General features: G+C 34.5%; 11 protein-coding genes, 1 long non-coding RNA gene and 1 pseudogene across 17 annotated transcripts; 5 read left to right on the forward strand and 8 right to left on the reverse strand.

Moving 5' to 3' along the window:
- Positions 1–6,137: 6,137 nt before the first annotated feature.
- On the reverse strand, positions 6,138–9,585 carry LOC144568601 (ribonuclease 3-like protein 2). Its single transcript, XM_078318976.1, has 4 exons — positions 9,115–9,585; positions 8,578–8,736; positions 7,557–7,915; positions 6,138–6,880 (listed from the first exon to the last, which is right to left on the reverse strand). The coding sequence occupies exons 1-4, from the start codon at positions 9,517–9,519 to the stop codon at positions 6,700–6,702; spliced, it is 1,104 nt and encodes a 367-aa protein (XP_078175102.1). The 5' UTR covers positions 9,520–9,585; the 3' UTR covers positions 6,138–6,699.
- Positions 9,586–11,395: 1,810 nt separating this feature from the next.
- Positions 11,396–21,273, reverse strand: LOC144568247 (imidazoleglycerol-phosphate dehydratase 3, chloroplastic-like). 2 transcript variants are annotated; one of them, XM_078318530.1, is made up of 9 exons: positions 21,022–21,273; positions 17,237–17,540; positions 16,633–16,760; positions 16,139–16,243; positions 15,604–15,696; positions 15,023–15,097; positions 14,870–14,932; positions 11,812–11,921; positions 11,396–11,695 (listed from the first exon to the last, which is right to left on the reverse strand). In XM_078318530.1, exons 2-9 carry the CDS (start codon positions 17,460–17,462, stop codon positions 11,668–11,670), a joined length of 828 nt encoding a protein of 275 aa, XP_078174656.1. In that variant the 5' UTR covers positions 17,463–17,540; positions 21,022–21,273; the 3' UTR covers positions 11,396–11,667. The 2 variants fall into 2 exon arrangements, with proteins under 2 accessions (XP_078174656.1, XP_078174657.1); XM_078318531.1 differs by lacking the exon at positions 21,022–21,273 and having other exon boundaries at positions 16,633–16,757; positions 17,237–17,915.
- Positions 20,130–20,717, forward strand: LOC144568710 (uncharacterized). Its single transcript, XM_078319079.1, has 2 exons — positions 20,130–20,451; positions 20,554–20,717. The coding sequence occupies exons 1-2, from the start codon at positions 20,130–20,132 to the stop codon at positions 20,715–20,717; spliced, it is 486 nt and encodes a 161-aa protein (XP_078175205.1).
- Positions 21,274–21,404: 131 nt separating the features above from the next.
- LOC144568248 (complex 1 protein, LYR family protein) lies at positions 21,405–24,324 on the forward strand. The gene is made up of 3 exons (XM_078318532.1): positions 21,405–21,523; positions 22,170–22,430; positions 24,007–24,324. Exons 2-3 carry the CDS (start codon positions 22,227–22,229, stop codon positions 24,118–24,120), a joined length of 318 nt encoding a protein of 105 aa, XP_078174658.1. The 5' UTR covers positions 21,405–21,523; positions 22,170–22,226; the 3' UTR covers positions 24,121–24,324.
- Positions 24,325–25,610: 1,286 nt separating this feature from the next.
- LOC144568499 (uncharacterized) lies at positions 25,611–26,689 on the reverse strand. Its single transcript, XR_013515673.1, has 2 exons — positions 26,076–26,689; positions 25,611–25,996 (listed from the first exon to the last, which is right to left on the reverse strand). It is a non-coding gene; the product is annotated as an uncharacterized LOC144568499 (long non-coding RNA).
- Positions 26,690–31,473: 4,784 nt separating this feature from the next.
- Positions 31,474–43,523, forward strand: RST1 (ARM repeat superfamily protein). Of its 2 annotated transcripts, none has more exons than XR_013515587.1 (25): positions 31,474–31,939; positions 32,379–32,642; positions 32,903–32,989; positions 33,082–33,349; positions 33,805–34,052; positions 34,464–34,629; positions 34,867–35,054; positions 35,139–35,239; positions 35,350–35,425; positions 35,733–35,864; positions 36,186–36,267; positions 36,380–36,452; positions 36,986–37,151; positions 37,451–37,581; positions 37,679–37,770; positions 38,661–38,749; positions 38,825–39,043; positions 39,131–39,208; positions 39,403–39,585; positions 39,664–40,494; positions 40,724–40,993; positions 41,327–41,929; positions 42,029–42,176; positions 42,270–42,513; positions 42,974–43,108. XR_013515587.1 is itself a non-coding variant. In XM_078318283.1 (25 exons), the coding sequence occupies exons 1-25, from the start codon at positions 31,532–31,534 to the stop codon at positions 43,334–43,336; spliced, it is 5,388 nt and encodes a 1,795-aa protein (XP_078174409.1). In that variant the 5' UTR covers positions 31,475–31,531; the 3' UTR covers positions 43,337–43,523. The 2 variants fall into 2 exon arrangements, 1 of the variants encoding a protein (XP_078174409.1); XM_078318283.1 differs by having other exon boundaries at positions 31,475–31,939; positions 42,270–42,391; positions 42,974–43,523.
- Positions 43,524–53,082: 9,559 nt separating this feature from the next.
- On the forward strand, positions 53,083–55,848 carry LOC144568324 (uncharacterized). Of its 2 annotated transcripts, none has more exons than XM_078318630.1 (7): positions 53,083–53,220; positions 53,602–53,668; positions 54,101–54,166; positions 54,250–54,513; positions 54,886–54,968; positions 55,146–55,206; positions 55,541–55,848. In XM_078318630.1, the coding sequence occupies exons 2-7, from the start codon at positions 53,617–53,619 to the stop codon at positions 55,657–55,659; spliced, it is 645 nt and encodes a 214-aa protein (XP_078174756.1). In that variant the 5' UTR covers positions 53,083–53,220; positions 53,602–53,616; the 3' UTR covers positions 55,660–55,848. The 2 variants fall into 2 exon arrangements, with proteins under 2 accessions (XP_078174756.1, XP_078174757.1); XM_078318631.1 differs by having other exon boundaries at positions 53,099–53,220; positions 53,584–53,668.
- Positions 55,849–61,696: 5,848 nt separating this feature from the next.
- Positions 61,697–63,915, reverse strand: LOC144568066 (cocosin 1-like; annotated as a pseudogene). Its single transcript, XR_013515590.1, has 5 exons — positions 63,909–63,915; positions 63,231–63,517; positions 62,820–63,125; positions 62,216–62,710; positions 61,697–62,113 (listed from the first exon to the last, which is right to left on the reverse strand). The product of XR_013515590.1 is annotated as a cocosin 1-like (transcript).
- Positions 63,916–69,729: 5,814 nt separating this feature from the next.
- Positions 69,730–72,458, forward strand: LOC144568571 (pentatricopeptide repeat-containing protein At5g46460, mitochondrial-like). Its single transcript, XM_078318938.1, is given in 5 exon segments — positions 69,730–71,904; positions 71,906–71,969; positions 71,971–72,101; positions 72,103–72,234; positions 72,236–72,458. Coding segments are annotated over 5 exon segments (2,100 nt in total). The 5' UTR covers positions 69,730–70,183; the 3' UTR covers positions 72,288–72,458.
- Positions 72,459–72,677: 219 nt separating this feature from the next.
- LOC144568572 (glucan endo-1,3-beta-D-glucosidase-like) lies at positions 72,678–74,292 on the reverse strand. 2 transcript variants are annotated; one of them, XM_078318940.1, is made up of 4 exons: positions 73,869–74,292; positions 73,309–73,343; positions 72,968–73,202; positions 72,678–72,873 (listed from the first exon to the last, which is right to left on the reverse strand). In XM_078318940.1, the coding sequence occupies exons 1-4, from the start codon at positions 73,924–73,926 to the stop codon at positions 72,848–72,850; spliced, it is 354 nt and encodes a 117-aa protein (XP_078175066.1). In that variant the 5' UTR covers positions 73,927–74,292; the 3' UTR covers positions 72,678–72,847. The 2 variants fall into 2 exon arrangements, with proteins under 2 accessions (XP_078175066.1, XP_078175065.1); XM_078318939.1 differs by having other exon boundaries at positions 72,678–73,202.
- A 2,528-nt stretch (positions 74,293–76,820) lies between these two features.
- Positions 76,821–79,729, reverse strand: LOC144568584 (uncharacterized). Its single transcript, XM_078318954.1, has 4 exons — positions 79,332–79,729; positions 79,161–79,228; positions 78,616–78,758; positions 76,821–77,438 (listed from the first exon to the last, which is right to left on the reverse strand). The coding sequence occupies exons 1-4, from the start codon at positions 79,513–79,515 to the stop codon at positions 77,036–77,038; spliced, it is 798 nt and encodes a 265-aa protein (XP_078175080.1). The 5' UTR covers positions 79,516–79,729; the 3' UTR covers positions 76,821–77,035.
- A 6,431-nt stretch (positions 79,730–86,160) lies between these two features.
- Positions 86,161–87,172, reverse strand: LOC144568546 (uncharacterized). The gene has a single exon (XM_078318910.1). The coding sequence runs from the start codon at positions 87,127–87,129 to the stop codon at positions 86,350–86,352; it is 780 nt and encodes a 259-aa protein (XP_078175036.1). The 5' UTR covers positions 87,130–87,172; the 3' UTR covers positions 86,161–86,349.
- A 44,055-nt stretch (positions 87,173–131,227) lies between these two features.
- LOC144568388 (uncharacterized) lies at positions 131,228–132,461 on the reverse strand. The gene has a single exon (XM_078318730.1). It carries the CDS (start codon positions 132,384–132,386, stop codon positions 131,442–131,444), a length of 945 nt encoding a protein of 314 aa, XP_078174856.1. The 5' UTR covers positions 132,387–132,461; the 3' UTR covers positions 131,228–131,441.
- Between the last annotated feature and the right edge of the window lie 11,718 nt (positions 132,462–144,179).

Consider the following 144,179-nt stretch of genomic DNA (forward strand, 5'->3'; position numbering starts at 1 on the left):
CTCTGTTCCAGCAATGTTTCCTTAGCGAAGGACCAGTACAGCTGATGTCCCTTTCAAACTGGTTTTGGATCCCACAAATTTGAAGGTGCCAACAAACCGCTTGTTTTAATGTGGGCTTTCCATGTCTAGGTCAGGGCAAATATACTATAACTCCAAAAAAAAATAAACCAAACCACTACGGTTTTTTAAAATTTTAATTTTGACACAGCCACATTGCCTAGATGCGGCCACTTTTCTGCAAATGTGGCCCATTTTTTTTTTTTTTTTGGATCTCCTTCTCGTGTGGCAGTTCAATCTGAACGAAAAAAAAGGATGGCCGCACCTTGAGGATGCGGCCGTATCAAAATTCAAAATTTTCAAAAACCGTAGTAGTTTGATTTATCTTTTTTGGAGGTATGGTATATTTAAAAATTTCAGCTCATCCTCAATAGAAAAAGTTGGTATATTTAATTATAAAAAAATATACATTAAATGGAAAGTGGCTCACGAATTATGAGCAAGATATAAATCTTAGTTGATATGAGAAACAGATATATATGGCAAGAATACTAAACGTTACCAAAACTGTTCAGATGGCACGATTTGTTTCCTTTTTCACCAAACTTCTTCATTTGTTCCTGACTTCCTGCAGTAATCATAATATCAATTTAGTGAGCTAAACTAATTAAGCTCAAATTCTGCACAAAAATTAAATTTCGAATTAAATATCAGTTTTCCAATCAAATAGTTAACCTTCTTTCGATTATGCATTTTTTTTTATGTTTTTCTACGTATAAAAGTCTAAATTTAATTATTTTGACACGTACTTGTCATATGTAAATTGTAATGTCTTTTTGATTGGTCTTGATTTCTTTCGATTTTTTAATGTCATTTAAGAAACTTTTAGATTGATAATTGATAATTGATTGGTCATGCCTTCATTTTGTTCCTATTTTTTATATCTTATAAGAAATGTTATTTGTCATTTGTATGAAAATATCAAAAAGATAAAAAAAAGACATGTATGTCATTTAACGAATGTTATTTTCGTGTATATGTTATTTAGAAATATTATTAGTCATTTTATATAATTCTTTTTTCTATGATTTTTTTTTTACTCTCTAGTAATATATTTCTGTTGTAACATACGGACACGATACTAGTAAAAAAATAAACATTAATATATTTTTGCACTTATCAGTCAAGTTTATAGCCTTAAAAACAAAAATATTGGGTAACGTGTGTATTTACCTTTTTTTTTTTTAACAGCTTTGATCTATATCAAGCTGTAACAATATATTTGTATTTCGGCTTTCTAAATGAAATAAATGAAAGCAGGCTTCCGTCCGGGCCTCCGGGGGGACGGTACGCAGTTTTTTTTTTTTTTGGGAGGAGGGCAATATCACATATATCTAAAATTCATAATATCATATTTATTCTTCTAAATTTCAAAAATTCAAAAATTTATTTATTTTATTATCTTTTCTAATAAAACTAATTTTAAATATATAAAGTACATATCTTATCATTTATTTAAAAAAATAAAAAAATAAGTATAATTGGTCAATTTTTTAGCGCATATGGAATTTTTTTATAAACCATAAATAGAAAAACAATTTTTAGGGAACCAGCATGATTGTTTTTTTTTTTTGAAAAATCACGAAGACCGAGTGGAGCATTCGGTCTCCACTTTTTTTTTTTCTCCAGACCGAATGCTCCACTCGGTCTCACTCTTTTTTCAACTTTTTTCAACTTTTCCGTGCTTCAAACGGTGTGGCATATGTTTTATGTATATGTATAGAGAGTGACTTGAAATTTCAAAATCCAAAAAGTCGATCCGAACCGTTCATCTTGTTTTCCATATTAATATGTGCTTGGAGACCAAATTTTACATTTTTCTGAAATTTTTTACTATTTATTAAGTCACTTTGAAAATTGTTGATCCAACGGTGGCTTAACAAAACAGTAAAATTAGCAGCCACCGTTGGATCAACAATTTTCAAAGTGGCTTAATAAATAGTAAAAAAATTCAGAAAAATGTAAAATTTGGTCTCCAAGCACATATTAATATGGAAAACAAGATGAACGGTTCGGATCGACTTTTTGGATTTTAAAATTTCAAGTCACTCTCTATACATATACATAAAAGGATTATTCGGATCTTATGTGGCCGAATCTGTGAAAAATTGAAAAAAATGGTGAGATCGAGTGGAGCATTCGGTCTGGAGAAAAAAAAAAGTGGAGACCGAATGCTCCACTCGGTCTTTGTGGTTTTTCAAAAAAAAAAACAATCATGCTGGTTCTCCCTAAAAATTGTTTTTCTATTTATGGTTTATAAAATGGATCCGCATATGAGTCTTTTTTTCTACTTATGATGCATAGACAATGACATTTAGGTTAACGTTTGTGCAACTGTCAAAAGTAAAAAAAAATGACTCATTTGCGCTCAAATACTTACCAATTAGAAGTCCAACACATTTTTCTTAAACATGCCACATATTTTATCATTTTTAATAAAGGATAAAATTGGTATATACTTTTTAAATTTAATATGAGTTTTAATATAAAAGGAAATAAAATGAGTAAATTTGTGAGTTTTTGAAATTTAGAAGGATAAATATAATATTGTAAATTTTAGAGGCGGGTACATAATTTTAAATTTTTTGAGAGGTATACATGTAATTTCCCCCTTTTCTAAAAATAAACTTATGTTTGGAATGCATGGTTTTGAATTTTAAAAAATGAGCCAGATGAATACATTGTACCCGCTTCAAAACGGACACCAATTAATAGTGTATTAGTCCTGAAACAATATAATTGGATAGGTTGCTGGTCTCATATGTGTGATATCAATTTATCCATTCCAATTGACTCGCCAGTGGCAGTTTTTTTTTTTTTAATAAATAATCATTTTTTTAATAAAATCAGGACTATATGTCTATATCTGAAATTTCGAATTTATTTAATGAAAAGGTTGGATGGAGTGGTGTATTCGCGACCGTTTAGAAAATGCAAGATGATATTTTAGGGTAGGGTAAGGCTACGGTGCTATGAGTTGCATAGAGGGTTGCGGTGCTACGGCTCAATATTCGTGTTTTCAAAATTCTAATGGTCGATTCGAACCGGTCATATTGTTCTCCATATTAATATGTGTTTAGAGACCAAATTTTATATTTTTTGAAAAATTTTTACTATTTTTTTAGATAGGTAGAAAATCAGTTGATCTAAAAAATTCTGCACCATTCAGATATTTGATTTTCTACCTATCTAAAAAAATAATAAAATATTTCCAAAAAATGTAAAATTTGGTCTCCAAACACATATTAATATGGAGAACAAGATGAACGGTTTAGATCGACCGTTAGAATTTTGAAATCTCAAATATTGAGCCGTAGCACCGTAGCCTTACCCGATATTTTATTTAGTTTGAAAATGCTGTTGTGGTTGGTACTGAACTACTGATGCAAATGTAGGAAAGTTTTTCTACTTTTTTCTAATGCAATATGATGAATTAATTACATTAATAAAGTAAAGTAATTTTGAAGCTTACCGTTTGTTTCGGCCTACTTTTTTAATCATTTTATACCAATATTTTTTTATAATAAGAGTTTTAAAAGAGGAGGATTCACCTACAATATTTGTAAGTTACAACATTTTACAATAATTTGATTTTGTGATTTCAGAAGTTCAAACAGTCGATCTAAACCATTCAATATGATATCTATATTAAAATGTCTTTGGAGATAAAATTTTACATTTTTTGTTACTATTTATTTAGTATTTTACAAAATTGTTGTTTTTAGACGATTTTGGACTACTGAAAAACAAGAGTTTTGTAAAATACTCAATAAATAGTAAAGAAATTCAAAAAAATGTAAAATTTTATCTCTAAGCACATTTTAATATAAACATCATGTTGAATGGATTGGATCGACTATTTGGACTTTTAAAATTGTAAATCAGAATTGTTATAAGATTATGTAACTTACAAATGTTGTAAGTGGATCCCCTTCTCGTTTTAAAATTGTTTATGCTCCTCTACCTTATAAAGAAGTACCCTTAGTTTCAAAAATAACATTGTTCTTTGTAAAAAAATAATTTAGAAGTAAAAGCAAGTCCTTAGCAAAAAAACTACAAAGAGGAAAATATCATTCAATTTTTTTTTTTTTTGTAATAGAAGGAAAAATAATGTGAATTATTTTAAAAAAGTTATTCCATTTTCCCTTATTCTTTCCGTTAGCATGAAACATTTAAGCAAGATGGCATGTTATAAAATTCAAATATACAAAAAAAAAACATTAAAAGCAACCTTTTTCTGACTAAAATATGAAAAGAAAGTAACCACAAGTTCTACATATGAAAGAAAATATGTGTGTATCACTTTTGATCGTCCAATTAATTGTACAAATAAAATATAACATTTTTGCATTTCAAAATTTCAAAATTTGAGAATCTATAAAAGTAAGGTGCAAAGAATTTTTTTTGTGCATAGAATAAATAATCCGATTTTTTTATTTATATCCAAAAAAATAATTAAATTTTAAAAAATAATCGAAGCTGAACGGGATATCGAAATTTACCCAAACCGGAAATTTTTTTTTCCGGTAATTCAGTCCAAAACAGGAAATATTTTTTTCCGGTTTCAACATTCCAAAACAGCACCTACAAAAAAAAAGAGAGAGAAACCGTAAAATTTTTTTCCGGTTTTAACATTTTTTTTCTTTATTCAGATGTTTTTTTATTTAAATAGAAATATTTATAATTTATTTATTTTTTGTATTAAAATATTATAAATATTTAATATATTTCTTTGAAAATAGATGGAATACTATATAATTTGATTTATTAGAAAGACTGCTACAAATAACCCGGATCAACATTTTTCATGCCGGATTTTTTGCGGCTGTAAGAAAAAATTAATATATTTATTTGTGTTATTGGAAAAAAATAAAAATATTTGGATTCTCAGTTATTGATCCCGGTTCAAAAGTCACTTCTAAGTAAATACAAAAAAAATTGTAATCTTTCTAGTACATTTATTTTTTAAAAAGTGGTATCTATTTTTGAAAAAAAAACAAAAATTTTAAGTTATTTAATGATTGTTATTAAAAAGAATTCTCAAAATAGATACAACTTTTTATAAATTAAATGTACTAGAAGGATCACGATATTTTTTGTATTACCTAGAAGTGACTTTTAAACCGGGATCAATAACTCAGAATCCAAGCATTTTTTTTTCAATAACTCAGAATCCAAGCATTTTTATTTTTTTCAATAACTCATAAAAAAATATATTAATTTTTCTTACAGTCGAAAAAAATCGGGAATGAAAAATGTTGATCCAGGTTATTTGTAGCAGTCTTTCTAATAAATCAAATTATATAGTATTCCATATATTTTCAAATAAATATATTAAATATTTCTAATATTTCAATACAAAAAATAAATAATTTATACATATTTCTATTTAAATAAAAAAATATGAAAAAAAATTTACGGTTTCTCTCTCTCTGTTTTGGACCGAATTACCGGAAAAAAAATTTCCGGTTTGGGTAGATTTTGAAATTCCATTCAGTTTCAGTTATTTTTTGAAATTTAATTATTTTTTTGGATATAAATAAAAAAATCGGATAAATAATAGTTTCATTTATAATTTCTAAATAGTACGAAACAAAAAACTATCAGTACATTACCTTCCAGTGTTATTTAATCGATTCTAAGACAATTATCTCCTATTTATGTTATTTTTGTAGTATTATAGCAATATGATAACCTTCTTTATGTTATCAGATAACAATCTAACATAAAGAGGCTATTTGTTTCCTCTTTCCAACAGGTATAAATTCTATGGATTATTTAGACCAATTTAGAAAATAAAACATCTGATGAACATAAAGATAGAAAATAAGCCTATATATTCTTTTATTTTAAATAATTAGATGAAGAAAAAACCAACATATAATATTTTTATTTGAAAATAACAAATACATTGTTTTCCGGATCATATTATCATCAAAGAAGAAAGGATATACACGATTCCTTTTTTTATTAATGGACTCGGTCCACACTCGACACCATAAACTTTTACATGCTTTCGGCCATAATTGAACCTACCGTGTCTCTATGCCACTATGCTAAGCCCGCTGCTCAAAGCATACACATAATATTTATTGATCAAATTTAAAGAAACAATATTCATATCTTAAAAAACATAACACAATATTCTTTAATTTTATTTAGCCCCTTTATAATTGAATTTCCTCTGAGAAGCAGGATGCCAGGTTACTCTTTTACTCCTTTGGTGCAGAATTAGCCAAATGAAAGCTCTTATATTTAATGAAACCTCCTCCCCTCTTCCACCAACAACAAAGGAAGGATAAAAGGGAGAAGGAGACATAAAAAGGAAAAGAAAGAAAAAAAAAGTAAATAAATCCTCAAAGAGAAAAATACACTCCACAGCTAACCCTTCCCACACAGTACACCTATGAGTGCATATCCTCTGCAGTACTGCAGGAAATAGAATGATGCTCCAGCCGAGCCATAAATAATTCGGGCCTGTTTGAAATATAGAAGACCCACTTTGAGAGTCATGCAAACTTATTTTTGAATGGTCCTGATCTAACTTGGCAAAGTTATATGCATAGTTTAAGTTCCACCAATTGTATATCTGTACCTTCTTACCTTCTTAGGAAGAAGGTACAGATTTACAATTGGTGAAACTTAAACTACACATATAACTTCCTTCACCACTATGGACAGCATCTTCAAAGCAGCAGATTTCTCTGCGTCCTTAACTCTAGATCTGCATTCACTCAATGCAATAAAATTATCATTTGTGGTTACGACGTGTACTGAGCATATGAATGTTCTACTATGCGCCGGCCCCTTTTCCTCCTCCAATCTGCAAATCCACAACATTATGTTCATTATTAGAATTTTTGAATTAAAAAACAACATACAATTTTTAATGTACGCTTTCAACTACTGTTGTCCCTACGCTAGCTTAGTCCCCCCCTAAACCCTAAAGCAACGTACGCTTTCAATGCCATGGTCTTGATGCAACCCAAAGGGTACTTAGCCACCCCTATGGTTTTTAAAAATTATAATTATATATATTAAAATTTTATTGAATATATTTTCTTTTCTTTTTAAGTTTTTATATAGTTTAGCCTAGTGGTTTTTGAAATATAAAATGTGTAATTGTAGCTCAGTGGTTAGAATTCCACATTGTAGTTGTGAAGACTTAGGTTTAACTCTCACCTATCACACATTAAATATCTTTGCATTTTATGTTTCAGCAACCCCAATCTAAATTTTCTAGTTCCGCCCTTGCCTATGCTACTTAGCATGATCACATAACAACCGAAACAGATTATGTGGCTCTCTGGAAACTCATGACTATAGTGCATATACACAACAACAACAACTAAGTCTTTAGTCCCAGACAAGTTGGGGTAGGCTAGAAATGAAACCTAACCAGAGTCACAAAGTCCCATAATGCATATATGCATACAAAATAAATTATGGAAAAAAATAAAGTGCCTATGATCGTGAATAAATGAAAAGGAAAAAATTACTTGTATACAGGCGGAGGCCAGTGTCTCTTCATACAGAACTCGTTAAGTTTCTGTTTGGCCTCCTCCTCGTCTCCTACTTCCTTACGTTGCGACTTAATCAAAAGATTAGACTTTTCTCCATTAAGCTTTTCAAGTGCATCCCTAGCTGCATTTAGTCTTGCAATAGTCTTTTGCTTAGACGATCCATAGCCGACCAACTCACTGTCAATAAGAACATTAACAGTAGTTGTTTTGCCTTTTTGCCAGATGTGGAACTTGACATCTTTGCCGCTTTTCTGGCAAAGTTCATAGAGAGTTGTCACTGGTTGCTCGCCAAAAGTGTCGGCTGTGATTAGTGGCTCCAAAAGTCTCCTAACAATCTGTAGAGTTCTCAATGCATTAGAGTGATTGTTTTGAATAACAATTAAATAAAGAAAAATTATATTCACATAAAAAACAGTGTAAAGATAAATGCCGTCCATCTAGCATATAGAGAGATTCACCAGTTCCAAGAGAAATTTGCAAGTTTAACCGGTAATATCTCATCTCAAACCCAACTGATAGCTCAAGTCTAACCCGGCCTGATATGAATCCACATAGACCCAGCAAAAAAATCAATGTCACTCAATATCAATTTTCCAAGAAGCCTCAAGACAAAACCATACAATAAAAAACCGAAACCTGAATTGGCAGTTACATAAAGGCAAAAATGAATTAATCCAAAATTGTAGAGAATGTGACCTGAGATTAACCCTAAACAAGAAATTAATTAAATCTGCAACCAAGCCTGACATGACCTGAGCTTAATTTTACCTATCCTGTACCCAACCCAATAAGTCAATTTGCCACAGATCAGCAGAAAAAAGGGGACCAGAGACATGATTTGAAGATAAATTAATTTCTAAGAAAGGTTCGCATCCAAAAGCAACATCTAAGGATGAGCACCGTACTAGCTCCTATAATACGGATATCTGGTACAACTTTTCTTCATCCATTACAGTGTTTAACAGAAACAAACTATCAGAGGAGAAGAGATAAAGACCTTCCACATCACATCAAGGTTGAAACTACTATCCTGATAAATAGCAGCAGCTATGGCCTCGACAACATCTGCCAGAACCTTCGGCGCCTTTTTGGTGCTTCCACCGTAAATCTGATCCTCCTCTGGCTCTTGCACCACTGCCTTTGTAAATTCTTCCACCTATTCACGTATCCCAAATATTATAAGAACTTTAAAACCTAATATAACATGAGGTGAAGTGGGAACCGAACTCTATGCTTTGCTAATTCTTTACATTCAGTTATTTTTTTTGTAATCTGGGAGCATAATCAACTAAATTTAATTTATATTTCTCATGTTTTTTCCTCGGGTTAGATAATTTCGGGAACATATGGTCCTTTTAGGCAATCACCAGATACAATTGCACACATCATAGAATTAAAAATTAAGAGTAGAGTCTCTCTGAGACATTACTGAAGCAATGGGTACAAATCAATATACCAAATCAAAACTCGATCATGTTACTTGCAACAAAAGACATAATAATTCAGTCCAGTTCAAGTGAGAAGTGCATCGTACCTGTTTGTCGAGCTTAGGGGAGTTGCGCAGTACAAGGGGATAAATACCGTGCCGGACAGCGACACGTGCCAGTTTCTCAGTGGATACGTTAGCGGATCGAAGCGTAGAAATATGACCCGGTCCAAGGTCCGGGTGGGATAAATACAAATAGTTCGTCATTGCCAAATTAAGCGCCGCATCTCCAACGAACTCCAGTCGCTCGTAAGAAGCGGTGCCATTGGAGAAGGAAGAGTGGGTTAGTGCTTGTTCTAGAAGCTTTGGTTCGAGGAAAGAGTACCCGAGGATTCGCTCAGCTTCCTTCACGCAAGAGGCGGGGTCGGAGTTGGAGATGAGAGCGGTGGGATGGGGAGGGAGCTGGTCGTGGAGCTGCTTTGTGTTTCCATTAGCGATCTGGGGTGGATTCATGGTTCAATGGCGGCGAAATGACGGAGGCAAGAAACCAAAAAGAGGAGTGAGTAGTGATGACTGAGGAACAAGTCCTTCGATCAAAAGTCAAAGGAGACAGTAACGGCAGACACGTTTGTTACTTTATTTCATATCCTCTCAGGTTCTTGACATCTTAGAATGCTCAGCTCAACTCACGTGCTCACCAGACGAATCCAGAGTCCGCGTCGTCGAATCCGTATCCTCTCCGGTATTGCAAGGATCACCCTCACTTACGGTAAATTTTAACCGATTTGGCATTCGAGCCGGAATAGGGGCAGTATTTTTGGACTTTGGATTCGTGCATTAACTCAAAAGATGCTCTTTTGAATTAATACATGTCACCCGTCTGATTTTAAACGGAGACAATTTGACTACAGTCTACAATTTAGGACTTTTTAATATTAGTGTGGATCTAATCCGCACGGATATTAAAGTGAAGCGGACGGTCCAGATATATTAACTCTAAAGATTCTTTTTTGAGTTGACGCAGAGGATACTAATTCGATCCTGACTGTACTTGCTCGCTCATTAATTCGTATGAATCTTGTAACTAATTCGGGGATCCGTATCCTCCCAGGGCAGCTCCTTTTTTATTTTTGTTTTTTTATGCAAAAAAATAAATAAATACGTTCTATAAATTTGTCTTTAGCTTCTGTATCACGCTTTGCATTTGCTTAGCTACTTTTTTAGATACCCTAAAAAAAGCTATTGTTATAAATGATACCTATGCTCAAATAAGCTGGCTTATTTTTTACTTTTTTAGCATTTCTTAAGTTAAAACAACAATTACATAAATAAATGTCAGGTCAAGAAAACACGACTTAATATTTTGAATTTTCTTTTTAAATACATAACTCGAAATAACTCGCTAACTTCAAATTCAGAATAGCCGCTAACTCAACATTTCACAAGAATAGCAAAATAGCAACTAACCCGAACTATTCCTTGTGTTGAAAATAGCGTTTTTTCCACCTAAATGTGAAATAGTGAGAATAACTTGCTAGAAATAGCAGCTATTTCTGAATTAGCGTCATTCTTGTGTCATCCAAACGTATCCTAATAGAAAAGGAAGAAACGGAAGGGGCGGAAAAGTCGGCGACTTCATCTCCTCTACTTTCTTATTTGGGAGTTTAAAAAATAGTTACATTTTAGTTTTTTAGCACAATTCATCTCCACTCCCTTCTCTCCCCTCCGCTCTATCTCCCAACTGTTATGATTTTCAAAACAAGTAATCAACTATATCAGATCCAACTATGCATACATAATATAACATGCATACACAATATAACATGCAGTACTTTCCAAGCAACATAAATTTGAAAACATAATCGTAAAAACTATAATTAAGATTATGCATATTCATGTTTTATTACGGAGACTATAATTTGATGCAATTGAAATATGTTTAATCGGTTATAAACTGCTGACAGTGTTAAATTATTAATTCTTAAATCGTCCAATTAAAAAATGAGTGTTAAATTGTTAATTTTTAATACGATCATCATTCAATCTTTATTGTCAATATAACCTAGCTTAATTTTTTAGATTCAAGTCCAAAACTCAACATGCATGCTTTTAACTTACAATTTTGAACGATTTTTTTTTTTTCAATCAGATTTAAACTTGCAATTTCCCGTATGAAAGATATTTTCTTAGCAACTAGATCAAATATCAGTTCTAAACACTCATATATGTCAACCAATCAACTACTTAAAAAGTTCAAGATGATAGAGTAGGTGGTAATCTAGGATATTATATCCTTACATTACAATGTTTATTAAGAAAAAAAAACAAAACAAAACAAAAGAACTCAAAGACCTATGAAAATTACCAAAGACCAAAACTGAGACAAAAATGTTCACCAAAACACACAGTTAAAGTCTAGAGATAATGTGCACATTTATTTTAGACAAACTTGATAGTGCTTTCTCAAATATACCAAAGAGTATTCACAGTAAATTAAAGTAAGACAAAAGAGACCCATTACCATCATTAAAGCACTAAACAAGACCCATTAACATTATTTAAGCACTAAACAGATGTATAAATCTACTCAAAAATAAAAACAAATTTCTCTTCCTTGGAAATACCTCATTTAGAAAGCAATCATTTTGCAGTATAAACGGGTTATGACCGTGAGAGAACACCTTTAGAGCTGCAATTGTGGTAGTAGAAACACGCCAAAAAAAAAATCAGAAAATTCAGAACTATTTTTGGTACTCAACTTGGTAAAAATATGAATTTTGAAAAAAGAAAAAATAGTAGTCAAACCTAGGGATAGAACCGTGGCGCCGCAAGTCAAATTCAGTGGCCTGACGAAGGGCCCTTGCAAATGCCTTGAAAGTTGCCTCTATTATATGATGCGAGTTCTTCCCAGCAAGCTTTTGAAATTTAAACATTTAAGAACTTAGAATTATAACTTTTTGAAACTATAGGTTCGTAGATCAGATACCAGTACCAATTCCAGTTTGGTATAATTCAAAATATATGTCTTTGACCTATACCTATTCATTTCTTAATTGTAGTCTGGATATGTTGCTCTTCAATTTGACAATAATTTAAACTTTTTGAGTGAGGCTACGGTACTATGCATAATTTATGATCAGTATGGGTACAAAAGTAAGATTACCCAGTTAAAAGAAAGACACTCCTATATAGCAAGTATCGGACCACTTCTCACAAGCAAGCCCTACCTTAATACGTTGCAATGACATAAACTCATACCTATGTTGACTTCCCGATCACTAAAAAGAGAGATAAGAAGAAAAAAAATACATGGACATAGCGCAATAAGTCGATCCAAACCCCCTCAACATGATCTCTATATGAAAATGTACTTGGAGACCAAATTTTGCATTTTTCAGATTTTGTTTACTATTTATCAGATAGGTAGAAAATCACTTGGATCTAAAGATTCTGAACCATTTGAAAGTAGTGATTTCGCACCTACCTAAAAAAATAGTGATTTTGAACCATTCTAATAGAGGCAGTTAGGTAATAGAGGTAGTTAGAAAGTTAGTTAGTGCTAATAATATTGTTAGGAAGTTGTTACAACATATTAGGATTAGTTGGATTGTAACAACTCTATGTCATAGCTCTCTTATAAATAGATGATGCATATGTAATCAAATTATATCAATGAAATACATTTCTCTTATTCTATCTTAGTTTAGATGGTATCAGAGCTTTGGTAAAGTTGGAATTAGGCTTGCGCCTATTCCAGGAATTATGCCTCAAAACTCTCTATTCCAGATCTGAAAAAAAAAACCTTTATTCCAGAAATAAGCTTCTATTCCTCTCTATTCTAGCCTAAATCTTTTCTTATTCACTCTATTCTCCCAATCCTTATTCCCTCCCTATTCCCTTGCATTCTACACAACTCTCTTCTAAAGAACAAGAGAAGAACGACATCTGTCACGGCAGAGAAGCCGAAGCCGCCGCTGCTGCCTTGTCACCAGATCAACGCAACCTCGACGTCAAGCATCAGCAACATCAAGCTCTCTGTGCCGACTTCAGTCTCACCGCCGCCATTTCGGACGCTGAATCGGTTGTTTTAGTCGCACCGGTCGCCTCCAGCTTGCATTAGCCTGTTGTGCTGAGCACCCTGACCGGATCGAGAGGAGACTCACAAACGCTCAATCGGATCTGCATCACCTCTCTAATGGTGAGCATCTCGGGTCTCCACCGTGTTACAACGATCTCAAGCAACTCAGCCACCGACAAGGCGAGCAAGGGTTCAGCGCAGGCTACAATCGACAATGATGCCACGCTGTCACCGTCTGGTGGTGCTGCCAGAAGAATGACGGAAGGGGGTGGCAATGCTGATCCGAAGCTCAGTCCGACCTACACTACTGCTCACCCTTCATCACGCCTCCATAATTCCGCCACCGGTCAAATTTTCCATTTCAATGGCGAAGTCATGCAAGGTTTTAGCGATGAAGAAGCGTTAATGGATCTGTTTTGCGGTGCTGTGCAACTAAACCAAATCCAATTCGGTCAACCGGAAATGATTTCTCCTTTTTGGTTTTCTTTCTTTGGGCTGAGGTTGAAAGCCCACTTCAAAATCTAATTTCTTTAATTTTCTTTCAAAGCCCAAATCCAATTTCATTTCAGACTTGCCTCTTCAAATAACTTTTCTACGCCTCTTTTATTTCTGATCCCCTCCAACTGCAGTTCCAATAGAACATGCTGCTCTGACTTACTGATTCATGTCTAATCAAGCCAAACCAATGCCAGGCTCCTTCTTCTCTTCTCTTCTTCTATCTCCAAAATGCTTCTCAAAATTGAGACAAGAGAGCCAAGAGCCTCTTGAAACCATGTATTTGACAACAAGCCATGAGCTAGAGGACTCAAACGAGCCTCTCAAGTACATGGAAGCATTCTTGAGCCACAAGAGCTCCTCTCTACCTTCTTCTACCTTCAAGGAGACCCAAACTTGACGATTCACATCGCAAGAACAATGGCATTGAGATATTGGCATCGACCTTCTTCTTTCGGAGCAAGCTCAACATTGCTACCGCACCATGTTTCGCTTGAGGGGGAATAATAGAGGTAGTTAGAAAGTTAGTGCTAATAATATTGTTAGGAAGTTGTTACAACATATTAGGATTAGTTGGATTGTAACAACTCTATGTCATAGCTCTCTTATAAATAGATGATGCATATGTAATCAAATTATATCAATGAAATACATTTCTCTTATTCTATCTTAGTTTAGACATTCTGAACCATTTCCGTACTATGGATCAATATGATCATGAATCCATAGTATGGAGCGTGTCGTGCTATGCATAGTACCGTAGCCTCACTCAAAACTTTTTTACTAAAAGCACTATATCTGTTTGCACAGAATTGAGGGCAAAATCTTGGTTCATTATACATCATACACATATTTAACCAACGAAAAATGGACATACATGGTTAGTTCTAACATCTTTATATATTTAGGGTGAGAGATGGGCTATTGTGCTTTGCAAATTAAAGCCTTTATTTTAATTTGAGCCCATATTTTGCAATTTCAAAGTCCAAATAGTCGATCTAAACCATTTAACATGATCTCCATATGAGAATGTCCTTGGAGACCAAATTTTACATTTTTTGGAAATTATTTACTATTTTTGATGGTCCAGAATTTTTTGAAAAACAAATATTTTCTACTATCTGAAAAAATAGTAAAATTTTTTCAAAAAATGTAAAATTTGGTCTCCAAGCACATTTTCATATGGAGATCATGTTGAATGGTTCAATTGACTGTTTGAACTTTTAAAATGGAGATTATGGGCGCAAATTTGCAATGCACAATCTTCATATATTATGGTGAGATCATTACCCGACGGATGTGAAGTGTCATGCCAGATGTGTTAACCAAAGACTGGAAAAAGTGCTCCACTAGCTGAAACAACAAACAAGCCAATAAATAAATACTCTTAACTAATCATCTGACTGATATCATTTTTAGCAAAAGAAAAGGGTGGTACCATACCTGGGTGTCGTATGTACCAACTCTTTCGGTTGGTATACTCAGATCACAACTCAAATGGGGCCTCCCAGATAAATCCTGAAAGTATATAAAAAATAAATTTACGAGGATAAATATGCATTTTGCAAAGATAACATGCATATTAATTTTGAAGTGAGACTATAGTACTATGAAATAGTGCATACTGGAGTGAGGCTACGGTACTATGGATCAATATCTCCATTTTTAAAGTTAACCGTCGATCTGAACTGTTCAACATATTCTCCATATGAAAATGCACTTGTGAATCAAATTTTACATTTTTTAGAATTTGTTTACTATTTTTTTAAATAGGTAGAAATTTTTTATATCAAGTGATTTTCTACTTATCTAAAAAAATAGTAAAAAAATTCTAAAATATGTAAACTTTAGTCTGCAAGTATATTTTCGTATGGAGATCATGCTGAATGGTTCAAATCGACTGTTTGAACTTTGAAAATAAAGATACTTATCCATAGTACAATCCAATCCGCACTATGCATAGTGATATACACTATCAACAAGTTAAAAAGATATTAAGATTGTAAATAGATAACAGGTTTTACAAGTATAACTTCAATTGCAGCTTCATCAAGTGGAGCTGAAAAATGGCCAAATCTGTTTATTCCTTTCCTATCTCCTAGTGCCTGAAGTAACGCCTGCACATAGATTAATTCAACCACAACTCAAACTAAATCTGAATTCCATGTTAAAATGAGAAGAAAATTTGCAAAGAAGCACTCTATTAATCACATATTGAAAAAATGCAGTGCTATTTTGATATACAGTTTGTAAACAAAAATAGTCCTACCGAAACTCTTATTCTTTAATGAAGGTGTTAACAGTTGTGATGAGTGAATTAACCAATATAATGAAACAGTATGTAATACATATTTTTGATAGAAAATAAGAAACAATAGTTGCCATTATAATAAAACACCTTCATTCGTAAATTTATTAACTATACTGAAAAACTTACAATTATACAAATTAGCCCTATCAACAAATAAGCAAGCATATTTTAACACAGAGGTTCTCTTTTTGCAAATTTGGGTTTTTTTGGCAAAACTCTCAAAGTAACATGTATGTATGTATAATTACCGTGCCAATAGCAAGTGCAATATCTTCATTTGTATGGTGATCATCAATGTGGATATCACCTGATGCTTTTACATGGACATCAAATAACCCATGTGAAGCAAGTTGCTAGAGAGAACATAAACAGAACATTAAGTCAAGTTAACAATAATCAGATAAATATAAAGAGTGAGGCTATGATACTATGCATAACGCAGATTGGTCCGTACTACATATCAATATTTTTGTGTCCAAAGTTCGAATAGTCGATCTAAACTGGTCTAGAATTTTTAAATCAAGTGATAATATACCTATCTAAAAAAACAGTACAAATATTCTAAAAAATGTAAAATTTGATTTACAAGTACATTTTAATATGGAGATCATGTTGCACAGTTTATCTCGACAATTTGAACTTTAAAAACGAAGATACCGATCCATAGTACAGACCAATCCGCGCTATGCATAGTATCATAGCCTCACTCTTAATATAAAAATGAAAAAATTAATATGCTCACATCTAACATATGATCCAAGAAAGGTACTCCCGTGCATGAATCTGAAATCCCAGAACCATCAAGGTTTATCTTAACATGCACATTGGTTTCCTTTGTTACTCTCCTTACTTCACCAATCCTACAAGCTGCTAATATGAAATTACAATTTTTAACAGATCAAGTAACCGCTTCTCTTACAATTTTGTTGATTTCTACCAAATTACCAATAAATTTAAAAGCATTAAAGAAGTTATACACCAATATTCAATCAATTAATTCAAATAGAATGATTAATTTACGTATATACCAAATTATATATCAAATTAGAATTTTAGGACAAGCTACTTATAAATCAAATTAGAAATTTAGTACAGATCAAGTAATAACTTTACTTGCAATTTCATTGATTTCTACCAAATTAGAATTCTATAACAGATCAAGTAATCACTTTTCTTGCAATTTCATTCATTCCTACCAAATTACCAGAAAATTTAAAAGCTTAAAAAAAACATATAAACCAATCCTACAAGCTGTTTAACCAAATTAGAATTTTAGAACAGATCAAGTAATCACTTTACTTACAATTTCATTGGTTTCTACCAAATTACCAGCAAATTTAACTTACATGGGGATTGCTGAGGAGGGGCAGCTGCAACACTGTTTGCTTCAGTCATATGAGAATTGAGAGAAGCCATTGACGTGAGAATCAGCCTTGATTTCAGCTTAGAATCTCGAAAGCAAGGTATGTAAGGAAAAGGAAGCGATTCAGGTTTAACTAGGGTTTTGCGAAGAAGAGTACAAGGAGAAGATATAGGGGTGGAGAGAGACAAGGAACGAATTGGAGTACTCATTTAGTGGATTTAACAAAGGGACAGGGACTGGTGGTGAAGTAGCGGCGAAAGGCGACTTGGCGAGTGTGCAGCTTTATTCTGTTAAAGCTAAGAATTCACTAGTCAAATGCCTCGCTTTGCTTCGGCATTGATAATTTAGATATGTTGTATGAGTTGTCGGTGATAAAACGGAAGCAAAATAATAGATATCATGCAAATTTTAGTTTACATATGGAAGAACAATACAAAAATGAAACCCAAAAAGCATACATCCAAGCATTAATTTAAAGTGTTGATGGACTATATAACAGACGCTGTACATATCATGTGAGTATTAGTTTACATATGAAACAAAGTACATAAGCTAAGTTGCCAACTTTTTGAACAATCACAACTCATGCAGCCAGAGGCGGACCCACTGTAGCACAGGAGGGTCAGCTACCCCTCCGATTTACAAAAAAAGTGCTAAAAAATCTGTTTTTCAGGACTCTGCTCCTCTCTGGAATTCAATTTACCCTCTATAGCCCAATATAATTTCATTTGCAGTCCATTCGGCTGAGGAGGCGCTGAGGAATTATGTTTTTGGCGGAGCCCATCTGAAACCAAATTGGCGGAGCCCAAATTAGCGGAGCCCATCTAAAATCTGAAAATCAACGTCCATTTGGCGGAGACACAGCTCTCTCTGACTCGCCCATCTATTGGTTTCGGATTTGGCGGAGACGCAGCCCATCTATTGGTTTCGAATTGCGCAACTCTCTCTCTCTCTCTCTGAAGACGACGGCGACGCAGCTTTGAACTTTACTCGAATCTCACGGTAAATTAGTCTGCTCCAAAACTGTAGCTGTGATATTAATTGTCTGATTAGTTAAGTGTTCACTTTAGCCAACTAATACTTTTACTTTGATTATGCAATCAGTTATGTTGTTTAAACTCAGTAACCAAATCTAGCATCAATTTACTCTCAACTGTGCTATTCAAGCCCAAGCTGTTGCCTTTTTCCATCCAGTAAATAGATTTCACAAAACACATTGTATACTGATAGGGTAGAAGTGGTGATGCTAAAGATGGATGTGCTATGTTTTGGAAAAAAGCAAGGTGAAACATCTCATCTTATTGTGTTCCATCCTTTCCTTTTCTGCTATTTGTTCAATTGTACCCGATAAGCTATTTGCATCCAATTATTGCCCCCCCCCCCCCCCCCCCCCCCCCCCCGCATAAATCATGCGTCCGCCCCTGCATGCAGCAATGTTCTACACAAACAACGAAACCTATTATTGCTCTTTCCAAAAAAAAATATTAGTAGATTCATTTTAATAGTGGACGAATTTGATTGCACCTTCCTGTTGTTATCGTTGTTGTAAAAAAAACAATTAAATACTAATTAAGTGAAAAGGAAAGAAATACAAAGAAAAATAAATATATTAAACCTCTGTGTAGACAGAGACGAGCAAAGAGAGGGCAACACACTCAACAAAAAAAAAAACAGTGATTTTCTGGTGGACAACCTTGTACAGAAGAAGAAAAAGAGGAGAAATTTGGCTTCAGATTGCACAAATTTTTTGAGCAAATCAACAAAATCCTTAATCAAGCGACAAAAGAGAAAGAAACAAATTTTTAGGTCCACCGTATTTAGATAATCTAGCAATCACAAATTGCCACTATGCCGACGATACTATTCTCTTCCTTGAAGCTCAGGAAGAGAATGTGGAAACAGCATGGTGGGCTATGCTAGTTTTTGAGGCTATCTCTGGGATTAAAATGAATTACGATAAAACTGAATTGTATTCGTTAAATGTAGATGATACACAACCTCTTCAACATTTATTTAGATATCACGAAGGAACTTTTCCTATTAAATATCTAGGACTGCCTTTACACTATAAAAAATTGAAAGTAGTTGACTGGTCTTTTCTAGTAAATAAGATAGAAAGTAAGCTACAACAATGGCAAGGAAGCTTGCTATTCATAGGAGGTCGTTTAACCTTAGTAAACTCAGTCCTTACAGCTGTTCCTTTATATGCACTCTCAGTCTATAGGATTCCTCTTACGGTAATCAAACAAATAGATAAGATTAGAAGACGCTTCTTATGGCAAGGTAATTCTAAAAAGAAAAAATATATTTTCATAGACTGGTACACCTCAAATTTAGCTAAACAGGTTGGTGGTTTAGGAATTCTCGATCTAAGACAAATGAACATATCCCTTCTACTCAAATGGTGGTGGAAATTGAAAAATTTTGAATACAATGGACTTTGGAAAACCCTTCTAATACATAAGTATATGACCAATCACCATCCATTAAATTCTGCCTTTTGGACTGCTATGTTGAAAGTTAATCATGTAGGAAAAATGAGAATATCTTATGAACCAGGGATAAATTCGCAAATTAGGTTCTGGGTTGACCAATGGTATCAAAACTGCACACTAGCTACTAGGTATTACACTTTGTTTACTCAATGTACAAACCCAAACATACTCTTAGCTGATGTGGTATACTCTCAAGGGCGATTAGTGAAATTTAGAACTTCTGATTTTCAGGAATGGACATAATTACTACATCTAATCAGCTCCACTTCCTTCACTTACTCACACGACAAAATTGAGTGGAAATGGGAAGTCTCAGGGAAGTTTTCAACTCATTCGATTTATAAAATTCTTAACTTTGGTGGATATCAACCAAAAAATGCCATGATATGGTGGAACTTGCCGGTACCACCAAAAATCAGAATATTCATGTGGCTAGTTTCACATAATACCATCTTAACCAAAGACAATTTAGCCATTAAAGGGTGGGTTGGAGATCCCAAATGTCAGTTCTGTTTACACAATGAATCGATTGACCATCTCTTTATCACTTGTACATTAGCTCAACAAATTTGGTTTTGGTTAGGAAAAACTCAATTGATAATGCAATCATGGACAACTTGGGATAGTATACTTGCATTTGCTTATTCTCTCGATGTCATAGATAGAACAGGATTCTTAATTATCCTTAGTGCAGTTAGTTGGAGTTTGTGGAAACATAGGAATGAGGTTTGTTTCAATGATTGTGCTATTAAAAGTGCTAGACATCTGATTTTACTAATTAAATCTCTTTGTTCTTATTGGGCAGGAAACATGAGCAAGAAAGTCAAGAATGCTGTTGGAGAGTGGATCCCGATCATAGAAGATGTCATTCATTTGAACCAGTACATGCCACTGGAGCTAGTACCTTTGCTTTCGGATGTAGAGGTCTTTAGCCAGCAAGGTTTTGCTGCTGCCAACGTGTTACCGTAGTGGAAACTGAAGATGCTTCACCAATTTTGTCGTCTAGTTATACTTAGTCTTAGCCCAAATATTTTGTGGCTTAGTTTTTAGCAAATTTAGCATATTTTTGTTGCCTTGCTAATAGCAAGCTTTGGTGGTTTTATTGCATGTTACTCATTTTGTTTTGTAAAGAGTGATAATGAACTCATTAGGCTAAATAGATAAAAACTGGTGTTTGTAATTATTATATTTCAGCAATGAAATAGGCAATTTTTGCCTTTTAAAAAAAAAAAAAAAAGAAACAGAAAAAAAAAAAAAAAAAAAGGAAAATTACCTGAGATGAGAGGTGCGAAAATCACACGATTGCGTGGCGAAGGGGAGAAATGGTGCGCACAGTGGCAAGGAGGCCAGCGAAGGAGGAAAAACGGAGGATAAGGCAGGCGGACGGAGGAGAATGAGAGCTGTGCGGAAGAGGAAGAGAAGGGAGGCCAGCGGAGGAGGGAGAGGAGAGAGATGGGTCTGTGGAATAGAAGAAGAGAGAGAAGCGGAAAGCAAGGTGAAATTTCGAGAGAGGGCGAAAGAGACGAAGGGTCTGATCGGAATGGACTCTACTTCCATTTCCATCAAACGAGAACGAGAAATGAGATGATTCGACGGGATTTCAACAGCCTCAAATCCCTCAGGGTCCGCTTCGAGATTCGTGTCAGATTAAGACGGACGATGCAAATCTCAGGATCTGAACTAAAAACATGTCGCCCGTCCTTCTTCACGTAAATTTGGAGAGAATCGTGAGCGAGTCAGCAACCCTTCCTTCTTGCTCTCTTTCTTCCGACTAGGTAAGTAACTACATCTCCTCCGTTCTTCTTCCTTTTGCTGTGGTCCTCTTTCTCTTAAAACTGACCGCAAGTGGCCCTCTCCTTTGTTCCTTTCAGCTTGCTTGCTCTCTCTCTTACAAACTGAAACCCTAGAAACTATGTTGATGTGAAACCCTAGAAACTATGTTGATGTGTTGTTATCTATTAAGAGTTTAATGATGTTTAGAATAATTAGAAAATTAGGTGGGAGATATTAAAAATGTGATCAGTTGGGATGTTTAGAAAAGTTAAAAAAGATGACTATATAAACTCATCACATCCTTGTAAATTGTAATGGATACATGAAAATGAATATATTGAATTGAGACTCATTATCTTTGTTTGTCGCTTCTCTTTTATCCATTCCATCATCCATTTCGTTTTACACAATTCACCCTCAAATTCTTCAATTTGCACGATCCCTCATATAGGGAGGTGATAATATGGCAAATTGGCAATATCTGTGAATTCAAAGAAATTTTTAGTATAATTACAAAGTCCCTTAGAATGAATTCATTCCATGATAAAATGTCTAGCAGATCACCTAATTTCAATTCTATTCATTTATTTTCTTAAAACATGTCATTGCATGTATATCAGCTCATAAGTGTAATTTTTAAATTAGCAGGCCTAACCCCACCCCCTACTCTGTGAGACAGAAAAAAAAAAAAAGGTAGCCGAGGCGATGCGAGTGGGGTCCGTCTATCGTCGATTGCTGAAGGCGGTGAACAAGCACATAGGGAAGGATGGAGGCAAGGGGCACTTTCGAGATTTCATCTCTCAGGAATTCAGAAAGAACTCGGCTTTGTCAGATCAGGAGGCGGCACAACAGAAGCTCAAACTCGCAAGCAACTACACTTATTTGATTGACAGCGTGCACCATCACCAAGTAAATCTTTTTTCTTTTTTATATTTCTCTTGTTCTACTTTGTATTGTTACTGTTGGAGTGAAATCACTAATTTCGTTGGTACTATTTTCCTTAAAAATTTTGAAATTAGAAACCCGCTGTACTGTACCTGTTTTAGATTTAAATCAGTGAAGCTGGTAGCAAATTTAACACTTTACTTAGAATGGTAAATTGTGCAGTTACAGGAATCTGATCTAAACGTGGTACCGAGGTCCTGGATTTGTAGTAATAACAGTTTTTCTGATCTCTTTCTCTGATCAGTGATATTTTTTAGCCTTAATTTATCCGCTTTCCTGGTATAAAACCTCAAATTGACACTAATTAGGAAATTTATCTGCTTTTTAGTATATACTAGTACTATACAGTAACTGTCTGCACGGGTACCGTATAACATTCATCACATGATTTATATTTAATTTTTTGAAGTGGAAACTTAATTTATCATACCTTTTGGTTGCAACTTCTGTTCACTTATTTGCAATTTTTGTTAAACAAATTGTGATTTATGTGAAATTTACTATGTTCCCTGCATTTGTAGCAACAAATCAACTTTTGGTTTGTATTGACACTCAAATCTACATTTACTTGAGATTCTAAATTTTAACTGAGTGTACTAGCTGGTACTGACTATTATTTCCTTTGATAGGCTGTTGGGTTTAAACCTGTTTTTTTTTTTTGGAGATTTTTCTACCAAATGCCCCCATTCATTTAAAATTTTAAGATCTAAAAATTGCAAACTGCTAAAAATAGTAGTAGAGACAAGAAGTTACAACTTGTAGGACTTGGCTTTGATATGGTTGCAGAAAAAGATGCAATTTTAATTTTTCCTTTTCCTTTTCAATTATTTTAATTTTTTATCTTGTAATTACTTTGTATCGGATGTCCAATTTGATATGTAATAACAGTGCTAGTTTATTCTTGTAGATTTTTTGATGAAACTCATGTATACAAAATGCTGGTACCGAGTTTTGAAATATCAGTTTGATATCTGATAATTCTGAAAACTGTAGGGCCTTAATGATTCAGGCATTCACGTACTAATGAATTAAAGTTTTCACAGGTTGTATTGGATGATTTGAGTGAGGCTATGGTAAATATCCATATTATGAACCAACACGCACTATGCACTCATATCTCCGTTTTTAAAGTCCAAAAAGTAAATTCTAACCGTTCAACATGATCTTCATATGATAATCTACTTGGAGAGAAAATTTTACATTTTTTTGCATTTGTTTGTTATTTTTTTGATATATGAAAAATTACTACTTTTGGATGGTCCCGAATTTTAAATCAAGTCATTTTCTAACTATCTAAAAATATAGTAAAAAATTCTAAAAATGTAAAATTTGTTCTACAAGTAAATTTCCATATGAAGATCATGTTGAATTGTTCAGATTGATTGTTTGGACTTTCTAAACAAATTTATGAGCCCATAGCGTGGGTCGATCCGTAATATGCATATTACCATAGCCCAACTCAGATGATTTAGATTATATCACTGGATTTATTATGAAGTTATATCATGTATTGATGTGATCAATTGGTATCATTATGCAGGATTTGTTGTTCTCTTACAACATAGCAGTGGATCGCTCCGACGAGATGAGGAAAGTACTGAACAAATCTGCAGCTAGTGTGGGACTCAGGCTTCCTGATGCTTACCAACCTTGAATTTCTTATCATAAATTTTTTGCAGAAATTTCACAGACATTTGTTTTAATAAATCAATAAAATAGAAGATTGCTTTCATTTTGTTTGAGATGCTGGCTAATTAACGGTAATTATCACGAAATTAGATGTGTGATGCATCTTTGATCACAGCCCCATGCATGGTTTTATAGGCATGTCTGATTATAATCTGAAAAATGCTGGTTTTTACGTCGCAAAAGTTATCAAATCAATTACATTTTTTTTTTCTTTTACTCTATCTTATTAAAACTAGTCAAGTGCCCGTGCTTTGCAATGGAGAATGAAATGATTTTTGATGATACATAAGAGCACTTTGTCAACTCAGAATGATACATAGAGTTTCTTATTTTTTTAAGGAGTTGCTGATATGTGAAGAATCTGAAGATGCATTTTGTATTTCCTAATGTGTATTGGTGTTGTTCTCTATATGGCGTGTATATCTATGAAACTGATGAGTGTTGTTGCTCTGACAATTAAGGAACTGATGTGTGCTGGCAACCGCTTTAGCAACATGGCTGAATTTAAAAGTTTGTTTTGATTACTTTTTTTAAATGTGAATTTAAAGATTAATTGCATAATTATGAATTACTTAAGTACACAAATAGTTGCCGAGGAATCTTTCTTGAGATGAAAATCAAGTTGACTCGAGAACTTTAGCCTTAAAGGATTATTGTTGCAACTTATTTTCTTTTTGAAAATTAACTTAACCAATTTGATCAGGTTTGTTTATAACAAAGTTTGCTGTTTTGACCCATTTCAATTTTTGTGAGAGACGGCTAAGAGGAAGGAAAAGCAAGATGATGATCAAGTTAGTAGCGAAGAGGATTTGAAATAAATTACCTGCCTATTTGGTTTTTAAGTCATGTTGTTTAAGGATTGATATATTTACACTGTACCAGAATCTACAGCCAACGGTACCAGAATCTTTGTACCTATTTACATTAAAGTCCATCACTTTTACAATATGTAAAAATCACCTTTTCACATATATTGAGCACATTGTTTGTTGTATATATGCTATCAAAAAAATAAAGTGCTAAAAAAATGAATTACAACTTTTACAAGAATTCAGTCTCTCTCTCTTTTTTTTTTTCTTTTTTTTTTTGCAATAGAGATGATATTGTGTATATCTCACAAACCCCTCTAGCACAATAGAGATGATATTGTGTAAATTTTTATAGAAATGCATCTCAGTTCATCATTCCTTGGAATTAATCAATAATCTAACAGTAAATATTACACTTTTTTTACTTTGTCTAGCTCAAGCATTGTTTTATTGTATAATTGACTTATTAATCAATAATCTCACAAAGATCATCTCAAAAATAGATTCACCCAAATATGATATGAGTTTCATTTCTGCTCGTAAAATCGTGGCATTCAAGTCCCCAAATAAATGCTCTCTCCACATAAAAATTATCTCATCCCAATAGAAGCCATTTAAATTCAAACAAAGAAGTTACAGATAAGCAAATAAGAAATAAACTTGCTCAATTACAGAAGAGAATCAAAAGTGTATGTACAATCCTCGTATGATGAAAATTATATTTGCACAAGGACCCTCTCTCTGTAGTTCTCTCTCTCTTTTTTTTTTGGCAAAGGACTTTATAGTGCATATGTACAACCCTTGTATGAAAAAAATATAATAAAATTTGTACATTTGTGCAATATCATACAACAAAGATGAATAATTAGTACAAACTGAGTATGAATAATTAGTACAAACCAACTTCCAATAAATTAGTTTCCACGCCTTCGGCAATTTTTGTTGTGGTTTTTCATATTCTCACACAATTCATCATCGTCATTCAAAGCATGTAATGGTTCATTGAATCTAAATTCATCCATAGCATATAATCTGCAAGTACATATACATACCACATTAGTACCTGTTTTCATCCATCAATAAAACCTAACATAGTAAACATGAACAAAACCTGCCGAAACAGGGTTGCCCTAGATGTTTGCTTTCTTCTTGAGCTTGATACAATCACTCATAGAACATGGCAATGCAATTGAGTCAGCATAAAGACAACAAAGTCAGATACCTAACATAGTGTTGCCAAGTAAACTAAGAAAAATCGAAACAGTAATTGCAATTGAACATAAACCTTCTCATAAAATTTAGAATTTAAATAAGCATGTATTGCACAGTCCTGTCTGGCACTGATAGCAGATTCATTAATGAAGAGTTTACACACCTAAAAGAAATAAAAAGAAAGACATGTCGATACCTTTGATGATTCTTGGTTTCTCCCTTCTTCCTGAGATGAGCAATAATATAGTTAGTCCAATAATTAACAAAAGATTAAATACAAAACAAGATGAGAGTTTTCCTAATTGTGGCACCATTCAATCATGTCTCGAATTGACATGGCTCTTATGCACAGCTCATGTGATAGCCATAAAACAGAAGGTCTATTTTTGCCCCCTTTTCAACCTTTAAAAAAAAAAATACAATTCAACCAGACACTTGGGAGTATACTTTCTATTATTTTGGTTTGGCTTGTATATACTTGGAGTGTATATATCAAAGAATCTGCTCAATTACTGGTAAATTCTGGTAAGTGCTGGTAGCACTACTGATAAATGCTGGTAAGTGCTGAAGTTGTTGTGTAAAATCATATTTAGGAAAATAAAACCAACTATTGTGTAACAGTACTGGTAAGTGCTGAAGCTGGATAAGCCCTGTTTGGCCTAACTGGTGGATTTACAATAGCAGCACACAGGAAGCATCTAAAATTACTTAGTGAACATGGTGTACTAAACACCAGAAATTAAAATCATAGAACAATTTATAGCGAAGAAGACACACTATCTGTTTCTGAACCAGGATCAAGTAAACCGACTCCATTTGCTCCCACATGAAAAACAACTGATAGAGCCTATATAAAATTGTTTAACTAATTTTAGTAAATTAAAAAAAAAATTTCCAAGTAATAATCTTACCTCCTCTTCCATGATGATGTCATTGATATCATAATAACCGGCATTGCACAAATTGAGATTCCAATTCCTAATAAAAAACATCAGTGTGTGCACAGAAGATTGTAGATCAACAGCTACAATACCTAGCATAGAAGACCCAAAAGAGGAAGAAGGAACTGCAAAAAAAGAAAGCTACGATGGTTAAACATATAAGCAGATAAACCCTAAACCCTAAATCAGCTAACCAAAAATGCCACTGTTGTGATACTAATTACAACAAAGCAGCCTCAGTCAGTCATAAAGCCTAAATTTTAAAAGATGAGGTTCAATTTAGCCAAAATGCAAAAAACCGAATCACATAGCAATCTGCTGCTTAGATAAAACTAAGCCTACTGAAATAAACTAAATAAAAATTTACCAATTTAGCCTCAAAAGGCAGAAATCCGTACTCACCTAGCAATGTTAATAATACTCATGAGTGGAAAACAGAGAAATGAGGTACAGTGTTTCTGTTTGTCTGTTCAAAATTCCTCGAGCCAACTTCTATTCCATGAACGAGCCACCATTAATGGAGTACCACTGCAACAATAAAAGCATTACAAAATTAAGTTAGCCAAATAATAAAAAGCATTATTTATTCGTTCGTTTAGCTTTAATTGAATTTGAAATGTACTAAACATGGCTCAGCCACACATCAAGAAAAAAAACGAAATCAATTTACCGAAAGTGCTTCCAACTCACGGTTTTGGCTTTCTTGAGATTTTCCCAACAGTTTACTGAACCGTGTTTAGGCTGTCTCAGTTGAGATTTTCAGAAAAATTGTTTAACATTTCTTAAGACTTTCCCAACAATTTACTGAACTGTGTTTAGCCTACATAAAATTGTTTAACTAATTTTAGTAAATCCATGGTCTAATTGAGATTTTCAGAAGAAAAAAAGACAATCACTACTTATTTTTATAATGAACTGTTTACTGAACTGGTACTGGATGCAAGAAGTTCAAACTTTCGTCAAAAACACACAAAATGTTCTAATAGATAGATAATTTGAGAGGGAATTTCATGTATCCCCCTCAAAAACTTCGTAATTACGTATTCCCCCCTCTAAAATTCATAATATCATATTTACCCCTCTAAATTAAAAAAAACTCACATATTTACCCAATTTATTGTCTTTTATATTAAAACTCATTTTAAATTTGTAAAAATACCAATCTTACCCTTTATTTGATTGAACACTACCTTGCTGCCTTGCAAACCTGTCAAAGTTGCATGAGCTATACCTCCATTTAATTAAATTAATAAGGATCAGTTCCAGAGAAAACCTCACTGGTATTGGTTTTGAGGCTTGAAATAGGGAGACCAGACAAGGAATAAAAGTCTTGGACTTTTCTCCAAATTGCTCTTCTCCTCCATTTCTCTTCTTCCAACACTAACTGCAGCTGCTATAGACAAACAACCTTCTCTCAGTATTTTTTTGTTTTTATTTGTTTTTGACCTTTATTTGATAAATTTGATTGCTGCAAAAGTGCGAATACATTACCAAGTGAAGCGGTAACAACAGGTACATGAATAGTAGTCGAAAATATGAAAGAGCGGCCTCTTGATTGAATTAAGCTCTTCCATCTTTTGCTGTTAGTGAAAAAACATTAACTTGAGATTATTGATGTACTTGAAAAATGCAATTAAATTAAATGGGTTGTCTATATCAGGTCAAATTTACATTTTTTAGGTTACTGACAAGCTTACTTCCACTGATTGTCACAAAACACCCTTTGCATTTTAAGTTTGATAATGTATAAAATATAAAACCTACATTCCAGTTTTCATCCCCACTAATCCTAATTAACAAAGAAAACATCCCCTATCAATTCTGATCTAAAACGAACAAACAATGCAGTACGTCACAGACACATAAAAATTATACAGTAATTAATAATAATATATTAAATATTAAGTTTAATTTATGTTAGTCAAATAGTCATGTTTGAGAGATCGTACTTGTGCCTATTGAGAAAAATCTTACCTGTAAACCAGACAAGGATGTTTGACTAAGAACCCTTTGTGCCACTTCTTAGGCAGTATTTCCCCTCATGTTTGATGTTACCTATACCAAGTACAAGATCCAATTAAATACTTAATAAAACAGAAGTTATCAAGGAGACCACGTCGTCAGTATGTCAAAATAGAAAATTGGATGTATACCACTTAATTCATCTCTATTAGATATTTACTTTTTCATAGTAATGGAAATGATGATTCTACCCTTAAGCCTTAATGTAAAAAACAAACCGCCAATACCTACTTTAAGTTACTTGCAGAGGTCTGAATTCATACTTAGGCATGGTAGTGATGCATTACCAGTATTCTGATCTTTGGTACACCATAGACCTGGTATGGTATGTTGTGGTTAATATCAAAATACCAAATACGCTCTTTATTCCATCTATTTAAAGGAAAATGAATTACTTTGGGAAATACTAAAGAAAGAAGTTGTTATTCTTCTGTCAAAAAACTCTCCTAAAAATATTAAAACCTAACTTTTGCCAAAAAATAAGTACCATACATCAGTCATTATGTATCATAACTAAATGAGATCATTACAAAAAAAAACAATATAAAAAAGTTGAAGTACCTATTTTCTATCTGGGTTTTCCTCATCTCCTTTTCTTAGATTCTCGTCTGCCTTGATGACCATACAACATTGCCTCTCTCATGGTTCTCTTGTAAAATTTTCTTTCTTTACTCTTCATTATCCCGTTTCATCAAATTCAAAACAACTAAAGTTAACTTCTTTCAATGACATTCAAAACCCTAACCTTCTTACTTGTGCCACTCTGCAAAATGTGTATAACTTGAAGCCCGTGTATCTGGATTGTTTTGGAGCTCCTGCAATATCTGATCTGCAGCTGCTCTCTGCCACAGTGTACAAACGTATCAATACAGTAACAAAAAATAAAAAGTTTATCTTAATGCCGGAAACTAATAGCATGTCTTCCATCTTTTGGGAAGAAGGGGGAAATCGAAAAGAAACCTCGTATGCTTGGCAAAATAGATTTCACAGAACTATACTAAGAAGTCTGATCACAATCAACCAAAAAACTGTGTACAACCATGTATGGCCTGTCCTTGTGAGTTGTGAGTGTTGGGACCAGGAAAAGTGTGACCTGCACTATCACACACAGTTGTGGCCACATGCAATCAGAGTCTAAAGGCATAGTCCAGTGAATGCTTTTGGCCCAAGCAAATTTAGGAATGCTTTGCAAAAAGAAGTAATAGACACGAAAAGCTAACTAATATATGACATAAAAGAAACATGACCAATATATGACATAAAAGAGCTTAGCAAAATAACCAACGAAAATAATATAGCACTTGACCTATTGGACACGCTTGAAGACTCCAATTTGGGTCCCATATGCAGCAAAGGTATAGTTTTTGGAAGATGCAAGGGCTCGAATCTTCTTAGGCAGTTAAGGTCCTGAAAAAACACACCATTTTAACCCCAAATAAAAACTACCAGTAAGAAGGCATGGTATTAGCCTTTTGTGAATAGCAGAAGCATAGAAGCAAATACACATTTAGGATTCATTGACAATGAATTACGCTTATAGTTTGGTTGTCTATCAACTCTCATACAATCTTAGTGTGATTTCATGTTCCATCATAGGTAATCAAATATGAACAGCTGCAAATTTCAAGTTATTTGATAAACAACAAAACGTGCATTAAATTGCATCATATTTCATGTGTACCATACAAATCTAGTATACATTCCAGATGTATATGGATCCCACCTATAATAGAAATGCTAGACAAAGATAAACACTTACCAGCAAGAGCTAAGGTCAGTTTAGCACACTGCAAAAAGAAAAGAGAAAGAAGAAACCGATTATATAATTCTCTGTTTGATGCACCATAAAGTAAAATGAAGATAACAACAAATGAGCAACAGCTAAAAATGAAGGCTGATAAAACAAAACAATTCCAGCAGAAACAATAAAGAAGAAATTAATTTCATAGATTTGTCAGGCCTAGCCAATACTGACAGTGACGAAGGTCTTACCAGAAGGTTTTGAAATTAATTTCATGTATTAATTACAATTTGAGGCTCTATCTGAGTACAACATAAGTGTTACCTAAATTTGAAACATAACCATAAATTCTATACCAGATTGACAACATAAGTACTACTCAGACAATTTGACAATTGAAGTAGATGAAATAAATACGCACTAATATTAAAGACCTTATGTTTTAGGTCGGGATCGGATGGGCTCCGTTTACAATCGGACGGAATTAACTCAAAAATGCTCTTTTGAGTTAATGCAGACGATGCGGACTCCGACGACTCCTCAAGCTTTTGCTCGTACCGCCCATTCGTTATTCTTGTTCCTCAGACCTCACTGTGACAACGGAATAGACAACAGGCACAGCAAAGAGACAACAGGCAACAGCTAAACAAAATGGAACCCTCTTCTACTTCCTCTCACCACATCGACCCGGCGCGCCTCCCTGACTCCTCTCTCCAGCGCCAGTCAATCTCTTCCCTCTTCAACAAGTTCCGTCTCTCTCCTTCCTCTCCCCTTCCCGACTCGATTTCTCTTTCCCTCAACTCCTCTTCCCTCGCCGCCGCCGACCAGGCCGTGCGCGAGCTTTGTCGCCTCGTATCCGTTTCTATTGTGCTTCCCTCCGCAGCGCTTCTCGAACTCCAGTCCGCACTCGATGGATGTAGCAGCACTGATGGCGCCAGGCTCGGGCTCGCTCTGGTCTTTCTTAAAGGGATCGGATTTGTGGTTCGGTTTCTGTTCAAAATGGATTCCTCTTGGGGACGATCAGGCATTGACCCAGTGGAGCTCCATCCCTTTGTCAAGGTGTGCATTTTCAGTAGTCAATTAGTAACTGTAGCTCCATAGTCCATGCATCATCAATTTAGTGCTAATGTAGCTTCATCACCATTCCTTTCTCAGGAGGGTTTGAGCTTATACAATTATACTACCAGGAACTGAATGGTTATTATTTGTGGAACTAAAGTTCCATTCTTCAATTCTTTGTTTTTTCTTTCCTACTGAAGCTAATGCTAGTTTTCAGGGGGGGGAAAGGACTTTTCTGAAAAGGTGAAATGGAACTTGATGAATAACTTGACATGAATTGAGCAAAAATTAAATTATAATAGTCAAATCTACTAATATTAAATCTCAATTATAGCATACATATGACTTTGAAAATGGTCGTCTATTAATGTCTGTTCCATGGATCATTTTGTTTTGCATGTTAAATTACAAGTGTCTTTATGGACTTGCTGTATACTAGGTGCTCCTATGTGGCGAGCATGTGGAAATGGAGCTGATCCGACAAGTCTCGTTGTTCATAGTCCATAACAATATAGCAGGAATGAAGGCAGTTGCACGGTTTTTGAAGCCTTTTATGATGTTCTCAGTCCTTAGAAAAAGTTATTTGTCCTTTGCTAGAGATTTGATCTCATCTGTGGCATCCATTACTTGTTCTCTAAAAGAAGAGGCACTTTTAAGTCTTCTTATAGGATGCTTGAAGTACTTTCCTCAGGAAAATGAGAAGGTTAGTAGTTGTTTTCTTTTATTTTCTTCAAGGGACGCATAGAACTGAGAAGTACTATTTTTCTGCCTATACTTGTACTTGAAGTTGTGTTTCTAACTGTATACAGCCCATTCAATGTTCAAATAGATGTTCTCTAATGATAATGTACGTATATAATTCTGGTAACCATGCAAGGCAGGTTGCTGCTTGAATTCAGTAAAGTTCCACAGTATTCATTTAATCGTGTCTTGATATCTGTCATATACCGAATAATTTTCTAGGAATTGAAGTTACTGCTTAGTTCAGCAGAGTGCGTGGTGGATGCATATGTAGTCATATTGAGGAAACATAACAACCAAGCTCCAATGGTACTTTTTGTTTCATTTCTCATACTTCATTCTTCTTATTTTCCATTACAATCCGTATGATTAACTTCTAAACTTTTAAATATTACTGACAGCCTTCACAGATATGGTGTGTGGAGCTGTTAGAGATTTTCTTGCCACTATGCTATGTCCAAAGCAAAGCATTCGGAGTAACTGAGACCATTCTCCAACTGGTGAAACGGCTCCTCTTAGTGCAAAGGGAGCTTAATTTAAAGTTCTCACCCGAGTTCTATTCTGTTTTTGTCAGTATCTCTTATGTTCTTAGCCAGGCTGAGTTTGAGCATGAACAGTTAGCAGGCTTGAAGCTCTTGCTTTTCTTAACTGAGTGGAGGTTTCAAAGCGGTCTGTTTCTGTGTATTGTTATTTTTAGCTTCTTATTTACCACTAAAACTACACACAATGAATCTTTATAGAAAATCCTCATTACTCCTACATAAATTAAATCCATTCTTAAATGGCTAAGCAATCTATTCAAATATTCTTTTGGTTAAAGAGTTATATCTATCTTGAACTGGTTTGCTCATTTTATTATTTTTGCACAAAAACCATGGTTTGTTTCTACCTTCTCTTGTCAGTCATCAAATAAGTAATCTGGTTTAATGGCTTTAGAGAGACTAAATAAGGAATAATTGATTTTGAGGAAAGGTCACTTTACTAGCCCCAGTATGAGATATGAATTTTTTTTTCTAGACACCAGTTAGTTCTCATGTTAGTAATCGTTGTCCTTTTTGCAAATACTAATAACCGTGGGTTTTGGCTTATGCTTTTTCTTATGCTATCTTTTTTGACATCTGTAGAACTAAATCAAGCTGGCCCCACATGTCTACTGAGAGAGGAGCTCCTATGCGTTTTTCCTGTTGTGAACCTACTGATGTCACCTTCCAACTCATTAAAGACCATGGCTTCCCGTTTTCTTTCGATGGTCGATGGACTTATTATAGATTTGGTATCCTCTCATCATTCAGGAGAAAATGCATGTCCTAAGTGGACTCCTGTTGGTCCCCAGTCATCTGCTCTTCTGAGGCTCTACCATTTACTGTTTGAGGTGATCTCTGGGTTTCTCTTGTTTCTTAACTTCTACTGATTCGCTTTGCAAAATTAACATGATTATCCCTGTAGTCATTTATGATTTTCATATTCACTATAACTAATGGTGCCTTGAAATGAGTTCATTATGTGATTGCCAATTCTTCATGGTGTTTATTATGGTATCTGTAATCATGCTTAGTACATGCTAACACTACTAAAAGCAATGGCCGGAAAAGGTCCTGAACATCTAGAAACCAAAGAGGTGCAAAAAGGTTCAGACACCTGTAGCTTAAAGAAACCAAAGAATAAAATAAAATAAACTTTCCAAGATCATTTGAATAAAATAGAAACAAAACCAGCTTGACACTGTCGTGTTTTCTATTTCTAAGTTAATAGCTTCCTGATTCTCCCTCATTTTTTGCATCAGGGGCGATCAACTTCCACAAGTTGCTTTTACTTAGAACTCATAACTAGAGATAATGGATTGGAATGTGAAGAGATTTGCCAGGAAGAAAAACATTGGACATTACTACTAAGAGAATACTTGTCAACCATTTGTCAACAACAACGCAAAATTGATGTTATTCAACCAGGTTTCTGTTTCATTAATTTCTGTAATTTATTTTTGGTCTCATCTGAGTTTAATGCTATTGACGTAGATGAATATAAAACCTTTAGCCCTGAAACAAGATAATAGTAGGGATAGCACGGAAATCTTGCTATAGTTGTATGATGTAATTGTGCCAAGATTGAAATTTCATTATATGATCATTTAGTTTCATTATTGTAAAATAATTTATTAGATCCAAAAATTTTCCTCTTGATTGCAGGGATATCTGGTCTTATAGGCTCAGTGGCAGCTCTGTTAATAACTCATACTACAGTTGGGCCATCTGCTGTGGAAACTTTGGTCAAACTTGGTGCAATAGACCCCAAGCTGGCTATGCCTATGCTACTGATTGTTTTCTTCTACATTAGGATTTTCTCTAGCAATGTGAATGATAAACCAGAAATGGTGGTGAGTATCCCTATAATTTTTTGACCTTATTTTATCTGTAGAAAGTCGTGCACATTGGGCTAAGTTTGTCAAGCTCATTGACAGCTAAGATTGATGGAATCACTTGCTCCATTTGCCTCACATAATTTTATGGTCCCTGTTATTTTGCAAACAATTCTGCCGATGCTGAAGTTGGAAGGAAAACCGTATGTTTCTTCTTTCTCTCTCTCTTTTTGTGTGCATTTGAACCATTTTTTATATATAAACAAAGGTTGTGCTCTTATATATCTAACTTTGTTGATTTGACTTTTTTCAGCATGGTCTATGCTACTGCTGTGCGCTTAATTTGCAAAATCTGGATCACCAATGACCGGGTCTTTGCCAATCTGCAAGTATTAACCTTAGCTACCTTGTTCTTATTATTGGTCCCAATGATTTTTTATTGCCCTCTCATATGTTATTTTAGTTTTGGTTAGCTACTGCTTTTAGATTCTTATGTTGTGGTCAGGTGGATAAATTAACTGGTCAGAGCAGCTCTTCTTAGAAAAATTCTTTTGTTCTTAGTTTTTAGTTTCTGCATTAAATAAGCTCTGATACAAGATAAAGCATTATACAAACTTCAATGGTCCTTGAGAAAGAAAGCTTGACATATTGTTTGATTCTGTAAGATTAATTAACTGAATGTGCTTAAAAATTTAGAAAGTTTTGGATGTCGAAGAACACGCAGATTTACCATCTGAGAAAGAAATTGCTATAAGCATCGCTGTTTCTGTACGAGATGTTTGCAAGAGTAATCCTGATAGAGGCGTTGATCTCATCTTGTCTGTCTCGGTATGTATTTTGATATTCTTCAGACACATAATTTTTCAATATAAGTTCAATTGTTCTGTGAAAATTTAAGTGACCCAAGTAGGATGCTTGATTATAGTAGATGTCACCATTTAAATTTTAAGATTATTCAGGATATGTTTGAAAATGTCACTCACTGGTTACTGAAATGACCTAGATTTGTATTTTAGATGCCACAATACTATATTTTAAGCTGTTCATTTATCTTACTCAAATCGCGACTTGCTTATCCCTGTTCCAATTGCATGCTTGAGAGGTTTTAGATCTTTTTATTATTTCGGTCTTTTTCTGTGCACTAAACAGTCATGTATTGAGAGTCGGGATAACAAGGTACAAGCTCTTGGTCTTGAGGGCCTTGCTTACCTCTGCGAGGCAGATGTTGTAGGTAACTCTTTTGTTTCAAGTACTTTAAAATGGCAACATTTGTTTGCTGATTGAAGTGCTAATTGTTTGTTTGCTGATTGAAGTGCTAATTGGATCCCTTAATCATATGCCAGATTTTTATACAGCTTGGGTGGTAATCTCCAAACATATACTTGATTATTCTCTTGATCCAGTTGTTGCATATGGGTAAGATTATCTGGTAAAAAAATATTTATGTTAAGTACAGAGTAATAGGGGTTTCACATTTTGCCATTTTGTTTCTTTTCTGTTGGGATAACACTCCCTTCACAACACCCCTCCCAAATTGGAAAATGGCAATAATATTAATAAAAGAGAATAATAGGGAGAGAAATAAGAAAATGATCTTTTGCAGATAAGCCTCTCTACTTGTGATACATGCATTTAAGCCCCTTGACCTATACAACTTAATAAAAAGGCTTGTAATGGATTTAGCAAAAAAAAATGGTTCCCCTCGTTAAAAAAATTTCTCGTTGTTTTTTGAGGGGTTGAGTGTTAGTGATGGCTTGTACACATTGCAATTAGTTAATTAAGTTCTTGTTTTAGAAGTAAAGGTGGGTTTGTGCAACAACTGAAAACATCCTGTGTGAATCTTTTTGGTTAGTGGGTGATCTTTTTTCCAATTGGACCTTTTATTTTCAGGTTAGTTTTATTTGCACTGCAATCTGCTCTTAGCATGTCCTTTTTTCATGCTGTTACAGATTGGCTAAACTCTTAAAATGGGGCGCAATGGATGCAGAGGTATACTCTGATGCTTCGACAAATGCTATACAAATATTATGGGATATTGCAACAAAGAGGAATAGTTATTCTGATTCTTGTGTCAAGGCCAGGGTGGCGGCTTTTCTCTCCTTGTCCCATTACAAGGTATTTGGCTTAGATATGGAGAAAAATGAATTCTTGTAAATCTTTTGGAGTTGTTCTGAAATATAAAATTTTAGGAATAGATCAGTCAACATAAAAACTAAGAAACTAGGGGCAGATTGGTCATCTTCTGAAGTAAATGGGTTTATGAGATGATGGCATTTCATAATTATGCAGAGGTATAATTATGTTTCCTGGGTTTTACATGAAATATCCGAATATTAAGGCAGCAGGTCGAAATATCTGTAAATTTGTTTTTTACTCTCTCCATTTTTTTGCCTTTTTCATTTCTAAAATTTCAGGTTGTGCATGTACAGCAAGCTATTCCAGATTTCAAGAGGAAAAGTTTTGAATTTTTTATTTCTGAAAATAACCCAAGTGTTTCAAATGCCATGGAGGAACTCGAAGTTGAGATCATCAAATATGAGCACACGTGGTTATCATTTTTTTATCTTCTATCAATTTTAATTGTCTTTTTGCGACCTGAAATTATTAATGTTCTCATTTTTCTCTTATTTTTTTTTTTATAGAACTCGGAAGAGAGGGGTAAAGGACATAAGAAGCACTGTTAGCAAAGCTGAGAAGTTGCTTCATGTTTTTCCTGAAGTTGTTTTTACCAGAGGTACTTCTAGACATTGCCAATAAAATAGGAAACTTCACCATTATTTTGACAAGTATGGACAACGAGGAAATTACTAATAGTAATAACTTAATGTTTATTAGGACTTTGACCCTATGATCTATAGTTTAGGCATAATATAGTTAGTATTAGTATTAGTATTATTACTATTATTATTGATACCATTATTACTACTACTACTGCATCTGCTACTACTATTACTATTATTATTATTTTTATTACTATTTTATTACTATCTAACTTGACTTTATGATTATGATTGTGTTTCATTTCTAGCCTACCCCAACTTGTTTGGGACTAAAGGCTTGGTTGCTGTTGTTGTTGTTGCGTAATAACTTAATGTTTACTTCTACAGAACACTACACTTACATTTAATTCTGTAAAACAAGAAACGTCATGCATTCTCTTTGGAAACATCATGTAGTCTCTATGCTAAATTCCACATCCCTAATTTGTCAAGAAATCAGGGAGAAATGACACTTTGAATCAATTGGAGAAGAGAGGATGTGGATATTATTTTTTTTCTTTTGGTTTTAGGGTAGAATCAGCCAGGGAGACCTATCAGACTCTGAGGTTTACCCTGCGGGATCTATCATTTTTTATGGGAATAGACATTTATTAAGTTTTGCAGATATGTAAATTACAAAATTTTGGTTTCAGGGTTCTAGTTTTTTGCAGTGGTGCATATGAAATTGCCCTGCAGGCTGATAACTACTGAACATTTGAGTCTATTATAAATCTTGTAGTCTTGCTTTTTGTTTCTACAACAATCCCCTGTGAACTTATATCTTAGAAATGTCTGATTGTGACCTTTCCAACCAACGTGAGTGATTGTTATCAGTATTTTAATTAAATTTGTAAAAAAATTGCAGACAAGAAAAGGTACTGTGAGCTACCTGGAGCTGCTCTGATTTGCCTTGATTTTACTCCAAAAGATGAATCCCGTCTTGGCATAATGAAGGTCAGAGTCCCAACACTTAGAAACACAAAAAGATAATGCATGTCATTTTCTCACTTTTTGATTTTGTTCCTACAGGATGTGCATCGAGTCCATGAAGCATATCAAACCGCTCTATTGGAGCTAGCTGAATCTCTTCACGTGCCAAGAAATCTAGCAGTCGCACTTCTTGTAATGCAAACATGGAAGGTATTTCTAGACCATTGGGTCAGTGCAGTTGATAACACTGTTAATGAGAAGAACATATCCTCTGACGTGTCAGATAAGAGTAGAAAGGCAGCCAAAGATATTCTTAAGGTTTATTATATGGCTATCTTTGTCTATTAATTGATGAGCATTATTAGAATATTTTGGCGAACACTGATTCTATTTTTATTACCTTAGATATTGTGTCAAGTTGCAGTAGAATCTGTCCCCCGAGTTGCAGTTAATATTGCCCTTGCAATTGGTGCACTTTGCTTGGTAATGCCTCAATTTCTCATTCCTTTCTTTTATGCTGTAAATTAATGCATACAAATTTATGTTTATTTTCTCTGTTTTTTTTTTTTTTTTTTTTTTACTGTTTTTTTTTTTAGTTTAGTCCAATGGCTTGGATATTTTTGCAGATACAAAACAGTACATAATAAAATAATTATGCAAAACATCTGTTTTATTAGGTTATTCCTTCATCGGAGCATTTTGTAGTCTCTGATGCATTAGACTTCTTATTCAAATGGCTATACGAGTACGGGCATGAACACAAGCAGTGGTCGGCTGCTATCTCTTTGGGACTGGTCACAAATTGTTTCCATCCTACTGATAGTAAGAGCAAGTACAAAGTTATAAATCGACTTCTCGAGGTAAATCTTTATGACGCACTCTCTTAAAATCAATAAAAGTTTAGTACATTATACACTAGTATTATTTTGCACTTGTAGGTTATTCGAACCAGTGAAAGCAACCTTGTTAGAGGTGCCTGTGGAACTGGGCTTGGCTATGCCTCTAAGTGCCTTTTTAGAGGAGTTCAAGAAAACATTACATTTGTGAAATCAGAAGAAACCAAGTTACTCGAAACCATCGTTACTACTTTATCTGCACTAATCTCCAAGCAGTACCCGTCAACTGTCAGTTCTTTCCAATCACTTCTAAATGAAGCCTTTCCAAGTGCTCCAAAATTGATACTAGAAGCTTGTGATTTCTCAGATGAAGATCCATGGGGTGTTGCTGGGCTTGTTTTTGGGTTGGGAATTTCCACTTTTGCCCTTTACAGGGCCGAGCTCTACAAGCCTGTGATTAGAATAAAAAACCTTCTTCTATCTTGGGTTGCCAATGTGTCGTTCAATGAAATTACTGAGGTACCGCTTTGCATTGGTTCTTGCCTGGCTCTTCACATGGTCATATCATTTTGCCACAGAGTTGAGTTATCGAGGGACGATGACTTGGATTCTCTTTTGGATCATTATAATATTTTAATATCTAAGTTAATACAAATGAAGAAATCAGCTGGTATTTATACGGATCTACTAATGGCGGCTTCCATAGGTGCTGGTTCACTCATTTCTAGCATTGCAAATGATGGGGTCTACTCTCTTAGACTAGATATCGTGAAAGGCCTACTTCAAACCATTGGAAATGCTTATACTAAAGGTTCCTCCCCTTTAGTTCACTTGGGTGGGTTGATTGGGGTTGTCAATGCTTTTGGGGCATCAGCTGGCGATCCTGATCAAAGTTTGACTCAACCCGTCTCTTTTCTAGCAAATGCTCCGAAGGTGCTTACTAACTTCTATTAATTTCTTTTTTATTTAGAAAAAAAAGTATTAGAGTAGACTTGTATGGGTAGTCCCCCCCCCCAATAATTATAGAATGTGCGAATTTTCTAGAGTAGAGTTATGAATCAAGAGACTTTCTCTTGATATATTACTTGTACTAGACTAAACTCTTATCTATACTACTGCCTATCTTGAGCGTAACAAACATGCTACTAATGCTATGAGACAGGAGTCGACATCCCTGATACGTGGTCCCCTCCTCTCCAATCCTTCTTGTGAGAGCCTTTGTACCTCGACAATTCAGGGAATATTTCTGCTCACAAAGGACCTGCAGGATCCACAGAGAAAGCACCATGCTGCTTGGGCCCTCTCATTTCTAAGAAACCAGTGGCTTTTAAGAGAGTCGAGTGATAGAGATTCATCCTCTAATCCAAGTTTGTCTCAAGAGACCTTGGTTTGGGATCTTAGCTCATGGTTGCGAGATCTTGGCTCTAGTCAGGTGTGTTGTCTTCTTCCTTTTTCTTTTTCTTGTTTTTCTTTTTTCTGTGTTGTTGTGCTTACATATTTTTATTTTTATGGAAATATACTGTTATATAAGCCTTGCTTGCACTCTGTTTTATAAAAAGTTGGTGGAGTCTCTCCACTTTTTCGTGTTAAGAAAAAAGAAGCAAAAGTGTTGTTGTTTCATTACCTGTTGGCTGTTGTCCAGCCAACAGTTTAAGATTTACAATTTGTTTTATTCATTTTGCCATGAGACCTATCTATTTTGATAATTTTCATACCCTATCATTTATATATTTTGGCACTAATTTGATGCCCATCTAATTTTCAGACTGAAACCCTTCCACCAAAGGAAATACTTGCAACTGTATTAAGATGCCTCACAAAATCTCCTAGACTGCCTTCTTTTGACTGGGGAACTATTGTCAGGCGGTGTATGAGATATGAAGAACCCAATTCCCTTACATCTTCACTATCTCTACGTGAAGAGTGCTTAAATTTCTCTTTTGTTCATGCATCTCACATAGGCACTCTGCTTCATCTCCTAGATGACCTAACTGATCTTCCCAGATTCATGCAAATCGAGTCACAACTGCAGGCCTTATTGCTGGAGAACTTGTCCCACTTGCTAAGACTGTTTTCTGGCTCGCGATTGGAGAAATTATTTGCTGATTTACTGCAGTTCTTCTCTTTGGAAAGTATTAGTGTTCTAAGAAGGTCTCTTTGGAAAGGGCTATGTAATTGCTTCAAAGAGAACTCTGACAAGATCGAGGGAAGTTCTTTTTTGCATTTTGGAAAATGCATGGAGTGCTTGATAAGTCATTTACCTGGTTTTAGTGGTGAGAGTCTGACAAACAAATTCGAACATGAGTGGTCTGTTGCAATTAAGTGCTTGTCTCTAGCCCCACAGAATTGGCTAATTGATTTTTTAAAGGTATAGGATGACTATTCAAAATAAAATAAAAAATACTATAGCTGTTTTCTCCTCAAATTCAAATCATTCCATTGCTTAGTTTGTATTTTTATCATGAAGGTTACTACTACTGGTTCATTTAGTACAGCAAGCCATTTTGACCAAGGAAAAAAAATCATGATCATAGCAAGGCTAGTTAATAGTGGATCTTTTCCGGTTTCTGAACTTGGGAAGATAAAAGCATACATACTAAATGCTAAAAGTGAAGGTATTACTTTTTATATATTTTTCCATATAGTTGCATTTTCAATTGAAGGACTTGGAAAGTTACTAATTAGTAGCCACTCTGAATGAATTTCAGGATCTTGGTGGAATGTTCTTCTAGAAGTAACAACAGCTATATCCCTTTCAGAAAATGCTATAAAGAGAGAGTGGCTTCTTGATGCCCTGGAAATAAGCTGCGTCACAGAGTACCCCTTAACGGTAGGAGAGTTTCCGTTGGATATAATTTTTTGGTATTAGACTAATACAGTGTTGATTGGATGCGGGTAAGAAGTTCCCAGTAAGGTCAAATATTCTCAAAACAGCCTCTTTCCATAAATATGGTATGTTTATCCTTTTATGTGTGAATTGAATTAGAAAACAATATGAAGTTTAACGATTAACAGAATAAGGATGTGTTATAATTGAAAGAAGTAGAACTTTGAGGTGCTGTATTTATATTTTTTGAAGTTTATAATGGTTTATTTGTTTTAGGTGGTTTATGTGTAAGATCCCAGATAAATTGATGAAATATATATATTTTATTTTGAAAGACAAAATTGATGAAATATTGAAGTTGGAATAAGTAGACCGAAATCAAACAACGGCAGAAGAAATTTATATCAAAATAGTAATAACAAGTACTGACCATTCTGCTATGATGTGGAAATCTGATATTAAAGGGCCTTTAATTGCAATTAGAAGAATTTGTTCACATCTAAAAGGTTCTATTACATCTTTAAATTGTCTTTTTTACACGGATGTAGTGATTTTGATTTCTCCTTTTTCTGTTTTTTTATTCAGGCATTGTGGTTTGTGGGCCTTCTTTGTGGCTTCAACTGTGCATACATGCCTCTTCTCATAGTAGATTCAAGAAGTGTCTTAGCTGACCTTCCAATCACACTCCCTTCACTCTTGTCTCATCCGAATTGGAGCTCTGTTAGATCGTCCGTGACAGAGAAACTATGGTCTTCAGTGAACCGAGTTCACACCTGGGCAGAGAATTCCTTTGATGGACTTGGTCTAGTGGATGGTGTAGGGATCAAAGAGACTGACAGCGAAGTGGGTTTCCTCTTGGCTCGTGTGATGCATGAAACGTGTGTTGTGTTGAGAGAGCACTTGCCATTCAATAAGCAGCTAAAGCTTGCAACTTCTGAGGTCTTCTAAACAAAAGGCTGTAAGCCATAATTGTGTTAAAAATGTGATTGTCTTTGTCATTACGAATCAGGGTGTGGTGCTTTTGCAGAGGTTGTAGGTATTACTAATTAGAAAATTTATTAGTGGAGATCTGGAAACACCAATGAATTCAGCTTTTGTAGTTAGTTCTACGGATCAAATGAAAAATTAACATTCTTCACTTGCTGTTTGATCTGGCTATCCGGTGTCATTACTATTTGTTTGTTACTGTTTGATCTGGGTTCTGCTCTTCAACTTGAGAGTTCTTGTATGGCTGCTGTCTGGCCTCTTGGGTTTTTATTCTTTTGTGCGATAGGGCTCTCATCTCGTGCCTAGCTACCATGGCCATCTCGCATCCTTTCCAATTCAGAAATTTTCAATACAGATCAAATGAAAAATTATTTTGAGATTCTTTTTTTTTTATTAAAATTTAGGAGTCAAGCTCCTAGATTTCATTAAAAAGACACCAGCAGTGTCAAGTCCAATTACAGAATACAAAAACAAAACAGATAGGAAAGCATAAACAATAATCAAAAGAAGAAAATAAACGTAAAGGAAAGAACAGTAATCAGACAAAAATCCAAAGTCACTAGCGATACCCTCTGTACCAGTATTAGTATGCAAGGTTTGCTATGCCTGAAACCAATTCACCATCTCTGACAGTATCTCCTGTGCTGTTTGTGTTACCGTTTGATGATGCTCATTGAATGTCCTGTTGCATCTTTCCCTCCACAATACGAACACCGTAGCCATCTGGGCTTGCCTAGCTTTTTTGGATTTGGATTTTAACATAGCTTGTTTGTAATTTCCACTTGTGAAGTACTGACACTGCCCCAATTCTGGGATATAACCAATTAAACGCATTCTCAGCATTCTTGCGTACTGGCATGTATTGAATAGGTGTCGTACTGTCTCCAAATTTGCCTTACACATACAACATCTATTCACTATCTCCCATCCTCTCCTCTGCAGGTTATCAATTGTTAGGATTCGATTTTTCAACATTAACCAAGCAAATATCATAACTCTATTTGGTGCTTTAACATCCCAAATATTCTGCAAGCATGTATCAATGTAAGGCCCCTCAATCATGATCTTATAGAAGGATCTTACTGTAAAGCACCCATTAGTCGTCCATCTCCATGCAATCCGATCCTCTTCTACTGTTCCATTCAGTGCCGGCAATTGGAGCAATAGCTGTTGCAATTGGTGGGCCGCCATTTGAGACATTGTGGTGAGAACTTGAATATGCCAATTCCCTCTTTGAATGTTTCTTGTGATTGACATATTCTGCTACACAGCAAATGAATATAGCACCAGATACTTATCCATTATTTTGTACTGCCCCCAATTATCTTGCCAAAACCTGATGTGAGTTCCTTTTCCCATATCAAACCTGACCGATATCCGAAGGAATGGTTCTATTTCTGCTAAATTTGCCCAGAAGGGGGTTTTGTTGGTCAATTCCCAAGGCCTAGTTGTCGTGTTCGGTAGTTGCACTATGTCCATCCATGCCGGTTTATTCGGTTGTAACCACTGAAACATGATCTTTGCTAATAGTGCTTTGTTGAGAATTTCCAAATTCAACACTCCTAGCCCTCCCATTACTTTAGGTTTTATGACAAGCTCCCAAGCAATTAAATTCATTCCTCTCGTCTTTTGGTTCCTGTGCCCATGCCACAAAAACCGCCTTCTTATTTGATCTATCTTTTTTGTCACCCATTTAGGCAACAAAAAAGTCTGCATCATATACATCGGCATGGCCGTGAGCGTCACGTTCATGAGTGTTAGCCTTCCTCCAATGGACAACATGGAGGCTTTCCAGGATGATAGCTTCTTTGTGATTCTTTGTATCAACGGAAGGTACTGACTCTTGTTCAATCGTTTGTTGGAGAGGGGGAGTCCTAAGTATACCATAGGGAATTGAGATGCTTTGCACTGAAGAATTCGTGCAAGATTGCTTGTCTCCTGACCGGTTGCTGCCGTTAGAAGAAATTCTGATTTTTCCAAATTGACCCTCAAACCCGAGAGCTCATAGAAAATGTGCAAAATAATTTTCAAGAACCGAGCCTGATGCTCTGTTGGTTTTATGATAAACAAGGTATTATCCGCGAAGAGTAGACATGATTTACAACCCGCGAAGGGCGGTTGCAAAAAATTTGAAGCCGTCAGTTTTGCTGTCCATGCAGTCAGAAAGTCCATGGCTATGATAAAAAGAAAGGGCGATAAGGGATCTCCTTGCCTGAGACCCCTTTTTAAAATGATTTTCTTTCCTGTGATTGAGTTTAGCAAAACTTTCGTATTGCCTTGAAGTATTGCTCTGTTGATCCAGCCAATACATTCTTGCGGTAGTCCTTTGACTAGTAGAATCTGGTTTAGGAAATCCCATGACAGAGTATCAAAAGCCTTGAACACATCCGCTTTAAATAATCCCACCTTTTTCTTCTGCCTTGTTGCCATGGTTGCTAATTCCTGTACATACAAGAAACCCTCATTTATCAATCTGCCTTTGATGAAGCTTGTTTGATTCGGTGATACAATTGTCGCGATTTGATCCTTCAATATGTTTGCCATAATCTTAGAAAAGATTTTTTGCACCGAGTTAACTAAACTGATGGGTCTAAAATCTCCCGTTGTTAAGGCACCTTCCTTTTTTGGTATGAGAGTTACATATGAATCATTCAATGGATATAGCGTTGCATCACTCTCCGTCTGTAATGTGTTGTATACTTGCATCAGATCCGGTATCAATAATTCTGAAAACGCTCTATAAAATTCAGCAGTAAAGCCGTCGGGCCCCGGTGCTTTATTCAAAGGCATATGCTGTAAAACCAAACTAATTTCCTGCACAGTTATCAACCTCATCAGCTCTTGCGTATCCTCTATGGTATTATGGAACAGCTGTGAGTAATCAAATTGGAGGGATTGCACATGCTTGAACAACAATTTTGCCTTATGCTGATGCTCCGTCACACTAAGGTCGCCTTCTTTAATTGTGTCAATCCAATTTTTTCTTTTTCTAACAGAAGCCATTTGATGGAAATATCTCGTGTTTTTATCCCCCTTCTTTATCCAATTTGCCTTGGCTCTTTGGTGCCATTTTTCTTCCTCTTGTAACACTAGCCGTTTGTGCCTCTCTTTAATTGCGATGTGCAGCAGCTTCTCTATCCTTGTCAATGACCTTTGTTCTGCTTCTTTGGTTAGCCATGTGATTACCACCTTACACAATTTTTGCTGAAAATTGAAGCCTCTTTTATACTCTTTTTTCCATTGTGTAATTTTTTTGGTAAGAGCACCTATTTTTACTGCCAATTTCTCTGCATTTTGTGCTGTTGGTTGAGCCGCCCACACCTCATGCACCAACTCCTTGAAGTTAGGTCGCTTAATCCAAGCATTCTTAATCCTGAATATATTCGATGTTGGAAATCTTGTTTTGCTGGTACAAACTAACGAGCAATGATATGAAGTTGTTGTAGTACATGCCGTCTGAATTGTGTTCGGGTACGCTGCTGCCCATGTATCCGACATCAAAAATCTGTCAAGTCTTACAAATGTCGGCTCCTCCCTTTCATTTGACCAAGTGTATCTTCTTCCTTGCAGTGGTAAATCCATTAGACGTGCCGAATTTATAACTTGTCTGAATCTAAGCATACTTTGCAAAGGATATGAGTTGTTGCTTCTATCTTCTTGATTGAGAGTGACATTAAAATCACCCGCTATCAGCCATAGCACCTCAATATGCGGTTGTGAATCTCTAATTTCTGCATAAAAGGGTTCTTTGGATCTCTGATCAGAGGGTCCATATACCCCTGTGAATCGGATGACAGTGTTGTCCATGTTTAATGCGAGGTCCACTGACAGACAGTACCGACCTTGCTCAGAGCTTACTTCTGAGAAGAAAGTATCATCCCATGCCACTAACAGCCCTCCTGCTGTTCCTTGCGCCTTTACTGTATAGTAGTTGCTGTACTTGTTACCTACTGCCTCTTTTATGAATTTGCTGTTATCCATCTCCCATTTAGTCTCTTGGAGACAAATTAAATGCGGACTCTCACTTGCAATTTCCTTTCTAACCAAAGTTATTTTATTTTTGTCATTTAGCCCCCTAACATTCCAAGAGTAAAATTTTAATTTTCTAACTTCATTCATTTAGAAGATTGGAACTACAATTTAGGGGGCTTAGTTGACTCCAAAGCCCACTGTTACATGACACCATCCCTCTTTTAGCACTACCACTTAACAAGAAAATAACTATAACATGCTTCCCAATTGCTAACCTAAACTTGCCATCTTTAGAGCACAAAAAACCTAGAACTGCAACTCTCCACTTCCAACTTATCACAAAATTTTGCAGTCTTTTATACAAGGTTTGAGCTAACATGGATAATAAACTAACTACAACTACATAATAGCTTAGTACTAATGTGGCGCAAGTTGCTTCATTCATTGGCAGTGGCTGACATCAGTGCTCGAAATTCCTCCTCTTGACCTTGACTAATCTCATCATGTGCCTCAAAGAACATATCCTTGACCTTCTGTGTCAAGATAATGCCCGACTCTTCTAATATTTCAATGGCCAGTGTTGGTGAAATAGCCTCTGCCCTTTTCTCAAAATCAATTACCATCTTTTCGCCCTTGGTACGTTTTGCCTCTCCATAACCAGATTTTTCTTCTTGTACCTCGGCGTGGGAAAGCCCGGCGGGTGTAACATCTCTTCTTCAGATACGCCCTGAGTAGCTAGGAGGGTCTCTTGGTAGTCAGTCTGAACTGGTTGAGTGGTTTTATTAATTGCTTCACGCCTCATTTCTTTTTCCCTTCTAACCATTTCAGCCCAACCATCAAGGCCAAGTAGCAACACATCTTGGGGCTCATGCCTCTGATAGTCCTGATGAGTGTTAAAGCCCATATAGCCAGGCCTAGTTTTTCCTTTCTGTTGCTCACCCGAACTCAGCCCAATTTCATTCCCATCTGAGCTGTCATCCCTTACCTCACTCATTTCTTTATCGTCACAGCTCACATTCTGACTACCTATTAGCTGTAGTCAACGGTAAACTTCTGCTTTGTATCCAATCAAATCCCCTACAAATCTTTTATTCCCAAATTCTGCTCCCAAAAGTACAGAACAATTAATGCTGACTTTGTTGTGGTGATGCACGCATGGTAGGAGTGTCAGACCTACCTGGAAGAGAAGTTGGCCAGCTTTTTTGTCAAAAATTTCAAATTTGGAGGTTGACCGTTTGACATGAAATTGGTTATCTATCACTTTTGAGGTTTCAACACATGGTATTTCCCTGTGAGATAACACCATATCAGTTGGTTGTTTGATCTTCTTCCTCCATACCTTTGTAACCTTTCGTGTAGCCTTCTTTTTCTTTTTATTTTTCTTCATGGATGCCTTTCTCACCCCCAGATTTTTAACTCTGTTCTTCAATTTTTTGCCAACTCTTTCCCCAGCCGATCCATGACCATTGTTTGACCCCCCACTGGAGATATCAGTTGAAGTGGTGTAAGTCTCTTCCGGTGGAGAGAGAGGTGGAATGTCAGGAGGAATGACAGGTGGTTGCGGATTTGCCTCCGGATTCTGCTCAGACGGCCACTGATTTTGCTGCAGTGGGTATGGGCCTTGTTGCCATGCTCTCCAGTGTAGAATCTGTACTCTCACTCTTCTAGCATGCCCATTTTCATGATATTTGAGGAACCGGGATATCTCCTCTGGGTCGTCACATGCAACCCTTATGGTGACATGGCGAAAGTGCCCTGCCCGTCTACCATGAGGGAGTATTGCCGTAATCCTTCCAACTCCAGTTGTGACTTTACGTAGGTCCTCTGTATTCCATGCATGAAGAGGCAGATCCCACAGCCTCAGCCAAGCTTGATATGGTTCAGGTTCATAAACCATGTTCCATTCTTGTTCCCACAGCATTACTCCAACTTGCACCCCCCTTCTCAAAGTATATGGACTATTCCATACTATTTCTTGCAATCTAGCTCTGTTTTGCACCATTAGAACAAAAGGAGCGTCATCCTCCTCATTACCATCATACACCTCATTTTGCAGCGCAGTGCCCCTGAATTGCCTAGCTAATCTATGTGCCAGTAAGCCCGGTATATCGTCTGTCGGCTGACCTTGTGTCATTACCGCCAGACCTGTGCACCACAGATTCATGTTTTGAGGTATGAGTCCTTCTCGTATCGGCATGTACACGTGCGTCTCTTCAGGTCTCACTTCCCATAGATCATCCATGCTTACTTTTCCTGGTGGGGTTTCCTTTTTTGATTTAAATGTTGTTTGGGGTTTTTTCTGATGGTTTTAAAACTCCAGCATAAGAAACACCATGGTGTTGCAGATACTTATATTGATGGGTTTTGTACTGCCTCTTGGTCTCTTGCTGCTGGGTTTTGCAACCACCATACTTATGACCAATCCTGTTGCACTTAAAGCACCGTACTAGTTCGTGACAGTTTGCTCTCTTGTGGTCTTTTGAGAGGCATCAGAAACATTTACCCTCCTTAAATGCTGTCTTGTAAGCCTCCTCTGTCTCCCTCCTTATAAATGCTCTTTTATCAACCAGATTTTGAGCCCCTCTACAATATTCTGCCTGGCCTTGTTGATTCCCTGCATACTGTGCCCTTTTCTTGTACGTTACCTGATGCCAGCCGTTTTCACCATTAATGCCCTCATGGAGGTCTCCATTAATGTCTCTATTCCTTGCCCGCCTCCCTTCCTGCTGCTGCGTACGAGTAGCTTGAGCTGTCCCATCGCCCGATATGAAGTCTCCCACCTCATTTCTTTTACTACCGCATTCCACCTCGTTTCTTTTACTACCGCCTCCCAACTCGCCTTTTGGATCGTCGCTCTTCATCAACGTCTCAGCATTTTTTTTTATTTTTTATTTTTTTTATTTTTTTATTTTGAGATTCTTTTTAATGCAATCCCTGTGAATCCAGCAATGCGCATTGTGTTGGACTTTCTACAGCAGGGTAAGTACTAAGTAGGAGTTCTGCCCATTTGGTTAGCTTTCACAATGAGGCAGGATTGATTCGAACAAAGCACAACTATCAGCCCTGATTCGAAATTAAAATTAAAACCAATTACGGGCAGGACATCAATCCTCCGAAAGGCCGAAATAGAAGTCTGTATCCAGGAACATGTCTTTTTTTAAAAACTAAGATTTTATTATTTTAATTTTAACTGTTAATTTAAACGAATGAGGCAGGATGTGATATGCTCATCAAACTCTTAAAAACTAAGATTTTATTGTTTTAATTTGAACTGTTAATTTAAACGAATGAGATAAGATGTGATGTACTTACTAAGAGAATTTGGTGAGCACAACTTTAAAAGTCTATTGGATTTCTTAACAAATGACAACTTATCATAGAAAGGTTGGTCAGGTGACTTGACTTGTACTTTTTGTAATCAATATGAAAGCACTGAACATTTGTTTCTTCATTGTTCTTATATTAGAATGATTTGGAATTGGATTGTTATTTATGATAATTTCACTTTTGAGTGTGATTCTTTAGAGGATCTATGGATGCTTGATGCATCTATCTCTCTAAAAGATAGACTGTTTGTTGAATTATTACAAGGAACTATTTGGTTAGAAAGAAATAGAATTATTTTTAATGATACTCAACTCCTGCCTATTAGGTCAATAGGATTTAAGATTATTTCCCTAGCAATATTTTGGTGCAAATCAAAATTTGAAATTTTTTTTTTTTTTTAAATTAAGCCTAATGCTTCCATCTGATGTTAAGGATCTTCCACATCAAATAATGGAGGAGGAAATTTTGTTGTTATCCATTGCAAGGGAGGAAAAGGAGCCTCTTCAAGCTTCTAGAGTTAACAACCCCTCAGGTCAAATGTCTAGAGAAGAATTGACGGATGAAGACTTACTGGATGATTAGCAGTCTTTTATTATGCTGACTGTTTAGCTTTTGATTTGATTACTTAGTGTTTTTTGTTGTTGTTTTGAGTAGTTGCTATTACTTTGTTGGTTGTCCATTGTATGTTTTTCTATCTTTTTGATGTGGATATTTACTGTTGTAGAACTTATCATATTTGATTCTGATACCTAAGTTGGGTACAATATCAAGTATGCTTGATTTCAATGAAATCAGTGGTGCTACCACTACTTTTCAAAAAATAAAAGTCTATTGGATTGGCTTCAAACAAAGACTTTAAACTATTGAAATCTCTTTACTTCATTAGCAATGCATATACATGAATTTTTTTGAAAGTTTTGTATTCATTTTGTACGAGATCAAGCAGTCAAAATAATAATAAAAAATGAATATACTAAACAACTTATAAAATTACTCATAAAATGTTCATTTTTGACCACTTGATATTGTACTAAATGAATTCAAAACTTAAAAAAAAATTCATGTACATGCATCACCCGTGAAGAAAATGGATTTCAACAGTTTGAATTTGTCGTTTAAAGACAATTCAATAAAATTGTGCCCACCAAATTCTCTTGATGAACACATCACATCCTAACTTTGCTCTAAATGAACATATTATATTGATTTGATTTAAATTCATAAGTATATTTTTATAGAGGAGGGTTCAAATGCCTCCATTTTTTGTGTCTCCATCATGTCTCCATTTTTAAAAACTTTAATAACTCAAAATTTATATCTTAAAATTCAAAATAAAACCGTTGGATATGAACTATATCATTTAATCTATGCACATGTAAAAAATTATGACATTTCAACTTTATTTTCATTGTCATCTTGAGCTTGTAAAAATGTATACAAATGTGGATAATTTCTAAACGTTGATTTTTCAACTTATTGATTCATATAAAAACAAAATCAAAATGTGATAATTTTTTATGGGTACATAGAGAAAATAACATATATTACATCTAACGGTTTTATTTTGACGTTTAAGTTATAAACTTTGAGTTATTTAAGTTTTTAAAAATGGAGGCATGATGGAGGCACAAAAAATGGAGGCATTTGAACCCTCCTCATTTTTATATAAATCAGATTCGTTCAGTTTAATATTACGATCTGATTTGAAACAGTAAGGCCTACTTTCTATTTTGGAGAAGTATGCTGTACGGTGGCATCAATATAATCTCAAAGTTTAAATAGTTGATTCAACCACTCTAAAATATGCTTAGAAATTAAATTTTTTATTCATTTTTTACTATTTGTTTAAATAAGTACAAAATTATTGTTTTTGAACCATCTGATAATACTAATTTTGTATCTATCTATATAAATAGTAAATTTCAAAATAATATAAAATTTGATCTATAAGCACATTTTAATATGTATATCATGTTGTACAGTGGTTTAAACTTTGAACCCAATGAGATAATGATGGTTGAATACAAATGACACTATGTTATACTAGTCATACTCTCCAAGAGTCTGGCTAGAATGACATTGGTGTCTACTTTAAGATTCGTGCTGGATTAAAAGAACGGTCTGATCTGAATTTAGAAATTGAACATGCGGTGCCGGGATCACCCCGAATTAATCCTTAAGCAGGGTTGTCCGATCGAAAACGAGCAGAGATACACATTAAAGAGTTTCTCAGTGATATCCATGGATCGATCCAGTCCGTCCATCTTAATTCAGACGGTAATATTTTGTAATTGTAGGACCTTACTAAGCGGACACGACTGTTCAGATTCGGTGCATTTATATCTGTGCTTGGTAATTTTGAGATCTTTGAAGGAGATATAAAATTCCCCCTTTCCTTTAACGGCTGTCTTCCCAAATTAACCCGCTTCTCTCTATTTTCCAAATTCAAATTATTGTTTAGGCGCTGAGCACCTCTCTCAATCGCACGCGTGCATCCTCCCTCTACCTCTCCTCCTAGCGCCGCACTGTCTCTCTCTCGCAAATCGGTAAGATTTCTTCCAGTCTCTTGTATAATCTTGATCAATCCATTTCATATTGAACTTTCCTTTTCTTCTCTCTTTGAGACTTCTTTTGATCGATTTTCCATATTTACTGAATTTGTGCAGTTTTGGGTACTTTCTGATTTAGGTTTTCTCTGAATTTGGCCACCATGGACTGGGTTGGGGTTTAAACCAAGAGCCCGCCCATTAGCACCCGTAAATTTGTTCCCGACTTTCAAAAAATCATAACTTGATAGCTTATGCACTGGATACTTAACTATTAGCATATGGTCATTAGATTTGAAGTTGAAAAGTTGGTGCTTTTGTCTTGCCCCTTTGTTTCTTGATTTCAACCTGAGTTTGCTTTAGCTTTAATTTTATTTTCAGGTAAATAAATTTTCCATGGCCTCACTCATTCAAGGAGCCCAAAATGAGAATTTAGTAATGCACGGAGGTACGATTTACTTTAGAATGAAATGCATATAAAATTTTCTGGGATTAGTGTACTGGTAAACTTGTGATGTTGTCTGCCACGTCATTCCAGTGAACTTGTGAAGTGTTAGTTGGTTCATACCACTAACCTTTTGTTAGTCCTGGTCATTCATTTTAATGTGAATCCAACCAGCCATGGAGTGGATAATCTGAGGCACATTACCTATTAACTTAACTATTTCTACAGTACTGAGCACATGCCAAACAAAGTGAATTAAAATTTAGTTTGCATATTTACAGGTTGTGTGTGTTCTACTGGTAAAAATTAGGGTAGTTTAAACTTAGCTAGTTGTAAGATACATTCTGGTATCTTTAATGAAATGGGCTATATGCCTTTTCTCAAAAAAAATAAAAAAAATAAATAAGTGAACTAAAATTTTCTTTTTTTTTTCAGGTAAAGTAGGTGATGTGTTGAAGCCTGATCTCTCAAAGCCTATGAAAACTGCAAAGAAACCTTTAGGTATGTTACTAAAATATCACAGCTAAATCTTTTACGGGAACAAAAATACAAAAGGGTGTTCAGTTTATTTTCTTCTCTTACAGGACAAGCAGGAGAAGGGCCCAAGCCTGAAAGGAAACCTCTAGGTGATCTCTCCAATATCCGCAAGCCTGGATTATCTAACAGAGTTACAAAAGATATTTCGACTGAACCAAAAGCTCAAGAAAATACGGAGTGTGTCAAATGGAACTTTAACCTGACAAAGGAGGAGATCAAGCAGTGTGAGGAGTGGGCCGAAGAGGGAATTGAGCATATGCACTTTACTGGGAATGACATTCAACAGCTGGAAAAGGATCGCATGGAGAAACGTAACTCTTATAACCCTAAATTACTATAACTAAATTTTCAATGATGCTTGAAATGTTAAATCCTTGAGACTCTATAAACCCTGGATTTCTGTAATTGCAAAACTTTGTAACTCTAATTTAAAAATTAGAAATGTAATCTTGTACATGATGGTATAATTGGCAGTGGCACTGGTACAGAACTGAAAACTAGAGGAATTGTTGACCTTTTTAATTTTTTTAATATCAGCATCATTGTACAATGTATTCTCTTGTTTTATGATAAAATGCTAATTTGACAGTCCAAAAAGGAAGAGACACATTAAAAGAACATTTGTCTTCAAAAAATGTTTACTGTAACTTGCAAGTGATTATTCTCTTCTTCTTCTTCTTTAGGTGTCAAGGATGAGGTTGCAATGGTGATGTCGTCTATGCATGAATGGGGAAAAGACATGTTTGACCTTGTGTTTCCTGTGAAGGTATGTTATGTATGTTATGTATCTGCTGGTTTGATGCACATCTATCACTATTAGCTTGAATAACTTGTACATCAACTATTGTTATATAAATGTTGTTGCAATTTAATTATGTGACTACATTCTAGAAACTCTTTGGAATCTTATTGACGTGTATTTAATTATTATACTTCATTTTAGGATTTTGAGGATAATGAATTCAAATGGGAGTTTGAACCTGAAATCCTTTCCCCGATACCAGGTCTCTTTATCTCTCTCACTCTCTCTCTCTCTCTCCCCTCTGTGTGTGTGTGTTTGTGTGCATGTTTAATATCTGGCAGCACCTATTTCTATTTTTATTTTCATATTTTTGCTAATGTCAATTGTAATATTGTAATATTGTCAATTTGGTTGAGGTTGGAAAGAATATAATTAGTTGGGTTGCCTATTTTGACCTGAAAAATACTGCCAATTGCATGCTTTAAAAACTTCATCTGTATCTTGCAAAATTAGATAATCACAGTGTCCAAAAGAGAAAAAAAAAGTTGAATCTTATTATTTTCGTGCAGTTACATTTTGATTTTATTTTTTTTCAGAAAGGAGAAGATACCATGAAGACAAGCTGGATGAGCTGCTAGATGAGCCAGATCCATATTTTTCTGATTCTGATTTGGTGTTTGAATTCAAGCTCAAGGATTTTTCTGATTCCGAGTGAAAATGTGTTTCTGAAGTCTTCTGATATAGTACCAGTATATCTGAACCCAATTTACTGATGTATTGTTTTCGTCTGTAAAGCATCTATGGTGCTTTTCACTTTGGTTGAATCTGAATGACCATGACCAGATTAGAATTGTTTAAGTAACCTTGATATATTTATTGAATTGTTACTTTTATTCTAGAACTATTCTGACAGTAATTGATCTCAACACTGAAATTTGAGAGCTAAAGAATAAATCTCTCAACTTTTATACAACCCAATTCATAATATGAAGAGCTGCCAGATGAAGCAACGAGTTATAAATTTTTCATTTATTACTTAACTCAATTGAAAGTACGAAAGGACAATTATCCCTGATATTTTATATTATAATATTTGAAATATTTATGATTTATGACTTTTTGATTGGTATAAAGTTGGTAAGTTTTTTTAAGATGAAGACACTTGATTAATTCATAATACATGATATATTTTTGTTATTTTGTTTTCTATTTTAGACTTCGTATGCTCTATTTTATTTGTTTAGAATTTTTTTTATAAGTAATTAAAATTGATAAAATTAATTTTATTTATACAAAAAAATAACATACGTTATAAAATAAGAAATTGTTATTAATTTCAAATTAATGTTAAATATTGTAAAGTATATTACAAATGATAAAAATATTTAAACAAAGATAAACTTATCAAGAATATTATGGTCATTTCATACTTCAAATTGATCATAATTGTAAAGTATTAAGTAGTAAATTAACTGTTGGAGGGTGTTTTTGTCAAAATTAAAAATTCGGAGGTCAACTTATGACAAATAAAAAATTTAGAGGCCTTTCATGACATTATCCAAATAAAATTACGTGTGAGATCATGATTTAAAAATTGCAGACTGGGATGAGTTTATGTAATATTATTTCGATTTAAGCTAAAGCTCTGACAAATTTAATACTGTTAAAATAGTAGCAAGGGTTACGCAAAATAGTTAACACAATTAATATTCTTTTCTCTAAATTTGTCAATTTAGTTTTTTTTTTAAATAACTAAATAACATGTTTAATGAATAATTGGCAAGATACATGTATTATGGAATGGTCAGATATATTATGGAACGCGAATCATTATTATATATTTTTTAAATGATGTATCATTATATTTTCTAAGTAACATGTTTAATGAATAATTGGCAAGATACATGTATTATGGAATGGTCATATATATTATGGAATGCCAATCATTATTATATTTTTTTAAACGATATATATCAATTATTATCTTTGAACAGATTTTCGTACCATATAAGATACATATATGCGACATTTAGGGGTGCAAACGTATCGGATAGTGGTAAAACTATATCCGTAGTCGCTTTTAATTTTCAGATACGAATACAGATCGGATGTTACACAGATATATACGGATACAGATTAGATATCGGATATCCGTAAATATATACATATATATTTCATAATTTATGGTAAACTATATGGTATATATCTACTATTCAGATATGGATAATTAAAATTCAAAATCATATATGTATCCGTATCCGTACGAATATTCGGAAATTGGATATCCGTATCTAATTTTCGGATATCGGATATCAACATTACATTGTATTGTTTTAACCGTGGATATATCCCCATGAAATCCTGTATTAAATGTGTGGTTGGAAGTTGGATATTATTATGAGGACTTAGAGTAGGTACGATGCTTATCGGATCCATTTTAATTTGATGAGCTCAATCGTCATCCCAAAGAGCAAATAAAATTCAGGATCAACTCTCAAATTCTTAATGTAACGGTTTGACGATCTATATTCTCAAATTATATAATTAAAAAATATATTAATTCTAAATTTAACATTAATTGCAAATTAAAATTTTAGGAGCAAATAAAATTCTAAAAAGAACAAAATCAGTCCGAACATATAAATTTTATAAATATTATTTCAGGGACGGCAATAATTGGCCCTCTAACCTTAAAAAGAAAAAGAAAAAAAAAGAACGTTGGCACTGAGTTCAATCAAGGTCTTCAATTTATTTTTCGTTCAATTATGCCTTAAAAACTCTTAATTTTCGTTCAATTCAAGCCTTCCGTCGGTTAGTTAATGAAATGTGGCTTGTCAGTAGTTTGCGAGATTAAGAAAATTTGTTCAATCAATCAAATAACAACAACCACCAAAACATAAATTTAGTGGTCCACTTCTTGTCAAAAATAAATTTAGCGCTCCACAGTAATACTAACTTTTCCGCTTATGAATATTTGTTCAACTTCCGGACCTCTTCTTTTGTTCGATTAATTTTCTATTTGCCCTTCAAAATTTGTTCAGCTTGTTAGTTTTATTTTATTATGTGGCCTATGTTATTATATGTTATTATTGTGCATCAATTTCACTTAAAGAAATTAACGAAAAGACATTTGAATTTTGATGAAAAAATTCAAATTGCTATTAATAAATATACTGATCCCAAAGGTTGCCTTAGAATATAAAAAAAAACCTCTTCTCCATTGGAACATATACTATTGAAATAACAGGTTTTCTGCCCACTTATTTTAAGGGGTCATATTCTGGAAACGTTTTCCCTACTGATTTTAAGGGATCTCATTTTCTAAAATGTTTTCGTCCAATAAGTTTACAAAAGAGAGAAGTAAAGAAAATGTTGAAGAAGTCTATTATCAGATCTGAGGAAAATCATTGAAGATCAGTATTAACGTTTCCGCCTAAAGATGTCTGCACTTCAAAACTGTAAGATTTAAATTCCTTTGCTATTTTATTTTGGATTTACGGATTCTGGATTGCTTGTGTTTCAATTGTAAAACACGCTATGTTTTTATTATGACTAGAGGTGCTATTGGGTCGGGTCCGGATACTATTATATTTGGACCCGTACCCTAAAAGTGTTCGAGTTTGAATTTCGATCCACATACTTATTTGTTTCAAATCGGGTTGGGTCCGGATCCGAATACCTATCTACTTGAAGATATTTCGGATCCAGTCTTTCGGATCCGGTCTTTCGGTTCCGAGTAGATAGATACCCATAACTTGTTTGTAGATTATTGGGTCCGGTTCGGATACGGTTCCAGATCCGAAGCGGGTATATGTCACAACTCCAAAGCATTTTAAAAAATCATTTACATTTAAATATAATAATTTTTTTAAACATCTCATATCATAAATCATTATACTATAAATTAAAAACTACTGCAAAATAAAAATTATACTATTGATCTTGTTCATAAATAATAAAATATATCATGCTACATAATACAATAAAAATAATAACTCTATGGTTGAAGAAGAGATATAATTTTTAGAAATTAAAATATTAGAGATGACGATTTACTTTTCTATAGTTCAAAAAATCTATGAATGAAATACTAATAATTTGTAGAAATGACATATTAATAAATTTTCAGTATTATGCAAAAGATATTACAGCAAATATTGAAAGACGTATTTATAGCAATAAATTATATTTAAAAAATTAATATGGTTATTACACAAGGAATAAATTTAACATCCATTTGTGTATATAAACATAGTGAATATGTGATTGCATTATATTTTCTCACATAAGTACTAGACTCACCACGACTTATGCAAAAATTAATATGCAAAGTTGTATTTTTATATATTAATAGTTATTAATATATGTTTTATCGGGTATTTATACGGGTATCGGGTCGGGTTCGGTTATGGGTCAGATAATTAAATGAAACCTATATCCTACCCATTACAGTATCGGTTCCAGTTTGGATCCAGATCGGATATTAAATCATTAATTTTGTAAATGTATCCATAATTTAACCGATTATATTTTTTAAACCATACCCTATCCAAATTAATCGGATCCGGATCGGTTCCGGGTCGAATCCGGTTCGGCTCCGGATTGAATCTGGATAATCAGATAAAAGTAGCACCTCTAATTATGACTATCACAACTATCTATTTGCCCTTCTACTCTTTGTTATCTAATCTATCCCTCAACTTTTATTTTCTTTTTCTATGGTTACCACAATTAAATACTGTCTAATTTATTTATTTTCCATCATACCCTTGTTCTATCGATGTGATTTACCATGCAACATACAACCACTTAGAAGAGAACATATCGTAACTTTTGTACATGATAAAATTAGAAATTTTTTTTGCAAGAATTATATTCGTACGAGTTCCACCGTCAAATTAAGAAACCCCAACTCCAAATTTGTCCGTTTACTTCTTGTGTTTACAGCTTCGGCTATCTAACCACACCTGTCAATATTATATGTATCTTCTATGGTATTAGAATTCTGACTATATCTGAATGTTGAAAATATAAACTTGTTTACATCAAAGCCTGATTATAGATGATAAATTGTGGAATTACTGTGCCTGAAAAAAAAAATATGATGATCATAGTTGATTATTCGTTGGTAGTGATAAAATGTTAATTATTCATCCTGTATTTAAATCTTGAATCTAAATATTCAACTATTTAGTTTCATTGATAGTACCATTAGAACAATTACTCTTCACTAGTACCTTCTTGAGGTTACGGCCAAATTTCTCCAAAAAAACAGTGCTTCTTTTTTCTATGTATTGTTTTTTTTTGTGTGTGGGGATAGTACCATCATAGTTAGTTTGATTGTAGTTCTGTTCTTGCATCAAAATTTCATGAGGTATATGCTGTCATTAGATCTCTTTTTTAGTGTGCTTGATAAATTAATACAAACCTTCAATTTCAAGTACTACTACACGCTCATCACCAGGGCGGATCTACTGTAGCATGTGGGGACGGGGGGCCATAGATTTTGAGTTTTAGTGGTGATATATTGATACCAATCGACTATCCTTCCCTGGAAATTTTTTTGCCCCCCCCTTGAATGTTTGATTTGTAATTCGGGTTAAATTTAGTGTTAAAATCAAAATAAATTTCTTGAATTATGATTGATAATAATAATTATAAGTTATAGGATCAGAAATTATAAGTCAGGGTATTGGAAAATATAAGTCAAAACATTGTTTTTTTATCGAGTACTCAATTAGTTAATGGTTTTAAATCCGATAAGTTATTTAAACCCGATTCGATATTTTTTTGTCCCTCCTGACGAAAATCCTGAGTCCGCCCCTTACCCGTGCTGTTGCTCAACAAGTACTACATGCTCAATGAAAGATCACTCTTCTTAATTTTCTATTTTTTAATCTCAAGAGAGCATTACGTCATGATTTTCAGAGATGAACAAAGGACATTAACATAATTTATGGAGCATGACACAGTGCAAAAGAGATATTTTTCACATACGCAACTGGGGCTTGCGCAGTAGAGATCTCACAAAGAGTCCAAGCTACGGCCATTTTATGTTTTCGTTCATACCTTTTATTAATCTCATATTTCACTTATTTTGATTTTTATTTATTTTACCTTTCCTTTATTTTGGCTCATTCTCTTAGCCAAAACTGATTTGCCATTTTTGGCACAAATTATTGTAGCAGTATCCTATCAATACAATGGGGCACAACCAAAAATAAAAATAAAATAAAATAGAGATGAGTACTTTTGTCTTTTATTATTTTGATCAAGGATTTAATTATAGTTAACTCATAATTAATGTGTAATGGGTAAAAAAGAAAGAGCTTTTAAAGTTAAGGGGTAAATAAGATAAATTGAAGAGTTTAGAGGTAAATAAAAAATTAGAAAAGTTATGAGGGTATACAAAAAATTAACCCTATTTTCTTTTATCTAGTTAAAATCAAGACTTGCCCCAGTTTGCCAATGCAACAAGAGCTATTTTATGATCCTTCAAGACTAAGTATCCATTTCATTTTTTTTCTCGGAAGCTATAGTAATCAGCTCTTAAACCAGTAAAGCAAACATTTTAATAATGTCAAATGAAATTAATACTTCAATAAGAACATAGGCAAATATCATAATGATAATTTTTTTTTCCTTTTTGATTCAAAGTCTACAACCTCGCACAGCCCCAGATAGGCATTTATTAATTAAGGTTTGGATTACCGCTAAAAACAGTCTATCAGCGGGATCCTTATTCCCTTCACTCACTGAGTCACTGACTCACCAGACACATCACTCATTGATCTCTCCTCATACATAGGACTAAGAATAGTCATCTCCTGTCGTCTACTGAACTTTAGTCTTCTAGCTTGCTCCATTGATAATCGGTAAGAATGCATCAGTACTTGCAACGGCATGGCTCGAAGTACTGAATTCTTGCCTACAATCTGACTTATCATAGCATTGTGGTTGGTATTGAATGACACCCACTGGAACATCTCGCGTTCGGCTCTCTTAAGGACGGCAAAGTTTTGAGGGATGAGAATTATCTGCCCACGATTGAGCGTGCCATCAAAGACAGTCTTACCACGGTGGTTGACGACCTGGACCCGCCCTTGGCCACCAGTTACATACATCAAGCTATGACAATTTATATGCCAGTAGGGTGTAATCATGGAATTCTGCAAAAGTTCCAATTTAGAGGTTTAATTAGTATTTTAGACGAACTAGCAATTTCGATCACTCAATTCATTTTTTTTTTTTTTTTGAAGAACTGGTCTCACCCTTTGGAGAACAACTCTTGTGGCACTCATTTACACCAGATTGAGAATCGGAAGCTTCTGACTGTTGAGAATTGCAACTCTACTGCCTCTCTGGTTGAAATAGTCAGCACGAGAAGGAATATCTATGTTGCTCCTTATCTTCATTGTGCAGAAGGTCTCATCCAAGCCGTTGGTAATGTTTTGCGGTCCATATATACTCTTGCCGAACTGTTGCCCCTCCATGCTCTCCTCGAACTCTTGTTGTTGCACCTCTTGACTCCTTGAAGGTCTGAGCATCTGAAGTCCCTGTTTGACGAAGACTATCTCACCTCTTGGATCATTCTGACTTTGGAGTCTCCGTACTAATTCTGGGTTCACTCCGAGAGCCTCCGCTAGCGTCTGAGTGTCGAATCCACTGAACACGTTGTTGCTTAATATTTGGGTTGTTCTCAATGATCGGCGTTCTGTTTCGCCCATTGGTTCAACACTTTGGAACCTTCCAGCTAAGTGGAAACACTAAAATCCGGATTATGTTGTTAGTCATGACTAATCATCGAGGTGCAAAATTTATATAAAAAAAAGTGTCACAATAATGCATGCTTTTGAACGGGTTGACATGACTTACTCTATGCATAGGTTCAAGCTGGTTGGCGGTGTTACTCGTGTCAAAGACATGTACGGCAACCATAGGAATATCACCATCATTGTAGCACCAGAATGTGACACCTGCTGGTAAAGCGATGATGTCTCCCTGTTGGAAGCGCCTGACCTTTTGGTGCTCATCCCGAAGTCTGTATTGACTCTCGCTCACGGTACCTTGCACATATTGCTCGGCTTGTTGTTGGAAAGATTGGAAAGTTTCAGGGCAGCCCGGAAATACGGTTGAAATAAGACCTCTTCCTGCAACAAAACAAAAAGCATCAAGGTGTAATTATGTGCTTTATGAGACTTGCAAATGTAAATGTTTGAACTACTTATACTGTAGCATTAGTGATTATTAATGAACACGAGGGAATTAAGGAGAGAGTCGGAGAGCAAGAAATAAACCTTGCGTTATATAAATAAGGGAAGGTGCGTTATGGTAGGTTGGCAAGAGAAGGCCTCTAGGCTCCATGGTATAGCGTTTGAGCGACACACCAGCACAACGTAACATCTCCTTACTCTCTTCATAATATTCAGTCACGCCGGCTTCGGATGGCACACGCCGAGATGGATTTAGTGCATCAAGACGGTCAAATGACAAACCGACATCCTCTTGGATCTCCAAAACTACGCGAGCTGTGCCACGCGCTCTGGCCACCAATGCCAAATTGTGCAATAGCCCTATGACAGAAGACCAAGAAACAGAGGGAGAAAATGAGAGAGAGAGGTTGCCATATTAATTTGTTGAATATGGTAAGCACTAGATGTTTGGATTAGTAGAGAGGAGTGATGGTTAGGGGTATTTATACATACAAAAAAGGTACTATTTTTGGATAAATGCATGGTGTTTGGTGGTATAAAGCATAGTAGGAAATATCGGCCGAGTCCGATCCGATCCTAAGTCGATCCTCACGTAGCAAATCATAAAGAAAAAAAAAATTTCAATCCTGAGCCGATCCTAAGCCGATCCTGAACCGATACTCCAATCCCGTATCGGTATCGGCTGGGACAGATCCCGATCCCGATAACGATAATTCCTACTATGGTATAAAGACAAAAGGGCTCAACAAACACCTCATAAGCATAATGCTAGAACCTCATTTTTTTGTTAATCCTGTTGCTTTCTGTGTTCTAGATAAATATACGGTGTCTTGTTTCTTCCTAATGGTTTGTAATTTAGTATAAAGGATTCGGTTCAAATTGTAATAGTGTCAGAATTAGGTTGGATTTGGTTTATATGAAGGAGTAAAACGTAAGTTTTTTTTTTTTCTAGACCTCTTCTTTCTTCTTTTGATAAAAAAAGAAATCGGATTATCAATTCTATCGAGCAGGTTGTAAACATAAAATTAAATCAACACGCCGTAAATAACTTGTAATTTATCATAGATGAATTTGGTTTACATAAACTAGGTGCGAATTGTATGTGGTTGTTTCTTCAATGAAACAGGGTGCTTATTATAATTAGTAGAAAGGAAAAACAGGTTTGGGCTTATTATAATTAGTCCTAGAACCTATATATAATGTTTTCTTATGTTTATCAACATGCTTAATAGTAAAACAACTTTGGTAATGACGCAGGAAATTTAATTGGTGTAGGTTTGGCCGAAAAAGGCTGGATAGGGGTATCAAGGTTTTAACTGAATTTCTAATTTCTTTTTATTGAACCGAGCTGTGCAATATACTCAACAATTTGGGCTTGTAATTTAGATACAAATTATGCCCCAAAATTAATATTTTAGGTTCTTTTTTACTTTTTATATTTTTCAAATAAACACATCTCAGGAGTAGAACTAGGGTGTTCCTAAGTTCATCAAATATTTTTTGTGAACTCAACTCTAAAATCTATTGAATTAACTTCAAATAATAAATTTGAACCGTTAAAATCCGTCTACCTTACGAGTGTTGCGTCTACATACAAAAAAAAATTAAAATATTCAAATTAATTTAGTATAAAATCAAGCGGTCAGAATTAAAAAATTCATAAATTAATTTGAATGTATTCATAAATTAAAAAATTGTTCTTTCTCTGATTTTTCTTTTAGGGGGAATTTCATGTATACCCCTCAAAAACTTCAAAATTTACTTTTTATATTTTTCAAATAAACACATCTCAGGAGTAGAACTAGGGTGTTCCTAAGTTCATCAAATATATTTTGTGAACTCAACTCTAAAATCTATTGAATTAACTTCAAATAATAAATTTGAACTGTTAAAACCCGTCTACCTTACGAGTGTTGCGTCTACATACAAAAAAAATTAAAATATTCAAATTAATTTAGTATAAAATCAAGCGGTCAGAATTAAAAAATTCATAAATTAATTTGAATGTATTCATAAATTAAAAAATTGTTCTTTCTCTGATTTTTCTTTTAGGGGGAATTTCATGTATACCCCTCAAAAACTTCAAAATTACATATTTTCCCCTCTAAACTTCATAATATCGTATTTACCCCTCTAAACTTCAAAAATTCACAAATTTACCCATTTTATTATCTTTTCTATTAAATCTCATTTTAAATTTATAAAATGTCAATTATGCCCTTCCCATCTCCTTCCCATCTCCTTCCCTTCTCTTCTCCTGCAACTCTCAACTTCATGTGTGCATGCACATATCAGCATGAAAGACATGGTATATACACCATGCACGTGCCAATTGGCTCGGGGCAGCTCTCCCATCACTTCCCTCTGGAATATGACAGCATAGTAATGTAGCTCAACAGTTGGCCCTACTAGCGTTTTTGCCAGTGCCAATACTCTGCTTGCTTCACTGGCTGAGGAAGCGAAAACAGTTAATAGGTCTACAAGCTGCTATACCAGGTACACCACGTAGCCGAGCAACTGTGCCATCTGTGATGTTGAATTTTAGTCAGATTTTGTACCAGTAATTGATTTTACAATGTATAGGGGTTCGTATGAAAATTTTATTCTTTTGGATAAATATTATCAAGTCTAAATGACATTTAGCTATCAAGCATTCGGCTTCGGTTCTTACCATATCTGATATACTTTATTAATCATACTGGTTCTTTCGAGGAGATTTCGAGCTCGAGATTTGCATACGAAACTTCTCTTCTAAAAAGAGGTTTTTCTTCAGCGGTTTTGTGCTGACTAAATTCTCCTCTTTCTCTTATGAAATTGATTTCTTCTTGGAAGACTTTAACCTGTTAATTACTCCTCTTTAGCAATAAACTAGGCATGTCTTGAGAATAACATAACTGGAAATTTAAACTAACTAAAAGTGTATATTTTTATTTTTATTTATAACGGCAAATGCAAATTTGGGCATAAAATTGTTTACTAGTAGTGTTTGTTTGACCTCCAAAAATAATGTTTAATGTGTTAACGAGGAGAGTTCCATCAAGAGATACGATTAATTTTTAATCTACAGGTTTCATTATAAGAAATTAAACAAAAAAACCAGCAACAAAAGGGTTGTACCAGCAAAAGAGGGGCTGTACCATCATCAGATCCGAAACCAAAAAATGCTATACCAGTAACCTTAGAACCAAGAATTTTCAGCATACTGCAAGAAAGCCGGAAACCTTAATACACAATTCAAAATTCATTGGATCAAGTAGTGTCTCCCAGCATTTTGCATCGTTCAACTCCCATATATCATCTAATACAAGCAAAAACCGAGTTACTTTCTTTAATTTTTCTTCAAAGATCTCCTGAAGCCTACTTAAAGAATGAATTCTAACAAGTTTGCCTCTGCTAACGTGCTCCAACATGTCTCTCTCCTATTTATAAGTTTGTCTTAGTTTAGAAAAAATGTTTGGTTTGGATTTCTGTAATGGGCATCAAGCTAGATCGTTGAGCATCATGGGAGTTTATAAATTTCTAAGTTCTAACAAAGATGAGAGCTGAAGGGAAAGTAGGGGAAGGGCATAATTGACTTTTTATAAATTTAAAATGATTTTTAATAGAAAAGGTAATAAAATGGGTAAATTTGTGAATTTCTGAAGTTTAGAGGGATAAATATGATATTATGAAATTTAGAGGAGGAAATACGTAATTTTGAAGTTTTTGAGGGGTATACATGAAATTCCCCCCTTTTTTTAAATGGATGACACCTTAATCTTTTATTAATATATACCAAAAAAATGTTTACAAGCAATAAGAAAGAGGATAATTGTACACCTAATGTCAAACAAATATCAATCTAGTACATGCCCCATCATATCATGTGTCCCAAAATAAAAACGATGTCCAAATCCTGAATTGTCCTCTACGATCCACTGTAAATAGAGAGCGTATCCTCTGCGGAGGTTTTCCTGCGGTGCTGTGCGGTGGTTTCGATCTGGTCCGTTCGTTTCGGATCGGACGGACCAAATCAGATCTTGTCCGAATTTTAAAAAAACTCAAAATTTGGTAAACTCGTAATCCAGTCCGTCCGATCCGAAACGAACGGACCAGATCGAAACCACCGCAGGGAAAACCTCCGCAGAGGATAGCGTTTCCTGTAAATATGTCGATTTTTCTCTTTCTAAAAATTCAATAGCATTAAAAGGGAAATTTAGATATATACCAATAAAAAATATTTAATCTAGATATTTCCCCATTAAAATTAAAATTATTTATTGGCTTGTGCTTTAAGAAATATCCCCATTCCCATACAAATCTCTCCACGCCCATCCAAATTTGAAATTGGCTTGGTCTTTTATTTTTTATAACAAGTGTTTTAATGTTCATTATGAAAAATCTTTGATCTTTGAAAATCTTAATGGTGCAGATTAAAAAAGATGATAGTCTTTACCCACCAGGCGGTGAAAATATTACTCGATGCAGAAGCGAGAGCTTTGATTTGATTTCTTACTATGTAGTATGTACTTAATATTTTGATGATTTGATGCCATCAGTTTAAATTTACTTATTTTACCTCATATAAATACAACGGATAAAAATATCGGTACCATTTCTGTGTAAAATAAAATAAATTAAAATCATAGTGACTTCCGGATCATTGCTTGGCAAGATCAGCCACCAAACTCCAAAATTCAAAAGGGCAATATAATCAAGAAACTTTATTCAAAAATTTAATTTTTTGAAGAAAATTCCAACACAACTAGCACAAGAGGTGTTTGTCAAAATGCTCAAAAGAACAACCAGTGAACCGCCAGAGAGAACATGAGAAGTGAGGAAGGCACTCTAGTTTATTGAGTACTTGGTGGTGCAACCTCCAAAAATTCATCCATTGCCATAGGAAACTCGAAATTGTCATTATTATAAGATGCCTTGGCAAGTAACAAATAAGTGAGCCGTGCTTGCTCTCTCCTTTCTCCATCTCTCCATATTTTGTAGTAGTATTCAATCCACTCGTCTAGCCTTCTTTCTTTCTGGCATCTTAACTTGTTTCCACCACCTGACAAACACAATAGTTTCATTATATCCCTTTCTTCACCACAATCCTGAACCATCTTTTTTTTCTAGTGCTTGTTCTTCTTCTTGTGGGGTTTCAGTGTCAGAGAGGAAGTCAAGTGCAGGGCCGCTGTTATTGGGGCCCGCTGGGTTTGGATCTGGATTCGCAATGTAGAGAGGCGAGCCCAGAGAAGATCCAGATTGGGATGGAGAAAAGTTGGATTCTTTGAATTCGGATTTGGGTGCCAAACTGCCAATTCAACTAGTGGTGATAATTTTTGTTTCTTCTCGAAAGCCAATCTGTTTTCTACCTATAAAAAGATGACGTAAAAAGCAAAAATTAAGCGAGTAATTGAATATATAATGATTATTCCTTCAATTAGAATTAGAATTAGTAATTAGTTTTGATATATTCATTTGTATTTGCAGATTGGTATGATTACCTGGTCAAGAGAGGAGAGGAAACGAGTTTGAGGTGAGAAGGGCAAATTTTTTTTATAAACCATAAATAATTAAATGAATTTTACGGAACTAATATGATTGTTTGTTTTTTTTAAACCATAAGTACCGAACGGACCGTTCAGTCTCAACTTTCTTTTCTTTTTTTTTCTTTTTTTTTCAATTTTTCAATTTTTCACGATTACTGCACAATTTCTGCCACAGAAGATTCCATCCAAACTATTTTTTCTCCATACCGAACGTACCATCCGGTCTCCACATTTTATCTCCATTTTTTTTTCTACACCTGTGGCTCCCTTCTCCTTATTAAACAAATAATGTTATATATTTCAATTTGTGTCATTCCTGTCAATATTTGCCACTAACAATCCACATATATAACAAATAAAGAAAATGATTCATGCATCTTGTATATTATTAATTTATTATTAACTCTTTTTTTTTTATAAATCTTTTCATGTATCCACAAATCAAGAAATCAAATGCATGACCCATCCTTGTATGTTTGTATGTTGTTAACTTTGGACTTTATATTTGTTTAATAAATCTTTGCATCTAAGTAACTTACCATGCATCCACATAACAAATATATATATGAAGAAAATTAATGGCCCATTCTTCTTTATTCTTAACTTTACACATTATATTTGTTTAATACATCTTTTCATCTATCCATCCACGTCATAAATAATGAAGAAAATGACAAATAAAAATGATTCATGATATCTTTTTTTATGCATCCCGTTCATGATATTTATTGTCTAGCGTATAATTGAAAAAATTAAGACCGAATGAACGGTCCGGTCTTGGGTAAAAAAAAAATGACACTGGATGAATGGTTCGGTATTGGAAAAAAAAAGAGGAGACTCTGGGGCTTTGTTGGATCTTTTGTGAAAAAGGGTAAAAATAAATAAATAAAAGTTGAGACCGAACGGTCCGTTCGGTTTGAAGAAAAGAGAATTGTGAGACCGAACGGTCCGTTCAGTACTTATGTTTTTTCAAAAAAAAAAAACAATCATGTTAGTTCTATAAAATTCATTTAATTATTTATGGTTTATAAAAAAAAAATTCGAGAAGGGCTGCATGCAAAAGCGGAGATGGGTTCCTTCTTTGGTAAGGCGAAAGGAGAGCGGGATCAGTGGATAAAATGTGTATGGATGAATTCCGCGTTATCGGTTTAATGGTTACTTTATAGATCCGTCGTTTACGGGCAATTCAAGTGGGACCCGATTAATCCGTCAATGTTGTCGGAGTTTAGCAGCAGGTGTGCCGTGTGCTACTGTTAACTGCTAACTGCGGACTGGTGATTTTAAATATTCGGGTCGGATCGAGTATCGAAATCCGCTTCGGCTCAGAGATCACTGGCTTCTATTTGTGATGCGGAAATCAAAATCCTTCCCTTCCCTTATTGCCGCGTGTTTCTTCCCGCGTGTCATACATATATTTCTTCCAAATATTCACGCAATAACGAAAAAATATTTATTTGCAAGCAGATAGAAGATAACACTTCGATGCTTCTAATTTCAAATCATGAAGAGATTTATTGCTCTTACTTCCCCTACCAAACATCTCCTCCCTTCAATTTCCTCTTACATAGCTCCCAAGTATTTAGCCTACCACCCCTGCGAAAACAAAAACCCCAGTAAGGAAATGTCTTACTGGAAGCGTGCGTTGTCGTGCCTTCTCAGTGAACAGCAGATTGAGGAAGCCCGAATAATGTTCGCTAAAATTCCCTCTCCTGATGTGCAACTATTCACCATGATGATCAATGGCTTGTCCAAATCCAACCGCTTTGCCGATGCTTTCAAACTGTTTGATAATATGCCGATAAGAGATGTTGTTGCGTGGAACTCAATCCTGAAAGCCTATCTTGACTTTGGAGATCTGAAGGGTGCGCTTAATATGTTTGATGAAATGCCCGAAAGAAATGTAATCTCATGGACCACCATGATTAATGGTTTTGCAAAATTTGGTAGAGTGAATGATGCTGAGGTGGTGTTTTCAAGGATTCCTCAGAAGGATACAGCCGCATGGAATGCCATGATTTGTGGGTACTTATTCAATGGAGAAATTGTCAAGGCCCGCAAAATGTTTGATGAAATGCCAAGGAGAAATGTTATTTCATGGACGGCAATAATTGGGGGTTATGAACAAAATGGTCGTAGTGAAGAGGCTTTAGAACTCTTTGAACGTATGTGGCATTTGGGAATCAAACCCACAACAAGCACTTATGCTTGTTTGTTAACCGCTTGTGCCAATACTTCTAATTTCATTTCAGGCACTCAGATTCATGCCCAATTACTAAAAAGTAGCCACATTTTAGATGGTTATGTTGCCACTTCCCTTCTAACGCTTTATGCTAGATGTAAGAAAATTGATCTCTCTAAGCGCTTATTTGATGAAAACGGCCATAAAACTCTGGTCACTTGGACAGCCCTTATCACTGGTTATAATATAAATGAAAACTATGCACAAGCCTTAGTTGAGTTTAATAAAATGATTGTTTCTGGAATAAAGCCCGGCCAGTCTACTTTTGCAAGTGCATTGTACTCTTGTTGTGGTCTTGAAGCTCTTGACAGAGGAAAGAAAATCCATGCCAGTACTGTGAAATTCGGTTTAGATCTTGATGAATTTGTGGGGAATTCGTTAGTTGTTATGTACTCAAAATGTGGCAATATAGATGCAGGCTTAAAGATGTTTGAAAATATTCATGAAAAGAATCTTGTCTCCTGGAACTCTGTTATAGTTGGGTGTGCACAAAATGGTTATGCATCACTAGCCCTCAAACTGTTCGATGAAATGAATCAGCATCTTGTACAGCCTGATGCAATTACATACACTGGTTTGTTGATGGCTTGTAGCCATGTTAAAATGCTTGACAAAGGAAGGTACTATTTTGAAATGTTGAAAAAAGATCCTTCTATTGAGATAAAAATGGAGCACTATGTTTGCATGGTTGATATTTTGGGTAGATGCGGGAAATTAGATGAAGCAGAGAAATTCATACAGAATATGCCATTAAGTCCTAATGTTGCTATATGGCTAGCGTTGGTTGGTGCATGTCGAGCGCATGGAAATGTGGAAGTGGCTGAAAGAGCTTCAAAGGAAATATTTAATCTTGACCCTGGTAATAGCGCTGTCTACGTTTTACTCTCTAACATTTATGCCACAGCTGGTAGATGGAATGATGTAGCACAGATTCGAGGAATGATGAGATGCCGAGGTATTGAGAAGGTCACTGGATACAGTTACAATTAGAAATACGAGGCATGAATTTGTATGTGGAGACAGGTCACATGCAATGACCCAAGAGATATAAAAAAAGGCTCGAATGGTTGGGTACAATGTTAATGGAGTATGGTTATATTCGTGACAAGAGGTTTGCATTGCATGATGTGGATGATGAACAAAAGGACGCCATGCTAATATACCACAGTGAGAAGATCGCTTGTATTTGGTTTGTTAAGTATCATAGAAGGAAGCACAGTTAGGGTTCTGAAGAACCTTAGGGGTTGTGGGGATTGGCACTCTGCTATTAAGCTCATTTTGAAAATCATCAGACAAATGGTTGTTCTGAGGGATTCGATTTCATCACTTCAGGGATGGGTTTTGTTCTTGTAGAGATTACTGGTAGGGGTTGTAACTTTACAATTTTATTTCTTTTCTTTTTTGTAAAAGATAGGATAAGCTAATACAAATGAAGGGAAATTACTGTCTTGCACATTTTGGATATATGATTTTGGTACTAATTACATCCTTCTGTTATATATCTTATTCTGTAATTTAACTTTGCCCATATGATTGAAATCCAAATTCTCTTTTATAGACAACACATCACGAGCTGCTTGGAGGCAAGACTCGCCAACATGGAAAGCAGACAACATGAACAAACGATGCCAATTCCGTTTCTCTTGAGCTCAAGAACAATCAGTAAATTTTGTTGGAGAGAACTTGGCCCCATCACAGTGAGTTCTCTCACCATGCCCTTATTCCCTACCCGGTATGAATTTAAGGGGAAGAAATAGCTGGGATCAAATAATAATGACACAAAAAGAGTCAATAACACTGGTACTGAAACAATCAGTAAAGTTCAACCTAGGAAGACAATCAAAATTTTGAGTTTTCCATTCTAGTTAAACAAGCCTCTCAACTCGTATTTTCCTTCAAGGGAATTTAAAGTAAACTTTCCTGATTTTATGCAAACATGCAACCACCATAGCCTGCATTTGGTAAAGAATAAATATGGAAAATATAAACACCGATTAGTCCAGAAAGCAACCAAAAAGAGCAAGAAAGTTAAAAATGAGGTCTTACTAGGGTCTGTCAAGACAACAACTGCGGCGTTCTTGAAATTGCAATTCCAAGCATTTCTCCCTCTGGATTGATAGTAGAGGTTCATGGCCACTGAGGCATGAGAAATCAAGTTATCAGGGTTGAAGCATGGTTTGCCCTTTTGCAACACACTGCAGTCGACCTGAGAGCATGCATAGTTCAGGTTCGCAATCAGAGTCCCCTCATCTGTCGAAGGCTTAGCAATGCACCAAGTTTTCTGTGGGAAAGTTGTGAAGATTAAGTATTGTGTTTGTTCAGTGATTTATGCGGAAATGAGATATTGAAAATGTATTAATCTGGTTTCATTTGCTAATTGCCAGTACCTGTCCCTGCACAAGCCGAATCGTGTGTCCGATCCCTGCTAAAAAGAATTTCTTTAGTAGAGACTCAGAACTTTTTGTGCAGGAAATATTCATCTACCATCTCAAGTCACTAGCAAGACCTTGTATAAATAGCTAGATTCATTTGTGAATTTGCTATGCATGTTTGCACATGATGAAAATTGAACTTGTAACATTAAGTATCAAGTAAGGTAAAGAGAATAGAAGTCCAATTCTCCCTCTTTTTCAGAGTAAAACTCAATATCATGTTTTTCCTTTTTTTGTGGAAAAAATAAGCTATTTTTTAAATGCTGTCAAATATTAATTACACTTATTGGTTCTATTAGTTACCATCCTTTAAAGTTTAAACCATTGAGAGACCAATAGTAACATATACTGTGAAGCCAAGCAGCCCCTCATAAATTTATACACTGATTTTCCTCAAAAAAAAACAAAATTATACACTGAAAATTGTCCTTTCAACAATAAATTATAAATCTCCTGACAACTGCTAACACCTGAGAGGTAAATGTAGAGTTATCTAACCAAGAGAAGAAACTTACCTGAGGTGAAGCAAAGAAGAAACAGTATCATAGAGAAACACATTCCATTTCCACCCATGTTCTTTCTCAAACTGTAGATTACCAATAGAGAGAGAGACCTGGTACCGGACTAGAATACCACAAAAGTGAAATTATTTGGTGGTAAATCGGTAAACAAGGGTAACTGTACAAGTATGGGCATTGTGGTCTTTTGCTTTTTGGACAGTACAAGACAAAGTTTGGAGGCAGTACAACTGTCCCGCAGTAAAAAACTGAAACTTGCACGCTGCACAGTGCGCATAGCATGTGATTTGAGGTTCTCCTTTTTTACCTTTGTAAAAGACACCACTTCTCTTGAGGCAGCTTTTCAATATTTTCACGTGACGTACATTAGGATTTAGGATTCCTCTCCTCTTTGTTTTTCCTGTTTTGGTTTTCTTTTTTGTTTTTGTTTACATTACATTATAATCATGTTTGGCACTTCTTTTGTAAACATTTGTAAGACTAAGACCAACCTCTCCGAGATTTTTATTTTTACCCAATTAAAAAATTATTTTAATAATAATAACCAAGGTTTATCAAAAATTTTAAAAATACCCAACCCGTGGAATTTTTCCACGGGTTGGAATTTAATTTCCACCCGTGGAAAAATTCCACGGGCCCAACCTTTTTTTTTTTTTTTTTAAAACAGAAATTTGTATTTATTTTTTATTTTTTGTATTGAAATATTAGAAATATTGGATATATTTCTTTGAAAATAGATGGAATACAATATAATTTGATTTATTAGAAAGACTGCAACAAATAACCCGGATCAATATTTTTCAGGTCGGATTTTTCGCGGCTGTAAGAAAAATTAATATATTTCTTTATGTGTTATTGGAAAAAAATAAAAATGCTTAGATTCCGAGTTATTGATCCCGGTTCAAAAGTCACTTCTATGTAATCTAGAAAATATTATGATCTTTCTAGTACATTTAATTTATTAAAAGTTGTATCTATTTTGAGAATTATTTTTGAATAATAATCATTAAATAAATTAAATTTTTTGTTTTTTTTCAAAATAGATATAACTTTTAATAAATTAAATGTACTAGAAAGATCATAATATTTTCTAGATTACATAGAAGTGACATTTGAACCGGGATCAATAACTCGGAATCTAAGTATTTTTATTTTTTTCCAATAACACATAAAGAAATATATTAATTTTTCTTACAGCCGCGAAAAATCCGACCTGAAAAATATTGATCCGGGTTATTTGTTGCAGTCTTTCTAATAAATCAAATTATATTGTATTCCATCTATTTTCAAAGAAATATATCCAATATTTCTAATATTTCAATACAAAAAATAAAAAATAAATACAAATTTCTGTTTTAAAAAAAAAAAAAAAAAAGGTTGGGCCCGTGGAATTTTTCCACGGGTGGAAATTAAATTCCAACCCGTGGAAAAATTCCACGGGTTGGGTATTTTTAAAATTTTTGATAAACCTTGGTTATTATTATTAAAATAATTTTTTAATTGGGTAAAAATAAAAATCTCGGCCAACCTCTAGTTCTCAAAAGAAAAAGGAAAAAAATGGACCAACCTCCCCTCTGGAAAAATCAAAATGAATAATTCCTCTGATGTTGTCTGAGGTGACAATTTTGCTATAATACCACAACCACTCCAACAAAATATTGCAAGCCCAACAGAATACATGCAGGGAGTGGATGCTTTGCCTTGGGTCTCCTCTACGGAACAATTAAATAAAAAAATAGGCAAAATACGAGGAAATTTATAAACTAAAGAAGATTAATTGCGGTTTAACTTTGATAATTAAAAAATTATGCAGAAAATTCCACCAAACAAACTACTAGATCATCGCTTGAGATTTTCTGTGATTTTTAGATTTTGGACCTATGACGATTTCATCTCATCTCCATTTCTCCATTCTATTATTAAGCACATTGGGTGTCCGATCCGCCAACGGCTATGATTGAAAGATGAAACTTCAAATTTGATCTCAGCCTTCCAATTATATAATTTGTCTTCTTTTGATTAAATACATCTATTTTATGTATAAAAGTCTAAATTTAGTTAAAAGCATACTCACCACATGTGCTGCCACACAATATGTTACAATTAAAATTGAATAAATTCTGAAATTTAGCGATATATTTATTCATTTCCTTATTTCTTTGTTTCTATATTTCTCCTCTTCAATTGAGAAGACTTCACCTTTCATTTTCTTATTTCTTTGTTTCCTTCTTCTTCATTTCTATATGGATCATAATGGAAATCAATTTTTTTTCCTTATTTCTCTTTCTTTGTTTTTATACATATTGGTGTGGGCAATTTAAAATATATTTTCAATATATAATATATCAATGTGTGTGTGTATTCTAAATTAGAAACAAAGAAGAATAATAATACAAAATTGGAACGTGTATGTAAGTATATATTTCTCTTATAATATGTGTGTATATATATATTCTATACATACACATGATAGTACTTTTTATTTATGTTTTTTTATATCATATTATATGCCAATATTGAATTGTTGTATGATATTTGATATTAGATTCAAATCGAGCTATTATTTGATATTATTGGTACTTAAAAATAAAGAATCATCACATCATCAAATTGTTATTAGAGATCACGATTAAAGTTGATTAAAAATACAAAATCATATAAATTTTCTATTGACATGTGTCTTAATTTTTAGATAATTATTATTTTCATTGATATATTTGTTCTTATAATATATTCCCGTTGCAAGGCACGGTATGATACTAGTATTAATATATGTTGGTGCAAATTTTGATCTCATATTAATTGTGTTGGCGTAACACCGAAACTGTCATTGAATCTTATCGACATTCTAAAACTTGAACAAAAAAAAAAAAAGCACACACAACATGATGGATCTTGAAATAGCAAAAGAAAGGAAACCAATTGGCGCTGATATAGCTTTCCATCCTCGGTTTCTTGCAAATGATGATTTAATAACAGACAAATAGTGACTACAGAAGCATCCAACTAACCATTTTTTTAGCAAAGCTAAGGATTCCAAAAGAATATCTCCATTTTTGTTGACAAGTTAAAGAGTATCCAATTCTAGCCTAATTTTAGCTACGGTAGCTCAAACACTACACACAATACAAGAACAACTACAGAGAACAGAACATACAACTAAATTAAGAAACTACATTTTTCAACTGTTCAGGAAGTGAAGATCCAAATACTTGCATCAGCACCAGCTTCTGTTTCTTGTTTAATATACAGTTATCCACACCTTTCTTCCCTTCAATCAAATCTCTTGAATCTTCCACAGCTCTCCTTCTCAAAGAAACCAATATCTCAGATGAATTTTTTTGGATTTCACCCTCCTCGACAGAGGGTTGTTTGGGATTGCTCTCCTCACTTCCCCACCATTTGTTGGAGGCACTGGAGAGGCCAGTTGACGGGAACCCAAATTTGAACTCATCCAAGTAGGTCGGGACATTTTTCAGTGGGCTAAACGGGTCCAAATGTGGTGCCATGAATCTATTTGCTCCTTGGAGTGCTTGTCCAGGTGCCATTCTGTGATTTTGATCACCCCTGCAGAAGAAATAGTATTGCATTTCATCACTATATAAATAGAAACATTGTATGGAACAAATTGTAAATAATTGGCCTGATACAGTTTGACAAGCCTATCTGGAAACAAGACAAAATTTACTTAAATATTCGAAGTATTTTTCACGTGTCGAGTCCAGAGAAACTTGTATGGCCACTTAGATCATAAACCAAATATAGTTTTTGTTTTTTTGCAGGATGAACAACAGCATAAACAAATCTAATTCAAAAATGACACTTTTCTTGTTGTTTAGTGATATAAAAATGCAAATCAATAATAATAGAATGCACCACTTCTTCTTTAAACTAGGAAGATCCCAGACATCCAAATTGAAACTTTAATACCCTGATCAAAACAAAGTCTAACAGAAATTCATTTCTCTTCAATAATGAATAAAATAGAGGTAATTTGAAATTGAATTTTCATAATCAGAATGCTCCATCTTGTAAGAAGAATTCACTACACATATAGTGAAGAAATCCCATGGAGTTCTTCCAATTTCCATCCTAAGCCATTAAACCATAATTAGGGTTTCATGCAAACAGATGAAAAGAAAGAAAAATGGCGAGGATTTCTGGACATGAGTTTCATTCCTTCAAATCCCATCAAATCCGTTTCAATGTGATCAGTGAAAAACAAATATTCCCAAACTGTTTTCTCGTTTTACACTTCGAGACTTTGTTTCAATCAGGGTGTAATTTTGTTTCGTAACATATACTGCAAATCAGTGGAAACAGAATCCGAAACTGCTTTATTAGCTTTAACTCTGTGTTACATTTTAAATCACAGTTTTTTTCTATGAACCAAAAGGAGAATTGCAACAATTTCTGCAATCTTCATAATTTAAAACTTTCCAATTCCGGTTCTGGATCCACAAGTTTCCGTTTTCATATCACCAAAAAATTGTGTCAAAATGAAATATAGAGTAAAGCTAATAATTGAGAAAACAATATAAAATTAAAGATTCCATGTAAAGAGCTCATCACTTTAATTGAGGTCTAGATTGCATAAGTTTTTTCCAGGTTTGTTGATTTTATAAATGGTGATGTTATTGGATTTTGGAATTGTTTGGTTCTTTTTGCTAATGGAAGGGGTGGTGCCATTGTGTACCGCCTTTTTAAAAAAGAGAAAAAAGAAAGAAAGGAAAGGAATATATACACATTTCTGAGTGATCCCATTGAGGCTGCAGAATTTGATTTCGAGTCAGTCTTGCGTTTTGCCATTTCTTCACGCTTTTGAATTTTGATTTTTTCTATTTCAGCTTCTCTTTTAATATCTTCAATCGTCTTACCAGAAAGAAGCTAACCAAAGAAAACAAATTGCCGAAGAAATCATCATTATATTATTTGAATATTACTATCTGCAATAATTTTATGAGGTGGTAAAATATCCAACTTTTAACTGATATATATATATAAATCCAAGCTGCAATTTATGGGCATACAATTGCTTCTTTTTCTTTCTTCTGCTAAGCTAAAGTTGTTGTTTTTTTTAAGTGGACAATTTTCTGAAACAAACTAATTTTTTGGTGTACCTTACAGTCATTTACTAGTACACACTACAAAATTCACAACTATCAATAATTCACAGTACAAAATTCACAAATATCAATAATTCATGGGGAAGCTCATAAAAGAACCAATGTAATCAAAGTACTCAGAGTCTCAGATAATACATAAATTAACTGAAAAAAGAGGATTTACCTGCCTATAAGGCCATCTAGCTATACCATTTTTGCGACACAACCTCTTCAAAACACTCGTAGAAACACCTGATAAAAATTGTCACTGTTTTAGAACCAGAAAAAAAAAAAGAATCAGGCGAGAAGATAAAACCCACCGCTTGTTTCCAAAAAGATAGAAAAAGAGAGAGACCTAGAATAGAAGCAGCATCAGTAATGGGAATGTTAAAGAGGCGAGTGATGTCATCGAGCGTAAGCCTGGGCTTGGAGTTGGACGGAGAGGAGGTGGAAGCAGCAGCAGCAGGTGCAGCGGGTGCAGCGGCAGTAGCAGTAGAGGAAGACTGCACGAAAAACGGTTCGGGTAGGGGCGACGACATCCGATCCGGAAAATTATATTCGAATTGAGAAGCGACCAGATCACCAGGGCAGAGAGCGCGCGATCGATTAGAGGGGAGATTGGATTCGGATTTGATTGATTGGAGGGAGGGGAAAGGGTTGAGACTCCGAACCAGGGCACGAGTCGGGAGCGGTTGGATGAATCGAGGACTTCTGTTGCTTTTCGACCGCTGTCTGGGTTCTCTCGATTTTATTTGATTTTGGGACTTGGAGAAGGTTGCGATCGGGACGTGGGATGCGATCGCTGTTTTGGTAGGTGTGGATTATGGGCCGGATCTGATGCCTCTGTCCGGCCCAAACCAACCAAGAGTTTGAAAAAGGTCGCATTTCTGATCGAAGTCTTTTGACCTGTTTAAATATTCGTACGTATTTAATTTGTATGAATTTAAAAAATTTATTCACGAATTTTTATGTACCTTGAACAACTCCAATTCGACATCAGACCATAGTGACAAATTAATTATTCAGATTCGGTTTGGCGGAATCAAAAGCTAATGCAATCACAAATACTTCATGAAACTATATCAATTCATAAAATAGAGTATAAATAACATAATATTCAACAAGAATTTGTTCTTTTATAGCATATGTAACTAGAACTAACAAAAATATTTATCTCATTCTTCCTATGCTACCTTTACTATTTCCCTCACTGTTCGGTGGGCAAGAGTTTGTAAATCTCTGAAAATAAAACAAAATCGATAAGAAAGATCAGGATATGATTTCAGTAATCAATTAATAGTAAGTGAATAGGGATGGAACTAGAAATTTTTTCTAGAAGTGGCTGAAAATTAAAATGAACAATTGTAGTGAGTGAAATTTGAATCTAAAATTTTTCAACTATAAAATATAACTCTACCTACTAGACTACAACTAAACATTTGTCATTTATTGAAGGTGGCTAGCTAGCCACCTTTAACTAAGACTTGGATCCACCTCTGTAAGTGATGCACATTTGTAAATGTGAAATAAAAGAACCAATAAGTTAAAAAAAAATGGTGAAGAAATCAAATTTGAAAACTACCTCTCCAGCTTTTACCGTTATAACATGGGGTATATATACAAATCCTATATTATATTATGCAAGATGTTCTGATTCGTCAATAATTTTGATTAAAATATGAAATTTTGAATTAAATATCAGTCCTTCGATCAGATATTATGAATTTATATATTTTTTTATATTCTTTTTATGTGTGAAGTCTAAATTTATTTAAACACGTACTCGCCCCATGCAAATTGTATCATTTTTCTGATTGGTCTTAATTTATTTTTATTTTTTTAAATATCATTTAAGAAAATTTGTTTTAAATATCATTTAAGAAAATTTTGAATTGATTGATAATTGATTGGTCATGTCTTCATTTCTTTCTATTTTTTATATCACTTAATGAATGTTATTTGTGATTTAATATATGTCATTTTGTTTGGAATTTTTTTTATAAAAATATGTCAAAAATATTTATATAATTTAATTTGGTCTTTAATATTCATTTAAGGAGTATTATTCACGTGTAGATGTCATGAAACACCTCAGTTTAATATTCATTAATTATAAGTACTGTCCATTTTTTCTTTAATATTCATTTAAGGAGTATTATGGACAGTACTTACAATCAACGATTTCGAAATCTTCTTCGTTGACACAGTTTTTATCAATGAACAACAACAAAGTATGTACTTTTTGCGAGAGAAAAAATGCATTTATGACGGTACTCCGTCGCGAAAAGTACCGTCGCGAATAGAAAAAAAATATTTTTATAATAGTGCTCCATCATAAAAAGTAACTTTTACCTCCGCAAAAAACACTTTTTACCCTCCGTCAATGCTCAGTTTCACTTATAACGAATGGACATTTTTTTCTCAACAGACAAAGATCTTGTCCAACCAGTACCAGTCTGAACATTACTATATATATATTGCTATTAAATTATATATAGTATTCTGGTATTGCAACACTCAAGGTTAATATTGTTTATTTAAAATAAGAATTACTTACCTTTAGAACATTTTCTGTACAAAGTATAATGCCTACACTTGTCTCCTTATTGCCATACAGGAAATTTTTCCAACAACTTTGTTTGACAATTCACCGAGTAGATCAGTGTTTTGTGGGTTTTAAAATTATGTGTGTAGCACATATTCAGTACAAGAATAAAAATGCTCATTGCAACACAATTTTGTGTCATCCCACTGCAAGGTCGAAGACTCACCAATAATTCGTTAAAACCTTCGAAAGGAACATAAGAAAATTAGGTAGCACAATAAAAAAAAAATGACAATAAAATGATTAAGTACACCAATGATTCAAATTAAGAAGACGAAGACAACAGTATGGAGGCGAAATAAGGCAAAGTGTAATTTTTTGTAATCTTCATGATCTCAATCTCTATCATCTTTTGTAATTTTTATGATTTAGCATCTCAATAATATCCGACATTCTAAATGGCCCGTGAAATCTTCCATCAGATCATTTGTATCAAATCATTCCTTACAGCTTGAGTATATCATATATCTTATTAACTTGTACAACTTATCACGTCAACTTGTCATGATATGTACCTTTAACTTGCTTTGACCTTTGGACGTAACTTATCGCACCGACTTGTCATAATATGTATCTTTGACTTACTTTGACCTTTGGATGTAACAGCTAAACCTACATACATCTCAAACAAAGAGACTGTAAAATTAAATGTTTATATGTTTAATGAATTAGTCAAACAACACAGAAAATTGCTTACAACAACAATAATATGGTAAAGGATAAGAAAATAAAAAATTATATCGAAAAAAACTTAATGGAAACTTAAGCTCAAGTTTTCAGGCTCTTCCCTTTATTATTATTTTTTTAATTATGAAATTCCGATTATCCCTATGGGGTCAAAATTGATATTTATTTATCGCAAGCTTTCCGAAAGTGATCATATGTTGAAAGAGGATACTCGAGTTCCGAGATACACCTATTTGAAGTTTCTTCATTATTTTTCACACTTTTTGGTGAAGATATCGTCTCTCTTGCGTTATCACTTGCCCTAGCCTCACCGTTTACGAGAGATGTCTCAAATAAAAACATGTACAACCTACATGTGCTTTAGAAATGACATAAATGACTTACAAAAAATAGATAGATATATATTATAATAGAAATGCATGGATCAATGACGCGGAAAAGTTTGTATTTATTTTATCACACACGGATTGTACAGTAAAACCGTGTACAATTATCGGAGCATTCATACACACCTGTCTGAAAGAAACATGTTCCTCATTTTTTTAATTGAATTAATACAATATTTCTGTTTTATTATGTCACTTAGTAAGAGTTTTATATTATTAATTTCATATTAATCATTAAAAAAATAATTGATGAATAATTTTACTTCTCAATTACTTCTTAATTTCTAAACAAAAAAACCCAGGACCGCTAGAATTCATGATGTTTCGGGCTTTTAAAAAAAAACAGGAGCAAGTTTGTAATTTTGTAATTTTTGAGGGATAAAAAAATCGGGGTTGTGTGTAGTGACAAATAAACAGCAATAATTGTACGGCTTATCTCTGATGTTACATTTTTCTTGTGCATAATAAGGACATCAGACTAATAGTTTCAGTAACGCAATCATGAAGGACACAAATGGTACAATATATGTTTTCCCTCTTTTTTACAAATATTGTACAGCAAAAATAAATATGTCAATAATAAAATAAAAATAACAACAAAAAACCACAAATAATAATAATAATAATAATAATAATAATAATAAATAGAGGAAGACTTGGGTACTATGGATAGCATAAGACTATTTGTACTACGGTCTTCAAAATCTATCAAATAAACTTCAAACTTCGATTTAAGTAGCTCAGTAAATTGGTTATATAATGAACTTATAAAATACCAATTTTTACAAAAAAATTTGAATTTTTTTACTATTATTTATAATTTATGAAAGATGACATAAAATGACTTAAAAATAATAGAAAATTATCAATAATTCATTAATCATAAAAAGTAGTAAAAATTAGTATTCTACAAGTTTATTATATAAAAGTTTATTGAGCTACTTAAATCGAGGTTTAAAGTTTATACGATAAGTTTTTTAGGTCGTAACACAGAATACCTTATGCTATCTATAGCCAGGGGCGGATCCAGGATTTTAGTCAGAGGTAGACACAAAACACTAATAAGAGCTCAAATTTTTTTTTTACCATATAATCTCATGAGCTAAAGTACAAAATGCTAATAAGACTATAAAATAAAAAAATAGTATTGTTCTACATATAAAAAAAAATATATAATAATACCTATCTAGTCAAATCAAGTCGATGACGATGAACCAAGGTTGTCTCTGCGGTTCTTCATATGTTGAAATCTTTGCATAATTCTTTCATTATTAACACCCTTGAACAAATTCCTCTCAATATAAGTAACCAAACAATCATTCAACCATTGATCTCCCATGCTATTTCTTGAGTCGTTTTTCACCACATATAAAAAATAGTATTTTTTTTTTTTTTTTGGTTTCGCTCACCTCTCCTAGCAGCCAATGAGAATTAAGTGACTTTTTTTTTATTTTGTTGCAAGTGAGTCAATCAAAGCCTCAAAGCAGCGGAACAGTATTTTATTTATTGGGCCAGCGAATCAATCAAAGATTCAAAGTAGTATTTTATTTAATCGGAATTAGGCAGCGGAGCAGTCAGATCGAAGCCTGTTATTTATCTTTTAATTCAATCAAGCGGAGCCGGCCTTGTTATAATTTTATCTGGGCCAGGGTTAGGCACTGTATCTGAGCCAGGGTTAGACACAAGAGTAAAAACGTATTGGGCCTAAAAAAAAAATTCAAATTCAGGGGTAGACAAGTGCCTACCCCTGGACCTATGTGGATCCGCCAGTGTCTATAGCATTCAAACCATACTCTAATAAATATACTAACAATAACAACAACAACAACATGCAATAACAGCAACAATAATGTCACCGCTGCCTATTGCAGCTAGTCATGACATCCCATTCTTCTATGGAAAAACATGGATTCAATTCCTGCCGAAAACAGAAAAAATATGTATGTTTCCTACGGGCTATAATAAAAAATAATAAAAAAAAGCAAAAATAATAATAATATCCAACAATTAGTTTCGAACAATTTTATAACCACACGAACCACATCTCACAACAACACCATTCTTTCTAGTGCAAAATGCATCACTTCTCCAATTTCACCACAAATGTCTCATCCACCATTAGTTTAGAAAAAAGTTCTGTCATAATATTGAGAAAATATTTGAAAGCGAGGGACCGAATGGAGGAATGAAATAGAGAGCATGCCTATTTCAAATAAGTACGCTTTTTGTTTTATAGTACATCAACCGACATATTGTTAAACAAAATAAATAGTATTAAAATTCCTCCGTTTTTAATATCTTCGCTTTATTTTTTAATTTTTAATATAAAATATTTTGAAATTTATATGCTAAAATAAAACCTTTAGACGATCTATAATATATTCTCCACATGCACATAAATACATAACAAATTATCACTTTCCAATATTATCTTAAATGAATTAATATGTTGAAAGATCAACAGTCAGAAATTACCATATGAATATATTTTTACAATCTCTTGATAATAATCAAACAAATGAAGTTACAATGTCATACTATTTTACATATGCATAGAGAAAATGTTATAACATATATATCTAATGGTTTTTATTTTAACATTTAAATTTAAATTTTATATTATTAAAATTATAAAATAGGAGACATAATGCAAGCACTATAAAAGTGGAGCTGTTGTTACAAGAATGAGATAGTATTCGCAAGGGTAAAAAATGACTATCCGCGATGGTATACCGACATAAATGTGTTTTTTCTATTAGCGACGGTAGTATCCACGACGGTATACCAATAGTATCCGATACTCCCATAAAGATATTTTTTCTATTAGCGATGATAGTATCCATGATGGTATATCAACAGTATCCCTCGCGGATACTGTCCCATATTCTTGCCCTTCAAAAAATACTATGAAATGCGCCTTTGATTCCACACAATCTATGAAATACTTTGCTCTTATATATTGTGAGAAAAAAAAGTCTTCTGTTATTTTCTTTCTACAAAGTCCAACACTTAGCAGCCCGGATGCAAGTTACACCTCAACTGTAAACCGATTGTAAACGAAAGTGATATTTGCAACATTTATATAAAAACTAAATTAATTGTTAATTTAACAAATTTTTGTTGTAAATTTATTATGAGTCATTAATTTATATGAAGACTAAATTAATTTCTCTTTATAAGTACTGAATTCTTTCATTATTTGTTTAGTGATTTTTTTTTTGTAATATTGTTACGTTGACAATAGCAATTAGTTTTGCAAAGACTATATAGTATGGTTATGAAAAATAAAATATATTAATTATTGAATGGGTCTCACAAATTATTTAACAATTGCAACATCTATATTTAATTATTGGGTAAAGAAATCATGGGTGCAATTTTGACCAACTCATGGTTGATTACTTAAATTATATATGTTCCCACACATGCACCACATTATATGCTCCATTTAACCCAACCATTGACACAACATAAAGGATATACTAGCTAGCTATATAGGCTAGATATGACACAAGCAAGAATACAAATTTACAAATAAATTAAATGAAACAATAATAATGAAAGATGACCTTTAAAACTTACACATACCTACATAATTAAATGGATCCCTTAATTTGAATCAACTACACTACTCATAAGGTCATCAGTTTCCCATTTGAAAAGCTCAAGAAAATATTAATTTTACCAAATTTCCCTTAAAAAGAAGCTAATTGGAGATGTTCCAGGCATAGTTCTTCAAGCAGTTGGTTCAATGCCTGATCTACCATGCGCTCGCTCGGCAGCTCGTGCACCGCATTGTTCAGCCGTGCCACAAAACCGTTGCTTAGGTTATCGCATTTCTGCAAGAAATTTCCTACATTTGAGCTCCTATTCTTGCTCGACATCGAATTAAACCGGCCGGATCGAACCATAAGGTACTCAACCATGGCATCAACTATGCTTCTTTGTGTAGAGGTTGTGCTGTCCCACAGCCACACATAAGCCATTGCTCTGTACAATGCCGCTGCCATCGCCTTTGTTGCATTCTCCTCTTCCAATATTTCTGGGTTGATTAGAATCAGATACTCACCTGGTTTTTCTTTCTTGTAACCACGCTTCACTTGGACTATCTCGGTGGTTTTTTCACCGGCCAACTCGAGGATTACATGACGTACCGGCTTTTTAACATACATATTTCCCGGGTACATAATGCGCTCCATGACGTTGCTTGCTTCGAGCAACAACTTAGCCGCTTTGCCATTGGAAACAAACATGAGGTCAAACTGACGGCCAACAAGGGTGTTCATCGATGTGTTGTGGATGGTTAAGTCAAATCCTTTCGACGCCTCGTAGTTGGCCCATAGAGAGATGGCGATGAGCGAGACTAATGTCACGGCACGCACGCAGATTGCTCGAGTGGTGAGTATAGGTGTCATAAAATGATTATTTGGTGTTGTTGGTAGGGGAGGAGGGGAGATTAGGGATTCTGAGTCCATAAATGGAGAAAATAAGGTTTTGGTAGTGTCAGTGAATGAGGTGAGGCTTATTGTATGTGAGCTCTTTGTAGGAGAGAAACAATGACAAGGCAAATAAGAGAAGTGGTTGGTAGATATTTCGTTATCTACTTATTTCATACTTTCTCGGATCTTCTGTAACTTTGACCAAGTAGATGTCTCTATTTTTATGTTATATTTACATTTACTTCGTTATTTAAATAGCAGAATTTTTTTTTATCAGCAGCATTAATTTACAAATTATTTGTAAATTAGAGTTGTGACATCAAATCAGTAATATTTTCATTCATGATCAAAATTTTTAGCACGCGTTTCGTTAGAATTTTTCAAATAGAATTTCACACCACGTTCAAAATACTAGCGTTTAGAACTAAAAATTTCTCGAAATTATTAAGCTATGAAAGAATTTTTAAAATATTTTTTTAAATAAATGAATCACATATATATATGATAATTGAGAGTATACGATACATTCTTCGGACTTAAAAAGTAAGAAATGATATATTAAAAAGCAGCTTTTCAACAAAAGATGTATAGTTTTTTTGATACAATATAACTAGGGAAATCTTTCCCTTCCACAAAAGAAAAAAAAATTGATATTTGAGAATTAAATTGAAAAAAAATTGAAGTAAGAAAGATAATACTGATCTGCTCGACTTTGGAAGCTATCCGATATTCCTTATCTTCAAAATTATATATCTATATTTCAATTTGTAAATACAAATATTGCTGGTAACTATTGGAAAGATAAAATATGGGCTTTTAAGGGCTGATAGCTACGCTAGTTAATGATGTTGATTTCAATTTTAGAGGTCCCCATAAATGATTTTTGCAAGTGCTATTTTTTGTACGCATTACCTTTTTGTATAGTTCAAGTTCAAGATTGTTCTGGTGTTCCTAACATATAAGGTTTTAATTCACAGTCTAGTAAAAACGGCTGTTTATGTCAATTAATCCGCTAATTAGTCGTTGGCGGCGATCAAACTGTCACGAATTTTTTCAATTAATCGCCTGATTATTTCTGATTATGGCCGATTACTTCTGATTATTCCTGATCAATCGCTTGACGGTACTCTATTTGTCCGACACGTGCGCGCATACCGTTATTTACAACATTGGTTTTGAAGAGTAGAACTCGAGCTTTCCTAAGTTTATTGAGAGATTTGGTAAGCTTTGATTTCAAAATTTATCAGATTGATTTCATATGATGTATTTAAATTGTTAAAATTATTATAATTCACGAGTGATGTGTTTATATATTAATCTATGATTTTTTTTAATTAATTTAGTATAAAGTTAATCTGTCAAAAAATAATGAAAAATTGATACATTAACATTAACTCATAATTTTTTTTGTATCACTTGGCTTTATACTAATTAATTAATTCCAAAATTAAGAATTTAACATGTAAACGCATTATTTGTGAAGCAAATTAGTTTCAATGATTTAAATTTATTGTTTGAAAGTCAATTTAATAAATTTGGTTAAGCTCACCAAAAAAACTCCGCGAACTTGAGAACACCCTAGTTCTACTCAGTCTTGAAAAATTATACTATATAAAGCTTGCAACTACAAAAATAAGAACTGTTATTAAAATTGGATCGGATTGGCGGTTGGACCGGATTTAATAAGAGCTGTTATTAGCTAGAACTGTTATCTACAAAATTTTCTTAATTAGCACATCATACCCTAATTTTTCTCTAATGCTTTCGTTGCCATTGGTGTATGGTAAACCTTTTGGAGCTGTTATTAGTTGGTACTTGCACATATAATAAGCGATGTGACAAGATTCACCGGACATATATATGTTGCATAAACAATAACACGGTAAACTTCTAGGCTCTAGCTGATAGCTACTATCAGTTTTTCTCCAAAAAAAAAAAAAAAAAAAAAAAAAAAAAAACATGGTAAACAAATGGTAAAAAACAATAACATGCATGGTAAAATTGGCACAATCAAAGTATACTGAGATCCTGTAAAAGATTCTCGAGAATATTTCGTGAAAAGTAATGACGAACACAAGTTGCTCTGCCCGATTTTTCCATTATCATTTTTCAATCATTTTCGTAATATAATAACTGCTGCTGTAGGGGGAATTTTACAAAATGCCCATCATTTAAGAAAGATCAAATAAAATACTCCCTCACTAAATTTCTTAACAAAATGCCTTTGTAGAATCCAAACTAACCTTCCCTTCCTCTCCCCTCTCTCTCCACATTAATTACTTTGTCTTTTAATTTGAAAACTTTTTTTTTAGAAAGTGTCAAATAAAGAAGACTCCATTATTATTATTTTTTTATACCACATTAAATTTCCTAGATATCATTCATTTTTAATAACTTCAAATATGCGTTTAACTTACTGATAAGTTATGTTTCATTTTATTTTTATGTTTTGTTTAGATTTTTATTTATTTCAATCTCTGCCTTTTTTTATTTCTTTGACTGAAGACTCTTAATCCGATGATTCGATGATTCATCGTGATTTAGACTATTTCAAATATCATCAAATGTCTCATGTACAGATTTATAAAATTTTATATATTCAATGTAAAATTTATTCTGTCAAATATTTTTAACATCTTAATTTTTTTTAACATCATTGTACTAGAGTATTAATTTATTCTATAAAATATTTTGGATTAACATATGATGAATCTTTATAATATAGACATTCTACGTATAGTTTATTCAGTACAAAAAGCATAACATATGAATATATTAAATATATACATTCTACATATAATTTATTCAGTAAAAAAAATCAGAATGTGGCTTACACAACTATAAAAAATATATCACATCACATACTAAGAACAATTAAGTGAGACACGCATGCTTAAAAAAAACGTACTAATCATGTACATTTTTCTTAAAGAAATTAAGAAAAAATTAAAATTAATCATTTTAATAACCACACAACATCAAAAGTCTAACAAAATATTCTAAGATTTATAGTTCATTCAACTTGTCTTTCACATATATAAAATCCAAAACAATTAATACCAATAATACGAAGGAGTACAATGTTCAACTTCTATCTAGCTCCTCATCAACATTATCATCAGAATAAGAGCACTCTTCCTCTTCAGAATATTCGCTTGCATCACTGGACCATTCGAATGACAATGCATCAGCCGTCATCCTACATGTACACAAAAATATTAAAACAGTGCATTATCATTTCACATATTCATTATAATTTTTGTAATTAAACTTATACATATAATTTTCTCTCCATTACCACAAATTTAAGTTTTTGATGTTTTGGCTCCTTATACGCAGAGTTATACATTAAAGAGATTCACAAAATATAGATTTGAGTATATTGAATATTAACTATTAATTTAATACTCAAGTACTTATTACAATAGAATTTATCCATTTAATTGGAGTACTTGGAGCAGCATGCAGCAATAAACTGCCACACAATAGAAGTAAGCTCTCAGCAAATTAACATTTGAATTTCATGTATACTATTTTCTGCCATACTAAATAGTTAGGAATAGAGTTTATTTATTTCATTTAAGAAGAGGAAAACAAACCTAACAACGGTTAGGCTAAATCAGAGTCAAATCAGAGGGGCGAAAAGCAAGTGCGGAGAAGAACAATGCGGTGGTGCGAAGGAAAGACGGATTTCGGGTCCTCTGAAGCAAGTGCGGAGAAGAACAATCAGGGGAAATTTTATGAACTGCCCTCCCTTTAAAACAGATCAAACAAAATACCCTCTTAATTTTTTTGTCAAAATGCTCTTCTGGGACCCACTAATGTAAACTTTTTCCCTTCCCTCTAGCTTTTTTTTTGAAATTCTTGGCAGAGGCTGCCAAGTGAACTTTAATTTATTAACAAAGTATACTCAACTTACAGTCATACATAGTGTTTAAGCAACGAAATTACATAACCAAACACTATTCAATGTGCTGCATGCTACTGGTCTCCACGTACTCAATTGCCTTTAGCAATAATTTTCCCACATCTCACCCTCCACTATTATTCTTTCTGCCAACAAAGCTGCTTCCACTCGTTTATTTCTGAATATGCGTTCATTTCTATGTTTCCAAGTGTGCCAACACACACAAATGAACCATGCAGCCCATTTCTTCTTTGTCATTTTGCCGGTACCTCTCACCAGATTCCAAGATCTGTCCCAAATACTCTCCACTGACATACCTGGTACCATGATCCTACACCCCAGCTTATTGGATACTTCAAACCAAACATGCACTGCGTAAGGGCACAAAAACAGAAGGTGTAAAATGGATTCAATAGGACAATTGTCACACATGTAGCATTCCATTTCACATCTAATGTTCCTTACCGCCAAGTTGTCATGAGTTAAAATCTTACCCCTGAGAACCAGGTACGCGAAAATACGCACTGTCTGAGGTACCTTGCAAGACCAAATCTCTGGGTAGTGCCAGCCTAATTTCCCCCCTCCAGCCATTACCTTGTATACCGACTTTGAGCTGTAGGCTCCCCCCGGCTCCCAGCGCCAGTAAAGGATATCCGCTTCATCATTCTGTAACTGAATTTCAAAAGTCTCAGATGTTAGCACATGGAGAATTGGTTGTGCATCTCTCAGTGAGACTCTAGGATAGTCTGGAGGCTGGTCAAAATGCCCGATAATGGGCAGCCCTTGCCACGAGTCATACCAGAAAGCTATACTTCTACCATCCCCGACTTTCCAAAACACACACCAGTGAAAGAGGGGCTTTAGCTTTTGCAATTGATTCCAGAAGAAGGATCCTTGATCCGACCAGAAAAAAGGACTTATCACCGCTTCGTTTCCTTCCCTCCTTATCCTGGTAATAACGACAGTCCATAGTGCTCCAGGTTTTGTAATTGCAGTCCACCACCATCTTAACATGAGAGCCATGTTCTGTAGGGATAAGTCTTTTATTCCCAATCCCCCCCATTCTTTTGGAATTAACACCGCTTCCCAATTGATTATAGAAATGCCTGTGCTGCCACCTTCGCCTTTGCCCCACAATAACTGCCGTCTGATCCGATCAATTTTATCTAGCACCCATCTAGGCAGCAAAAAACACGTCATGAAGTAAGTGGGCACCGCAGATAAAACTGCGTTAACTAACTGCCATCTACCGCCTCTCGATAGAATCTTACCTTTCCACCCCTGTAACTTCCGTTCCAGCTTTTCTATTAGCGGCATATAGGCATTCCTGTCTGGCATATTGATAGTGAGTGGCATACCAAGGTAAATTATTGGTAAACCCGTCTGTGCACACCCCAGCACCTCTTCAGCCATTTCAATCTGTGCCGGCGACATGTTAAAAGGAATGATGTTGCTCTTGTCATAATTTATCCGAAGGCCCGAAATCTTAGAAAACAGTCTAAGCAGAATTTTAAAATTGCCTAAACAGTTTGGATCCCCACTAAGCACAAAAGCCGTGTCATCGGCGTATTGGAGTGCCATTATTGCTTCCCCAATCCTGTTTGAAATTGGGCATGTGATCAAACTGTTCATAATTGCTATCATCTTCTGTAGCACATCCACCCCTAGTATAAACAGCATGGGGGACAACGGGTCCCCCTGCCGTAGCCCCTTTTTGTGGCTGAAAAATTCAGAATTATCGCCATTGATGACGATTCTAGAGGAAGCCGTGCTCAAAAGAGTCATTATCCACTTGATCCATCGATCCGGGAAATTCCTTGCCTCCATAACTCTTTTCAAAAAATTCCAATCTAATGAGTCGAATGCTTTGGAGAAATCGACTTTTGCAAATACAGTTGGTTTCTTAGATGTTTTGACATGATGAAGCAGTTCTCTAGTAGCTATAAAATTTTCAGCTATGTACCGGCCTTGAATGAAAGCGGTTTGGTTCGTATCAATCAGGTCTGGAAGGTCAATGCTCAACCTATTTGCCAAGACCTTTGCAATCAGTTTCGGGAGTAGACTAATCACACTTATTGGCCTAAAATCCAATACCGAATTTGCTCCCTCCTTTTTAGGAATCATAATGACATTGCCTCTGTTAATATTTTCCAGGTTCAAGGAGTGTGAAAAGAAGGCAGAGAACATGTCCATTATGCTTTCCTTAAGCTCCTGCCAATACACCTGGATGAATTCATTGGGAAGGCCATCTGGGCCCGATGCCTTATTGGGCGCCAATTGCCTGACAGCCCTCTCCACTTCCTGTTCAGAGAAAGGCAACTGTAGATGCTCCAAGTTTTTGTTTGTCGTGTATAAGGCAGCCGGGTTGAAGTCCAGAGTTTCATCTGCTACCCCCAGCACACTTCTAAGATGGTCACAGAAGGCTTGCCTTATCTGGGGTTCTTGTGTAATAGTGGAGCCCTCATGGTCTAGTGCCAGTACCATATTCTTTCTTTGTCTTGCCGATGCAAACGAGTGAAAAAACCTGGTGTTTTTATCACCTAAGCTTAGCCACTTGCATCGGGCCCTTTGTTGCCATCTCCTCTCTATTATATTAGATAGTTCATAAGCTCGCTGCCTTATTTTGATTCTTAGATCCCTTTCCCTGCTGTCTAAGTACCTCTTCTCCTCAATTGTATCAAAAAAGCTGATAACCTTCTTACAGAAGTCTAGCTGCTGTTGCATCCCTCCAAATCGGCTCTTATGCCATTCTCGCAACTCCTTGTGTAGCTGGACCGCTTTAGATTGGAATTCATCCCCCACTATCCCCCTGTTACCTGACTGTTGCTGCCAAATCTCAGTGACCTTCTCCTTTACCTCTGCATATGCAAACCAAAAAGTTTCCAATCGAAATGGTGCCTGTTTCGTCTGTCTCTGCTTGCAAGTAAGTAAAAGGGGCACATGGTCGGACACTACCATCTCCAATGCAGTCAATGTAATGATGGGAAAGAGAGAGGACCATTCTGTTGCACAGAAAATTCTATCTAATCGAGAGAACGACGGTTCTGGTCTTTTGCTCGTCCAAGTGTAAACCCTATTCTTCAATGGAATATCTAAGATCTGCAGGTCCGAAATTAGATTGTTGAAAAGATCCATTAAGGTAGTGGCCCGTATGTCATTGGATGTGTCAATTATCCACCTTTTAAGATTAAAATCTCCTAGTAAAACCCACGGATGACTGATCAGGGACGCTACAGTTCTAAGTTCTAGAATAAATCCCTCTTTCCCATCGTCTGTTGAGGGCCCATACACATTTGTGACCTCAAAAACTTTGCCAGTTCTGATTTGCTCAAGGACTGCCGTGCATGTGTTAGATGTAACCCATGAGTTAAGCAGTCTATAACTTCTTTTCCAAGAAATAATACACCCTCCAGAGGCATTAATTGCACTTAACGCTAGACAGTTCCGGTCATAAAATGAAGGTAAGGCTGTCTCAAAGTATTCATAGTCAAACGTGTTCCACTTTGTCTCTTGGAGACAACAGATATCAGCCCTTGACTGTCTAATCGCATTCCGTACCACCAGCCTTTTGTTAACATCCCCCAACCCCCGAGTGTTCCAAGACAGAATCTTTATTTTCTTCATCGACATAAGTAAACAAATTAAACATCATCAAACTTCACAACTATTATGAGTCAATGTGGACTCATCTCCTTGTCGGCCTGCCTGCCGCGGGCCTGTGCCTTCTTTGGTTTTCTTGACAGGCCTTTCCTTCTCTCCTCATTATCTTCAACAACTGTTAGAGAGACGTCATTGGGCTGTAGGCCACACCCCTTTGCTAATTCAACGCAGTGGGCATACTGCACCTGGACCTCATAAAATCCGTCTGAGTTAAGGCAGTTTGTGCTTAGTGGGGATCCAAACTGTTTAGGCAATTTTAAAATTCTGCTTAGACTGTTTTCTAAGATTTCGGGCCTTCGGATAAATTATGACAAGAGCAACATCATTCCTTTTAACATGTCGCCGGCACAGATTGAAATGGCTGAAGAGGTGCTGGGGTGTGCACAGACGGGTTTACCAATAATTTACCTTGGTATGCCACTCACTATCAATATGCCAGACAGGAATGCCTATATGCCGCTAATAGAAAAGCTGGAACGGAAGTTACAGGGGTGGAAAGGTAAGATTCTATCGAGAGGCGGTAGATGGCAGTTAGTTAACGCAGTTTTATCTGCGGTGCCCACTTACTTCATGACGTGTTTTTTGCTGCCTAGATGGGTGCTAGATAAAATTGATCGGATCAGACGGCAGTTATTGTGGGGCAAAGGCGAAGGTGGCAGCACAGGCATTTCTATAATCAATTGGGAAGCGGTGTTAATTCCAAAAGAATGGGGGGGATTGGGAATAAAAGACTTATCCCTACAGAACATGGCTCTCATGTTAAGATGGTGGTGGACTGCAATTACAAAACCTGGAGCACTATGGACTGTCGTTATTACCAGGATAAGGAGGGAAGGAAACGAAGCGGTGATAAGTCCTTTTTTCTGGTCGGATCAAGGATCCTTCTTCTGGAATCAATTGCAAAAGCTAAAGCCCCTCTTTCACTGGTGTGTGTTTTGGAAAGTCGGGGATGGTAGAAGTATAGCTTTCTGGTATGACTCGTGGCAAGGGCTGCCCATTATCGGGCATTTTGACCAGCCTCCAGACTATCCTAGAGTCTCACTGAGAGATGCACAACCAATTCTCCATGTGCTAACATCTGAGACTTTTGAAATTCAGTTACAGAATGATGAAGCGGATATCCTTTACTGGCGCTGGGAGCCGGGGGGAGCCTACAGCTCAAAGTCGGTATACAAGGTAATGGCTGGAGGGGGGAAATTAGGCTGGCACTACCCAGAGATTTGGTCTTGCAAGGTACCTCAGACAGTGCGTATTTTCGCGTACCTGGTTCTCAGGGGTAAGATTTTAACTCATGACAACTTGGCGGTAAGGAACATTAGATGTGAAATGGAATGCTACATGTGTGACAATTGTCCTATTGAATCCATTTTACACCTTCTGTTTTTGTGCCCTTACGCAGTGCATGTTTGGTTTGAAGTATCCAATAAGCTGGGGTGTAGGATCATGGTACCAGGTATGTCAGTGGAGAGTATTTGGGACAGATCTTGGAATCTGGTGAGAGGTACCGGCAAAATGACAAAGAAGAAATGGGCTGCATGGTTCATTTGTGTGTGTTGGCACACTTGGAAACATAGAAATGAACGCATATTCAGAAATAAACGAGTGGAAGCAGCTTTGTTGGCAGAAAGAATAATAGTGGAGGGTGAGATGTGGGAAAATTATTGCTAAAGGCAATTGAGTACGTGGAGACCAGTAGCATGCAGCACATTGAATAGTGTTTGGTTATGTAATTTCGTTGCTTAAACACTATGTATGACTGTAAGTTGAGTATACTTTGTTAATAAATTAAAGTTCACTTGGCAGCCTCTGCCAAGAATTTCAAAAAAAAAACTAGAGGGAAGGGAAAAAGTTTACATTAGTGGGTCCCAGAAGAGCATTTTGACAAAAAAATTAAGAGGGTATTTTGTTTGATCTGTTTTAAAGGGAGGGCAGTTCATAAAATTTCCCCTGCTATAGTCTACGATCATCGACTTGGACCGCAAAGAGTACTAAATTAAGGTCACCTCTGCACCATGCATTCAATATTAATTGTGCGTACGTGACGCACTGTGCAATTGATAGTTTTTTTTTAGTTGAAACCTTAGCTATGCAATTATATAGCAGGGCTGCACAAAAAGTTTGTAGTTTGTGATTCGATTTGAATTTATTTTGGAAAAAGTTTGTAATTAATTCGATTTGAAATTAGTTTGTTCTGAACAAATTAAATCAGTTCGGTTCGAATTTTATTCAAACTCAAACTCAAATTGGATATACGTTTGTTCGAAATTGGTTCGTGAACTATTTAGATTCGAATCTCAAATAATACAACTAATGGCTTCAACCATCAATCTTTAATAATGCATGCATGAATGGTAACTTATATTAGAGCTCAAAATTGTTAATATAATGGTAACTTACAATAGGAAGTTTCAGCAGTGCAACAAATTAACAATGAAAATAAGTTTCATTTGACTAGGTCCATATCGTGATTTTAATCAATCCAGCAGCTTAAAAGGTAAGAGAATTTTGAACTGGTCCATAATTCCTCAATGTGAATTTGTGAAAGGTAAAAGATAAAAGAAAACCACGTGAATTTTGTTCCACGTGAAAAAAACTAATGCATAAACTATCGGTAGCTGCCAAAAAGATATGTAGTTCGTGATTTGATTGACTTCAATTCGAATCGAAAAAAATCACAATTAATTCGTTCGATTGAAATTTGTTTTGAAATAAATCTAACCAGTTCGGTTTGAATCTTATTCAAACTCAAACTGAGATAAGTTGGATTTGGTTCGATTTTTTTGCAGCCCTATATATGTCTTGATTTTTTTTTTCTTGTGCGTTTAGAGAGTGTACTAGTAATTACTTGCCAGTTGAGACTACCTATAATCATATAATGTGATGAGATAATTGCTATTTGGAATTTCGATGTATATATTATATTTTATTGATGAATTTTAAAATTATAAATTATATTTTACGGTTGTCAAAATAATTATAACGTAATGTAAGGGATCTTTTAAATTTGGTGCCAATATATAATAATGAACGGAACATGAGATGATCATTCAAACGCAAATGATCTAGGTACGTACCTCAGGTGATATCAACTTATATTGAGCTATATTTCAGAAAATTAAATTAGATAGAACCGGCATTTCTCTGAGTCAGCTAATATTTTTTATTATGTTTCTTCTACTTCGTTTCACTTATCTCCTTACAATATAAATAATTTGTACAAGTTTATTTAACTATGAGATATATTAATGGACTCTTCATTCACTACTTGCAAAAAAAGGCATGATATTAATCAGTACATTAGTACAATTTTTTACTCATACCGGTCTTTATTAATGTTAAATTATTATTATGAGGTTCTGAAGGGGTATCAATATCACATGTACTGTTGGGTCCCGCAAATACAATGAAAATTTAATTTTCGTCGACTATTTAATCGTACAGTATATATCAGATATTAATTGTATAAATATAGATGCCCGGGTACGTACACTATGCGCGCAGGTAGTTACAGTTATACATATAAAGTCATGCGCACGCATTAAATGCAAACAAAAAGATAACTTATTCGATTCTTCGATGGGCAGAGTAATTAATGCATCAAATTAATTTAGCGCCGTTATTTTTTTACATGTCATGATCGATTATCAAAAAAACAAAATAAAGGTAGCTTGGTATAATAAATTAGTTTAGTTGACAAAAATCTACTGCTTAAAAAAATGTTACCATAATTATCAGAAAGGAATCAAGAATTAATCTATCGTCTAGTGACAAAGACAATTAATGCTCTATGCGAGAAATCGCAGATTTTACATCCGAAACACAAGTTTGCTCTGGCCGATTTTTCCATTATCATGTTTCAATCATTTTCGTAATATAATAATTGCATGCTGCTGTAGTCTACAGTACGATCATCAACTTGGACCACAAAGAGCACTAAATTAAGGTCACCTCTGCACCATGCATTCAATTAATTGTGCGTACGTGACTATGGGCTTTATACAAAAAAAAAAATAATAATAATTGTGCGTACGTACGTGACTTACTGTGCAATTAATAGTTTTTTTTTTAGTTGAAACCTTAACTATGCAATTAGAGCTGCACAAAAAGTTTGTAGTTCGTGATTCGATTTGAGTTTATTTCGGAAAAAGTTTGTAATTAATTTGATTTGAAATTAGTTTGTTTTGAACAAATCAAACCATTTCAGTTCGAATCTTATTCAAACTCAAACTGGATATAGTTCGTTCGAAATTGGTTCGTAAACTATTTAGATTCGAATCACTTATAATACAACTAATGGCTTTAACCATCAATCTTTAATAATGCATGACTCAAACTTATATTAGAGCTCAAAATTGTTAATATAATTGTAACTTACAATAGGAAAGTGCTTCAACAGTGTAACAAATTAACAATGAAAATAAATTTCATTTGACTAGGTCCATACCGTAATTTTAATCAATCCAGCAGCTTAAAAGATAAGAAAATTTTGGACTGGCCCATAATTCATCAATATGAATTCGTGAAAGGTTAAAGGTAAAAGGAAACCACATGAATTTTGTTCCATGTGAAGAAAACTAATGCATAAACTACCGGTGGCTGTCAAAAAAATCCATAGTTCGTGATTTGATTTACTTAAATTCGAATAAAAAAATCGCAATTAATTCGTTTGATCGAAGTTTGTTATGAAACAAATTAAATCTGTTCGGTTCGAATCTTATTCAAACTCAAACTGCAATTTATGGTTGGACCGGTTAGTATGTGTAATAGACTACTAGTATCGTGCCCGTGAGTTGCAATGAGACATATTAGAATATTTAATATTAAGATTAAACCTTGAGACAAATAATAAATAACAATAAAAGAAATAACAAATTATTGTTTTAATTCAACAATATTCTTTCCATGTCAGTGCATACACACATGAAAAATATATACTAAATTTAAAGTTGAATAGGAACTTAATTAGTTGTTTTATTTCTTCATTCAACACAAATGATGAAAAAACATTCTTATTTATTCATTTCATGATGTCATAGGAATGTAATTTTCCTTACTATTTACACTAAGAAAACAAAGACAAAATTGTTTGAGATCTACAACAAACAAATCAAATATAACATGAAAATAAATCTTAGAAGTATTATTACCAGCAGGATCCTCTTCGATGTAGTCTAATATTTCTGAAAATGAACAAACAAAATATGAAAAGTAGATTTTGTATTTAAATGAAAATCTCAGATCATTTAATGATTCAATATAGTTTGATAATCCCAATTAGAGTGAAAAAATTGAGGGACCTACTAATAGGGAATTTATATGATTCTGTATTTATAATTACCTTGAACCATCTCTGAGAATAATTTAATGTTTTGATTGTGTATTTCTGGCTCTACGTTTAGAGACATTTGCATTCATGAAAAGCCCAAAGCGACTCTAGATCAATATTGTTGATTATTTAAAGCATAATGATTAATTTGACAATAATAAAAGAAAATGAAAAATAAATCTTGTGTCTAAAAGATTAAAAAAATATTTTATAAAAAATAAGTTACCTGTCTGTCTCTTAAAAATAAATGTTTGCATTATTAACCTATCCGTGGTACATGATCGTCAGCTACATATATGCCTACATGCAATGGTTTAACCCTTATTTGGTAATTGGTACTATACTTGTAATAGTTTAGAAATGCAATTAATTTTTGAAGAATAGTGCAAGCTCGCAACAACATATTGAAAGCAAAAAATAAAAATAAAATAAACTTCAATAATTAAAAGGTATCATTTTTTTAGGGTTTAGGATTTAGCAGACACGTTTTCTTGGAAGTAGGTTATTTTGATTTTGTCTACCTTTGAACTATCATGAAATCATTTATATTCAAACCACCTGAAAAGGCAGAGAAAGATGACAAAGAATTGTAAAAGCCAATACATAGATCTTTGATAGATTTAAACTGAGTTAGTCTATCATGAGTCTCCAGTCAAAATATTCAAATTTGTTAGATTTAAACTAACCTTTTTCTTTGTTAGATAAAGTAGCAGTGGTAAATAAATTTTAGGAGGCTCTATGCGGCAATAAGATAGAATGAGTGCAAGAAATAGAAGTGGAGAAAGAAATGTAATGCGGCTGAAGGAAGAGGCCACAACCCCTGTATCAGAGGAAAAAAAAAGAAGCACTGTTGTGAGTACGTAAATCAAGAATCCCTAAGCCTCATTCTGATATATCCTGATATCCTCAAGCTTGGCTGGGATATGCTATCTGCGGAATGGAAAAATATCCTCCTCAATCTTTGCATTATAATTCAATTAAATTAAATGTGAAAAGTTGCTAGAGAATAAATCAATAATATGTCTTTTGTTTTGTTTTCTTTCAATAAAAAATGAATAAGAAATAGACAATTCGGAAATGAGATATGCTATCTGCGAAAATCAGAAATTAATCTCTTTATGTGCCAATTAAAGCTGGAGAGAGATATGGTAACAAAAATTTAATGCTAACTTCATTTGCTTAATTTTTGACATTACTTGTGGTAATATGTGTGGCGAGTACATCTATAACTAAATTTATATTTGTACACGTAAAAAAGATACATTTAATCAAAAGAAGACAAATAATTTGATTAAAGGGCTGATATTCAATCCAAGAATTAATCTTTTAATCATAGCCGTTGGCGGATCAAGACATCTACGTACATAATATAATAATGGAGATATATATGTCTTGAATTTTTTTTTCTTATTGTCACACCCCAAATCCACCGGGTCTGACAGCCTGCCGCGTGTATTTATCTAGTGTCACATATACACGCAAGGCAGTGGATCTTTTATATGCATTACCAATATCCTCATTTGCTGCGTCCGTGTAATGAACCTGAAAATAATCGGGAAGAGGGGGTGAGAATAAATTCTCAGTGCGAAATTTGCCACAGTTTAGATTATTGGACTTGCAATCAAACTCTATGTTCAAAAATGAAATCCATACAAAATCACATTAGCAATTCTATAACAATATATATAAATGAATGCATATGCTCGACAACAAATAATAAACCGAGTCACAGTTTACAGAATTTCCCAGTTGAATCTCAAACAAACACATATTTGGCTTAACTCGACTCATTAGGGCTTGTAACAACTACAGATGTTCTTTCGAGCTGGACCTTTATCAAACCCGCATCGGTAGCTGTTTGGCTTAACCGTTTCCTAAGGTCTGGTTACAAGTCACCTATACAGGTCAACTTGACAAAAATGCAATCACACGGAATCAAAGTCAGCCATACGGCTCCACTTTGCAATTTCATTCAAATAGAACCAAAGTCGGCTATCAGCCTTGCAAAATTCAGTAAACAGATCAACGGATAGGTCACCGTCACCTGAATCCAGCCACCTAAACAGGTCAGCCTGGCAAATTCAGAAACAGATCAACGGATAGGTCACCGTCACCTGATCCAGCCACCTAAACAGGTCGGCCTGGCAAATTCAGAAACAGATCGACGCATAAGTCAGCAGCGTCACCTGAATCCAGCCACCTAAACAGGTCGGTCTGGCAAATTCGAACAGATCAACGCATAAGTCAGCAGCGTCACCTGAATCCAGCCACCTAAACAGGTCGGCCTGGCAGATCCATTCACGTATAGAACAATTAATAGAACTAATCAAATAATAACCATACCAACATGCCAATTTACCTTAACCTAACAATTCAATCATTCTCATTTATGCGACAATCAATATGCAGCATGAATTTCAAAGTATGCAACAATTAAGCATTCAACATGACAAACGAATAAACAGTTTAATTCCTGAAAATAAAGTATCAAACAAGTCCAAGAATCCCGCACCTGTTTACGACGAGCGTATATCGCGCTTACGGTTCGGACGTCTCGAATGGTCCCGCAACGTCTTTCTCAACCGAGCCTACACCTATATTACATATATACTTGCTTTTAATCATTGTTCGGCAATTGATACCCTTACTTGAGTTATATGAGTTGCTTTATACTTTTCTGAACGAAATCCATATACCCTTGTCATTCGTCTTTATTACTCACACCTATAAAATTCATCCCGTTTACGTTTGGGTCCTCTAAACCATATACAATTCTAATTATGCAACCTTTTGCAAGAATACCCGTTTAATCATTTCTCATCTTACTAATTAAGTTTTCATAACGATTTGGTTGGTTGTACATATATAGGGTTTGAGAGGTAACCCAACGATTTATCCAAGATACTATCCTTAAATCAATTTGAAACCAAAATAATTTCGGATTTGGCAAGAGAGAAAGAAATCTTACCAATTAACACCTCTAATTGGGTTGGATTGGACTAAACAATTCACAAATTTTTCCCAAAATTCGGATGTGGTTCAAAACCCTAAAATGGAAATATGAAATTGAGATGAAATCGAGAGAATAATCGACAAATAAACAACGAAGAAGCTCAAAGGAGAGGGATTACTCACAAATGATGCACCAATTTCGGGTTTAAGCAAGAATCGTAACAATGGCGAAAATTTGGGTTTTGAGAGGGGGAGAGAAGAGAAATGAGTACCAATGGGAGAGTTAGGAGAGATGCTCGGCCGACTTCTCGCTTCCTTCTTCACTTTCTTGGGAGGTTCGGTGGTTTGAGAGGGAGAGGGAGCTCTCTCTCTCTTTTTCTTCTTCCTTTGGTGGAACACACAAGAGAAAGGGGAAGGGACGGAGTGGGAGAGAAAGAGACACATAAATTTTACTAATAGACCCTTATTTTGTGGGATGAAACGTTACAACGTTTTAGTAAATCGTTATGACGATTCAGCTGGTGAAAAACGCAGGAAATAGTGTATAAAACGCATAATTTGGTGTATAAAACGTTATAACGTTTTCTGAAAACGTTATGACGTTTTAATTGAATCCAGCCTTCATAAAATTGCCATTTTTAATCAAGTTTTACAGTGAAAAAACGTTACGTAACGTTTTACGAAATTTTTTTTTTTTTTTTTTTTTTTTTTTTTTAACAGATGTAACACTTATCCTCCCATGTCCCTAATCCCTATTGACTCATCCCCCCCCCCCCCCCCCAAACCCTTCTTTTAGAGTGTACTAGTAATTACTTGCGAGTTGAGACTACTTATAATCATATAAGAGGAGGATTCCAATGCCTCATCTTTTTCATACCTCATATTTTATATCTTTGTTTTCAAAATTCAAATTGTCGATCCGAATTGTTCAAAATAATATTTATACTAAAATATGCATGGAGATGAAAATTTATATTTTTTTAGAATTTTTTACTATTTTTTAAGATAGGTACAAAATCATTGTTTTTGAACCGTTCAAAAAACAATGATTTTCTATCCATAAAAAAAATAGGAAAAAATTGCCAAAAATTATAAAATTTCATCCGTAACCATATTTTAGTATATATATCATGTTGAACGGTTCGGATCGACAATTTGAATTTTGAAAACAAAGATATAAAATATGAGGTATGATGAGGTATGAAAGACATGAGGCATTGGAACCCTCCTCATCATATAATTTGATGAGATAATTGCTATTTGGAATTTTTATGTATATATTATATTTTATTGATGAATTTTAAAATTATAAATTATATTTTATGGTTGTCAAAAATAATTAAAAGTAATGTATTAAGTGATCTTTTAAATTTCAGGTGATATCAACTTATATATATATTTTTTTTTAAAAAGGCAAAATCCCCATTCCATTGATCAGAATATGGATAATTACACCATCACAGTTGTTCTAGTTTTAGAGTCAACAACAAAAAAACAACAACAACAAAACAAACACCAAGACATACATCATCCAAAGCTTAACACTTGCAATATTCCAAAAATAGACTAATGTTGCTAAAATTAAGCCGCTAAGTAATGGGTTGAGGCTAATAATATCTAAATGACAAAATTGGAGTTTAATCTTCATCGCATCTAGGTCATTGCAGGAGGACCCCCATCAGAGTCGGTTGCTGGCTGATAAACGACCACCTCCATGGGCATGTACTGAGCTAATGGAATAGCATCTTCAATCACAGGAAGCTACTCTCCAACCGCATCTTTGACTTTCTTCTTCAAGGTACCTGACCAATAGTCACACAAGGTTTTAATGAGCAAAATTAATGATCTAGCAGTTTTAACATGACCATTAGTAAAGCATACTTCATTTCGATGTTTTCAAATACTCCAACTAACTGCACTTAAAACAATCATGAAACCAGTTCTGTTTGCATAATCCAACGTCTGTGCAAAATGTAAGATATCATCCCATGTATGCCAATGTTGCATTACCCATTGACTTTTACCTAAATAAAACCAAATTTGTTGTGCTAAATTGCAAGTTATGAATAAGTGATTAATGGATTCATGCTCATAACAGAAATGACAAGTTTGGTCTCTAACCCACCCTTTCAATGTAAGATTATCTTTGGTCAATATTGTGTTATGGGATACTAACCACATAAAAAAATTTATTTTTGGTGGAACTGGTAATTTCCACCAAAGCATTGAGTCACTAGGTTTAACCCCCCCAAAATTAGGAAGTGTGTAGATAGAGTGTGTTGAAAACTTCCCTGAAGCCTCCCATTTCCATTCAATGTAATGATGTGGAAGAGTGAAAGAGGTTGTGCTAATGATGTGTAGTAGAGCTATCCAGTCTTGATAATCTACTCCTAGTAATTCTATCCTAAACCGGCCTATCTGTCCTTGTGAGTGTATGACATCAGCTAGCAAAACATCCTTATTACTAAATTTTGTGTATAGTGTGTGAAATTTTATAGTTAAAGGGCAATTTTGGTACCAATGATCAGTCCAGAATTTGATTGGTGTATTTACTCCTGGTGTGTAAGAAACACGCATGTCACCTATGTGATTGACTTTCTCTAAAGCAGACCATAATGGAAAGAAAATAGCTGTATTGTGAGTTATATATTTATACACAACTAATGTTTTCCAAGGACTATGATACTCATTATTCTTTAATTTCCACCACCATTTAAGTAAAAGAGAGATATTCATTTGCCTAAGGTTAAGTATACCTAAGCCTCCAACATGTTTGGCTAAACAAGATGTGTACCAATCTATGAGAATATATTTTTTCTTTCTAGAATTACCTTGCCAGAGGAACCGCCTTCGAATTTTATCTATTTGTTTGACTACTGTAATTGGCATTCGATAAACCGAAAGTGAGTATAAAGGGATAGAAGAAAGAACTGAATTTAAGAGAGTTAATCTACCTCCTATTGATAACATGGACCCTTTCCAATGTTTTAGTCTACTTTCTACTTTGTCTACTAGGAATGCCCAATCTGACACTAGTAATTTTTTATAATGAAGAGGTAGGCCTAAGTATTTTATGGGAAATTGTCCTCCCTGGCATCTAAAAATCTGTTGTAACTCTAGAGCCCTATTGGCTTCTATATGGATGGAGTAAAGTTCAGTTTTGTCGTAATTCATTTTGATACCAGCTGATATCGATTCAAAAGCAAGCATGGTCCACCATGCAGATTCCACATTTTCTTCTTGGGCTTCCAGGAATAAAATTGTGTCGTCTGCATAGTGGCAATTAGTGACGGTTTTATCCTTTATGCAGGGTGGCCCTAATCCTTTAACTAAGCTAGCTTGCCTACTTTTCGAAAAAAGTTTACTAAGTGTATCTGCTGTTAATATATATAAAAAAGGAGATAGAGGGTCGCCTTGTCGAACCCCTCTCTTACAATAGAAATAATTAGTGAGCCCCCCATTTACTATGAGACAAGACTGTGAGCTATAAAGCCATTGGGTGATCCATTGTATCCACTTTAAACCAAAATTTCTACTTTTTAAAACTTCTAGCAAGTACTCCCAATGTATCATGTCGTAGGCTTTTTCAAAGTCTATTTTTATCACTACCCCCGATTGTTTATTACTATAGCTTGAGTGTAAAAGTTCTTGACCTAAGATCATGTTATCTAAAATATATCATTTTTTAATAAAAGCAAATTGGCTACTGTCTATAAGTCTATCCATAACTTGTTCTAATCTAATAGTAAGAATCTTAGAGATGATTTTAAAACTACAGTTAACTAAACTTATTGGCCTAAACTTCTTAATATGTATTGCATCCTTTTCCTTAGGTATGAGACATATACAAGATTTATTGATCCTTGCATAGTTGATTCTCATAAAAGAAGTGTGTAAGTAACATCAAATATGCTTTTACTATTTCCGAGAAAAATTGATAGAACTGGAAAGTAAACTCGTTTGGTCCAGGTGTTCCATTTGGTTCAGAAGCAAAGACTGCATGTTTAACTTCTATTTCTGTAAAAGGTCTTTCTAAAGTCCATTATTCCAGTTCTATCAATTTGTCATCGATATTCCAGAAATTCTGGTCCAAGTGACCATATTTACATTCGGCAGTCCCTAACAACTCCTTATAATAAGAAACTATGTGCTCCCTAATCTCTACTATATTATTGCTAATATAACCATTAATTTCTAAACTATGTATTTGATTTTTTTTATCTATGGGTAGCTATAGTATGAAAGTATTTAGTGTTGGCGTCGCCCGCCTCTAACCATAATTGTTTAGATCATAACTGCCAGTAGGTTTCTTCTTCTTGGTAAATTTCATCAAATCTATTGTTAAAAATAATCCATTTGGTTTCTTCTTCTACAGTAAACTGCCTTGCTTCCTTTATTTTTTCTAACTCATGTAGTGTTTTGTTTATCAATGTTTTTTCCTTTTTCTTTTTACCATAAAATTTTTTTGCCCATCCTTTTATTTTTTGTCGAAGTTTTTTAAGTTTTTTTGCTCCAACTAAGAGCAATATCATGTTGAGATAATGGAGTTTCATTCCACCATTTAGGCAGTAACTGTAGAAAATCCTCTTGTTCAAACCAAAGTGGGTCAAACCTAAATATAGGTGGATGTTTAGAAGCTAGACTATTAGTCCTAACCAACAGTGGGCAGTGATCTGACCCCATATTATTTAAATCTAAAATTTGACTAGAAGAGTATGAGAGATCCCAAGTCACTGTAGAGAAAACCCTATCTAACAATGCGAATCTAGTACCATTAGACCAAGTGAATTGCCTAGTATTTAATTTATGTTCAATAAGATGATAGTCGTTAATGAAATTATTAAAGTCCCTACTTACATACATATTAAAGTTTGGACCAGATTTCTCTTCTTTTTTCCTAATTGCATTAAAATCTCCTAATACTAACCATCGCTCTATACTACTGTCTCTAATTGTCCTTAATTCATTCCAGAAATCCTTTTTAAGTCTCCTAATTACCGGACCATAGACTATGGTGAGTTGCCATTGCAGACTATCACATTTATTTTCTAGAATTACATTTAAGCTAAATCTATGTAAGGAGTGTTGTAGTACTTTTACCTTATTACTATCAGAACCAAAAAGGATCCCCCCCGACCTTCCTATTGAAGGTAACCATATCCAGTTATCAATTTGTGTAGAGATGTTGTTTAGGCATCTTTGTGTAAAAGTTTCTTTTTTAGTCTCTTGTAAAGCAATCAAGTCTACCTTATTATCCAATATCAGATTTTTCAAAATTTGTCTAGTTCTAGGAGAATTCATTCCTCTACAATTCCAATTGAGAATATTCATTAATCAATCTCTTGTAATCGCAATGGGCTGGTCCTACTCCTATCTACTAATTGTGTATCTAAGTTACTGTTAGCAACAGATTCTAATTGTTCTAATTGGAGGGTTACCATTTGTTGTGAATTTCTAGAGTCATTCATCAATTGTAAAATTACTACCTCAAAATGGTGCCTATCCATGTGTCTAATACTAGAGATAATGATATGACTGTCATCTATCGAGTTTCCTAGTCTAATTTGATATACACTAAAAAGATTGACTATTTGTTATATTGTAAGTCTAGAATAAGGAAATCGAGATATTAAAGGTATACCAGACGAGCTGCTACTCCCTGTACCCGCCTTCCTCTTCTTTGCTTTACTCATGACAGAATCCTCATCACCTTTTGCTTGTATCTGTAAACTTCTCCTTGGTTCTTTGTTCTTGTCAGCTATGGTAGCAATATCGGGCACTGCTGGGGTATGAGAATATGGGGACTCCGAGTCAGATATGCAAATGGCTTTGTCTGGTGTATTACCAGGGCCAGACCGAGAGCGTCGGATTCGAGCTCCAACCCCTAGTTTGGTACCAGTAGCTGGACTGATTAGTGAGTTTTCCTGACCAGTAATTGGGCTGCTCACAGCTTCTTTCCTGTCACTACTCATCTTGACTTTGGCTGTCTTTTTCATGACAAAAGGCTTAGGTTTTGGTGTTGTAGGTTTTTTTCCCCCTGGCAGATGGCTTGTTTGGCGTAGGTGTGAGCCGTTTGTAGGCGAGAGATTTGGAGCAGCCAGCTGGAGCAGTTGAACTGGTGTCTGAAGCTTCTGAAGCATAGCCAAACTAGGTTCCGAATCAACTTCGTCGGCTAGGGCAGAGAAACTATTATGGAGTTGAATAGAATGGACTACTAGATCGGAGAGAGTTGTAGTGTCAGATGGTGCTACTGTTTCAGATGGTGCTATAGTTTCAGAAAGATTTTCTGGTTCAGATGGTTCCATTATTTCAGGCACTTGCACTGGCTCAGGGTTAGGATTAGTGGGGATACTGATAACAACAGGGATAGGCTGAGGAGGGAAACCTGGAAGTGTTAGGAGATGGGGTGATTCTGGAGCTACTGCTTGTTCATGACGAATTTTCTGAAGGTGTTTTTCCCAGACCGCCATGTCCTCCTGAATATCAACCTCAACACCTTCTACCTCTACTAGCATTCTGTTGGTACCACCTGACTGTCTCAACACTATGTTGTTACCAGTGAAAATAAAGCCCCCTCCCTGCTCATTACCATCCCCTTGCCCCTGGGCTGGAGGGGGAGGTGGAGGTATGTATTTTGACCCGAATTTGGTCCCGTTTGGGTATGGACGCCCGTCCTTACGACCAGCCTAGGCATTCAAATTTTTCGATTTTTCATATTCTATTTCAATTTCTAGGTCATGCACCTTGCGTTTACCTTGTGGATTTTTGTAAGGCACCAGATGTTTAGCCAAAATTAGTGACCGATCACAAACTTCAAGTTTCAGTCTAACAAATCTCACATCGTAACCACTATGTGTAGGAGTGTCAATCTCCAGTACATATGCCCCCCATGGATTGAAAATTTTCTCATACTCAGCCAACTCATTCATGAAAAGGGGAAAACCATAAACTCTTACCCATATTTCTTCAAGCGGCAGTCCCTCATAAAATTCTTTTTCCCATTCCACGATAGGGAACTTGACATCCTCGAGTCTGAGAAACCCGATAGAGGCCATTGATTCGAGCCATCTGGAATTGGGAGCTTGTACTAGGTATTTGTAGTCATCGAAGACTAATGCGATCCAATGATGTCCGCGATGAGGAAACTCACTTTGCAAGCCCTGTTCCAGTCGTTCAGGGCCCCAAGCGGCGATGTCATCGACGACAAAGCTTTGAAGAAGGATAGCCTCCACTGCCCTCGAACGTTGTGTCGCTTCCAGTTGAACAAATCGGTGCGCGATATGCCATTGTTGAGTTGGACTGAGGTCGCGAGCAACTACCCGCTGATCGGATTGGATGAGATCTAGGTTTAGGTTGCGAGTGGTTCTGAGATTGCCTCCGGGGTGGAGAGCGTGGGGGAATGGTAGCCACTGCTGTACACACACTCACTTTATGCCCAAATCCGTTACAGACAAAGCACAAGCACCCGTTTCTGCAATTCGCGATCAGGTGACCTTTGCTGCCGCATTTGAGACACCACGGATTCGCTACTGTAGATCTAGATCGTAATTCCTCCATCTTTCTACCTATCAGTTGCGATCTCGTTTCTTGCGGTTGAGATTGAGTTGTTCTCACGATCCATGTCACCACAGGTTTATGTAGCAAGGCTTGTCTATACTGGCCTCTAGATGCTTCCACCATTGCTCAATATCAACTTATATTGAGCTATATTTCAGAAAATTAAATTAGATAGAACCGGCATTTCTCTAAGTCAGCTAATATTTTTTATTATGTTTCTTCTACTTCGTTTCACTTATCTCCTTACAATATAAGTAATTTATACTGTTTTACTTAATTATGAGATATATTAATGGACTCTTCATTCACTACTTGCGAAAAAAGGCATGATATAATTAATCAGTGCATTAGTACAATTTTTTACTCAAGTCGGTCTTTATTAATGTTAAATTATTATTACGAGGTTCTGGGTATCAATATCACATGTACTGTTGGGTCCCGCAAATACAATGAAAATTTAATTTTCGTCAACTATTTAATCGTACAGTATATATCAGATATTAATTGTATAAATATAGATGTCCGGGTACGTACACTGCGCGCGCAGGTAGTTACAGTTATACAGTTATATATATAGTTATGCGCGCGCATTAAATGCAAACAAAAAAAGAACTTATTCGATTCTTCGATGGGCAGAGTAATTAATGCATCAAATTAATTTAGCGCCATTATTTTTGTACATGTCATGATCGATATATTATAAAAAAAAAACAAAATAAAGGTAGCTTGGTATAATAAATTAGTTTAGTTGACAAAAATCTACTACTTAAAAAAAATGTTACCATAATTATCAGAAAGGAATCAAGAACCAATCTATCGTCTAGTGGCAAAGACAATGCTCTATGTGTGAGAGATCACAGGTTTTACATCCGAAAGAAGTATTTTTTTGTAATATTACATAGTTGGATGGCTTGACTTCTAACACTACAGCAGAATAGTTTTTCAGCGACCGGTATCTGCGACCGGGGCTGAAGCCGGTCGCTGATGATTTTTTCCCCAAAAAAAGAAAAAGAAAAAAGAAAAACAGCGGCGACCAGCACTTTCAGCGACCGTATCAGCGACCGGCTATGGCGCCGGTCGCTGATAATCATTTTTTTTTTAATCTCTGAAATTTTTCGCTGAAAAAAAAGGCGCCAGCGCGTCGTCTCTCCGCCAAAACCCTCCTTCTCCGCCAAAACCCTTCTTCTCCTCCAAACCCTTCTGCCGTCGTCTCTCCCTCGATCGCCAAAACCACAAACCTCTCTCTTCTCGAAAATTGATCGCCTCTCCCTCCTCCTTCTCCGCGCGCCATAACCCCAAACTCCGGTGTCGAACGCCTCTGTCTCCTCCGGCGCCTGTCCCTCCGCCGGTGCCTCTCAAGCGGATCCTCTCCGCTGTCTGCCGTCGTCTCTCTCCTCCCAGCGCCTACATGTAATTCTTAAACCTAATTTTAGTACCGAATTTCTTTAAGTACAGATTTTTCTGATTTGAGTAATTTCTGATTTTCTGATTTGAATCAGTCCGGTTCTGATGTATGCTAGTCCGATCTAACGATGTTTGAAAATCATCAAATTTGGCTTGTATATGAAATTGTTAGTCTTGCTTCTATTTTATTAAGCAAAATAATAAAATCAAATGTTTCAAAACCAGTAGCATTTGATAGTTGAAACTCATAACACAGGGGTCTACTTTTACTCATAACACAAGGTTTAGAAAAGCTAGTTATGAGATTTAGTTGGCTTGTAATTCTGTTTTGAGAATTAGATTAGCCTGTACACTTCTTACAGGAGCAAACACAAGGGCGCGAACCCAGATGGTCGGATGAGTTGTTCCAGCCTACTCATACGAGAAAGGAAACGGCGGAATACATTAATGTTAAGGCTAAAAACGCACAGGTAATAATACTTTTGAATCGTTTAGATTACACCAATTGGTTCCAGTTGTACATAACATTATTGTTATATTTTTAAAAATTTGCAGTTAAAATATGAGAAAGCTATGACGGAGAAGTATGCAGCGGATAGAGGCGCATGGCCCGCATACGACGCAGACCTCTGGTACTCTACGGGCATTGATGATCAGAATTTCCACGGCGACAACTATGGTCTCGGTGCTCTAGGTAAAATAAACATTCTTTGAAATTTGAAATTTATTTTAGTTTTGTCATTTCGTACTAATTGTCTTACTTTTAATGTTCCAGGCAAGACGAGAGGCATGTTTCGCTCCAGTGGGTCTAGCGGTTCTCAGTCGCATTCTTCACAGTCATATTCCTCTATGCTGCCAGGTCAGCGTCTCACAGAAGAAGATATCGACAGGATATCTTCTCGGGTACTTCGTCAGATGGAGGCTCAGATCGAGGCTCGGGTGGATGCTCGGTTGGATGCTCGGTTGGAGGCTCGGTTGGGAGCTACTCAGGTATAAAATTCGATAAGTATGTTTTAATTGTGAACCGTAAACTAATCCTAATTATGTAAACTACTTTCTTACAACCTCATAGGCCGGAGGTTCAGGCTCACAGCCAGGAGGTTCGGGCTCGCACCAGGCCTCGCCGCCCGCTCCTCAGGATGACGAGGATGATGACGACACTGATGACGACGAGCATTGGTCGGATGTTGGCGGTGATGGTACTGCTTAGGTCTTTTTATATATTTCTACCTTGCCATATGATATTGTTTATGTTATTGGCACAGTTATGTACTCGATATTTATGTTTATGGTGCTAATGGTACTGTTTGGCATTTAAACTTACTGTTTATGTTACTCGGATGTTTATGTTTGATGAGATGATATACTATTTTTTTATTTTTATGTTTATATTTGTTTGTATGCTTGTGTTGTATGTTGAGTATGTATCGATATTTATTTTTGCTTGTATGTTGTATGTTGGTACGTGTGATACCAATTATTAAATGGTGCAAATGTAAATAATAACAAAAAACCTAAAAACCTGATAAACAAGTATCAGCGACCGGGATAGAGCTTCAGGGACCAACTACATTGGTCTCTGATAACTCGCTCATCAGCGACCAAATAGACTATCAGCGACCGTTATTTGTGGTCTCTGATAATGTTACATGACGTCAGCAAAAACCTTTGGTCGATGAAAAAGTTTCAGCGACCGGATGACGTCATTCAGCGACCGGTGACGTCATCGGTTGAGTATCTGCGACGAGGTTTTCAGCGACCGGTTTTGTCTTTCTAAGACCGGAATTAGTTTCAGCGACCGGCGTCATAACTTTCAGCGACCGGGATTACGGTCGCTGAAAGTAGGTTCTGCTGTAGTGTAACCTTTACGCAAAAAAATTATTAAAACGAAATAAGTAAATATGTCAGAGGTGTGTCAAAAAATTACAATGTAAAGTTAATTTTAATTACATGTTGGTATTTTGCTCGTTCAGAATAAGATTTACTAAGCTACGCGCAACTCTTCAAAAATGTAACTCTTAGGGATGAAAAATAGAACAAATAATGCACAACAAATACAATAATTACTCTGTACATTTCTTTTTTTGAAGGACTACTCTGTACATTTCTATATCAAAACATATTGTTCAAAATTCAGAGGTTGACAAATATTTATTCCGAAGTGAATTTGACTTCGCCATTGATGATTATATACCTTTTTTATATAGATTTTGTTGTTTTGATATTTTTCTATTATATATACTCTTAATTTCTCTTAAAAGACTTCAAAAGATGTGTTAATTATCTTGGGCGGAACTAAAAATTCTAAAATTTAAAATACAAAATATGTAGTAGGTGGAATTTGAACTTAAAGTCTCCACATCTATAAAATTAATAGAACTATAATCACTAGATTACGGGTAAACATTTGATATTTAATGCCTCCATTTTTTGTGCCTCCACCATGCCTCTATTTTTTAAAACTTTAATAATTCAAAGTTTAAAACTTAAAAGTCAAAATAAAACCGTTGGATATGATTTACATCATTTTATCTATGCACGTTTAAAAAAATTATGGCATTTCAATTTTATTTGGGTTGTCATCAAGAGCTTGTTAAAAACTTACTAATGTGGATCATTTCTAGACGTTGATTTTTGAACTTATTTATTCATATAAAAAACAAAATTGAAATGTCATAATTTGTTATCCAATGGTTTTTTTTTAACTTTTAAGTTTTAAATTTTGAGTTATTAATATTTTAAAAATGGAGGCATAGTGGAGGCACAAAAAATGGAGGCATTTGAACTATCCTCTTAAATTTTATATAATACATAATTAAACTTTTAAAATCATACTAGTGGTTGAGCATCCCCTGACTAACCTTTAGATCTGTCCCTATTAATTAGCAATGGCTTCAAAATTTAAACATAAAATACAAAAATAGCAAAGTAGGCCAAATATTTTCATCTTAACAATATTTGTCATTTTAGAATTTCTCTTTATTTCACAATGAAATTAACTATTTTATATTTACCTCTCCATTAAATAGAAAGATGATGAGCAAACATGTTAATTACTTTATTATTTAGTTGTAATCAATAACAAAAAAAAATGTTATCAATTAATTGCCTTTATGGCAACATTCATATGAAAAAATTGCAAGAAGAAAATCAGTGTAGCGAGTTTTTAGGGAACTAAATACAGACTAAAATACAATAAATGCTAATACATATATTGATTTTTTTTATATTTTAACCGTTTAGAATTAAATCACAGCTGTTAGCAGTTCAAAACATCTACATTCTATAATATAAAAAGATAGATATGATGGCTTCATATTAAGAAAATTAATTGGTTGTACAAAATATAATAACACTAGTTATGTGCCTCATTTGGTGATTATGAGATCTCCTTGGAAGTTTGGATTGAAAATTTCTTGGCCACGCATTTAGTCATATATTTTACTATAATTTCCTTCGAACTCGAGCCTCAAAATAGAAAAGTTATAAATCTCTTTCTTTGTTTCAACAAAAAATCAGTTCCAATATCTGATAAGTTATTATAGTCAAATTAATAGTAATTGTGAGATGCATTTGTCACATAAAGTTCTGATATGTCAGTTTAATATTTAATGCATGAATGCTAATTAAATTTACATAGAAATTAACTATCAAAACTTAATCCACAATGTCACACCCCGTAGCCAACCTGTACAAAAATGCGACAGGGTCCCTGCCGTAAACATACAGTTTCCCGTATGCCTACAAGGCAATTACGATTCATTTACTCAATTCCCATAAATCCCAAATATATAACCCCATTCAACAAGCAATTAAACAATTCAACACAATTATGAGAAAACAAATATAAACATAACTCCTGATTCAGTTCAAAAGACACCAATATACATCACATCGTACAAAAACTACGTATATGCACATATACGTAGATAACATATCACAACCACAAAAACCAAAATCTAACAGGTATCATAGAAACTCTGGTAGAAGGACAAATACCGAGGCCTAAGACTGTCGTGCCTCACCGCTCCCTGCTACATCAGAACCTGAAAAGGATAACCCAACGGGTGTGAGAATAAAATCTCAGTGCGATAATTTGCCACATACGAACCCCTGGACTTGCAATCAAACTTTATTTTCAAAAAGAAATTATCAACAACGCATTGTACATGTATAACATTATATAAACATGAATGCATACCCGACAGCAGATAATCGAATGAATTACAACACAAGAGTATTAAATCGAATTTCAAATCAACAACAATTGGGCTTAATTATTTCAATAAGTCTGGTAGCACTTACCGATGTACCACCCAGCTGTACCGCAAACCCGTCGACAACGGTAGGGTTCCAGACACCTACCGAAGGCCACCCTACTGAACAGTATATGACACCCATCGGTAGTGCTTGGCTTAACCATTTCCTAAATTTTTAGTTACAGATCATATTCAGAAAATTCATTAAGAATCATAATCTCAACCGAACATTCAAACGCATATCTTATCAAATTATGCATACGACATCTCACACTAGTCACTCATATTACTACCATTCACAACTAGTTTCATACTGCTCCTGCCCCAACCGGTCTGGGGACTTACACGAGCCTCAGAGACTAAAGCTTTAGAATTCTCCCAAAACCCGTGCACCAGGTTTTGCAAATTGGTCACACTTTGGTGATCCATAACATACCATTTCATCTCATTTCCAATTCCAGTGACTTTTCATCTACAATCAGATCATAATAGATCGACACAAATGTATTCAATACCAATATGCAAGTCAATCAGCTTACCAAAATTCGAGTTCGATAATATTAGGGCATGAAATGCAAATGCACAATTCATATAATGCAATCAACAAGAATATTCAACATGTCAATAGAATTACAATTTAATTCTGAAAATAAAACATCAGACAAGTCCAGAAATCCCGCACCTGAGTACGCTGTTCTTAAGTAAACCTTACGTCTTAAACTCCTCGAGGTTCCGTACGCTGTTGCCTTATCGATTCTATTTAGAATATATACCATTAGGGTTTAATTAGCTTATAATTGCTATATAATTGACATTATATAATTACGATTCGATACCCCTTCGATTAGGTTTAAAAATACTCAATTATTACAAATCTGCACAGTAATTGCGGCCCGTAATGGTGTTGTTGCGGCCCGCAGCCATCACAGCTAAAGAATTGGTTAAGTACCAGATCATGTTGCGGCCCGCAAGGCTTTCTATTGCGGCCCGCAATTCACATGCAGAATTCAATTGTTTAGTTAGAACTTGTTTCGATCGATGCTCGGTTACGACTTATGGTTGCTATGCTTTGGTGCAGTTTAAAGTGTATATCTACTTGGTTCATTCAAGTTTTCGACACCATACAACCATTCAAGTTAATATCAAATTCTAATTTCATAACTCAAAGTTCGAAGGTTCGACACATATTCGGTAATTAGTTTTAAATAGCAATTCGGGTTTCAATCGAAAGAACTTAAATATTTGCATAACTTTTATACTTTCAACCCTTATAATATTTCCAAAATATAAACCCTAGTTTCAAAAACCTTAAACCCAAATTCATAAATTCAACTCAATTGTTCAAGGAATGAGGTTAATTACATGAAATCTCGAATCAAAACTCAAATACGAACTTTAAACGAAAGAATTGCAATTTAACTCGAAATCTAGGGTTCCAAATAGAATTTGAGAACTAGAGATTTATACCAAATTAATTGCTTTATTGCGTAGAGGGCTTCGTTCTGATCTCGAATCTACGGACGGCTCGATCGATCACGCGATTTTCCTTCTCTCCCTTTCTCTCTTCCTTTCCCTTGCGTCTCACCCGCTCCCCTCTCTTTCTTTTCTGTTTCTCACGGTACACAATGGTACCGAATGGTACCATGAGGGAGGTTATGACAAGGTTTTGGGTATTTTGCATATTAGCCCCTCTAAGTTTCTATTATTACAAAAGGTGTTTATCTTGCACATAAAACCTTCTATTCATTTTTAATACCTCTTAGACCTTCCAATTTGATTATTAACATATATATATATTCACTCAATTATATATATATATAAAATTATAAAAACTTATATATATATATATATATATTTATATATGTATGTTTTATTTATAGAAATTTCTTTATGTAGTTTTAAATACAAAAATTTATAATTATACCATTATATATATATATTTTTTTTATAATATTTCTTATAGTGTTACAATTCTCCCCTCCTTAAAATAAAGTTCAGTCCGCTGAACTTACGTACCTGAATTGTCGAATAACTCCGGATACCTCGCTCGTATGCTTTCCTCGCTTTCCCATGTCGCTTCTTTATTCGAATGACGGCCCCATTTGACTAACACCAGTTTGATCACTTTTGTTCGCAACCTTTGTTCCTTTCGATCTAAGATTTGCATCGGTTCCTCCTGATAAGTTAAGTCATCTTGCACATGTAGATTCGAGTGATCTATGCAATGCGACGGGTCCTTCACATACCGGCGTAACTGCGATACATGAAACACTGGATGTACTCTATCCAGCGCTGGTGGTAATGCCAATTCATACGCTACCGGTCCAACTCTTCGAGTAATTTGGAACGGCCCAATGTACCGGGGACTTAACTTCCCCGAAACTCCGAATCTATGCACACCTCGGACAGGTGAGACCCGTAACCACACGTGATCTCCATCCGGAAATTCCAACAGTCTTCTATGTATATCCGCATACTTTTTCTGTCTATCCTGAGCTGATTTGAGCCGATTTAACACAACTTTTGTTTTGGCCGCCACTTCTTCTAACATTTGAGGTCCTGTAGGTACATATGTACCCGCTGGTCCCCACCAGAGCGGAGTACGACACTGTTGTCCCGTTAGCGCTTCTTGCGGCGACATGCCGATACTCGAGTGATAGCTATTGTTGTATGCAAATTCAACCAAGTATAAATGATCAATCCACGAACCTCGAAACTCTAACGCACAAGCTCTGAGCATATCCTCCAGTGTTTGTATAGTCCGTTCAGATTGTCCGTCGGTTTGCGGATGGTGCGCTGTGCTAAACCTCAATCTAGTACCCATTGCTTCTTGGAAGCTTTCCCAAAAATGTGAAGTAAACCGTGGATCGCGATCTGAAATGATAGTTCTTGAACAACCGTGATACTTGAATTGATATCTCAGAAACAAGTCTGCTAACTCTCTACCGGAAATCTCAATCCGAAGTGGAATAAAATGGGCTATTTTCGTCAATCGGTCTACGATAACCCATATAGCATCATACCTTCCTACGGTCCTTGGTAGTCCGGTCACGAAATCCATCGTGATTGATTCAAACTTCTTCATCGGTATCTCCAATGGTCTCAATAATCCCGCCTTTGTCCTTCGGTCGGCTTTGACTTGCTGACACGTCTGACACTTCTCAATATAGCTCTGCACATTTCGTTTCATCTTCGGCCACCAGAAATAATTCTTTAAGTCTTGGTACATCTTCACTTCTCCGGGGTGAATAGCATACCCCGACTCATGTGCTTCCGCTAAAATCAGATCCTTCAACTCAGCATTATTCGGAACACATATGCGGTTATGAAGTCTCAAAATTCCGTCTGCTTGAACTTGGAACGGTGAATCTGGATTTGATTCATAGAGTTGTCGAAAGTGTTGGTACTTTGGGTCATTGTTTTGCTCTGTTCGGATTCGCTCTAGTAACTCTGATCGAATTTCAACTGCTGCCATAATCACCGACACAACTGCCGATGTACTTGCTTCAGATCTACCTCCGATATGTTTGCCAGCTATCTCCAACGCAAATTCTCGAGAAGCCCCAACATATAAATTCATTCTTCTCATTTCTTCTAATAAATGAGTTTCGGTTGTAATGATAGATGCCAGGTTTACCTGACTCTTTCTACTCAGTGCGTCTGCTACCACATTTGCCTTTCCCGCGTGGTATTGGATATCGAGGTCATAATCTTTCATAAGTTCTAGCCATCTCCTTTGTCTCAGATTTAATTCTCTTTGTGTAAAAACATACTTCAGACTTTGATGATCGGTGAATATACGGCATTTTACTCCATATAAGTAATGCCGCCAAATTTTTAATGCAAATATTACCGCTGCTAGTTCCAAGTCATGTGTCGGATAGTTCTGCTCATGCGGTCGTAACTGCCGAGATGCGTAGGCAATCACGTGATCATCCTGCATCAATACGCACCCGAGTCCTGATCGGGATGCATCAGTGAACACAGTATACTCCTTGTCAGCTATCGGCATAGTAAGCACTGGTGCGGATACTAGTCGATTCTTTAACTCTTGGAAACTTTGATCTTGTTTAGTACCCCAATCAAATTTTATACCTTTATGTAACAATCTTGTAAGTGGAGCAGCTAATTGCGAAAATCGGGGTACAAATCTTCTGTAATATCCTGCTAACCCCAAGAAGCTTCGAATCTCCGTAACTGTCTCTGGCTTCTTCCATTCTGTCACAGCTTTAATTTTATTTGAGTCCACTGCTAACCCTTCTCCCGAGATCACATGCCCGAGAAATGCCACTTTTTCCAACCAGAACTCGCATTTCGAGAATTTCGCAAACAACTGATGTTCTCGTAGCCTTTGTAACACTATGCGCAGATGTACTTCGTGTTCTTCCCTCGACTTCGAATAAACGAGTATGTCATCTATGAAAACCACCACTGTTGAATCTAACAAGTCGTGAAATACCCGATGCATCAAATCCATGAATGCTGCTGGAGCATTCGTTAGCCCGAACGGCATGACCAGGTATTCATAATGCCCGTACCTTGTACGGAATGCGGTCTTGTCGACATCACTCGGCCGGATCCTCAACTGATGGTACCCGGTCCGTAAATCAATCTTTGAGTAAATAGAAGAACCCTGTAGCTGATCAAATAAATCGTCAATACGAGGTAACGGATATTTATTTTTCACGGTTACCTTATTCAGCTCCCGGTAGTCAATGCATAACCTCAGCGTCCCGTCCTTCTTTTTCACAAACAATACCGGAGCACCCCATGGCGATGTACTGGGTCTGATAAACCCGTGTTCCAACATGTCTTCTAATTGTGCTTTAAGTTCCTTTAATTCAGCTGGAGCCATTCGGTACGGGGTTTTCGAAATCGGTGTTGTTCCTGGTATCAACTCAATGCCAAATTCTATTTCCCGTTCGGGTGGTAGCCCTGCTATCTCATCGGGAAATACATCTACAAATTCAGATACTATTGAAATAGTGTTAATTTTCGGAACTTCTGTAATAGTATAAACCACGGCTGCTAAGTAAGCAGTACATCCGGACTCTATCAGCCGCCTCATTTCTACGGCCGAAATAAAAGGTATCAACCCTCCCATTTTTCTACAATTAAGTATACATGACATACCTCTTGCGGTTGAGAAATAAATCCGACGATGCATACAATCAATTGTTGCTTCGTGCCGAGTTAACCAATCCATCCCCAATAACACATCATACCCGGCAATTTCCATTACTAACAGGTCCACTTCAAAATCTCTTCCGTCTATTCTAACTTTTCGGTTTCGGCAGATCATAATGGTTTGGTCGGTGGAACTGAAAGGAGTCTGAACATTTAACACTTGACTATTCGTCTCGACGGGCCATTTACAACTCTCCACTAACGCTCTTGATACGATAGAATGACTGCACCCTGTATCAATTAAGCAGTAGGTATCATGATCCGATATAGAAATTATACCTGTCATCATATCTGTCTGGTATCCAGTTTCTTCTTCACCCTCCGGAACCACATCTGAAGTACTTGGCACCTCTCCTGCTACATCTAGAGCATGTACCGCTACTCGTCCACCCGTCCTAGCAGTACTGTTGGCGCTGCCCGCTCGGCTAGTATTGCCCCCGCTTACTTGAGAACCGCCTCGTCCACGGAATGACGGTCCGCCACGTCCCATACTAACTGATCCTCCTGCACCACTATCTCTCTGAAATCTTCCCATAGCATTCGGGCATTCATTTGCCCAATGAGCTGCACTACCGCATAAGTAACATACACCAGTACGGCGTCTGCATTCAATTTCATTATGCGCCTGGTTACAAGAACGGCACCACATAGAACCAGGCTGAAATCCCGGTCGAAATCCTGAGGTAGCTGCTGGTGCATAAGATGGTCTAGGTGTAAAAACTTGCCTTTGAGAGGGTCTAGCTGTTGACGAGTCTCCCCTTGACTTTACAACCGGCCGACTCTGATCAGCCCGTTGTTTCACATTTCGCTCTGCAAACTGTTCATTCCTTCTTTTCGCATGCATTTCTACTTGTTCAGCGTGATCCATTATCGATTGCAATTCTGTAGCCATTGGAGTATCAACTATCATTGAGATGTTCCCTTCCAGTCCATCCAGATATTGTCTGTGATACCTTACTCGATCATTTTGTACATCGGTAGCATACCTGGATAATGCTAAGAACTCGTTGTTGTACTCTGCTACCGGTCGCCTATTTTGCTTCAACTCTAGAAATTTTCTTCGCAAAGCTTCTCGGTGAATATTGCTTAGAAATCTTCGAGTAAACTGTTCTTCGAACCATTCCCACGGGATCTTGACAGCTTCCCCGACATAATTCCGTCGGGCCCCATTCCACCAGAAGCGTGCATCTCCATCTAACTGTTGCTCTACTAACTCCACCATATCCTCTTCCGGTGCCCGACACAATACGAGCTTTGCATTCATTTTCTCTAACCACTCCTCTGCTTCTGAGTACCCACCGGTGCCATCGAACTGCGGTGGATTTAGTCGCATGAATGAATCATACAACTTGCGGAAATCCTCAGGTCCACCTCCTTGAGCTACCGGTGCTTCCGGTACTATATTACGCCTTTCTACTGCTTGACGACCCCTTTCATATGCCGCTATCAAGCGATCATCCAGTTCTTGGTTCCTATTCGGTTCTTCAACCCTTTCAGCAGCCGGCTCGATACGTACATCTGGGTTCACTCGAGGTCGTCCTCGGCCTCTACGTGTCTCCATTATTCTGTACTATACCAAAAATAACATTATAATAATGTATATTTCAAATTATTATACGAAATACCTCGTTATTCGTTACGATTCCCTTATTACGTGTTACTCTCACGTATCCTATTAGACTGGTTCAGGTTGAGGCTTAACCATGCTCTGATACCACCAGAGGGAGACCTGTCACACCCCGTAGCCAACCTGTACAAAAATGCGACAGGGTCCCTGCCGTAAACATACAGTTTCCCGTATGCCTACAAGGCAATTACGATTTATTTACTCAATTCCCATAAATCCCAAATATATAACCCCATTCAACAAGCAATTAAACAATTCAACACAATTATGAGAAAACAAATATAAACATAACTCCTGATTCAGTTCAAAAGACACCAATATACATCACATCGTACAAAAACTACGTATATGCACATATACGTAGATAACATATCACAACCACAAAAACCAAAATCTAACAGGTATCATAGAAACTCTGGTAGAAGGACAAATACCGAGGCCTAAGACTGTCGTGCCTCACCGCTCCCTGCTACATCAGAACCTGAAAAGGATAACCCAACGGGTGTGAGAATAAAATCTCAGTGCGATAATTTGCCACATACGAACCCCTGGACTTGCAATCAAACTTTATTTTCAAAAAGAAATTATCAACAACGCATTGTACATGTATAACATTATATAAACATGAATGCATACCCGACAGCAGATAATCGAATGAATTACAACACAAGAGTATTAAATCGAATTTCAAATCAACAACAATTGGGCTTAATTATTTCAATAAGTCTGGTAGCACTTACCGATGTACCACCCAGCTGTACCGCAAACCCGTCGACAACGGTAGGGTTCCAGACACCTACCGAAGGCCACCCTACTGAACAGTATATGACACCCATCGGTAGTGCTTGGCTTAACCATTTCCTAAATTTTTAGTTACAGATCATATTCAGAAAATTCATTAAGAATCATAATCTCAACCGAACATTCAAACGCATATCTTATCAAATTATGCATACGACATCTCACACTAGTCACTCATATTACTACCATTCACAACTAGTTTCATACTGCTCCTGCCCCAACCGGTCTGGGGACTTACACGAGCCTCAGAGACTAAAGCTTTAGAATCCTCCCAAAACCCGTGCACCAGGTTTTGCAAATTGGTCACACTTTGGTGATCCATAACATACCATTTCATCTCATTTCCAATTCCAGTGACTTTTCATCTACAATCAGATCATAATAGATCGACACAAATGTATTCAATACCAATATGCAAGTCAATCAACTTACCAAAATTCGAGTTCGATAATATTAGGGCATGAAATGCAAATGCACAATTCATATAATGCAATCAACAAGAATATTCAACATGTCAATAGAATTACAATTTAATTCTGAAAATAAAACATCAGACAAGTCCAGAAATCCCGCACCTGAGTACGCTGTTCTTAAGTAAACCTTACGTCTTAAACTCCTCGAGGTTCCGTACGCTGTTGCCTTATCGATTCTATTTAGAATATATACCATTAGGGTTTAATTAGCTTATAATTGCTATATAATTGACATTATATAATTACGATTCGATACCCCTTCGATTAGGTTTAAAAATACTCAATTATTACAAATCTGCACAGTAATTGCGGCCCGTAATGGTGTTGTTGCGGCCCGCAGCCATCACAGCTAAAGAATTGGTTAAGTACCAGATCATGTTGCGGCCCGCAAGGCTTTCTATTGCGGCCCGCAATTCACATGCAGAATTCAATTGTTTAGTTAGAACTTGTTTCGATCGATGCTCGGTTACGACTTATGGTTGCTATGCTTTGGTGCAGTTTAAAGTGTATATCTACTTGGTTCATTCAAGTTTTCGACACCATACAACCATTCAAGTTAATATCAAATTCTAATTTCATAACTCAAAGTTCGAAGGTTCGACACATATTCGGTAATTAGTTTTAAATAGCAATTCGGGTTTCAATCGAAAGAACTTAAATATTTGCATAACTTTTATACTTTCAACCCTTATAATATTTCCAAAATATAAACCCTAGTTTCAAAAACCTTAAACCCAAATTCATAAATTCAACTCAATTGTTCAAGGAATGAGGTTAATTACATGAAATCTCGAATCAAAACTCAAATACGAACTTTAAACGAAAGAATTGCAATTTAACTCGAAATCTAGGGTTCCAAATAGAATTTGAGAACTAGAGATTTATACCAAATTAATTGCTTTATTGCGTAGAGGGCTTCGTTCTGATCTCGAATCTACGGACGGCTCGATCGATCACGCGATTTTCCTTCTCTCCCTTTCTCTCTTCCTTTCCCTTGCGTCTCACCCGCTCCCCTCTCTTTCTTTTCTGTTTCTCACGGTACACAATGGTACCGAATGGTACCATGAGGGAGGTTATGACAAGGTTTTGGGTATTTTGCATATTAGCCCCTCTAAGTTTCTATTATTACAAAAGGTGTTTATCTTGCACATAAAACCTTCTATTCATTTTTAATACCTCTTAGACCTTCCAATTTGATTATTAACATATATATATATTCACTCAATTATATATATATATAAAATTATAAAAACTTATATATATATATATATATATTTATATATGTATGTTTTATTTATAGAAATTTCTTTATGTAGTTTTAAATACAAAAATTTATAATTATACCATTATATATATATATTTTTTTTATAATATTTCTTATAGTGTTACACACAAGGTTTCTCAGTTCCAATATCTGATAAGTTATTATAGTCAAATTAATAGTAATTGTGAGATGCATTTGTCACATAAAGTTATGATATGTCAGTTTAATATTTAATGCATGAATGCTAATTAAATTTACATAGAAATTAACTATCAAAACTTAATCCACTCTAATGGAAGGTTTCTCAGTTCCAATATCTGATAAGTTATTATAGTCAAATTAATAGTAATTGTGAGATGCATTTGTCGCATAAAGTTATGATATGTCAGTTTAATATTTAATGCATGAATGCTAATTAAATTTACATAGAAATTAACTATCAAAACTTAATCCACTCTAATGGAAGGTTTCGTATGTAGACACTTAATTTACTAACAACCAATAGAATATCTCGTCTTTTCCGCTCTCTCTTTGTGGCATTTCTCTTTGAGAGCGAAATGATGAATTTAATATCAAATTCAATTCGATGTTTGAACAGAACCATTCGATTTGTGTTGTGATTCATCGTTTCGCTCTCAAAGAGAAATACCACAAAGAGAGCAGAAAAGACGAGATATATATCATATATGAAAATATATTTTTATAAACACTTTGGTTGAAATACTTTAAGGTCAAATTTAATTTTATATTTGAACCGTGGAACTAAATAACTCAATAAATTAATTAGTTATATCAAAAACTTGTAAAATATCATTTTTTTTACTATTTTTAGTATTTTTCTCTACTATTTCTCATAATTTTTGAAAAATGATCCTATTTGGCATACAAATATTAATATTTTTCTATTATTTTTAGGCCATGCATCTTTCAAAATAGTTATATTTTTTACGATACAGACAAGTAGATAACGCATCATTTAAAAGAAAATCTCGGACACGATCACATTGTTTTATTTAAATAAAATAGTTTTTAGTCAAAAATAATATGAACGTACATTGTATTCATAAATATATAAAAAAATGTATTTAGTCGTAAAAATAAAACACTATAAACACCATGCACTTTAAATTTCTGTCACTTGAACCTTAAATTTTTCACAAACGACACATTGTCCCCGTTCCCCGGTACTCATGCAATCCGTATCCTCTCCGGTATTGCAGAGAATCACTCTCATTTTACGATTTGAGATTAAATTTCAACCGGTTTGATATTCGGGCTGTAATAGGAAGCAATATTTTTGGGCTTTGAGATTTGTGCCAAGTTAAAAAGAACGGTTTAGATCTAGTAATTATAAAAGATTCCATTATCAGGTATTGGAGAGGATGTGAATTCATACTCATGTTGGGAATGTAGGACTGGCAAAAAAGCTCGTGGCTCGTGGCCCGTTTGGTATTCGCCCATAAATCGATCGGTAACAGCTCATTCGTTAGTGGATCGAGTTAAAATTAGCTCGCTTGCTATAAACTCGAGCCAAAATTAATGAGTTTGAGTTTGGCCTGGCTTGATCGTTAACGAGCTATTTAATATATAGTAGTTGATTAGTTTAATTACAATTGAATTAAGAGTATTATTCATTAATTAGTCATGTAAATATTATTTTGTTTTAACCATAATTGATAAGATGTGTCATGAAAATTTAAGATATAATAAGAAAGAAAATATACAAATTTATAAATCTGTCAAGCTAGTAACTAACTAGCTCGGCTCGCTCGGACAAGCCACGAGTCAATCTTGAACAACAATTTCAACTCGAAATCTAAAATTCAAACTCACTCGCTCAACTTGATTTATAAACAAGCTGATTATGAGTAAGACCTAACTAGCTCATTAGCAGCTCGTTGCAACGCAGGAGATGTACTTGGATTCCTCGCTGGCATGGCCCTTTTCCGATTTTTCAAATTTTTCACTTTTTTCCCAAATATTTTCTGTTTATTTTGTTTTTCCTATATAGAGCCACGTGGAATGTTGGATATTTAGGCGTTCAGACTTTGTGTGAAGTACGAATTCTTCCGCGATGTCCCATGCACGACCACGAGTCGAGCGTTTCAATAATTTGTCAAGCCATGTCATGCTATTGACTCGTCTCTCTTCCCGTTGATCGCGTGACACGCGTGTCTGAACGTATCTTGCATGTCTCCGTGCTACATAGTTATATACAAAATATAAAAAAAAAGTTATCTGATAAATTATGTTGGATCCTCAGACTTGGAAAGATCTCGTTCAAATGTAATATTTGTGGGTGTACAGATATCAGGGCAGATCAATGTGTGTTGATAGGAGTGGCTCATTTTCATAATTTTTAAATTTTGTCCTTTATATATATTTTTTATAATGTTTATAGAGTGATGCTATGGTAATGTGCTATTAGGCTATTACATATCAACATATTTTATAAATTTTTAAAGTTTGATCATATTTTTATTAGGCTATGATAATGTCTATTAGGCTATTCATATTTTTTCAAATCATTAAACATAATTTTCGTATCAAACTGTACTTGTAGACCAAATTTTATATTTTTAGAATTATTTTATTATTTTTTAGATAGATAGAAAATTGCTATTTTAAATGGTCCATAATTTTCAAACCATGATTTTCTAACTATTTAAAAAAAAAGTAAATAAATTCTAAAATGCAATTTTTTTGTCAGCAAGTACATTTTCATATGAAAATCGTATTGAATAGTTTAGATAGACTATTACAACTTTGAAAATAGATATAATAATTCATAATACATATATCATCCCATTACGTATTTTATTTAATTTCCAAAATTTAATTGTTTAAATCTCGATCGATGATTATGATCCCATGATGTTTGTTTCAATTCCTTGAATGAATGAACGTCCGTAGAACACTTCCCTTGAATGAACTATTTTTTTAAAATGAATTTCAAGATAAAATGTTGTCGCCATGAAATGCCTTGAATGAACGTAGAACACGTTCCAAATTGGGCTTTTCAATATCAGACCACCAACAATTAATAATGGGCCCCACTAAGCAAAGCAACATTATATTCTACTGGGGTCTTTAACAATGACACTAGTGATTACCAAATCCACACAATATCAATTTCCAGATATAAAGACAAAACTAATAATATTTTTTTGCCTATATAGCTCAAAAGGACTAGAGATTACCAAAACAACACATATCAATTTCCAAGGTACGTATATATAAAGACTGGTATAACGACAAAAAATAATGGAAACGTCTAATTGTTCACACACTTTTGTCCACAGCTTTGACTTGCGCGAATACTGTAAAACTATTTCTACATGCTGTATAATTATACAATATATCACATGAAATGTATTAGTTAAAAACAAAACATCCAGCAATTATTTGAAGTGGTCCTATGATAGTTAAAAACACATTGCAACTTGCACAACAGGACAAAAAAGTTGTACTTTCAAATTGTACTTTTAAAAATTACAGTTATATAGGAAGTTCTTGGCAGTTAATGTTAGTTATTAGGAGTAATTTTGACAAAAAAGTGATAAAAAGGCAAAATTAAATTTCCCGATTATTTTTTTTATTTTTTTTTCTCGATTTAATGAACACACAATAAAATAATCAAAACATTGAATATTGTAAAATTGACAACTTTATCTATAAAAATAATATGTACAAACTATAAAATTACGGACATGCAAAATTCATAGATGAAAACGATAAAATAAAATGTTAAAAAATATTAATTTTCAATACTATAAAATTATCAAATTAAGCTGTGAAATCAAAAGATAAAACTATAAAATTATAAAAGTGTAAAATTAACAGATTAAATAAAATTTAAAAAATATCAATTTGCAATACTATAAAATTGTAAACTTAAACTGTGAAAATAAAAAAGTAAAAACTATAAATTTAAAACAATGTAAAATTAGCAGATGAAAATGATTAAAATACAAATTAAAAAACATAAATTTTCAATACTGTAAAATTGTGAATATAAACTGTGAAAATAAAACGTAAAAACTATAAAATTTCAATAATTTAAAATAAGCATATGAAAAGGATAAAATAAACTGTAAAAAATACAAAATTTCAACTTAAACTACAAACATAAAACATACAACCTACAAACAATTAATACTGTAAAATTTCTAAATCTAAACTATAAATCAATTCCATGTATACTTTAAAATTTATGAATCTAAACACACATACATCATATGTTCCACAAAACAACAATATTCACCACACACAACATCTGTTCAACACAAACCATAATATTCACCACAAAATAGCAAACCAAATTATATCATTCAACATCCAAAATATCATCAAAAAAAACTAGCGTTCTTCGAAATACCATCCTACAAAAAAATTAAAATAAATAAATAAGGTTATAAAAATGGGAACTATATCTTGTAAAACACTCTACATATCATGTAAAACTGTAAATTATATCCTGTAAAATTGTGAATTATATATATATTGTAAACCTTTAAACATCAATAATAATAAATACTGTAAAATGATACATATATCATGTAAAATTGTGAACTATATCCGATAAAATACTCTACATAACCTTTAAACCTGATTGTTAAAATTGTAAAATTGAAATAATCCGAGATCCGATATTACTCACATGGTAGAGTTGAGCACGATGCCTCGCGTGGAGAGATGACGTCAAAAGTTGTCACTGTCATCGTGGCCGTCGCTGCCGTCGCCGAAATTTGAATAGAAAATCGAAGCGAGGAGATCATTCAAAAGTATCCATAGATCAAACCAGAGAAATAAATCTAGATATCGTTGTTCAATCACCATCTCTCTTCCTCTCTACGTAGATCAATATAGATCGAAGAGAGAGAGAATCAAAGTAACAAGAGGCATCTGATTGATCAATAATATTCCAATAATACGCCAATAATATGCATATCTACGTAGATCAATAATACACCAAAGGCGACTCATCTTTTGAGTCCAAAGACCGAATCTGATTGATGTTACAAACTACGACCACTTGGTGCGCTTCAGTCGCTAGTGTTCTCATCGGAGTTAGAAATCGCGACGAAATAGAAAAGAGAAATTTAAAAGAAGAAGAAAATCGCCTCAGCTGGAAGATAATCTGATCGGAAAGGAAGTTTTTGAAAATGAGATTTAAAAAGGAAAGAGACGATCGGGAAAGAATATTTAAATACGCGGAATCTGATAAGATTTTGAATTTTCGTTGAAATGTGGGGACCGAATCTATTAAAATCAGTTAAACGAGAATGGATAAGGACTGTGGACAGATAATAGACAAAGTTCAGTGGACCAAAAACATTTCTCAAAACAAATAACATATTTTTCCCTGTAAAAGCTCAAAGGTAGTGAATGTACGTAGCTACAGAAGTATTCGTCAGAAAAATACCAATAACGGTATAGAAACAAAAGTACTTAAATACCTGACAGTTGTACAGAAAAGTATCGGAGCTAGACAGCACAGGAAAAGCAACCCGGCCACAGTGTAAAGACAAACGCCTTCACACCACATATTGACTGACACTTATATGGAAAAAAATACCATGATAATCGGGAAAACCATGGAAATATGTTTTCTATGGCGTACATATCTGATATCTCTTAATTATCTCATTATATAAACAACCAAGAGTATGGAGACAAATGTACTGCGCGCCTTACACCATCACATGCTGACCTCATGATGCATACACTTGGAAAATATATATATACTTGCTACATTAATAATTCATTACGTTATTGTCACACAATTAAAACATGGAAAATTCCTCCTAACCCTAAAAATTCTTCTGAGTTTATTTATCACCTAGCTATTACTAGTTAGCTAGGTCAACACTCAACAGCATTGCCAGGCCTCCACATGCCATACATGCACAACAATCTCAGCCATTCATTTCAAATCTCAAATCTATGTTGCATTGCCTGATTAAGCTCCAAATTTAATCCACTATCATCTGCTAAAAACCCATCTTCAGATGCTGATATAATGTGAGATAAACACATTATTTCAGAAGGAGACCGGAATGCATCAATCACCGTATGCTCATCCCATTTCTCTCGCACGGCATTGTTTAGGCGTGCGACAAAACCATTGCTTCTCTCTTCGCACCGCTTTATTAAACCGGTGAGAATAGAAGTTAGATGGCTGCTTTCATAATGCTTGGAGGGAAGTTTATATTGTACCCAAAGGAATTCAACCATGGCATCTATTATTGGTTGTGGTACTGAGCCATGACCATCCCATAACCACACGTAAGCCATTCCTCGGTGCAATGCCGATGCAACAGCCGTTGTCTTCGCATCCTTTCGCAAGATAACACTTGGGCTGATTTCAATGAGATACTCCCCGCTAAATACTGGTTCACGGTCATCGCAACAGCTCACAAGAACATCATTTGTTATGTTGTGATCGGCAAGACGGATGGTTACATGACTAACTGGTTTCCGAGAGAATGATTCTTCATGAGGGTAAAGTATATTCTCGATGAAACGGCTCGATTTGAGCGCCATATCCGCCGCTCTGCCATTGGAGACAAGTAGCAAATCGAAGCGACGAGCAGCGAGTGTGTGAGCGGGAGAGTTGAGGATGGTGAGATCAAAACCTTTTGAGGCTTCATAGTTGGCCCAAACAGAAAGGAAAAACAGTGTCAAAATTGTAGCAAAACGGAGATGAGTTGGTGCACGTGGGTAAGTATGATGTGAATTGGTAGAAACAGTGGTACCAAATTTAGGGTTTGATGAAGTAGGAGGTGGGGGATTGATTGAATTGAGTGGGGAGTGATTAGTGGGGGTCGGGGTTTGGGAAGAAAGGGGAAGAAGATCAGTCTGTAGTTGGTCCATTTGGAGATTGATGAATCTGAGTTTGAGTTGAGATGAAGTGATTATAAAATTAATATATCAGGGGTTTTTGCTAAGGTATAGGCCCCACTTTAAGGTGAGGGTATTTTTATGGGGCTCCCATTTTGACACCAGAAATATCTACTACTTACGAGTGACCATCTGACCAACGCACTCTTCTTCCAATTGCTTCCCTTTTTTTTAATGGAATGTATTGAGCTCATTATCTTTTCAGAACAACATGATAAAGTTGATAACATTCTGGAAACTAAGATTTGGATGACGCGCGCGTACTGATACCGTGTGTTCAACTGGGCATTGCACCGTAATTCCTTTGATGTCTGATTAAAGATCTACTTTTATTAATTTTCATCGAAATCGGAATTGGTTAATTGATCGTGAAATCAAAATAAGAACGACCAGTAGAAATGGGACGAATTATATTGGAAACTGACTTTTTTAGGAAAATTATGTTAAGATAAAACGTTAAAATTAAAAAATTAAAAAATCGGAGAATAATATAAATTATTGAAGTAACAAATTTTATTTTGAATCTTAGTCCATAAGCCCCATTTTTTTTAAATTAAGTTCAACTCATTTTTAAACAGTTGAATCGAAGAAAAATAATTAATACTTTATATTAAAATTCGAACTATTTCTTTGTAAAAAAGTGTAGGGCGAACGTACGTACACAAGGTAGTGGAAAGAATATTTGTCAGATTCGGTGAAGATTGACAAAAAAATTGACACTTTCCTTTGAAACAAAGAAATAACAGGTACATTGAGTTACCACTGTCAAACTCTTTCTCTTCCTTTTGTTCTATTTTTGAAACATATTGATGAGAAATTAACTCCGACAAATATGTTATAATTGGATTGATTTCATTGAGAGTTGAAAAAATTAGGAGTGGACAAAATTCAAATTCAGGGTTAGACAAAATCCAAATTCAAATGAAAGTAGTACGGGTTCTGTAATATTTTGCAAAATTCAGAGATAGGCAGTCGCCTATCCCTGGTATTTGTGACTCTGCCACTGTTTATAAATCAAGTAAATCTAAACATTCTATGTGAATTTTTACAGAAACAAACAGTTTAAATTAGACATCAGATAGATTTCGATCAGATACTCATTAAAACCCTCCTCTCTCTTTATCAAATCGGTAACAAAAGAGAAGAAAAGAAAATGGTGCACATGTTCATTTTTAAGTTGAAATTGTTATCAATATTTATCATAACCACGATAAAACTAAAGTGTGGAAAATGAAAAGCAAACAAAACTTATATCTAGAAATTGGTGGTCTTATTAGGCCACTTATAGCCATCATAACTCTACATTGATACATCCTTTTCAGGTATTAAATATGATTGCTGGACACATATGCCAAAGATATTTAGACTAGTGGTAGCAACCCTCTTGTGTGATCTGGGTTCATATATATATGTGGCAAAGACTTCTATGGACATAAGGACATATTTTTATTTTCAAAGTTCAAACAGTCGAACTGAATCGTTCATCTTGTTCTCCGTATTAATATGTGCTTGGAGACCAAATTTTACATTTTTCTGAATTTTTTTACTATTTATTAGATGGGTACAAAATTCAATGGTCTGAATTTGATATTTTTTGTACCCATCTTAATAAATAGTAAAAAAATTCAGAAAAATGTAAAATTTGGTCTCCAAGCACATATTAATATGGAGAACAAGATGAACGGTTCGGATCGACTGTTTGAACTTTGAAAATAAAAATATGTTCATTTTACAAATAGGTCCTTATGTCCATAGAAGCATCACTCTATGTGTATTGGCTACCAGCTTATTTTAATAGTACTGGCAACTACTTATTAAAATTAAGGCAAAGACTTCTATGGACATAAGGACCTATTTGTAAAATAAACATATTTTTATTTTCAAAGTTCAAACAGTTGATCCGAACCGTTCATCTTGTTCTCCATATTAATATGTGCTTGGAGACCAAATTTTACATTTTTCTAATTTTTTTACTATTTATTAAGACGGGTACAAAAAATATTAAATTCATACCATTGAATTTTGTACCCATCTTAATAAATAGTAAAAAAATTCAGAAAAATGTAAAATTTGATCTTCAAGCACATATTAATATGGAGAACAAGATAAACGGTTCGGATCGACTGTTTGAACTTTGAAAATAAAAATATGTTCATTTTACAAATAGGTCCTTATGTCCATAGAAGCATCACTCTAAAATTAATATTGGCAACTCATGTCAAACTTAATTTTATCAAAGCCAAAAAGAATTATTAGGTTTAAAATTTGATACAAATTTAAATTATTATGTAAAAACTCAAATATCAATAAAAATATACCGTTAGTAGTTAGTATACAAAATCGTTCAATGGATTAAAGATATATCTATTTTCAAAGTGCACTAAAAATTTATATATGGCGTATGTAAAGAGGAAAACTATGGTGTTTTGCTTAACTCCAAACATATTAGATTGTCTTTAAATGATAAATTTAAATTGTTGAAACCGGTCTACTTCATAAATAATGTGTTTACGTGTAAAATTTATAAATTTTTGAATTAATTTAGTTAAATTCAAGTGATAAAAAATTAATAAAAATTGAATGAATTAAAATTAAATTATAATCTTTTTTTACCACTTGAATTTATATTAAATTAATTTTAAATATATAAATTTCTACTTAAATGCATCACTCGTAAAGTAGATGGACTTCAATTATTTAAATTTATCATTGAAAACCAATATAATAGATTTTAAAGTTAATCATCGTAATTTGATAAGGTTTTCTACTCGTATGTAAATCATACAATATATACGTCTAATATTATATTAATTTTAATTTGGAGAAGTAATGTGACAATAGCAAAATTTGTTACAGCTTACTCAAATTACAAAAGATTATAAAATTACGAACTTAGTGTAGTATCACAAGCCAGTCTTAGTACGGAGAGGCACACATTCCATTTTTTTTTTTTTTTGTTAATAAAATACAGATTCAATTCTTAAAATTAACATCTAAAACATTTTGAGTTGTACCGGTTTTTAATATATATATATATATATATAGAGTATGGCTAACGCGCTTCCTCTAGCATATGGGCTGAAATGCTTCCGGTGGAAAGTTGAAATTTCAAAATCCAAAAAGTCGATCTGAACCGTTCATCTTCTTCTCCATATTAATATCTGCTTGGAGACCAAATTTTACATTTTTTCTGAAATTTTTTACTATTTATTAAGCCATTTTGAAAATCGTTGATCCAACGGTAGCTTCTGATTTTTACTGTTTGGTAAGCCACCGTTGGATCAGCGATTTTCAAAATGGCTTAATAAATAGTAAAAATTTTCAGAAAAATGTAAAATTTGGTCTCCAAGCAGATATTAATATGGAGAAGAAGATGAACGGTTCAGATCGACTTTTTGGATTTTGAAATTTCAACTTTCCACCGGAAGCATTTCGGCCCATATGCTAGAGGAAGCGCGTTAGCCGTACTCTAATTATAAGTCAGGGTATTGAAAAATATAAATCAAAACATTGTTTTTTTATATATATATGAAAGCTCATGATCGATATAGTTGAAATTGATTAATCAATACGTTCGACAAGACAAAAACGGTCAGTTTAGTCATAACATAGTACAATATAGAAGCCAAATGTAGGGTAGCCAAATGCATCAATTATTGCTTTGATTTCCTCAAATGAAAAAACATTGCATCTTTTTGTTCTTGGGTTATAAATAATGAGCATGTGTGCTACAAATTTTATTGTGATCGTTGAACAACAAGGAAACTTGGAGGGCAGATATAAGTCCAGATTCCATGTGGCAATGATGAACCACACTTAGTGTAACAAGGTATACGGGCTAGAGAGTAGAGACTACCACAGAAGCACAGACACATCTGAGTTTTTTTTTTTTTTTGTCAAATATATTCCATATTGCATATATTTATTTTTTTTCTCATTTTTTATTGGTCAAGTAAAAAATATTACGAATGTTTTTCTTTTAGAACGACTATTGGGAACTATAACAATGTTATATTTTCTTTCTGAGAAGAAAGGTATAACAATGTTATATGACTATGTCATTGGTTAAAAGACAATATCAACAGTACCGATGAGGATATTTTAAGATTTAGGTTTTGATTTCCAATAACTTTTCTTGTGGCATTTATCACAATGGTAGAATCAAAGGGCCAGAACATTTGTTATCCGGTATAAATAAATTAATTAAAAACCTTACTAGATTTTCTAATTCTAATTATTGTGCTTAATTACCGAATAAAAATGCTGGTACACAGGAGAGGAGACAACTCAGACAAGTAAGTAAGAAGTGTTACTATATATATTTTTTTAATAAATTGTAATAATATGCGTATATCTTAAGATTAACCGTAAATAAAAAATATGTCGCAATTTAATATGACAGTTTTTGGCTCAGCCTTTGCATAAGAAATTTGATATCTACAAAGAATCTGATATGGAATGGTGGCAAATAAAGGTAAGCAGCAGCATTTAATTGGAGATCACGGTTAGTGAATTCTCGTGATCTAGACACGGGAGGAGTCAGAATGGGCAAATATTTACGATTGCATATAATTAATAATTATTTTATAAATTAAGTATATTGTTACATTTTTTTATATATAGCAGTATAATTTTGTAAACATATTTTATATCATGTATTGTAGTAAAGATTATAGAGTTATTCTTGAAGTTAGTGTTATACCTAAAAAATTTAAATAGAGGCTGAAAATTGTTGCTAAAAGAAGATAGATACTTTTTTTCGGACTTGTCTATACAAAGCTTTCAACACTAATTGACAAAAATCTTTGAACCATGTGATACTCACAGCACAAACAACTAGTTCGGCTCGAATCATTTAATTAGTACAAGACATGTATAGTGACCAGAGGGTGCAGCTCACAGAGATCAATCAAATCTGTTCGCAATATACAAATTTAGAAATATTGTTTTTCTTCAATTTAGTCAAGGGGTATTCAGTTAGCTAATAAATTACCGAATTAACATTTTGTTTATCCATAATATTAGCTAACATGTAGTAGCAACGACCAAGTCAGAACAATGAGATTGAAGGGCCGAATAAATAAATGTTCTATAATTTTATTTACAAAAGAGAAACAATATTAATTCTTGTAAAAATTAAAAGTTAAATATCATTAGAAAATAATTTATAAAAGAAAATTAACATCCTTTTTCTTGCTTAGGTCACCAAATGTGATGTTTAGAAGAAAAAAAAAATTAATAATATTTACAAATTAATATAATTTTTTTTTCAACGGGCAAGTGGCGAGAGAATGGTACGCATGTTAATTTTTAATTTGAAATCTTGTTATCAAAATTTTATTAAATGAATATCTTGATAAACAAAAGTACGCAAAATGAAAAGCAAACAAAACTTATTTCTAGCTTGGTGATCTTATTAGACCACTTATAGTTATAGCTATCATAATAAAAAGAAGGAAAAAAAAGAAAAATATATTAAACAAGGACCTTTGAGATCACACAAGATAGATGACACCACTAATCTAAATATCTGTCATATTTAAGAGTAAGGCTACGGTGCTATGAGTTGCATAGAGGGCCTCTATGCAACGGCTCAATATTCGAGTTTTCAAAATTCTAATAGTCGATCTGAACCGTTCAACATGATCTCCATATGAATATATACTTGCAAACCAAATTTTACATTTTTTATAATTTTTTTTACTATTTTTTTAGATAGGTAGAAAATCACTTGATCTAATAAATTCTGCACCATTCAGATATTTGATTTTCTACCTATCTAAAAAAATAGTAAAATAATTCTAAAAAATATAAAATTTAGTTTGCAAGTACATATTCATATGGAGATCACGTTGAACGGTTCGGATCGACAGTTAGAATTTTGAAAACTCGAATATTAAGCCGTTGCATAGAGGCCCTCTATGCAACCCAGCACCGTAGTCTTACTCCATTTTTAATATATGAAAATGATGTATTGTCTTATTGTCTACCAACTTATTTTAATAATATTGACAATACTACTTATTAAAATAATATTTGGCAACTCATGTCAAACTTTTAATTCTATCAAAGCCAACAGAAATTATTGGTTTAAAATTTGATGCTAATTGAAAATTATTTTAGATAATCAAATATCATAAAAAAAATGTAACAATAGTATACAAAGTATTTCAATGGCTTAACCACTTGTCTATTTTCAAAGCCCACTAAATTTTATACACGGCGTATGAAAATTATTTTTAAATTTAGACGAATGATGTGACAATAGAAAAAATTGTTACAACAATTAATTAAATACCAGAAAGATCCTAAATAGTTGAAATAATTACTTGTACTTTATTTCCTTTTTCTTCTGGACAAGACAAAAACTGTCAGTTTAACCACTATTAACATAGTGCAATCTATTAGCCAAATGTAGGGTAGTCAGTACATAGATTCCCCATCTCAATTATTGCTTTGTTTCATAATATCAGAAAACATTACATCTTTTTGTTCTTGGGTTTAAATAATGAGCATGTGCGCAACAAATTTTCTTGTGATAGTTAAACAAAAAGGAAAGTTGGGAGTGCAGATATAAGTCCAGATTCTATGTGGCGAGGACAAATCACACTTAGTGTAACAAGGGGTTCAGTCTGAGCTTTTTTTTTGGTCATATACATTCCATATTGTATATATTTATTTGTTTTATCATTTTTATTAGACAAGAGAAAAATATTATGAATGTAAAATCAATAATAATTTTTAATTATTTTATAACGAGTATTAGGAACTATAAAAGTATTATAGTTATAGCATTGGTTACAAGACCACCCACGGCATGGATCAAGTTATTTTTTTTATTACTTAAACTTTACGGTTTAGATTTGTTTTCTAATAATAGCATTGTTACATACCTACAGTCTAGTTTTGTATTAAACGATATTGGAATTTTTTTTGTGTGGCAAAAGGCATGATTGCAGAACTACGTACTTATCATAACGATAGCTAACTACTAGTGAAAAAATTAGAATTAGGATCGGTTATTTACACACATTAGGATCGGAATTTAACTAATTCTGATCTGGGCGATGCTAATGCGAAACTAATCTGAATCGGTTAAATAACCGATCATAAAAGTTTGAATTAGGATCAGTTATTTTAAAAAACCGATTCTAATAGTACTATCAGGATCGGTTATTTCAAATAACCGATTCTAATGACCAACTATTAGGATCGGTTTTTTCAAAATAACTTTAAAAAAATATTTTTCAAGTTAACAGATCTCAGCTATTTAATTTTAAACAGAGCCAATATAATCGTAGCCTATAACTCAAGAAATGCTTCAGATACAATATCCGTACCTCAATTTTCGAATACAAATTTATTATGGATTGGATATTATCGGCTCCGTTTTTGCCACCACCAGGGGACCATTCGGATTCTCTTTAGTCTATGGAGCGTTATGATTTGTTTTATCAAATTAACATGTACTAGGAGACATGCTAAGTTGCTAACTAGCCAAACACGTGTGTCATAGTTATTAACTGTGAGTTGTGACAGGAGGGAGTGAGTCCATAAACAATAATTAAATTTGCTTACAAAATACAGACCTAGAGAACATGCACCGATTGCAAGTGGAGAAAACACATGTACTTAGAATGTACAATCATACTTAGTTGGATTTGCTAAAAAGCTAGATCTAGACATCTAGTCATCTAGAAGTATCTCTTGTAGTAATTTAACAATATTGTTGTTCTTCAGTTTAGTTTATGAGAAAAGATAACATCTTTCGGGCTACAGTCCCTTGAAAATCTCCACGTATAAAAATCTTTTCATTTTAGCTTAGTTCCGATGCGCTTTCAATCGCCGATAACGGAAGAAATATTTTTTCGGCCACGTGCTTTCAACTGCCATAACTGGCAACGACACGCTTTCAACTGCTATAATTTCAAGTACAATATGTATGTTCACAGAATTATATTTGCATGTTCACAGGATAATATGTGTATGTTCACAGGATAATATGTGTATGTTCACAGCATAATATGTGTATATTCACATAATGTGGTCCCCAGTTTAACTGCTGATTGTACTTCAATTGCACTTTGTTCGTTGACCACGCGTTTTCAACAGCTTTCACGCGTTTTCATCTGGGACCACGCGGTTTCATCTGCAGAACATCCATTGAACTTGTTTATAGGATTGTTTTCATAGTATTACCGGATCTAATGAACTTGTTTATAAGATTAGTGTAAAAAGTTCGGAGATTTTCGGAGAACTGAGGGCCGGAGACTGTTAGCTGCTTCCTTAGTTTATAGCCGGGTATTCAATTTGCAAGTTACCGAATTAATATTTTTTTGATCCCTAATATTAATTAGCTAGTAGTAGAGGACGGAATCAAGATATGAGATTGAAGGGTTAAATAAATAAATATTTTGTAATTTCACATACGAGGAATACAAATAGTATTAATTATTGCAAAAAATTGAAAAAAATAATTAAAAATAATAATGTATTAAAAAGAAATTTGATTCCTTTCTCATGCTTCTCCCCACCTCTGAGTTGTGGGTCACCACTCACCAAATGTGATGTTCACAAACAAAAAATAATAATTTACAAAGTTATATAATTTTTGTCATCTGACAAGTAACAATACAAAAAAAAAATGTAGTCAGGATAGCCGGATACATGTTACAGTTTTAGAGCCAAGGATACATGTTGTAAAAAACGTCCGATTAAGCTGGTTAATCAGCTGAGTAGTTGTTAGTGTTGATCAAATCGTTATAGATTTTTTTGACTAATTGACTGATTATTCTCGATTATAGTTTATTATTTCTGATTATTTCTTATTAATCATTTGGCAGTATCATGTCCGTCTGACGAGCGCATGCATCCTGTTATTTACAACACTGATCTTTGATAATTATTAGAAGTCGTGAAACACACAGTTTTTTATTTTTAGAAAAGAATTAAATATTTTTACTTTAATCTAAAAGAAGGCAAAAAAATTTTAACAGCATGGAAGGACTTGCGTTAAATATGCAGTTCCTTGACATAATCCGATGTTGTATGGCCGCCATGTAGTTTATCATCATCTCTAAAGAATTGTATATCAATTGTGCCGATCTTTTTTTTAATATCCAACATTAAATAAAAAATAGCAAATATATTTAGATTTCCTGGTATTTTTAAAAATGCTCAGACCGGTTAGAATAAAAATTCGGACTGACCAAAAAATGGCTTGTCAGTTTTTATTTTTATTTGAAAGAGGTAGAAAATCTCGCGGCACAAAAAACAAATAGCAAACAAACCACATTAAAATTATTTTCTTTATGAATGGAATTTGATGTAGCTGCTAAATGGGCGACGTTATGATACGCCAAGTAATTGTAACAAATGTGTGATTTCTTAGTGAATTTCTAAAAATCAACAGTCTTTTATTTTTTAAAGATTTTTTATTTTCTAAAAATCAAATCTGTGAAATACAACTGATGTGTCCGAGGCCTGTTGGCTGTTGCCTTTTGAACAAATCCAAGGGCCAGTTGGCATGAGTCTTTTCATGGTTGCATGATGTGTAAACAAATAAAAGGCTGATTAGAGATTGGCATATCTTGCAAATAATAAATGTACAGATGAGGACCATGGCTTATCTCCTCAAATGATGGTCCCAGATCTAACCTAGCATGGTTCAAAGGTTAGAGGAAAAAAAATCTAGGTATCAATTTTATTATTTCACTGAATATTCTTGTTTTGAAGAAAATTATGAAGCAATTAGGGATCTTCAAACTGCGGGGAAAATTACAAGATGGCCCTTGTCAGACTGAGAAAAAGTTTCATTATTAAAGTCGACATGTATTCAGAGACGTAAAAAAATTAGCATCATTGGATGCAGGAAAGGATTCAAAATTTTCATCATAGTACGGCAAGAAAGCAGTTAATTGGATTCAAATTCAATAGTAATAAGTGGAGGAGTCGAATCGGATCGGAAACTTGATTTTTTTTTTTTTTTTGAAAAAAACAAACTTTCTATCAAAAAAAAATCTGTAAAATAGTAATTTGTAAAAAAATAAATACAATCATTAGAAATTAAAGTACTACATTAAATATTGGTTAATTTAAATGAATGAAAAAAATAATCCCAAACTTTTGAATTGAAAATCAACAGATTGGCTAAAATTTAAATATAAAACTTAGAATAAATTTTAAATAAGGAGCGATCCAATATAGTAACCAAACTTCAGCTCAGCAATTAAATCTCAAATATTGGTCCCCACATTGTCAGCTTCTCCTTCCCATCTTCTTTCTTTCTATCAACAAAACAAAATCCCTTTCATTTCTACTCAACTTTCTGATTTCATTGCTTTTTTTTTTGTACAAAACTCAAACGATTCAACAATTTTCGGAACTATGATCTCAACAGTCAACAGGATAGGGCATTTTAATTTTTTAGGGTGGGGCAAGACCGCAAGAGTTAAAAATCCAGTACTCTGATAACTATTTTTGAAAATCTAGAGTAGGATACTTGCCCACCACTGACTTAACGTGGATTCGCTCCTGATTGGATGCATGTGTTGATTATATGATGTAACTTGTTTATTGTGTTTATTTGTATTGTGGTTATCATTCTAGAAAAATAATAATATGATACTTAATGACATGTCATAGTACGTGCCTGATTACAAAACGAGACACGACACGACATTGTTGGTTTTTGGGAGCTCTCAACTTATATGTTTGACTAGATTTACAAAACATAAATAATTGCATTTTACAGTTTTCCTCTTGAGTATCTGTGCATGTTCATGCCAAGTGAAGGAATAGTAATTACACATCAAGGATGAATTAATACACTGCAATATAACATCATGAATGTGGTCATGAAGGCACAAGACACTGGATAGAAAAAACATTAACTCAAGATTAAGGATAACGTATATGTAAGATTGGTAAAATAAGCTTGATATTGACCTAAGTGAGGCCTACCGTTGTCACGGTCCAGTGACCGTGATAACGGAATAAATAAATCCTGTACAAATCCCGTGTCGCATAAAATAGGTTTTAGCGTCATCGAACGCTAATCCTTCCAGAGGATTTCCATGGTGGGAATCGTTGTAACGGTCATCTACATTTATCAACAGTGACCACCGTTGCACTCCAAACCACTCCGATTGACCTACCATTGTGACGGTCCCCTGTACCATTATAACAGTCAATACCACTTACTTCCTTTTTATCAGCTCTCTATAAATAGAAGCTATACCAAGTTTTAGAGCATCACTCTAGCCGCCTCCAACTTTAATATTTCGTATTTACAGATCTAGAGAAAGTCGTCGTTGCTTGTGCACTCCAACTTCAATATACACAATCAATCTCAAACATATTCAATCAATCAACCAACTCCTAGAGTGATCCTGCATGATCAAATCATTTACTACTTCGAGCCTTATGCTCATCTTGCAATCCTTGAAGTCCTTGCGACTTGGATTGTCCTGTTAGGGCCGTGTGACTTCTCAGAAGAATTGTAAGGGCTCACCGGTTCCACCTTGCACTCCTTTCTTATTGGGTAAAGAAAGGCGCACTATCAAGAAGGTCGCGAGCCCCGAAGACGTAGGCGTTAGTGCCGAACTCCGTAAACAACTCTCGTGTCAAGTGTCTCTAAACTCTACTATTTACTTTATATTTAGTTTAGGACAAAGTTATCATAGTTTCCGCCAAGAATAACTTATAGACATGCTAGATTATTATTACTTAGACCAAAAATATAAAAGGCTTATTCACACCCCCCCC

The sequence above is a fragment of the Carex rostrata genome, chromosome 17, assembly GCF_964058835.1.
Source record: "Carex rostrata chromosome 17, lpCarRost1.2, whole genome shotgun sequence".
In the NCBI taxonomy this organism is placed as follows: Eukaryota; Viridiplantae; Streptophyta; class Magnoliopsida; order Poales; family Cyperaceae; genus Carex; species Carex rostrata.

Bases quoted from the DNA above. Each gene is read 5' to 3' on its own strand.
- LOC144568324 (XM_078318630.1), top strand. From the start codon at position 53,617: ATGGCCTCACTCATTCAAGGAGCCCAAAATGAGAATTTAGTAATGCAC. The intron at 53,669-54,100 runs GTACGATTTACT...TTTTTTTTTCAG, and splicing joins GAATTTAGTAATGCACGGAG to GTAAAGTAGGTGATGTGTTG. The intron at 54,969-55,145 runs GTATGTTATGTA...ACTTCATTTTAG, and splicing joins ACCTTGTGTTTCCTGTGAAG to GATTTTGAGGATAATGAATT.
- LOC144568388 (XM_078318730.1), bottom strand. From the start codon at position 132,386: ATGGACCAACTACAGACTGATCTTCTTCCCCTTTCTTCCCAAACCCCG.
- LOC144568546 (XM_078318910.1), bottom strand. From the start codon at position 87,129: ATGGACTCAGAATCCCTAATCTCCCCTCCTCCCCTACCAACAACACCA.
- LOC144568601 (XM_078318976.1), bottom strand. From the start codon at position 9,519: ATGAATCCACCCCAGATCGCTAATGGAAACACAAAGCAGCTCCACGAC. The intron at 7,916-8,577 runs GTCTTTATCTCT...AGAACTCTACAG, and splicing joins ACCTTGATGTGATGTGGAAG to ATTGTTAGGAGACTTTTGGA. The intron at 6,881-7,556 runs GTAATTTTTTCC...GTGGATTTGCAG, and splicing joins TGGCCTCCGCCTGTATACAA to ATTGGAGGAGGAAAAGGGGC.
- RST1 (XM_078318283.1), top strand. From the start codon at position 31,532: ATGGAACCCTCTTCTACTTCCTCTCACCACATCGACCCGGCGCGCCTC. The intron at 34,630-34,866 runs GTTTCTGTTTCA...TCTTGATTGCAG, and splicing joins AATTGATGTTATTCAACCAG to GGATATCTGGTCTTATAGGC. The intron at 39,209-39,402 runs GTAATGCCTCAA...CTGTTTTATTAG, and splicing joins CAATTGGTGCACTTTGCTTG to GTTATTCCTTCATCGGAGCA.
- LOC144568248 (XM_078318532.1), top strand. From the start codon at position 22,227: ATGCGAGTGGGGTCCGTCTATCGTCGATTGCTGAAGGCGGTGAACAAG. The intron at 22,431-24,006 runs GTAAATCTTTTT...ATCATTATGCAG, and splicing joins ACAGCGTGCACCATCACCAA to GATTTGTTGTTCTCTTACAA.
- LOC144568572 (XM_078318939.1), bottom strand. From the start codon at position 73,926: ATGGGTGGAAATGGAATGTGTTTCTCTATGATACTGTTTCTTCTTTGC. The intron at 73,344-73,868 runs GTAAGTTTCTTC...TCTTTTTAGCAG, and splicing joins TCTTCTTTGCTTCACCTCAG to GGATCGGACACACGATTCGG. The intron at 73,203-73,308 runs GTACTGGCAATT...ACTTTCCCACAG, and splicing joins TTCGGCTTGTGCAGGGACAG to AAAACTTGGTGCATTGCTAA.
- LOC144568584 (XM_078318954.1), bottom strand. From the start codon at position 79,515: ATGTCGTCGCCCCTACCCGAACCGTTTTTCGTGCAGTCTTCCTCTACT. The intron at 79,229-79,331 runs GTCTCTCTCTTT...AATTTTTATCAG, and splicing joins TGATGCTGCTTCTATTCTAG to GTGTTTCTACGAGTGTTTTG. The intron at 77,439-78,615 runs GTATATATTCCT...TTTCTTCTGCAG, and splicing joins ATGGGATCACTCAGAAATGT to GGGTGATCAAAATCACAGAA.
- LOC144568247 (XM_078318530.1), bottom strand. From the start codon at position 17,462: ATGAGTACTCCAATTCGTTCCTTGTCTCTCTCCACCCCTATATCTTCT. The intron at 15,098-15,603 runs GTAAAACCTGTT...ATATACTTTCAG, and splicing joins CTGCAATTGAAGTTATACTT to GATTTATCTGGGAGGCCCCA. The intron at 14,933-15,022 runs GTATGGTACCAC...TTGTTGTTTCAG, and splicing joins TTGGTACATACGACACCCAG to CTAGTGGAGCACTTTTTCCA.
- LOC144568710 (XM_078319079.1), top strand. From the start codon at position 20,130: ATGATATGGTGGAACTTGCCGGTACCACCAAAAATCAGAATATTCATG. The intron at 20,452-20,553 runs GTTTGTGGAAAC...CTTATTGGGCAG, and splicing joins CCTTAGTGCAGTTAGTTGGA to GAAACATGAGCAAGAAAGTC.